The 121,896-nt window shown below is 50.2% G+C and overlaps 2 protein-coding genes across 7 annotated transcripts; one reads left to right on the top strand and one right to left on the bottom strand.

Moving 5' to 3' along the window:
- The first annotated feature begins 632 nt into the window (after positions 1-632).
- COA6 (cytochrome c oxidase assembly factor 6) lies at positions 633-5,778 on the top strand. 2 transcript variants are annotated; one of them, XM_024561864.3, is made up of 3 exons: positions 633-852; positions 1,268-1,445; positions 5,471-5,778. In XM_024561864.3, the coding sequence occupies exons 2-3, from the start codon at positions 1,302-1,304 to the stop codon at positions 5,564-5,566; spliced, it is 240 nt and encodes a 79-aa protein (XP_024417632.1). In that variant the 5' UTR covers positions 633-852; positions 1,268-1,301; the 3' UTR covers positions 5,567-5,778. The 2 variants fall into 2 exon arrangements, with proteins under 2 accessions (XP_024417632.1, XP_024417631.1); XM_024561863.4 differs by having other exon boundaries at positions 634-852; positions 1,287-1,445.
- A 1,320-nt stretch (positions 5,779-7,098) lies between these two features.
- Positions 7,099-64,093, bottom strand: TARBP1 (tRNA guanosine 2 -O-methyltransferase TARBP1). 5 transcript variants are annotated; one of them, XM_053912416.1, is made up of 30 exons: positions 63,128-64,091; positions 59,353-59,450; positions 57,859-57,928; positions 55,561-55,766; positions 54,596-54,648; positions 52,838-52,935; positions 50,672-50,807; positions 50,038-50,134; positions 49,488-49,577; positions 45,779-45,920; positions 40,640-40,739; positions 39,545-39,717; positions 35,119-35,216; positions 34,147-34,272; positions 31,816-32,003; positions 31,139-31,400; positions 30,851-31,039; positions 29,423-29,613; positions 29,170-29,241; positions 26,951-27,071; positions 25,592-25,702; positions 24,040-24,189; positions 23,126-23,212; positions 17,071-17,267; positions 16,055-16,136; positions 14,106-14,277; positions 10,594-10,785; positions 10,292-10,416; positions 9,718-9,854; positions 7,099-9,392 (listed from the first exon to the last, which is right to left on the bottom strand). In XM_053912416.1, the coding sequence occupies exons 1-30, from the start codon at positions 64,011-64,013 to the stop codon at positions 9,209-9,211; spliced, it is 4,833 nt and encodes a 1,610-aa protein (XP_053768391.1). In that variant the 5' UTR covers positions 64,014-64,091; the 3' UTR covers positions 7,099-9,208. The 5 variants fall into 5 exon arrangements, 4 of the variants coding, with proteins under 4 accessions (XP_053768391.1, XP_053768390.1, XP_045052294.2 ...); XM_053912415.1 differs by having other exon boundaries at positions 34,147-34,308; positions 40,640-40,736; XM_045196359.3 differs by having other exon boundaries at positions 34,147-34,308; positions 63,128-64,090.
- Positions 64,094-121,896: the final 57,803 nt, after the last annotated feature.

The following is a 121,896-nucleotide window of genomic DNA, read 5'->3' as shown; positions in this document are numbered from 1 at the left end:
CACTTTACTTTAATGTAGTTGAATTTATTTTCCTGTATGGCTAAAAAAAAAAAAAATCTTCTCGCCCCATACTCATAAAAAAAATTCCTCCGTACAGGTCCACGTAATTGATCTGAAATCCAAGCAGCCTCCTCTCACTAGGTCACATTTTTCACCAACTGGGTTCCAAAGAGGGCCCTAGCCGGCGGCTCCGTCGCTCGGCGCCGCGTCCCGTAACCGAAACGCTGCAGGTTGGACTCCTGCCGTGGGCGCCTGTGACAGGCAACCGGTCCTCTCCCCCATCAAAGTTCCTCTCTCTCCCCCTCCTCGCTCCCTTCCTCCCTCTTTACAGCGCAGGGAAAGAGGGGTCCTTAGGTGAGGATGAAAAAAATTCCCAACGAGCTCGGTCCAGCTCCGCTGCCTCCGGCGCAGCTTCCACCCCCCCGGAAGCCTCCTCCGCGGGGCTGCCTCCGGGCGCTGCGGGGCGAGACCCAGACACTTGGGTTAGGAAAGGGGCGGAGCTCGTGCCCGGAGTGAAAAACTGCGGGAGTGACCCCACCTCCTCAGCCCCCAGGGACCGCCCCCTCGCCGGGCGGGGCGGGAGTCTCTCCACTGGTGCGAGAGCGGGGCCGGAAGTCCCGCCCTCCCAGACCGTCTACGGCAGCGCGTGAGGGTCCTTGTGAGGCCGGCTAGTGCGCCGTTGGAGTGGCTGGCTTCCAGTGCGGAGTCCAGCACCGCCTGAGCCGCAACTTGCGGGCGAGGCGACCTTCCGGCGGCGCCAGGACTGGGGCCGCGTTCTCCCCACGGTGCTGGGCGGCGCGGCCCCTTCTTCCGATCGGTGCCGAAGAGGACCGGTTCTGGGCGGGCAGAGAGGTAAGTTCGCTGTTGGCCGGCGGACGGGCGTGCGTGGGGTGGACCTGGTAGGTGGCTGACCGTCCGGAGCCGCGGTTACTCGCCTGCGCGACCGGTAGACGCCTTGCCCTGCTCGATCATTTTGCTCCTTGCACTAATATGGAGAGCAGATCGGTTCAAACAGCACCCGGTTAAAAGGGCACAGCTGCCCTCGTTTTACCGATGCGGAAGTGGCTCGAGAGAACTCAATGACAGCGAGAGCCCGGGTTCCGACTCAGCCCCGAGCCGGCTGCCGCTATGGGCGGGGTCAGACCTGGCGGGATGTCTCCTACGCCAGCTGGTCCTGTGCAGCGGAGGTCGGCCCCGTAGTTTGAGCTGCACCGCGGCAGTCCGAGGCGTAGCTCTGAGAACCTGGCGGCCGCCTTGTTCATGGCAGATACTGCTTTGGCCGGCAGCTCCAGCCCGCCGGGATGACAGCCCCGTCCATGAAGGAGAGGCAGGCCTGCTGGGGAGCCCGGGATGAGTACTGGAAGTGCTTGGACGAGAACGAGGACGACGCTTCGCAGTGCAAGAAGCTAAGACGCTCCTTTGAGTCAAGTTGCCCCCAGCAGTGGGTAAGTCACGCTTGGACGTGTTTCTCTTTGCTGTTGAAATACACAGAGGGTACCGTGAGAGTGGCAGACTGTGAAATGAAGGCTGTCTTAGGCATGTCAAGTCAGCAAGTCAACAAGTCAACAGAGGCTGCGAGAGGCAGAGAAAACCTCGTCTGGTCGTCCTGGCTCGTTTTATGTCCTTCCATCAGGCCGACCTCTGGGAAAGGTCACCTGGCGCTTTAAGGATCATTGAAAAACAAAACACATGAACATAAGCCCCCAAAACCCAATCCACTAAACTGGTAGGCTTCTCCAGGATCTTCCCAACAGGTAATATTTAATCTTGGGCAAGAGCAGGCTTTGCCTGCAGAGTTGTGGAAGGAGCGCTCTCTGGAGGGAAGCTCAATGACACTTAAGACAACCCTGCAGTGGGGACACGCCCAGGGTGTCTGAGGAACAGCAAGGAGAGATGGCAGAAGCTAGGGTCAGGGGTGCTGGGAGGCCACGGACGGTGGCTCTTAGTCTGGGTGGCATGGGAAGCCCTTGGAGAGCTTTGAGTCGGGAGACAAGCGAGGGGCGGCAGTTGGTGGAAAGTCCATGAAATCAGTGAGGTGTTGGCATCGGGGGCCTAGCGGGAAAGTGGGGAGGGGGCAGTTGGGGTGGATGCCCGGCATTGGGACCGCAGAAAGGCTGCATCTGTTGGTGAGGTCAACTCCAGGCTTTGGTCCTGGGAGGCAGGAAGCTTGGAGGACAAGGCGATTGAAGAGGTCAAGGGGCCGTAAGGCCAGGGTATTGGTAGGGTCAGCCACGTGCATCCTGACCTCAGCCAAGTGCTGATGTGCTGTGGGACAGGACAGCGACCCACAGAGTGGCAGAGAGGCCCAATGAGGACAGCACAGGGGAGCACGGCTGTGCTCACACAGGCTTCTGCAGCACTGGCAGTGACAGCCACTTCCCACCACCAGCTGTCTCCTTTTGCAGCACTACCCGCGCGAGCCCGCAGCTGGTTCTCCCGCTCTGCTGGCTCCTCACCCGTTGCTCCCCTTCCCCTGTGCTGTCTTCCCATTAGGACCCCATTGAGGTCCCACCCAATAGCCTGCAGTAAAAACTGAGACGTTTCCAGAGCTGTGTGTGAGGAGCTGGGGCAGTGGCGGGAGGGGAGAACTGCAAGTATGTTTGGAGGGCTTCTGAGTGAGACGGCGATTCCGTGAGCTTTCGTCTCCATCCGGCCTGGTGCTTTGCACAGGAGGGACTAAGGCTCAGAAAGGCGGGGTCATCGGTCTCTGCCCCCAAAGCTTGTGTTCTTTTACTCAGCTCTGTGGTGGTAGCACCACCCACCAGAGCCCTCCACAAATAGAGCAGCCAGACATCTGGTCCCGCCGTCCATTTCAGATGGCTTTTCCTGCACAGCTTTAAGAAGTCTCAGATTCCAAGTCATGGCGTGTACACTACGACTCCGTGTCTTGTTGAGTGGTCCGGAGGCCACTCGCATTGTATGCACATGGTCGTAGCCTTTAGAGAAAGTGCCATGTGCTGGGGGCCGTGGACTGTAACCGAATGAGGAGGTGAGGAGGACGGTGTGGGCGAAGGCGTGGAAGCCAGGAAATGAGCACCTTCGGGGAGTGGGGCGGCACTGTGTGTGTGGGGGGGGGGGGGGGGGGCCGGTGGTGAATTCCCAGGATGGACGGGTGGGCGGAGACTAAGGTATGAGTGACCTTGTTTTACTGAGGAGTTTGGATGTGAGCTCAAAGGCCCTGGGATACCCAGAAAGATCTTTGAACAAGCAAGTGACAAGGTCAGATCTGGGTTTCAGAAAGGTGGCCCTTGGCAGCAGTGTGACAGATGGAGCAAGGAGGCAGGGCAAGCGGGGAAGAGCTGCTAGAACAATGCCAGTGGTGGGGGGAGGTGGCCTGTACCGTGGGGACCACAAGGGGGAGGAGGTCTTCGCGTCTGGGCGGAAAGTGCTGCAGCCACTGAGGCTGGTCCTCGAGGGGAAATGCGTGGGGAGGAGCTCAGTTCTGGACTAGCTGGGACTGACATGTCGACAGAACCTCTAAATAGACGCGTACACTAGGCGTTGGAGACCGGACGGGAAGTGCAGAGATCTGTCGTTCGCCACCAGCGCGTTGAAGACATTGTGCACTCCTGCTGTGGTCCCCTTACCTCTAACAGCCGCCCCTGCCTGGGCCGCCTGAGACCGCCAGAAACCTGCAGCCTGACAGTCAGATTTGTTGGCCAGGGAGACCACACACCCCAGAACTGGGGGCGTCTCACCCAGCAAAGGGAAGGTTGCCAGAGGGTGGGGGGAGGGTGGGGCTTAGGTGACACTGAAACAAAGGGGTTTTGATAGGCTCAGAGCAAAGCGGACTGCGTGGACCAGGTCCTGGTCAGCCTAGACAGAGAAGGGGACCAGGTCCTGCTTCCCACCGGGATAAAAGCTGTACACGTCAGGAGCCCTGGGCCAGAAATCGGGCTGCAGCTCCGTGTCAGCTCCTTTGAGCCTCCAGGGACAAGTGGGTCTTCCCTGCTTACTGCTGCCTCTTCGAGGAGCATATTTCCCTCAGTCTGTGATGTTAGGAAACAGGTTTCCTGGTGAAGAAGAAGGGGCATCATTCAGACGGTCTCTTAGGAAAGCCCACCATGGTCTGCAGCTGCTCCATCAGCATCGCATCCCAGCCTTCTCCGCATCCTCGCCGGCGCTTGTTTATGGATTTATCGATGGCCATTCTGACAGGTGTGAGGTGGTGTCTCACTGTGGTTTTCACTTGCATTTTTCAGATGATTAGTGATGTTGAGCACCTTTTCATGTACCTGCTGGCCAGCTCTGTCCTCTTTGGAAAAATAACCTTTTTTTTTTTAATCTAGAGAATTTAGTTACCTTTCATTAATTTTATTAATCTTTACCTTTATACTTTCTTTACTTTAAGATTATATAAACATTTATATTTACTTTACCTAAAAAAATTCTTTGTATTATTGAATCCTGTTTGCTAATATTTTGTTGAGAATCTTTGCATCAAGGATATTGGCCCATAGTTTTCTCTCTTTTATAATGTCTTTGTCTGGTTTTGGTATCAGAGTGATAGCAAAGAGTGAATTTAGGGCTTCACAGAGTGAATTTGGAAGTGTTCTTTCTTCTTTGATTTTTTGAAATAGTTTAAGAAGCATAGGTATTAATTCTTCCTTAAATGTTTGGTAGAATTCACTTTTGAAGTCGTCTGGTCCTGGATTTTTGTTTGTTGGTAGTTTTTGATTTCTGCCCCAATTTCATTACTAGTAATGTCTATTCAGACTTTGTTTTTTCCTGGTTCAGTCTTAACAAGGTTATAAGCTTCTAGAAATTTATTCTAAACTGAATTTGTTGGCATGGTGTTCTTTAATGATTTTTTTAAATATTTATGTGGTGTTGGTTGGAACTTCTTTCGTTTATGACTATTTATTTGGGCTCTTTTCCTGATGAGTTTGGCTAAAGCTGTGTCAATTTTGTTTATCATTTCAAAGAACTAGCTCTTAGTTTCATTAATATTTAATTTTTATTTCTATGCTGTTTATTTCTGCTCTGGTCTTAATTATTTCCTTTCTCCTATTTACTTTGGGTTTTGTTCCTCTTCTAGTTCCTTAGTTGTAGACTTAGATGGTTTATTTGGGATTTTCCTGAGATGGGCCCGTATAGCTACAAACTTGCCTCTTGGAACTGCTGGTGCTGCACCCACAGATTTTTGAAAAGTCATGTTTTCATTTTCCCTTGTCTCAAGGTGGTTGTCATTTCCTGTTTGATTTTGACTACATTTCTTAAGAAGGCTCATGGCTTAGTCAAGTGTTCGACAGGATCTGTAATCCGAAAGGCTGAGGACTTACTGGTCCGTGCCCACTTCCAGGACTTCCCACGTCAGAGACACTCACGGGAAATGGCTCTGGAATGCAAATGACTTCATGACTTGACTCCTTAGCCGGTTCATATTGAGTAACGTGTTACATTTAACTCTGTGCTTCTGCTTATCTAAGCTGCGTAACTTGCCCTATTTCATACCCTTTTTTCTCAACAGATAAAATATTTTGATAGAAGAAGAGACTACTTAAAATTTAAAGAAAAGTTTGAAGCAGGACAATTCCAGCCTTCAGAATCAACTGCAAAGTCATAGGCTGTTCCTGGCCTTTTCAGAAAGGGAGAAGCTCTTCCTTCTGGACATTCGAAATCGGCCCACTGATTGTGGGGCGGTAGGGGTTTGGATCATGGTAAAATGCCAGCTACTTCTGTACACACAACCTAATGATTAAAACGATCGAGCAACGGTAGAGTCTGTCATCACTCAGACTCTGAAGACTTGAAATAAAATGGTGTGAAGTATGCTTAGTTTTAATTTAGTAAGAAATCAGTGTTTTAAGAAAAAAAAGCCTATTATAAAGTACCTATTTTTTGGTTGGAGGATGGGAATAGGCAAATATAAGATACTGAAAAAAGTAGGTTATTATGTGTCCTGGGAGTTACCACTTTAATACAGGCAAAGCATGTAAAGTACACAGGTAAAGTAGTACAGACCATCCACAGAAAACTTAGCTAACATCACACTCGGGGTGACATGTATTTTTCCTTCCAAAAATCAGTAACGAGGTGAGCGTGTTCCCTCTCACTCCTCCCGTTACCACTTCATTGGTTTCCTAGTGACCGCACGAAGACAAAAGAGAAATAAAAAGCATGCAAACTGGGAAGGAAAACCGAGTCTACTCATAGGTGATAGTATTATCTCTAAAGAAAACCCCCCCCAAAACCAACAGAAAAACTAATAAATGAATCTTAGAAAAGCGGCAGGAAACAAGGTTGGAACACAAGAGAAAGTCATATTCTTGTGTACTAGCAATGAGCAGTTGGAGCGTGAAAGAAAAAACACATTTACAATAACACTAAATTTTTTGTAAAAAGGAGTACTTCAGTATATAGCTTACAGTATGCTCGACACCTACAAAAACAAACCCTTGAAATCAGAGAAGACCTAACTAGTTGGCAGTACTTACCGTGTTCGTGGATTCGATGACTCAGTACTGTGAAGATATCGTTAAATTCTCCGCTGTTTGTTCTATGGGTTCAGCACAGTCCCAATCAAACCTAACAGCAGTTTTTTACAGGTAAGGACTAGTAACCACTGATTCTAGAATTAGCATGAAAGGGCACAGGGCCCAAGAGAGCCAAACGGTTCTGAAGAGAACGAGGCTGGAGGATCCATCACGTGATCACGACAGTAATCCGGGCGGCACGGCAGTAGCAAAAGGACAGGCACCGAGTTCTGCAGACCGGAGCAGACTCCAGGTACACACCCACACAGTCCGCTGAGTTTGCATGGAGGTAAAGGCAAAAGAATGGAGAAAGGACCATCTTTCCAACAATCAGTGCTAGAAAAAGTGGATGTCCATACGCAGCAAAATGAACCTTGACATTGCCTCACACCTTATTTTTTAAAAAACGGATCATAGATTTAAAGATAAAACCATAAAACTTCTAGAAGAAAATGTGGAAGAACTCTGCAAGATTTCAGGTTTGAAAATAAATTTTGAGATAACATCAAAAGCAAAAGATAACATGAAAGGGGGGGGAAAGCTGCATTAGATTTTATGAAAATTAAAAATAGTTGCTCTATGAAAGATACTGTTAGAATAAAAAGAAAATTTCAGACTGGAAGAAAATATTTGCAAATCACGTAACAAAAAGAAGTATCCAGAATAAAGAGCTCTTAAAACCCTTTAAAAAACCAAATCGCCCGAGTCTAAGAAACGGGCGTAACGTGGTAACAAGCAGTTTCAGGTATTCTGTAAAGGTGCTTCTCGTTGTTGGCAGAGCACCCCAATTCAGACCGTGCCGACCTGTCACCACACACCTATTAGGATGAATTACAGGTGGACAACGTCGAGCGCTGACGAAGACGCACATTCAGCCCTGGTGGGAATGCACACGGTGACGCCCCTTTGGAAACCAGTTTGGAGTTTATGAAGTCAGACGTACGCTTGCCTCGTGACCAGCATCCCACTCCGGGTATCTCACCAAGTGAACTGTACGTGAGTGTTTCTAGCAGCATCACTCCTGATTGGCCCCAACTAGAAACAACCCAGATGCCTGCGGCAGAGGAATGGATACATGGTAGTACGTTTATACGCTACCACGCAGCGATAAGAGATGAACAGCTGAGTCACCCAGCACCACAGGTGGACCCTAAATGGATTTTGCTCTGTGAAAGAAGCCAGACCCAAAACGCTATGTATTACATGCTTCTGTTTATGATTCTGGAAAAGGCGAAACGGGTAGAGAGGACTGGTCCGTGGTTGCTAGTGGCTGGGAATGGGGAAGGGGCTGGCAGGGGCGAGCTGTTGGCGGTAGTGCTGGTGGTGGGTCCGTAGGGGAGCTCTTGTCAAAGGCCACAGCGGCCTCTGCCCGTGGGAACACACCAGACAAACTTAGTTGATGGGTCGCTGACAGGACGCTGGACCCATACTCCTCACAAGTGTCAAGGTCAGGAAACACAGTGAAGGACTGGACGCCTGCCCGGCTGGCAGAGACTGAGAGCACAGGAAAAGCAGATGCAGTGCGGGGCCCCGGGCTGGCTCCCGGGACGGGGACAGGGTGTCGGTGGGAAAGCAGGAGTCTGGCAGGGATGGAATCGGAGTCTAGTGACCCGCACCGTGATGTGCGCACGTCTTAGTGCTGGTGACTACCCGAGTCCACGGTTCCGTGAGGCCCTGGTAGAGCCATCCGGGAACAATGCACTCTCTTTGCAACCCTTCTGCAAAACAAAAATTGTATCACTAAAGCTACAGAAGAAAAAAAACCCACAGATGGTGAGCTCTGAAATGTAAATATTGAAAATGACCCAGACATACCGAATTTTTCGGACTGTAAGCTGCACTTCCTCCCCCAAATTTGGGGGGGAGGTGGGGGGTGCGTCTTACAGTCCGAATGTAACTTAACATTTACATTGGTGAAATATGTTACTTACGTTATTAAATATTTTACCACATTTTTTGCTTCAAGTTTTTTTTTCCTATTTTCCTCTAAAACCTAGGTGCGTCCTATGGTCCAAAAAATATGGTGATTGAAGTTCATTGCTGGGTGGTGCTAAATAGGATTTAAAAATGCAGTGATCCCAACATCGAGGGTCCGTGATGTGCAAGAGGAAGTCGCCTCCTTTGGGTCCATGTTGGCAGCTGTCAGAACAGAGCGTTTCTAACCACCACTGAACTCTGAGCAAGGGTGGCATATGAACATTTCAGTACAAACTTCATAGGAATGATTGCGACCTGGTTCCTGGCTTTAAAAGTAAATGAAAACCTATCACCTGAGCGTTCTGAACTTCATAGGGAAGCTGGCTCAGCACCTTGCCAGCCGTGCTCCCCGAGGATGGGCAGACAGAGCTGCACGGAGCCCACGGACCCTCCTTCCCACAGAACCCTTGCTTCCTTGCGCCGTAGGGGAAAGCGGGCACGGGCAGAGCCGCCGTGAACTGCCGCGCTCCGCAGCTCACGTTTCCACCACCACCGGTTCCTAGGAAAGATGAAGTCTTTCAAAAATATATGTTTTATTTCCACAATTGCTTAAAACATTTTACTAAAGAAGCAATACAATTTGGCTAAAAATGTTTAAAGGGGACAACACAGTACGTGTTTAAGGCACATGGAAAAGTTTGGCATTAAATTGTAAGAAAAAATGCAGAAATTATCCCAGTAAATTCAGAATCTATTTCCTCAGTCCAAACAGTTTCCTTTTTAAAACAGTGTGTCAGCAGCACCAGCAGCTGATCTCAAAAGGCAGGGGCCACAGGACGGGGCGCCCCTGTGCCGCGGAGCTGCTGCCTGGTGTACTCCCAGACCAGCAGCGCCCCACTCACGTGCACGTTGAGCGAGCGGACGATGCCCTGTTGGGGGATCTCCACACAGACGTCCAGCTGCTGGATCAGACTGACGGGGATTCCCTCACGTTCGTTCCTGATGGAAAATGGGAAAAGCGAGGTTACTTTGCTTGCAGTGAGCAGTGTTTTTCTCAGGTATTCTGAATGTTACTAGAAGAGACAAACAAAATAAAGTAATTCTAAATTACCAGGAAAATGAGAGGATGAAAAAGGTTTATGGGTCAGTTCTGCTCACCTGACCATCCCAAACAGGTAAAATAAAATGAAAAGTAGGGGGCTCTCCGTGAACATTACAAGTCAAAGGTCAAGTGCAGGTGTAACATTAGGGGTCGTATTGGGAGTCCAGGTAAACTAAGATTCCTGGGACTGAGAAGAGTCACTGTTGGCAGAGACCTGCATACCCCAGCAGGAGCAGGGACTTCTCCGGAAAGCAGTACTGGGTCAGGTCAGCGCTCCGGGCCGTCTGCTCCACGCCGATGACCGTGTAGCCTTGGGCTTTCTGCTGCTGCAGGTAATCCGGCAGCTGCGCTGGCTTTACCTTCATCGTTTTAAAAAAAGCAGGAGGTTAAATCATTCAGCTCTAGCCGTGCTTGGAATAAAATCCGAGTTTTAAAAAAAGCCTTTATTAAACTAAGTTGTTTGAAAGTCTTTTTAAAAAGGACAGAAATACACATTATCAACAAGAATTCCCCAATGTCATAGAAATGTATAGAAATTATTCTTAAGACAGTGAGTTGCAGAACACATTTTACTTACTGAAAAGAATTCAACATTACTTCTTTCTAAAAATACAACCACGTGAAAAACAATAAAGGAATAGGAGAACAGAACTGGGCTGTATTTTACTTTTATTTTTGAACTTTTAAAGGCCGGACTGCTGTAAATCGCTGCAAGTGAACTGCTGTAGGAAGATGGAATAATACTACAGAGTTTGGCAAAATAAAAAATTTTAATAACACATCACTTTCCACTCACCTCCACTAAAGGAAGCCACTGCTCCGCTGAGACACTGAGGTGCTGGAACTGTTTGTCGTGGACGCACTGAAGGTTGCCGACGACCAGCACCGAGGCCCCGAAGACCTCGCAGGTGCGGCACAGTCCTGGAAGAACAAGCTGGAGTCGCTGTCCCCGGCACAAGCTGAGCGCGTGACGGCCCGCACGGCCCTCTGGAGCGCCCAAGGAGGGTCGCACGTGGAGAGACGGCCGGGCGTGGCAGTGCCCTGCCTGACACTTGCACAATCAAAGACTTCAGGCAAGCCCCGGAATGCTCGGTTTACCTCCCAGATTGGTTGGCTTATCGATGAGCGAGGCCACTACGATCAGCCTCCCGGTGGACTTCCCCAGCCTGGACGCACGGTCCTGAAACACTAGCTCCAGGTCCGAGTCGGGAAGGTTGCTTTTCCACGGGATTATCTTCTTCTGCACGTCAGCCCACTCGGGTTGCCTGTCTGGCTCGCCTGAGTTGGAACCTGGGGGGGAGCAGTAACCCTAAATACAAACCCGTCTCTCTCTCACATACTGTGCATGTTATGTGTATTTTACATATATATAGTTTAGGAGTTTAAAATGATACGATCAGGTTCATTAACCAAAAACTTAACTTGGATACAGACACAATTGCCATTTTCAAAAGTGATTTTTTAAGTTTTCAAATTCGACTCTACTAACCGATATATTACAACATCTCATTAAAACCATCAGAAACTTAGACACACTTTTTTTTTTTTACATTTTATTATCTCCAAAATTGGGAAACATCTTAAAATTCATTGGGTGTCATAGTTTGCGAGTATTTCTTCTTAGAGGAGATAAAATAATGTGTATCTTACAAACAGTAGTGCATTAAATTAGAGTTTTGTGCAGAAATATATTCCTGAAAACAATGTAAATACTCTTAAATTACTTTTCAAGTGCTTGGGGGAACATTTGTAAAGTAAAGGGTACTGACTGTCCTACCTCATCTACTCCAGCGAGTACCCGGAACGTTACTAGCCTGTCCAACCACTCTGCTGTCTCCAGCACAGAACCCAGCCTCTCCCCACCCCAGACTGTGACAGCAACCCAGGAGCACCTGGCCACTGGGGGTGGAAACACACACTGAGAACTGTACCAGAGCACCACAGAGAGGGCATGCACACCCAGAAAGGGGTCGCTAACGTCTGGGGGAGGGAGGGGCACAGGGAAAGGCCCGGAAAGCTCACGGGAGGGGGAGGGGTGAGTGCGAAGCTGAGTGGGGCAGCAGCTGCACGGTGGTGCTGCTCAAGAGCAGGTGCTGGGCGGGGGGATGGCTCTGCCTGGGGAGGACTCTGTGCATAATGATGAAGAGTTAATTCTACAGTGGGAGCCAGTGAAGGATTCGGGAAGGGTGATGACAGAAGTGGTTTTGAGTTTCAGAGAAATCCCTCTTAAAGCCACGCAGAGGTAAGTGGGGGCTGGAAAACCATGAAGAGGCCCTTGCACTAGTCCAGGCAAAGACGGTGACAGTCCAAATTAAGTCACTGCAGGCGGGGCCGGAGCAGGAGCAGCCAGGTCACCAAGTACTAGATGGGTGTGCAAGAGGGAACACAGGAAGGAACGGCCTCTACGTGACCGGGCACTGCTGGTGGGGGGTGGGAGAGGGGCAAGTTTGACAGACAGGTGAGTGCAGTTCGGACGGGCTGAGCAAGACCTGAAAGTTGGGGTGGCACCGGCGGTGGTTTCAAGCTGTGGAGATTAAACAAGGAAGCCTGGCGATGGAACGTTCAGGAGACCCCGACAGCAAGGGTGAGCAAACCGCACCATGGTGCCCTGCTCTTCACCACACACACAAATTGAAAAGACCCCTTCGCCTCTTCGCATCCACTGGCAGAACTCGGCCCACCTATCCGCACGTGCTGTATGCCACCCCAGCCCCCCCCCCCCCCCCCCCCCCCGCCGTCAGGCTGGCCCCACCACACTGAGGCAACGACTCTTGCCACTGTCTTTTGCCCCAACCTTCACAGGAGCTGCTCTGTTTGGGGGAGCTCCTCCCCCAAGTCCCTGCTTGACTTGCTCTCACCACACTTCGGTCTCAGCTCCGAGTCAGCTCCTTACAAAGGTCGTCTTCAGCCTGGCACTAGCTCTCTGACCTGCTTGCTTGCTTTCGCAGCTCGTGTTACCCACCTGACACTGTTACGTACTGGTTGGGGGTTGCCGGCCCTGTGGGAATGTAAGCTCCGTGAGGGCAGGGCCTCGGTCTGTGTGCAGCACACAGGAGGCCATCCGTCAGCCTTTGCTGAGTGAGTAAATTGAAGGTATACGAGGTCTGTCCAGAAAAAGTCCAGCCATTGTTAATATAATGAGAATGGTTTGTGCAACATCGATGTAGCCTGGCAGCCAAGGAGAGTGGACTGGAATGCACATGTGTGAACGATGACGACTTCTCTCTGCTAGTCAGTGGGGGCGGTAGACGCTGTTGAGTGAGCACATGTACTGTGTGGCCGTCACATTCAAAATGCCTGAGCGAGTGGAGCAATGAAGATGCATCAAATTTTTCGTTAAGCTTCCACATTCCTTCACAGAATGTATCCGGATGACTCAGGAGGCTACAGCTATGGGCAACTGGTGATTGGCAGCTTCATCACAAAGATGCACGCGCTCATGCATCACATCTCATGTAGAGTTTTTTGGTGAAACATCAAATCACACAGGTGACTCAGCCCCCCTACAGCCCAGATTCGGAGCCCTGTGACTTCTGGCTTTTCCCCAAACCAAAATTACTTTTGAAAGGGAAGAGATTTCAGACTGTCGATGAGATTCAGGAAAATACGACAGGACAGCTGATGGTGTTTGGGAGAACTGTGTGAGGTCCCCAAGGTGCCTACTTTGAAGGGGACTGAGGGATCATTGTCCTACATACAATGTTTCTTTTATCTCGTATCTTCAACAAATGTCTCTCTTTTTCATATTACGTGGCTGCATACCTTCTGGACAGAGCTTGTGTGTCTTTAAATGCATTAGTGAACCATCTGGAGTATTTGATAAAACATGACCTTTCCCAGCTCTCCTCCACACCCTGAATTTAAAAATCTAAGGTGGGACCCAAGGGCCTGCCCCTTTAACAAACTGTCTAAGGGATCTTGATTACAATTTTAGAGAAATTCCAGAGCACAAGTGGGGGGATGAGAAGTGAGGTTGAGGAGGAAAGTCAGGAGAGTGTCAAACCAGCCAGTAAGTGTCACACAGAGGTCACGTATGATACGCGAACAGCGTTCTGATTTTCTGGAAGAAGTTTCCGTGACAGTTATGGGGTAGGGACTCTGAACAAGAACAAATTGTGACAGTGACGAGGACCTGCACTATGGCTGCAAAATTATTAAGATCAGTTGTGATTTTAACAATGGGTGGGACTTAACCCTTGGGTTTTTTAGGCCCCTGGCTGGGAAGGGAGGAGGAGAGCTGCAGGGAAGGGAGGGTCCTAGGGAAGCTGGAGGAAGGGAGGGTAACAGGGGAAGTGACGTCTAACCAGACCAGGAGGGACTCAGTCACCATCTCTGCTTCATTACTAAATGGGACCAGAAATGTCATAATTGGCCACTAGCTTTACATAATGAAGCAGATCAGGCTCCCTTTGGCTTTTTATGGCAAAGCCAGCGGTCACCTAAAAGTACTAGAAAAAGTCATACCGCATTTTTCCACCGTCTCTTCCCTAAGTGGAGGAGCAGAGTTCACCACGCCAATGAAAAGTGGCATTACCAGCCGCCTAGTCTAAGGGACTTAGGTCAGTAAACCTAAGCAAGTCAACAGTGTGGAAAATAAAACTTCCTTTCACCTGTGTCCTGCTGAGCCCAGTCACCTGGCCCCAGCTCACGGAGCCGAGTTGGACAGAAGTAGCCCTGAGGCCTGGCAGCTGGAGGAAGGTCAGTGAACCTGGTGAATTTGTCTATGGCGATCCACTCGTCCTCGACGAGGCCTGAGAGGCGCGGAAGGATGTAAAATATGGTCTGGAAAGAAAATCATAAAATCTCAATTTTTTCCCTTAAGAATAACAAGTGCATATTTAAAGGGCAACTTATTATGACTACTGTAGTTTCCCAAACGGTATCTGGTCAAATTGCGTACTTCCTGTCTTGCAGCAACTGTCTATAAATGTGCCGTCCTGTCTAAGAAACCAGGGGCTTAATCAGGAGACCCTCGAGCACACGCAGCGCTTGCCCTCTGCTGACCCCAGGCGCATGCACTAAACCACCGCTCTCGCCAGGGCAAAACGGGCTGGGAGACGCTGGCGTTTGGCATCATTTGGGAAGACGCTACTTTCTGGTTACTGCTTCTCCATCAGCACTCAAGTTCAAGCTCTTTTGATGCCATATCTTTACTTGAAGTTGAAGCCGTTTAGCCTTTCTTGGATTCAACTTCCTCACTTGTAAAGTGTGGATAAAATCAGGTTAAAACAGCACATGAAAAGGCGTGTTTGGTAAAGTGCACAATAAACAACAACTATTTAGTCATCACAAAAACAACCCTTTCTTACCTATGAGAACTGAGACCAAAAACATCTCCAAAGGCGAGCAGGCACGTAAGCAGCAGAAGCACAAGTAACAAGAGATTTTAAAATGAAACAAATGTAGAACAACATGTAAATCTTTGTGTAAGTCTTTAAATGCATACGAATGAATACGGTTTTCTTCATGCAGTATTTGTGTGAATTCAAACTAGCGTGATTGCAGCTAGGTCTTTCATAGGTACTAATACAGCTACACACGCATAGACAGAACTCTTAGGCAGCGTTGCTTTTTTTACACGTGGTTGTGATTCCTACCACGAATGAAGAACAAAGTAGGTACGACGTGAGAGTGAGGCCAAGGCAGGGGAAGGGAAAGCGAGGGACTCGCTCCTGTGGAGGACTGATCAGAAAGGCTGGCTGAGCTCTAGGGGGCTACTACGGACCCTTCAGAGGAATGCCGAACCGTGCGTTCTGGGCGCTAAGGGACACAGAACAGAGCAGGGTAAAGTACCCGAGAAATCCTAAACCATTTTTGAGATGAAGCAACAGGAAGTACGTAGTAGTAATGTTCTGTGACGAGTATCGCACAATATACAGATGTGTGCTTTTAAAGGCCAGCTTATCAGTAATCCACCAACATAATGCACTTGTGCTCGGCAGCTAAAGATACTGGTACTTCCAGCTTCTTCAGAAACAAAGAACGAGGTCAAGTATTTCGACTCCAAGGGAGAAAGTAATACAATTTCTACAAATTTTAGTGATTTAGATGCGAAGTTAATTGACTTATATGCTAGTTGTAATCATCATTTTTAGTTATTAAAATTACATAAGCACATTCGGTACGTGGTGCATCATTTGCTATACAGTTTCAGTCACTCAAACACCTGGAAAGGCAATTCACAAAAAAGTAGATCTTTTTGGTTTTTTGTTAACAATGGGCTTCATTACAACAAAATCTCACCTGCACAAACGTTCTCACTCATTTCCTTTTAATGTCAGAACAGATTTCTGTACAGAGTTAAACATTCCCCCTTCCAGTGTTTACAAGCCCGACCCTGCCTGAGAAACAGAGAGTGAAAATGACTAGCCAGTTGTCACTGAACAGGAGTGAAATGCAAGCAAGTCGTCTGCACGAAGTGACATTAAACTTGACAGTGTTAAGGTGAAGTCTGCAAGCAAGGGGAACGTTAGGCTAATCGTAACCCTTCGACAACTACGGCAAGAGGGGTGTCAGATCAACAGAGCGGGAGAGTTTACACGCGATCACCTCTGCTCACCTCCAGGCAGTAATCCTCCAGCGGGTGGAATGTGGCAAAAAAGAAATGGTCTTGGATGCGCTGCCAGTTCCTCTTGGCGTTCCTAAGGGTTGAAGGTACGGTACGAGGTACCGACACGGGGGAAAGGTCAGATATCTTACAGAGGCGCTGCAGCACTTAGAACAAATGGGAAATACTGTGAGTTTTACCCTCAGGTTTGTACACCTGTATCTCCAAGGTCCACCTGCTTTAAAAACTGACACTACATTGGATCTCTTAAAATGGAACACAGAAACAGACACCTCAGAGCCATACACCAGATAACGATGCAACAAGTGTGTGACCCTCCCTTCCCTTCTTTCTAAAGATGAATAAAATCTTAAAAAAAAAAAAAACAGTAGGTGGGTAGAGGGCTACGGAGCGTGGCCACGGAGGTACCTCGGTCATGACTCACTAGGCGACCTGTCTGTGCCATGTGCTAACTTGCCGGTCAAGGTAAAGGCCATGACGGCGTGCTGCTGATTTTCCAAACACCGTTTGCTATGCCCGACTTGCTGCTTCCAACCTCTGCCCATTGGTTTCTGGAAGTCGGTGCTTTTGCGCACGCGAAGAACAACCTGGTAGTGCATTCTTACCGCCTGGGGCTCTGCAGTGAGAAAACCTGGCCCTCCTGGATGGTGGTGATCAGTGCTACTGGTGAAGTAAAGCAGCACCACCTTGGGGACGAGGCAGTCAGTCCAGAGACCAGGACACCCGGGCCTGTGCTGTGGTGACCTCCCCCAGGAAGGGGCTTTACCAGTCACTGGGTCACGCGCCCCTCCCGCTCCACCCACAGCAGCAGCCGCGTTTCAGGAGGTTGAGATGGAGCCGCCAACCCCCCCGAACTGTAGTTAGCTGCACATCACACAGGGGCCACGTCAGCTCTGCCTCCTCCCGGCTCTGCACTCCATGTGACATTACAACGAGCTGAGACGAGGTGCCTGTGACGAGCGGTCCTCTGCACCCCCTGGACGATGCTGCTGGCCGCGGGCCCTCACCCTGCTCCGTGCGTGTTTTCCACTTGACTGAGGCTGGATTCAATCACAGGCGTCACGGCGTCCAAGTCTTCCACCTGCCACGTCTTACACATGCCCCAGATTTTCTTCAGCGCCACCAGCGCATACAGCCGGACGCTGAAGTTGTGACTGAGGCCCCACCGCAGCACGGTGGCCAGGGCCCGCTTCAGGAGGAGCTTCTGGAAAGAGAAGGACAGCTCTTTACATGGGCCATTCGACCCCCGACTGAAGACAGAGGACCAGGTCAGCACTGACGTCACCACACTCGCGGGACTCCCCATCTTCCCCCCCAGCCAGATAGGGCGCGCTGGCATCACGGTCCAGAAGACAGAAACCCCCGGCGCTTTGCGGTCACGCGCAGTGCTGTGGCAGGTCCCCATCTCCAGGACCTGGGCAACATGGACAGGGTGTTTTCCGGCTGACCACTCTGTGACCGCGACATCTGAAAACCATGGCCCCATCCCCAGCTTGTCTTGTGCTGAAAACGTTGGAATCGCTCCTCAGGAGCCCTGCTTTCTGGGAAGTTGGAGGCCCTCCCACAGCCAGGGGTCCCTCCCTGTCGGGACTCCGAACTGCCCCACCGTCCCCTGTGGTGACCTTGCACCCACAGAGCACCGCGGGGCGGCAGGGAAATTAAGAAGTGGGGAGGAAAGCGGTGAAGAGTTTAAGCTTCCCCGGTCCTTCCCTGTGAGCACGCAGCCTGGGGAGGTCGTGCAGTGCCAGTCCCGGATTTTAAAATGACACAGTCCAGCTGAGAGCGAAGGGAAGTGACATGTTAATGTGGACTCGGATGGGCTCAAACGTCCAGCACACTGTCGGGTGCCCCTCGATGTTCCCGAGTAGCAGCCTACGGGGAGCCTCTACTGACGGACTGAAGACCACCAGGCTTTCTCTGGGGACGAACTGCAGATGTGCGTAACCCTCTTCATTACACCCCTCCCCTGGACACGTCCTCGACACTGCCCACAGTCACCTGACTGCCGCATGCTGAGGACACTGCTGGGACACACACACACACACACACACACACACACACACACACCCATCCCGCCGTGATGAACGAGAAACCAACGCCGCCCACCGAGCAGGTTAGGCGGAGTCGAGTGGCCAGTGGGGCCCAGGTAGGAGGGGCAGCCATGCAGAGGAGGAAATGCACTCCCTGGGCTGGCAGGGGGAGCGGGGGAGTGGGGGGGGGGGACGCCCGGAGCAGCAGCGAATGGCAGCTTCTGAGTGACACACACCAGGTCTGCACCCGGGTCTACAGGCGGGGAGCAGGGCAGGCTGACACGCTCACATCCCTCTCCGCCACTGGGACGCAGGCAGAGGCCAGGGGCCTAGAGTATCAGACACAGAAAGCGCAGGACAGACACTAGCGTGAGGGAAGGGGGGAGGAAGGCGACACCAATGGGACCCAATCACAGCGCCCCCAAACAGGGCCTTGCCCCAGCCACACTCACCCCACTGCCCACCAGCCCACCTGGTCTCCGCTCACTTCCAGACCCGAGCCTGCGGGTCCTCCCTGCTCCCTCAGGCTCTCCCCAACGGGACCCTGCTCCCTCCCTCAACTGGCCTCACAGCTCTCCTCCCTCCTAATGCCCCCTCTCCACCCAAGTGCCCACTGGGACCTGGGACCTCCTAACCGGCATTCCCACCTTCTCAAGGCACAGAGCAGCTGCACCCCTGCCCCTGTCCTCAGTGTGACTTCCGGACGGTTCCTCCTGCACCGGCACTTAAAGCCCAGGATCCCCCGTTCTGTGCCCAAAGCCGCACCCCAGACCTTGTCATAAAACCTCCCACTGCTCTTTTCTCTAACGTTAAAACCAGGCGTTCCAACCCCTGACCCCGAGTGCCTCTCCCCACTCTCCCTGCTGCGGAGCGCTCACGCATCACTGCAGCGGATTCACCCTGTGGTGACCTCCTGCTGCCCAGCAGGGGCCCTTGGCCCCTGGCCTGGCTCTTCTAAGACTGTGCTCCCAGCCCTCTGCTGCTGCTCCTTCATCTCCTCCCCCTTAAGTGCTGCTGCCCCTGGTTCTGTGCTGGGCGTCCTCGTTTTCCCAAAGGGCACACTCCCTGCAGGTGGCCACGTTCGTGTCCCTGGCTCCGACCCACCCACAGTCCCCAGACCATGGGCCACAGCTACTTGTTTTAGTTGAACTTGTTCTTGAGATGACTGTAGGCGACAACACAGAGATCCCAAGCCTTGTACACAGTGCTGCGGCTTCCCTGATGGTACCGTCAGGTAGGACAGGTAGTAAACAGGTAAGGAGGAGGGGCGTGTCCCACTGACGCAGCAGCCTGAGGCCTGGTCCATGAGAGTGTGGGCGCCCAGACGTCACGGGCAGGGACAGCGGGCTGCGACAGCGCAGGAGGAGGGGAGTCCTCGAGACTCTGTGCTGGGAAGGGAGCCTCTGTAGCAACTTCACTCACTTAGACAAAGAGCCTTTACTGCCAGAGAGAGAAAGACTTCGCAGCTGTTCATTATTCCCAAGGTTTGGAAGGGGGAGAAGGAGGGGCACCTAGAGGCTGACTGGCATATATAACCCCTGAACCCCAACAGCTGGCGCACTCAGATTCGCCGGGTGCCCACTGGTAGCCTCAGCTCAAGTGTGTAAACACACTAACACACTAACAACTTCCCTCCACACGTGGGGCAGTCGGACTCGCCGGGTGCCTGCCTGCGGCTTCGTGCTCACCTGTGCTTCACAGATACACCTGCTGCCTCATTCCCACCACATGTCGCCTCTCGCTTGAGTTTGTCTGTGGACAGTGACGCAAGAACTGAGGAACAAGCTCGGGGCAGGGGTGTGGGGGTGCCCCTGGCTTGGGCCTCTCCCCAGTAACGGAAACACTGGCTGAGCTTGTGTACGTTCCCTACAGCGTCACCACGTGTGAGTCTGTGTAGCCACCGTCACAGTCAGGGCACCGTGCAGTCCCCACGCCCAGGGGGTCCCTCCTGTGCCCTTTCTGGCCTCACCGCCTCCTTCCCACGCCCCTCCCCCACAGCTGCTTTGGTATGACTGGCAGTGCTTTGAAAAATAGCTTTTAGTCTGTCGAGTTTAGCTGCAGAAACAGACCTTTCTCACTGAGTCTCAGGAAGCACAGAAGGAGCAGACTCTGGGCTCTCAGCTGAGCCACCAGGAGCTACGCCATGAACCAGCTGCCCCCCACCGTCTCCCGTCTCCAGATCAAGAGCCACCACCACTGCCCATGCTAGGCCGGGCCCCCCGGCTGCAGGAGTGCTGACAGACAGGGGCGCTGGCTCCCCTGCCCCGCGTGTCCAGCCGCCGTGTGACTCACGGTCAGCAGTGGGCACCCGTGACCCTCACGCAACGGGAACTGAAGGCACACTGTCCAAGTGCTGGGTACGTGCCCCCGCCCAACCACCCCCGGATTTCTCACCAGTCTTCACAACCTAACCCTCAGTCTGGGCTATCCTGCTCTCCTCCGTTCCCCTTGCATCCTCCTCCTGTCCCAGGACCCCGGCCAGGCCACGTGACTCTCAGCTGCTGGGCTCCCCACCCTCGCCCTGTCCTTGGCTGTGATAGAGTCCGGAACTCTTCCCGCTGTGACTCGCCAGGTCTGGGGCTTAGAGGTCAGGGGTTGTGCAGACTGGCCCCGACTGGGTTGGGACAATGATTCCACGGTGGCCATGGTGATGTGGGAGCGGGACCGCAGACATCATCTTCCTCACGTCCCATCGGGGGACCCACCACCAGCGGGACTGACTACTGCGGCAGGCTGCCCACACCATGCGGTCACCGCCGCCACCACCACCGCCCACCCTCCACTCTCGGGAAGCAGGTGCCCAGTGCGGCCCTCATCGGCGGTGGGATCCGCTCCCCATCCTGGAGGGCGGGGCGCCTGCGTGAATTACTCGGAATTCTGCACAGGAGGTTCGTCATCTCTGGTTTCTCTCCTCACTGACCCCACCGTTTATTTCTCTCACTATGGACTCACAGATACTTCCTGTACACTCTGGGTTGGAATCCAGTATCACTTTACTCACTGTGTTGCTCACGCTGTTTCAGTCTTAGCCATTGGGAACCCCTCCCGCGTATGTATGTGTGTGCACATGCCTGTGTGTGCGTGTGTACGTGTCTGCATGTGTGTCTGCATGTGTGCATGTCTCTGTGTGTGTGTGTGTGTGTGTGTGTGTGAAGCGTTTCCTGACTTCCTGGCGCTATAAGACGCTCCAAGTTTATCTTCTGTATTTCTGCCCCAGTTCTAAATCCGCCATTTCTCCCAGGAGCTCCGGTTCCTTCCAAGAGAGAATGGTGTCAGAAACCAAGGCCTGGGCGCTGGGGGTACATGACCTGGTACGTGAAGGAAACCCACAGCCGTCCTCCACAGGGGGGACAGTCCTGTAACCACGGCACCGACCCAGGGCACCGCCCGTGCTGCCAGACCGTGAGGGTCCAGCTCAGCCACAACGGCACCTCTTGTGCTTATCGACAGGCTCACCCACTGAGCGGCCGCCTGGCCACCCACAAGCAGGGCGTCGTGGGCGCCCTTCTCTCTCAAATTCCCAAGTGCACGCAGGACCCCGACCTCTGCCCTGTCAGACAGCAGGTTTGAAGCTCATCTGACTGCTCAGCGGGGACCGCGCACACAGGCTAAGTGACAAAGGACACACTGTGAAGAAAATGGGAAGCCTTCCGTGACTGTTCCCTAGGTCTCTGAGCAAAAACACAGTCATCAGGTAGCATCAGGTCTTCACAAATTGGAAATGGGGACTCACAAGGTAAAAGAGCTTGGTCTTCGCTTCGGTGCCTCAGTTTGGATTGTTTTTTCCCAGAAGATGTTGGAATTGAGATGTTCTATTCCATTAATCAGCATCCCTTCTTTGGATGTTTTGAGATTTTAAAATAACCCTAAAGTATCTAATACATGGCAAGTACAAAGAGGGCCTAACTGAGGACCAGCACGCTGTTTATACCAGGTCTAACGGGACACCTCCTAAGACGGGCTCATTGTCAGAACTCGTCTAAACTCATCCCGAGCTCTGAGCATCCCCCCCGGCACCCCCCCACCCCCAACACTGCCAGCAGTAATGCAGCGCGCCTAACCCCCCCTCAGTAGACAGCAAGCAGAGTTCTTTCTGCCCATATTTAAAACGGGAAGTAATGTTTAGTGTTACCGGGTGCTGGAGCTTTCTGGAAACTGACACACCGCCCTCGGGCTGACAGACACTGTAGGACGCCACCAAGTTTAGATCATCGCGATTTCAGAGGCTAACAGGTGGTGGGGAGAAGGGTCCCCTTAGGGCTGGTGAAGGAGGCTAACGACTACATTTGATCGTTATGACTGTTTAAAGACAAGAACACTTTGAGAAATTCTGGGAAACCATTTCCCCCTTATTTTTACTTCACTTTGAACACTAAACAATACTTATGTCACACACCAAGTTTCTCCTAAAGCTGACAGCAGGTCTACCTTCCCCATAGGTGCGACGCTCCAGAATCTACCTGCAAACCTAACTGGCAGGTTTTCCTAAATTCTTCACAGTTGCCACAGTGATGAACCAGAGCACGCTGGGGCCTCTGCTCACCTAGGAGCCCCCTGAAGAGACTGCCCAGAAGCTGGGAAGGGCGTGGCCTTCACCCTGCACGTGGCGCCGGTCATTTACATTGACCATCAGTCACCCAGGAGCTCTCAGTACTTTGACCGCAAGCTCCTCTGTACAAGGGCTTGTTAAGTAACTTCCCCAGTCAAGGAGCAGTGACATGCAATCGGAGAAGTCCTCTTTACATAATCATAGTTAAATACTTGTATAAAATGAATCATAACACCACCAAAAGTGGCCCGTGAAGGTGTCTGGCGAGGCAGTACGTCGCCCAGTGCCTACGTGAGCAAACTGTACCGTCTGACTGTGCGTTCCCGTCTAAGTGTGTGTGCGCTGGGGGTGGGGGGTAGTGGAAGGGAAGAGGAGAAACTAGAAATAACATGAGGAATGCTCCACATTTACGAAAATTAGTACGAATACACAAAATTCTATTTTGACAGTCAAGTGTAAACTCTTCTTACAATTTAAACTCACCTTTTCTGGAATATTTTGAGTAATGATGTCAAAATGCGACAAAACCGCTAAGAACGTACAAATGCTAGTTTTCAGGTGTTCTTCCCCCTGAAAACAACCAGACAGACGGAACAGTCATTCGAGGCTCACTGCGGTCCGACCCCACGGGGCCCAGGAGGGAGGTGGTCTCCCCCACCCACGGCCGCAGCCTGGTGGGGATATGGGATTAAAAGCAAAGTAACTTCCCAGAGCCAAATACCTACACACGAGACAACCTACAACCCGACAACCGGCAGACACTAGGAGGCACTAACTAACCTCCTGTGAGCGGAGGGGTGGGGTCAGGGTGCATCCCTTCAGGAGAGGCGAGGCAGCAGGGTGAGAGGGAATGGCCAGAGAGGAGCAGGGAGGAGACAGAACAGGTGGCAAGTGAGCAAGACAGAGACACAGAGGTGAGTGGAAGGCAAAGGCAGCGACCTGGGGAACGCCAGGGTCAGGGCTCCGACATCAAGGAAGCCTAGTGGATGACTGTGAAAAGCCCTGAGGGAAAGCTATGTGAGGGCCTTCAAGTGCAATTCAGGAACCTTCCCAAACAGTCATTTGGGATGAAGCCGTGGCGGATGCCAGACAGACTGGAGAAAGACTCAGACAGGGCAGCTCTGTAGAACACACCTATTTCTCTCACCTCCTAATAACAAAAGCCTTTTCCATCTTTATTTTGTTAGAGGGGAAGAGCTCTCAAAAGCACAATGGTACTTGAGCTATACCAGGGATTTCTGTCTCCTACGTGTTCAAATCTTGCAAAACACAATTTAGGAGTCAATACGTTGGAGAAAGGACAACTGATAGTCAAAAGCAATTAATTAGAGCAAAACCTCCCAGCACAGCCCACATCTTTCTTAATTTAAAAAAAAATATGAAAAATCTTTACTTACGTAAGAAAAGCAATCCCAGAACTTTGGAAGAAATTGAGGGAACTTATGAAGGATCAATATGATGATCCATTCTATATAATACTTTATGGATGCCTGATTACTGATGAAGCCAGCCTGGAAAATCTTGTTGATGATTCTATTCAAGAAATTCTGAGAAAAATGAAATTCAGACATTAAATTGTGTTATGGTTATTGTTTTAAATTTCTTTTTACTAAGACATAATTAACATATAACATTGTCTGAATTTAAGGGATAAAAATGTTGACTCGATACATTTACACGTCACGATGTGAGGACCACCACGGCATTAGCTAACGCCTCCATCACGTCACATAATTATCGTTTCTTTTTTGAGGTGGGAACAATTAAGATCTAATCTCTTAGCAACTTTGAAAATGGTTATTAATTTTAGTGAAAAAAAATAGTCACCGTTAAAAAAACAGCTTGAAGTTTTATTATAAGTAACTATTGAATCTACCACTCTGCAAACAACGACCCTAACAACCTTTGGCTGGAATATGGTGACGAGGCACTTCTACTGAGTAGTTCATGGTTCACTTGGACGTCGATTCTGGGAGAAAGGTTCTCATCCTCCGTAATTTTACAGGGAAAGGAAAAGACTCAGAAAAGTTGAACAACTGTCTCAAAGCCGCGTATCTAGTACGCAGAGCAGCCAGAGGCAGGTCAGGATGTGCCAGGACGGATGCCCTGACGGACAACTGGGGCCCGGACCCCAGAGTCAGCTGGGGGCAGACGAGCCTGGGAGGGGCAGGGCTGGGCCTCCCGCATTTCCTGGACTGACTCCTCCCACCCCTCCTCCCCGGGCCCACACAGCCTCCCCAGCTCTGGCCAAGCCCCTGACTCCAAAATCACCCTCCCACCTCGCACAGCGCTCTTAGAAATCACACTTCTACCTGGGTGACTGACCATCTCTAAGTAGCAGGTAGAAAGCGTTATCTCCTCTCACGAGCACATAAAAACACTGATTGTGTAAACTTCTTCATTTTAAAGAAGAAAAATTCATCTGGCTAATCAGTAGCAGAGGAGCAGAAAAGCCCACTTCGAGCCCCCACGAGAGCAGCATAACACAGAGCGTGACTTTAGGCTCGACTTGGGTTGGGATTCCACCTTCACCAGCTGTGCCACCTGCGTCCTGGGCGACGCACCTTGCGGCTTCTGGACCGCAGACAGGGAGAGACACTGACACCCCTGAACAGCTGAGCTGTTGCAAAGCAGCAGGTAAGTATTTGGAGTTTCTAACCCAGTGCCATACGGAAGGTTAGACACTGACAGGACTACACCACAACACTGAAAGAAGAGCGCTCACTGGGGCCGGGTAAACCAGCGTCTGACTTACTTCTGCAACACCTGCTAATCGCCTTCGTATTCGTTCTGTTAAAAAAAGTTCTGAGTAACTTCGATTTTTGGAACTAAAGTATAAATTTGAAGCAGGTTACTTTCTCCATTTTAAAATAGGACAAGACAGTGTCTGCGAAATAGTGTATTCATACGGGGACACGCCTAGAGGCACAAACACCGTGAATGTCATACCTGATCGAATCGGGGGAAAAGTACGAGCAGAATCTGCCACACTCGGTTCTTCACTCTGTGTTGCTGAGAATTCACGTAGTATCGCGTCCTGGACGTGGACGCCAGTTCATCCTGGGGCCAGGGGAGGGAATTCATATGACATCTCTTACTGAGTTTGTGACTCATGAAAACCAAAACCATGGTAACTTCAAACTCAGGAAGTTAAACTGGTACAGGAGCCTCTTGTCCTCCAAAAGGCAGAAAGGAGCATAAGAGAGCCAATTCTTTAGTTTTCAAAAAAATGCAGTTAGTTGCTTAACTTATCTGCTTTTAAAATTAGAAAAGGAACTATGTGATTGTCTGCAGTACAAAAGTCTTTGGAAGGACACTGTATTCCATTGTGGCCAGTTAAAGGGGACGTGGGGCCATGCAGTGGGAAGAGATGGAGGCATCGGACATGTCTCTCAAGGTGCCAATAGGCACTTCTCCTTTTATGCCCCTCGTCTTGTGTAAGACGCATCTGCCATGGGATGAAAACAGCAGGAAGAGAGAGCGCTGCGTGCGGGAAACGGACAGGCCCTGCCGTGGCCAGGCGGAGAGCGGCGGCCTGGACCCGCCCGCTCTAGCAGACCTCACGTCCATCACAGCGCGCATCTGCGTTCTGCCTGGTGGGGTCCCCGCAACTGTCAATTCCAGGCGTCCTTCAGGAAACCAGTGAAACGGGCTTCCTCTGAGACAGCGCTGACACCCACGGCGCAAAGGAGGACATTCTGGCATAACCATACCTCCTGGGTTTCATATAACACAGCTGACAAAGGTATGGTGAACACTGCATTTCAGCCCAGGTGACTGCAGTGGGTTGCAGGTCAGAAGTCACACCCGGCGCCAGGCACTGCGTCTGCCTCGGCCCTGCATGCAGAGGTGAGCGCTGTACCTGACTTTACCGCGCTCTCCCCTCTCCGAGCTTTACTAAACCTGCCCCTCAGACACTATCACGCTCATTTCCGAGTGCCTTTGCAGACTCAAAAAAGCTGTTCGTGTTATGCTAGCTCCTAAATCATTACCTTTTCACTCTGTTGTTTACATAAAACAATGAAGGATAAATCACGCTAAATCCAGCTGGTTTTGACTGGTTCTGGAAGGTACCCAGAGGACAGTTCAGATAGTACAGGGAAAACATTCTTGTTCTCCAAACCAAACCTGAGTTGGACAATTACTAACCACCCTTTAACTAAAAATACGGAACATAAATCTCATATTTTTCTTGATAAAAATATTTAGAAATATGTATTTTGTCACCATAAAGAGCAAATGTTGGATTTTGACTTGTCAACTACACAACAAAGACACTTTAATGTGGAAAAAAAAAAGCATACTGACTTTATCTAATAGCTTGACTGCAAGATCCTCCACGAACAGCTTATGAGACATGTCGGAGCCGTCCAGTAAACACAGGAACTTCACAGCACAAATTCTGACGTAATGGTCCTCTCTTTGGGTACTAAAAGTGTAAAATGATAGACTAGGTTAATGCATTTTCAAAACAGAAAAGTACCTCAACTATTAGTTTCAAAATGTCGTAACAAATGTCAAAACCTTCCAAAGTTTTCTAAAAGTAAGTAGGTCCATAATTAGTGCGATGCTTGTTAATTCAGCATAGACATTAGAAGATAACGAATATATCAAAAGGACGGCCTGTACAGAAAGTCTGAATGGGCGCGAATTCACCCAGATTTCGGAAAAACCACACGTGCACAGCTGACTCTGGGCTAATGGTATCTTATCAGTGGACCAAACAGATCAGCACTCCCAAGGCTGTTCCTGAGTGGGGACCATGGACAGCTCCGACCCCTGGGGCAAGACTCCGCCTCAAATGCCTCAATGGCCTAACTCAAAAGCACGCCCTCCATCCTCCAAGTGAGGGCATATTCAGGAAGCACCAAGTGCTCTCAGCATCCCAGCATTTTCAGTATGCAAATGTGGAAAGATAACGTGAATAAGTCTCCAAAGTTCACTGTAACTGTTATAATGCAAACAGGTATCATCTTAATTTAACAACAAAACACTTCCCTGGTAGAAATCAAAGTTATTTTGGAACCATAAACTAAAAACTTTTCCTTTTGTTCCTACACTAAACTGGTAAAGAAAAAAATATCAATTAAAAAAATTAACACTGAAAATATATTTTTTTATTTTTTAAGAGACCTTTTATTTTTATTTATTTTTAGAGAGAGGGGAAGGGAGGAGGAAAGAGAGGGAGAGAAACATCAATGTGCAAGAGAAACATTGATCAGTTGCCTCTCACACACCCCCAAATGGGGACCTGGCCTGCAACCCAGGCGTGTGCCCTGACCAGGAATCGAACCAGTGACCTTTTGGTTCACGGGCGAGCATTCAATCCCCTGAGCCACACCAGCCAGGAGGAAAAAAATGTATATTTTTAATGAAGGATGGAAGATAAAACATAGCTATGGCACTTGGAATAACAAACACGGTGATAACTCTACACAACTAGCATTTGCTGTCCTAAACTCTAAAATCAGAGTGAATAATACAACACCATCTTCCTTATAAAAACCTAGACACACAGAGTTTTTAATTAATTGATTGACTATTTATTTATTTATTTTTAAGGAGAGGGGAAGGGAGGGAGAAAGCGGGGGAGAGAAACATCCATGTGAGAGAAACGTCCATCAGTTGCTTCTTGTACGAGTCCCAGCCAGGGACCAAACCCACAACTGAGGCACGTGCCCTGACTGGGAATCAAACCGGTGACCTTGCGCTTTGCAGGACAACGCCCAACAACACACTGAGCCACACGGGCCAGGGCTAGACACCCAGATTTTATGAAAATTATGTTAAAAAAATAAAACTTGCCCTGCCAGGTGGCTCAGTTGGTTGGGGCATTGTCTGTACACCAAAAGGTTATGGGTTTGATCCCCAGTCAGGGCACACACCTAGGTTGTAGGTTCAATCCGCGATCAGGGCACGTACGGGAGGCAGCTGATCAATGTTTCTCTCTGTCTCTCTCTCTCTCACTCCCTTCCTCATTCTTTAAAATCAATGCGCACATCCTTGGGTGAGGATTAAAAAAATAATAATAACAAAAGTTTTTAAAAAGCTATTTTGATGAGCTCCAAAAGCATTAATTTGGGGATTAGATGAACAACAGTCTTATCCCACAAACCAAAATTTTAGGGCTTGTTCCGAGAGTGATTTTATTTTTGTGTAACCACATTGACCTGTTATATGGTGACTTTTAGCCAAAAAAAAAAAAGAATAAAATACGTGTGCTGATAATTGCCCTCCAAGCCAAACAAAGAGGAACAAGGGTTTTTACGTCCCCCATAGTCCTTTCCCTGTTTACGTTGGGCTTTGCACTCTGAATTTTTTTAAGTGTATCGAATCTTAGTAAATAGTGACAGGTCTGAAGAAAATATATGAGTGGAATATAATTTCTAACACACTTTTGAAGGCTCATTCGGTGTCTCACGATAGAAAACATTTACTAAGTTGGACAAACACAGAAAGGTTTTCATACGACGATAAATTCCGAACGCCCCACTTCTGACAAGATGTGGGGCCACCGTGGTTCTTACTTTTCAATGACAGCGTTTGCTGCACAGTCGTGTCCAAGACTTTCTATGAAGGTCTGTACATCCTGGATGAGTCTGTCCATAAAAAACATTTGACAGAAACAACAGGTTTCAGACAGAAAATATAATTAAGAGCCCAAATTTAAAGTTAACTAGTACTTTGTATTCTGCTCACTGAAAGCCCCCAAAGAAAAACGATCTACCCGCGTAGGCACTTAATATAAGCTAGGACAGGCGGAAACAGCAGCGCCGTTACCTCTGATCACGCCTGAACACAGTTCCAAACACACACGCCTCAAGGAGCAGGTCACTGTAATGTTGAGCAGTTGACAGAGACCCGGGGGACACACTGGCGGCGGGAGCTACCCAAGACTGGCAGCAGTGAGTTACCAGTGCGTTGAAGACCCCGGTTTTTACCGCGGACATCTCAATCATCTCGTACATAATCTGGAAGGAAAAACAATAGTCATCGTGGCTTTTCACCGAGTTAGTTTTTTCCAAAAGAATTACTGTTGCAAAAACCTGCCATGTGAATGACTTCAAGTGATAGTTCTAACATGAGCATGACTACAGTCTGCAGAATTAAAAATTCTGATCATTCGAATTTTGCACGATGTTCAGCGACCCCAGAGTGTGAATCTCCATTTCTCAACAGTAACAACACTTGACTGACGGTGATGTTCACCCAGAGCTCTCCAGGAGAAGCCACGGCCCACACGGAAAGCAGGGAGAAAGCAGTTTCGGTTTCTTTGCGTTTTGTCGGTGGCCTCCCCTCCCGAGGCAGCAAAGACCTTGGCCTCTGAGTGTGATCTGGGCCTCAGGAAAGGACGGTGTGAGGCGGTGGGGACAGCAGGGTCATGAAGGGCGAGCGCCCACTTGCCCCTCAGGTGGAGGCACAGGTGGTTTCCTAGGCCTGACATCATTCCATCGGGATGTGTTCCCCACTACGGCGATCAGTGGTTATCAGCGCAAGTGCCTCGGGAGCCAGAAGGGCCCCGTGATCAGGTTACATTCCCAGAAGCACGTCTCACACGAGGAAAGCAACGGCACAGATGCAATGACAAAAGGCGCCTGGCGTCGCCCTCGGCGTTCAGAGGGCGTGAGCGATGGCGTGCACTGGAGGGAGGTACGGGCCAGTGCACGGGCTGCCCCTACTCAACGCCAGGGGACTGCTGTCACGTAGGAACGACAGGCTGCCTGATCATCCCATTTCCCAAGGTTTTCATGTACATTTTCCCAATTCTGAAAAGCTGGCAACTCATTCCAGATTTTAAACATGATATGAACCAAATAACATACGTTCGTGGGGCAGATGTGGCTCACGGGCCACCGTCTCACCTGCTCTTTGCCAGCTAAGATTTCCTCCTCCTTACTCATGACATTGAAGAAGGTTCAAATGTTAACTGACTGAATACATAACAACAAATCTAATACGCAGTTACACATGTAACTCTTCTTCCTCATGTGCTATGAGGTCCCACGAATCAAAAAGGAGAATGGTTACCGGGGGAGGGGAAGAGGGCAGAGGTTCATGGATACAGTGTTTCAGCTCTGCAAGACGAAAAAGTTCTGGGGATCTGTCACAGCAATGCGAACATACTTAACCTTCCTTAGCAGCCTCGAGTACAGTTAAGATGGTAAATTTTACATTATGCATTTTTTACCCCAATTAAAAGAAAGTTACCTCTTTTATTTTGAAGTATGCTTTGCCCTTGATTTTTGCAGCAATGGTAAGAACTTTGGTATCAAAAACAAACTGAACAAAAGCTTTTAAACTGGACCAGAATATCAGCTGAGTGTTGCTTAAAGAACGCATAACCTTCCATGCCATGTCGAAAGCCTCTATGCAGACTGACTCGGAGGAGGCCAGGAGCTGGGAGAAACGAGAGAGAGATACGTAACTATCATTCAAGTTCAGAAGCTGACTTCCCTCCGACAGTTATTCCTTAATTCACAGCTCACTGTGGCTTACCTGGGGAACCAAAAGCTTCATGCAGTGGAACACAGGTAAGACCTGGTCGGAAGGAAGAACGGTGAGGGCGTCCAGTGCGGACTGCAGCGTCCTCGCGGGCATCTGGACAGCAGGCAGGACGGGCTCTGGGGGGCCGCCCTCTGCGGGCGGCAGAAGGCTGTGGTATTTTTTCAACAGAAAGGAGAGGCACGCCCACTGGTCATGAATATACTGTGCAGCTATTTTCCCCCATCCTTGGGAAGACGACGACTCTTCAAAAACACTGCAAGGAAAAGGAAGCCACTGCCTGTGTTTGCTCGGTCTGTCTCCAGTGCATCTGCCTCTGCGCGCTACCCTTTCACGGGGACAGGGGAGCAGTCCCTATTAAGTACCCCGTCGACCACCAGAACACGAGGAAACCACATGGACGCGATTTTTCCTAACTACCCTGAAAGCAGGTACTTCCACTCACTTTGTGTGATTCGCTAAGAACTGAACGGGAAAGGTCATGGGTTTCCAGTAGGGAGACGAGTAACGTGGCAACACGTGATCATCCCGAATGGAGCCTCGCCTGCGAACTGCCACAGCCCTGTCCTCAGAGTTGAGGGCCACCTCAGCGACCGGAGCAAGAATGGGTCCCCAGCGTGTGCTGTAGAGATGCCTCCCGTAGACATGCTGCACTCTGAGGGGGCACACACCTGCTTTGCTCCTCTGGGCACGGCTTCTGCAGAGTCTGATTGAGCTGAAGGGAGGCCAGGAACCTCTCCATGGGCCCAGCATCCAGTGGGTCAGGCTGCAGCTCCGGCTTCTGGTCCATGGCCTTGCACACTGTGGCCAAGGCCGCCATGCTGACCACCCTCTGAACCTGCCTCCCCAGCGTCGGCTCCTGAGGAGGGAACACAGCATCATATTTACCAGGAGCCGGCCTCAGTGGGCCATGCCCTCCCTTCTCTCCTCCTGCTCCTGAGCAGCAAAGGGAAGAGGGAAATCCAGGGCAGGCCATGCAGTCTGATGCTCCTCTACAGACTGGTGGTGAAGGAATTCACAGCAGCAGCAAACACCCAGGGGGCAGAGGAGACAGATCTCCTCACCTGGCAGGTGGGTGCCCGGAACAGCACACAACAGACCCCCACCTGTCTGAGAGCCAGGACACTCAGCCTCTTCCCACCCAACTACCCCTCTGGACCCAGCAGCCCCATGGTGAGGCTTATCGTAACTGTTTGGTTGAAGCATGTCTTAAAAAAGGCCCCAGGCACACGTGTAAGTAACTCCTTCGGTGAGCTGCATGCTGCTTCGGAAGTGGCACGGCACAGCGTCCAGGGCGGGACTCAGGAACCACAGGGCCGAGGACTGGCTCCTGCTGAGCACTCAGGACCAGGGTGACTGTGGACCCCCTCACTGTAGTGTTCTCCCCGGGAAGTGCGGCAGCACAGAACCTACCGCCAGGGCTGCTGAAGATTAAGTAATGGGGTGTTTCACGCAGAGCACCCGGGGTTCTGCACGGAGGAGCACGACGGGGGAAACCAGGACAGCCTGGCTCCCTGCCTGGAAAAAGTCCACCATCTGCACCCAGGAAGCAGGCGTGTAGGCAGGCAGGCGGGCCGGCACACAAAGCCGCTGCACCCAGACCGCAGCGGCCCTGCCGAATACGGCCAGCAGTGGCATGTGCCAGAAGGAACTTCCGAGCACTGATCCCACGGGTTCCCTCACCCCCCGAAACACGTCACGTGTCTCTACGAGGTTTACACAGCAACGATGCCAACATACGGAATACAATTTACTGCTACTTCTGAGCCTCCGTGGTCCGTTAACCATCATGTAATTCAGCAAATGACTACAGAATGCAAGCCCACCTTCAGAGTTACCGTGTGTGGCTCACGATTTTGGCCTTTCGTGTCTCTGATGTACTGACTTGCACTAGCCAGGATGTGGCCATTTTCAGGGCAGTTCTTCAAAACTTTTAATTAGGTGATTAAAGCAATCACATCCACATCGTTTCATTAGTTTAATTAGCAGCCTGGAGTAAACTCTGATGCAGGCAAATTTCAGTCAGCGCCTGCCCTGGGCCCACACTCACCGAGGACTCTTTACGTCCCAGGCACTGTGCCAACACATGTCAGCTGGCTCTGATTCTCACCTCAGCCCTGTACCCCCATTCTGCAATCGTGGCGTAGGAGACACGGGGAAGTAAAGTAATTTCCCCGAGGTCACCCAGCTAGCCAGGATAGAGTCGGGACTCACCCCCAGGAAGTCTAAACCCCAAAGCCTGTGCTCGTGACCACTAGGCCTTATTATGACATGTTGAAGAAAGGTCTCCATGTCCTGAAATCTAGTGGAGAAGACGGACACATAAACCATGTTCTGAAATCTAGTGGAGAAGACGGACACATAAACCACTCCACAAACAAGTGGATGGACGTAAACACCATAAAGGGGGCATACGGAGGGAGCAACAGGAAAATGAAGGAAAGCATGAGAACTGACCCAAGAAGGCCTCTGGGACAATGTGGTCTGAGTTGGGCCCCCTGGCCCCTGGCAGGTATATACCGACCGGAGGGAGGAGGCTCTCAGGGGAAGGACGGGGCAGAATGCCATGTGCCTGTGGCCTGTGAAACTGCCTGGTGGCCTAGAGGGACGCAGCCCAGAGGAAGGCAGAGGATGACGCAGTCAGACCAGGAGGCGGACAGCCAGGTCTGGGGGCTCGGGACACCAGACCGATGATGAGTGTGGACATGGGAAGGCTCCTCACTGGTACCTGAGCAGGGGCCCTAATTCGGATCCCCTCCAGGGATCTAAACAGCTTCAAGACTGAAGTCAGCGCACGTCCGTTGGATACCTGATACGATGACGGGAGTCCCGATCCTCACCAAAGACGATGGCAAAGGACAGTGTTTTGGCAGATGCTTTTTATATCAGAATACTGTGCGGTAATCAAATGTGATATCAGAATACTGTAGGGTAATCAAATGTGCATCCCATGTAAGCCTCATCCCACAGAACTGCAAACCCTGAATCACACAGAGCAATACCTGTCCGCTGTCCGCGTCTTTGAGATGCTGAATGCATGCGGTTTTCAAAGGGGAAATCACTCTCCAGACGGGGTTGCCTCTCTTCCACCCCAGCTCCCGATGGAGACCTGTGAGCTCCGTGAAGACCTGCAGGTACAAGCGGCCACGGTCCAGGTCCGAAACCTAAAAGACGGTAAGACACTGAACAAGCCAGGTCCATGGGGTTCACCAACCACCAGAGCGCAGACAGGACATCACTCATTTACAGGCACCAAAACCGCACACTAATGAGGGAAAAATGCATTTCCCTCCGAGAGGCCCTCCATCCGCTCCCCACAGAGGCACGTCCTCCCTCTCTGTGCGCCCACAGGGACCTGCCTTCTGCACAGTCACCTCACACTGCGAGTGACTCTCTGGCTCCCACCTGGGCTATGAGACAGGGGAAGGCAGGAACTACATTCCCCCAATTCCTGCCCCCAAGGCTAACACGTCGTAAGGTGATGAGCATTCCTCTGTCCCAGGCAGGTCACCACACTCCCCTCTCACGGGGAAGGCGACCACCCCACTCTGCTAGGATGACAACCAAGGTCGGGGAGGCCAAGCAGCTTAGCCAGCATCTCAGAACCCCCTGCCTGGCTTTGCAAATGCAGATGCGGTGATGCTGGGTCCGCCCACCCCTGCCAGTTAGAGTCTGGACCTGGGCTGTGCTGAGGGCTACCCGCAGGCCTGGCGCCTGAGACTCTGCGGACCCCAGCGGAGAGTGTGACCCCCACCATGCGGGTGAGGAAGCTGAGGCTCACAGAGCGACCTCACTTTCCCAACGCCACAGCCACCACCTGCAGGGACCGGCACTAGAGGCCGCACCGCTTCTACCTCCTGCTTCCTCAGACAGCTCTCGGGGAACCCCGAGCTGCAGTCATTTCTCTTCTGCTGAACGCAGTGCCTTACTGCGACAGTGACAGAAGGGACCAGAAGCCGCTTATGAATACTCACACTGCTCAGCTCACGCATGGCGAGTCTCCTGAGGATGAACTGGGAGACGCTCTCGGCCGTGGCTGCCACAAGGTCCTGGAGGAGCAGAGACACCTCGTCTGTGCAGAAAGAAGCACAATAGAGCGAGTCAAGGGAGTGCTTGGGTGCGAAGCACACCTGTCTGTCTCGGGGCACAACCACGTGAAGCACACGGGCAGGTCACACACTGAAAACAGGTTTCGATGATACAATAGTCGTGAGCACCGTGGGAGGCTGCACTTCACCTGAGAACCCCACGGGAGCCGGCAGGGTGAGCTGCAGACCAGCCTGCACAAGTTTGAAGTGCCGATTAAAGACTGGGCAGGTCAAACGCAGCAGGTGGTGAGACAGCAGTGGCGCTAGGCGCTGGGAGTTTCCCTGGCCCTCCACAGGTGGGGCCCAGGGGTCCCGAAGGCAGGGGCAGGATGGCCAGGGCAGGACAGGCGCACCCTCAGGACGCAGACGACGAGTCTTCTGGAGGCCCGCAGGAGACTGGCCCCATCACCACGGGCTGCCCGGGCTCCGAAAACAAGCCGCAGGGAACCAATACCCACGGAGGCTGGGAAGGAACCCAGGCCTCACCCCAGCCAGGCTGCCACCATGCCCCAGGGGATTTAAGCAAGACCCGGAGTCTCAGCACAGAGTACTCAAGATCCCTAGACACACCCGCCAGACAGGCACGTGCAGCATCAGGGAATGCCCAGGAAAGACCATCCACAAACTGCCACTCGGAGGCGCCGTTCACACCAGAATAATAGGACAAAGACTTTAAAGCGGCTATGTATTAAAATGCTTCAACAGTCAGCCAAGAGCATCCTTGAAAGAAATGGAAAAATAGAAAGTTTCAGCAAAGAAACAGAAGTTCAACATGAAGAGCTAACAGAAATTTTGTAATTAAAAAGTATAATAACTGAAATTAAGAAAAAAAAACCAACTCGCTTGATGGGATCTGTCACAGGAAGGAGATGCTAGAGAAAAGTCAGTGACCTTGAAAACAGATCATGGAAATGCGACCTGGACAACAGAGGAAAACAGTGATTAAGAAATAAGCAGGGCCTCGGAGACCTGTGGGGTCGTAACAAAGGTCTGAGACTCAAGCCCTAAGAGTCCCGGAGGAGGACAGGCTGGTGCTGGAGAAAGTAGCCGAGTAAAAAACTGGCTGAACGCTCTCCAAATTCAAGAAGTTCAGGGAACCTAAAAGTCAATAAGCACAAAGAAAGTCATGTCCACACAGTTTAACCAAAGTGCTAAAAACGAAATACAAAGAAACGCTCTTGAAGGCAGAGGGAACCAGCACATCCCTTCAGGGATGAGACACTGCGGGGCCAGAAGCCAACTGGACATGTCTCAACCACAGAAGAAAAGGATCTAAAAAAATGGCAATTTTACATCCGGTGGAAATATTCTTCAGAAGTGAATACAGACATTCTCAGATGGAGGAAAACGAAGAGAACTCATTGCCAAAAACAAACCTGTTGTAAGGGAAATGCTACAAGGTGTGTGTGTGTGTGTGTGTGTGTTTTTAAACAAAATAGATATGACACCAGACAAATACAGGAGCAGGGAAATGAACAAAGAGCAAACGACCTGTCAATAAACAGGTCCGTGGAACAGGCTCTTCTCTTAAGTTCTTTAAAATCTGTTCAATGGTTGAAAGCAACACATCTGACACTGTCGGGTAGCCTTGTCCACAAATGTAGACACAAGCAACTGTAACAGTGGGCGGGGATAAAGGACCTGCATTCACTTCAAGTGGCACAATGTGAATTCTGCCTGGACGTGAAACGCTAGATATGCACACCGTAGAGAAAATAGGCAGAACACAAAACATAAACGGCAGGCCTAGATCCAAACAGACAGTAATAGATTAAATGCAAACAGTCTACACCCAGGAAAGACAAAGACGGTCAGAATGGATGCAAAATCATGCCCCAACTACATGCTGTCTAAGAGATGCACTGGAAATATGTTTAATGACCTAAGTACAATAAAAATAAGAGGCCAGAACAAGTACACTGTGCAACTTCTGACCAAAGTAGGAGCGGTCGCATTACTCTCAGGCAAAGTGTCGTTCAGAGTAGAGAAAGTAACCGGGGGCAAAAAGGGACGCCACGCGGTGACAACACGCAGCCCAGCACAGAGACGCCCCTGACGAGGGGGCTCCAAACGATGGGAAGCAAAACTGGAGAAACTGAAGGCAGGAAGAGACAAATCCCAAATTACAGCTGGAGACGTCAACATCCCCCTTTAGGTACAGAAAGAGAAAACAGGACTCGCTAGGACATAAACCGGAAAACCCCGTGAAACTGGGCATACGCGACGTTTACAGACCCTCCACCCAGCAGCAGCGGCAAACACCTGTTTTCAAGTTACGGAACATTCACCAAGAGACCCTGCCCTAGGTCATCACACAAACCTCCGTGACTTTTTAAAAACTGAAATTGTGCGACGTCTGCTCTCTAACTACAGTGGAATTAGGTTAAGAACCAATAATTGAAAGATAAATGCCAACTCAACGCCTTGTCTTAGGATAACAGCTAAAAGGTATCTCACTTAAACTATCCAAAAACAGAACTTCTCATCTTTTCTCCAAAACCTTCTCTAACTCGAGTCTTCTATTGTGGGTCCCCCTTCCTGCCCTAGAAATGAGAGCTCACCCTGGGGAGACACACACACCACCCCGGAAGACACACATACAGGGTCCACGCAGCACTGCACGCAACAGCAACCCACTGAACACCACCCGATGTCCTGCAACGGGACAGGGCAGGACGGCGCTGTTGCCACGCAACGGGAGCAACGACGTTGAAGGCAGGACACAGATGAATCTCAGAAACACGTGAGGTGAGGAAAGTTACGGAAGACTTCTTCCACGAAGTAACACCTCCATAAAGGTCACAAGCAGGAGAACAAGACAATGCATTGTTGAAAACTATCTATGTATGTGGTGAAACCATTTTTTAAAGTGCACGGAAGTGAAAAAGATAAAAGCCAAAACAAGAAGGCAAAAGCAGCAGGCGGAGGAATAACAGGTAACTTCACTCTGAGGTTGGGCGGCGAGTCCTCAGGTGTTTATTTTGCATCGTAACATATATAACCTGCTGTGACTCAAACATCACAACAACTTTCCAGAAGGCATCACAACCCAGTCCTCCCCCTGGAAGTGCGGAGCCTAGTAAAACAGTCAGGACAGGGTGGATGATAGCTGACAAACACTATCACAGAGCTGTGTCCCTCAGTAATTCAGAAGGATAGAAGTAAGAGGGTTTTTGAAGGACAGCTACTGCTGAGCCACTGATGTGAGGCACCTGCAGGAGTCCAGGCCACTAACACAGGAAGTGCAATGGTGGGGGCCCTGCACTGGGGGGGAGGAGCTAGTGGGGAGTAGTTCCTGGTTAGTGGCAGTTTCCGTTTTGCAAGGGGACTGGGGATCCGGGGACGGAAGATGGTGAGGGTAGCGGAGCAGTGCGAACGAGCTCAAGGCCACTTGACATGAGTAAGATGGTTAGTTTTGTTATTTATTTCACCACAAAAAATAATAAAAGATAGCTGTTGGGCCACACACACACAATACACATCAAAGGAATCCAGATTCATGCCATCACGGAACTGAAAATCTTGTAAGGAGTCACTGCTCTGTGCACAGCATTTGGTTCTGCAACCGTTATCAAATGTATCAGAACTTGGAAACTAGCTTTACTACTTCATAAGCACATATGAAAATCTAACCTCATCAATGTATCCTCAGGTGTAAACTAATACCAATGTTTCTCTAGAATTTCTTTAAATTTTAAATGTCTTCAATTCCAAATGAAATGGGTCGGGAGGGACTGGAATGAAGGTCTCCCCACCAACACGCTCCTCAGTGATGTCTGCTGCGTTTTCAGCTGCTGGCTGACACGCACCTTAGTGCAAGGAGGAAGGGAAGGGCTTGACGCTTCTACCGACTACAGGAAGCGACACTTTCTACAGGAAGCATCTTCTGCTCACAAGGTGCCCAGAGATCAGCGTACTTAAAAATAAAATTACTGCCATCCCCGGGCTTTACCTTGCTTTCTGCAACAGCCTACTGGCAATTAGAAATGCATCTTGCTTAAACATACGTGACATAGTGATCATTTCCAATGGACTAAAAACCAATGAGCAAGCATAAATTAAAAAAAATAACAGCAAATGAAATCACATTCTAAAATCAATAGTAACCAACAGACGTACACCCTAGACTGTCTGCTCCTTGTGGGCAGAACTGTGCTCCTCCCCAGCTGCGTCCCAGGGCCAGCAGGGGAGACCAGTACACACCTGCTGAAAGCATGAGGTAGCCTCTCTGTTTGAAAAGGTCGGGAACTTCCTTTCGTTCTACATGCCAACGGTATACCAAGCAAGGGCCCGGAGAAACCGCTTCTCTTACCGTCTTGGGCACTGGGGCCTTTCGACGAGCAGGCGTGCAGGAGCGCCACCAGCAGCTGCAGGCACCTGTCGGTTTTCAGCACGGGCATGTAGGCGTTCGTGCCCAGCTTCCCGAGGGCGTCCAGGAGAGGGTCTAAGAACATCCTCAACACGTTCTGCATTCTCCGCTTTTCACTAGGCATTGAAAACACGCCTCAATCAAGCATTTCAAAAGCAGGAAGAAGTTACTTCCCAACTTTAATTTGTGGGGTCGGTTAACTAATGGGCTCGATGAGACAGAAGCACTCTGACGGACGATCTGAACACCCAGCACCTCGTAGGAGTGACCGTCCCTCCCAGCCTGCGCTCTCCCAGGGAGAGAGCGTGTCACCAGGCGAAGGCACAGGGAAAAGCGTGCGTGCACAGCTCTGCACGCACATACAAAGCAAATCCTCTGCCCACTTCACTTGCAAATTAAAATGCTGGGACCCCACTTCCACAATTCAAAAAAAAAAACAAAAACAGAAACAAACACTAGTCAAGGAGATGAGACATGTTAACGAACAAATATATAAAGGATTAAGGATTTGTAGAAAACTGTTACAACCGACTTTAGTACTAAAACTGCCCAGAAGAGCGACTTGATGTTAACCAAATTAACTGCATATCCTGCGAACACCAGACTTAAGGAAGCTATTTTTCGCAACGATTACAATCTGAGAGAACTGATCCACTCACATTCTCAAAATATAAGTGATATTGTTTTATCTTTATTCCTTTTAATTACACCTTTTACAAAGGAATTAAATCCAGTGAATTTCTTCACCTAATCTTTTGCTAGGATCCTACAACCTTTTTTTCTAATATTTTTATATAAAGCCAATAATTACTGTATAGTTTTTTAAACCATTTCTAATAATTTAACTTACCAACCTAACGGCCTTTATTACTATTAGTTTATAATTAATTTGTTGCCAATGTTCCAGCTCCCTCCTTTCATACGATACATTGTGGTCCATTCCATGCCAGGAGTGGAAGAGTCTGAATACCCACTATAAATCTGAGCAGCCTTTTTTTTTTTTTTTGGAAGCTTTGTTTCCAGGTTTGGAAGTCTCACCTGTACTGTGTCTTCATTCCTTCCACATCCACAGCCAGCAAGACCATCAGGGCGACAAGCCTGGCTTCAGCCCAGTCGGGCATCCAGCAGGTCTCTCCTGCTGTGGGAAGACAGTCAAGGTTGCGAAGCGTGAGCAAAACCCTTCATGGAGGAAGGGTTTTCAGACACAGATGGACGGCTGAAGGACTGTGCCTCCCCAATGTTGAATTTTTACAGAAATGCAGCTGCGGTGGAACGGCTCAGGGCCACACACTTAAAATGACCGCTGGGCTGGGTGTGGCCGCTGAGAAAGAGTGAGACAGGTGGGGGAGACGAGCCATCCCCGACAGAGGAGGGACAGGTGTGTCAGTGGCCCCTGGCAGGAGAATGGGCCCCACTCCAGGAAACGGAAGGTGCCCGTGAGGCGGGGGCCAGGGGGTGGGAATGACCAAGGTGAGGTCACAGAGACAGGTGGAATGACGAGGGGGCTCTGTGGGCCTTGGAAAGGATTTCTGCCTTCACCCTACAGGCAAGGGGAAGCCTCCAGGGGCACCAGGAGCGGGCAGGCACACTGTGCTCTCCTGCAGGCCACTAATGGTGCGGCTTTTACAAACTGAAGGCCTGCGTCAGGCGAGCCTGCCAGCGCCATTTTCCAGCAGCATCTGCTCACTCGGTGTCTCTGGGCCACGTCTGGTCGCTCTTGCAATGTTTCCACCTCTTTCGTCCTGATCTGTGATCAGGGATTCTGTCGTCACTACTGTAACTGGGGGCGCCACAACCACACCCATAGAAGGCTGTGTGTTCTGACCGCCCCACCAACACCCCCCTTCCCAGGGGCCTCCATTCCCTGGGACACGGCCATTCTGAAACTGGGCCAACTAAGCACCCTGCACTGGCTCTAGGTGCTCGAGTGTAGGAAGGGCACAAGTCTCCCACATTAAATCAAAGCTGGAATCGGCCAAGCTTAGTGAGGAAGGCATGTCGAAGCTGAGACAGGCCAAAAGCTAGGCCTCTTGGGCCAAATAATTAGCCAAGTTGTATATGGAAAGGGAAAGTTCTTGAAGGAAATTGAAGGTGCCACCCCAGCGGACACACAAATGGTAAAGCAGAACAGTCTCATGGTTGACAGGGAAGAGTGCTGGTGGTCTGCACAGACGACCGGGCCAGGCTCAGCATTCCCGTGAGCCAGCGCCTGACCCAGAGCAGGGCCTCAACGCCTCGCGCCGTGGAGGCTGCAGACCAAGGAAGCTGCAGAAGGGGAGTCTGGAGCTGGCCGGGGCGGCGGGCCCACGGGTTCTGACAAAACGAGTGGTCTCCATAACATCAACGCACAAGGTGCGGCAGCGAGTGCGGGCGGGGAAACTGCAGCGAGCTCTCCAGCAGATCCAGTATGATAACTAGTGACAGGGGCCACACCAAACAACAGATTTTCAATGCAGATGAAGTGCCTTACAGTGGAGGAAACCCCACCCAGGACCTTCACAGCTGGAGAGGGGAAGTCAGCGCCTGGCCTCACAGCTTCAAAGGACAGGCTGACGCTCTCATGAGGGGCTCATGCAGCTGGTGACTTGAAGTTGAAGCCAGTGCTCACTCGCCACTCGGAAAATCCTAGGGCCCTGAGGAACTAAGCTAACGCTGCTCTGCCCGTGCTCCATTCAAGGAGCAGCAAAGCCTGGAAGACAGCACATCAGTTTATAGCACGGTTTGCTGCGTATTTTAAGCCCGTGGTTGAGATCAACTGCTCAGAGAAAAAGATCCCTTTCAAAATGTTACTGCTCGTGGGCAATGCCCCGATCACCCAAGAGCTCCAAGGGGGCAGGTTTACCATGAGGTCAGTGTTGTTTGCATGCCTGGAAACAGCATCCGCGCTGCAGCGCATGGGTCAAGGAGCAGTTCCAACTTTCAAGTCTTATCACTTAACAAGTACACTGCACGAGGCTGTGTATGGACCTGGGCGAAGCACACTGGAAACCTTCTGGGAAAGATGCACTATTCCAGATGCCACTACGAATATCTGTGACTCACGGGAAGAGGTCAAAACATCCACATCGGCAGGAGTCGGGGAGAAGCCGATTCCACCCTCATGGATGTCCTCGAGGGGTCAAGGCTTCAGTGGAGGAAGTGACTGCAGACGTGGTGCGAACGGCTAGAGAGCTGGAATTGGAAGTGGAGCCTGAGGAGAGGACTGATTCGCTACAATCTCATGACAAAACTTTAGTGGATGAGGAGTTGCTTCTTGTGGACGAGCAAAGAAAGAAGTTTCTTGAGTTGGAACCTACTCCTGGTGAAGACGCTGTGAAAACTGTTGAAATGGCAACAAAGAATCTAGAATATGACATAAGCTTCATCGATAAAGCCACAGCAGGGTTTGAGAGGACCGACCCCACTTTTGAAAAAAGGTCTTTGGTGGGTAAAATACTATCAAAGAGCACCTCATGCTATAGAGAAAGTGCTCATGAAAAAAGGAGTCAAGCAATGCCTCCAAGGTCACGGTTGTCCTAACAGTGCCACGGCCGCCCGACCTTCAGAAACCACCGCCCTGATCAGTCAGCAGCTGCAACCTCAGGGCCAGCCCCTCGCCAGCACAAAGAGCACAACTCACTCCAGGCTCGGGGACGGCCGGCGTGTTTGGGCGATGGCTCAGGGATGGCCAGCGTGTTTGGGCGGTAAGGTAATTTTGAGACACCATGCTACTGCACATTAAGTGAAATGTGACTTCACGTGACCCCCGTTACTGCGGAGGCCTGGAACTGAACCCCCAATGTCTCTGAGTTCTGCCTCTACACACAGAAGGGAGGAAGACATTTGTGCGATCGCAATCTGTACGTATTTCTCTCTGGGTGCAATGTGGAAAACTACTGCAGGGGAAGTGAGAGCAGGTGCTAGGTGACCGGGACGCAGCGAGTCTGGTTTTCAGCCGAGAGGCGAGAATCCCTGCAGTGCCCCTAGAAGGGGTGCCCCCAGAAGGGGTGCAGACAGACACACAGGCTCTGGCACCCCAGGCCTGCGCTCGAGGCCGAGTCCTGTGCTCGTTCGCTGTGGGGCCTCGTGACAGTGTATTCCCCTCTCGGAGAGTCTGCAGCATCTTCTGTGAAATCAAACAAGTAAAACCGGTGGCTTTCCTCGGGTTTGTTATAAAAGTCAAGTAACATATGCGAAGTTCCTAAAACACGCTTTGGAAGAGGGAACTTGGTTGACTGATACCAACCAAGTATCAGTTGGTTGGTACTGATACAACCAACTGATACCAACCAAATCTCAAATAGACAATTGATATTTTACTATCTCAGAAAGCCAGTTAAATAAAAAGAGTCATGGGTAGGTTTCTTTTTCATTTTTGGTATATTACTGTAGTAAAACTATACTCTTCACATCAACTCCCAAGAAAAATTTAGGTAAGAAACCTAGTTTTCTAGCCCAGTGATTCAAATACTTAAAACATTTTTATAATATTCTAATATATCTTAGAAGCAATTTAATATATTTTGATGCAAATTTATTGGACTAGTACAGGAGATGAACAATACTAAAAATATTTATTTGTATGTAGATTAACTCAGTTTAAAAATAAAACAAAAGAATAAACTTTATTACATATTATTTTTAAAATGGTATAAAGGCCATTTACTTACCATCAATAAGAAATCTGCTTGTATTTTTTTTAATCTATATATTGGTGCTCGTCCAAAACATTTACTTGGTTAAATTTATAATGTTACAAAGATGAATCTTTTACTCACTTTTTTATTCATATTAATGCTTTATATCCCACACTTACATTAAAAATTCATTCATAAATGAAGACTAAAAGGAAATCAAATGCCATTTCACTATTAAGTTCCCCATACTTTCTAGCAATTGTATAATCAAGGTACCTTTAGAGCTCACAGGAGCGGAGGTGGGGGGGCCCTTTGGGGATCTGTTGGGGAATGAAACGTTTCCACTCCTCACGCGCTTGAGCCTCTTCTCCTCCCACCTGCCGTGTGGGCTGGGAGCCACGACCCTGCATCTGGCACGGGCAGCACATGGGCTGGGGCCTTCCAAGTGGCTAACCGCAGAGCTCTTGCCTGCCTCCAGCAAAGCACCAAGAGCAGGCTTCTAGAAACGCGATCCTTTCTGGAAGCCCAGCAGTTTTCAGAAGCTCAGTGGATTCTTACTGATTGTTATCTCAAAATCTGGTTTTATCCGATTTTGAGTATTTAATCAGGTCTGATGCTGTTACATACTCTGAGTTATAAGACAAGCTCTAGTTTAGGGGTTTAATCTATGTTTAGGGTAGTAGGGACTAAAATTCCTTTACTTTTACAGGCCTAGTAAAAGACTCTCCCAAGCAATAGCACAAAAATTTACTAGACAACAGAGAGGACAAAACATAAAAGAGAAATGTTTGAAGAAGGAAGAACAGACAGTCTCAAGTACTTTGGGAGAATAATTATCTGATCGTTTAAGAGCCAGTCCATGATCAGATCAAAGAAATCAGCAAATGAAAATGGCTCAGTCTGAGACAAACCGAGGAAACTGAAGACACGCTAAGGTCAGAGACAGCAGTTTACCCAGACGATCACCGGCCAGGCAGATGAAGAGGAAGCACTAGAAACGTAAACAGAATCCTAACAACGCCGGGACCTGCGGCTAGTGCCTCCCCGCGCAGTCTCACGGTGAGACCGACCTTCGCTAACTACCTGGCAAAAACGAAAACGAATAAAACCCTCCCTCCAGACGATTCTTCCCTACGATTGCTTTTCACCATCAGGTCACACTAAACATGAACTGTGGAAGCGAATGAAAGATGAGCTGATAGAGCTGCGAGCATCCTGCTTCAGGGGCCCTCCAAAACACATCTGCAGCCTCCAGCCCACAAGAAACTTGGCAACTGTAGAACAAATTAGTAGGTTCGTTTGTGTCCAATTCCTACTCTGGCCACTTACTAGTTTATTAAAGCATATAAAATAGTTCAAATCTCAAATCCTAGAAAAGACAAACTACAAGTCAGGGAGCGGTATTTTTATGTCCTGCTACTCACAGTGTCGGGGTGCAAAACGTGTCTACGTCAGAAAACTGACACGTTTGGTAAAGCCCGTACCTTCGTCTGAAAACTAGTTCACAGCCCTCGGGAAACATTTTGGTTGGGCCGGCCCAGAAAAGTGATTTCAGACTTACCTTCCCAAGCAGGAGGCTTAATACACTCTTCAACGAGATTCTTCACATGAGCATTGAGAGAGCACGTCTCTTGAGGTCCAACAGAGCTGCAAGTTGAGGATTGCCCGAAACAGCTTTCGTTAACACGCAACCAATCACAGAGCTAGAAAAGACAACGGCTGTTACTTTATTTTTAAAACCTAAGCCAACAAGTTCCAAATTTCCCAAAGCCGAGTTTTTCGTCCACAATAAACTGAATTTAAATGACTGAACACAACAAAGTAATAAAGCATTTACTGCCATGGGTGAGTTGAGTAGATAGTTGGAGGCAGAAAAAAGTGTGTATGTGTATTTTCTAATCCCCATTCAAGATTTTATAAACTTCATTAACAGGCAAGAACTTTTAAAGTACCCAACATAAAATGCACATTGTGATAAGAACATCTCTGTGCAAAGTAACACATTATGTAAAGCAAATTATAACCTTAAATTAAAATTCATTCTAGCTTCACATACTAAAACAAGAATGTCTACTTTTGAGAGAATGCAGAATTTGAGATATGTTATAACTAAAGTTCCCACCTCGTCACAAGTTTATTTTCTATCACATATGTATTTTAAAATATATTAATTTAAAAGAGAAATTCTGCCCTAGCTCTTCTCCATAACATCTTTTAGGAGACTTGCAAAACTAAGTTGCAAAGAATTAATCTTCGATTACATGTAATTGTGAATTTTGTTTTGAAATCTATGTTCTTAACGTTCTTTTTACAATATATCTTAATGTGCAAATTTATACATGAATTTAAATATGAAGTAAATAATTATGTCTTTCTAAAAGGTAAGAATTTTTTTTAATATTTTTGCCTCCATTAAAATAACTCAAAATTACATGTAAGGAGACAAAATAATGATGAAAAATACTACACCACTTGATGAATGAATAAACCAGTCAGGACTGAAACCGACACCCACATGGACCAATGACAAGCAGCTCAGCACTGAAGGACGGTGCTGTGTGCAGGCCTTTACCACGCAGATGGCCTAAAATGCAACCTGTCCGCACTGGGACCAGCTAGTGTCTCTTTCCACAGGACGTACTTTTTCTTTATATTCCACTCAAACTGACCAGTCTAAGTTCCTTAATTATTGCTCTAAAATTTGTGGTTTTCCAAATTTTGCATTTCCACAAGCACAATCCTATTATAACAAAATTACTGAAGTAAACTCAAATTCATATTTGATTCTTTCCCTCTATCAAAGCTGTCACAAAATTCAGAGTATTTCCCTTCAAAGAGTCATGTCGGACTTATGGTTTAAATGGCATCTACCTGGCAGTCCCAGGTACACAGGTTCCCTTGATTTCCCACTAAAATACAGGTCACGAGAGTCTATCTGGACACTGTCAAGAGAAGGAGAAGACACGCCAAAGACCAAGAGAAAATGTTTGCATGAGACACATCTGACAAAGGACTGGTAGCCAACATTAATTCTTAAAACTTAGTAAGAAAACAAATAATCCAATTGAAACACGGGCAAGAGATCTAAAGACACTTCACAGAGAACGTAGAGCATACAGATGGCGACAGCACACGGCAAGATGCTCAGTGTCGTATGTCGTTACACAACTGCTAAGGAAAACAACAGTGAGCTACCGCTACACACCTAATGGAACAGCAAAAATCCAAAACACCGACAGCACCACGTGTTGGTGAGGATGTTTTGCATTCGTTGACGGTGGGAATGCAAAAAGAACGGCCACTTTGGAAGCGAGTTTGGCGGTCTCTCACAAAACTAAACATTCTCTTACCACACAGTCCAGCAACTGTGCTCCTTGGTATTTATTCAAATGAGTTGCAAAGTTATGTCCACACAAAAACCTTCATATGAATGTTTATAGCAGCTTTATTCATAATTGCCAGAACTGAGGAGCAGCCAAGGTATGCTTCCATAGGTGAATGGGTAAATAAACTGTGGTACATCAGAAAATGGAGTATTATTCAGTGATAAAAAGAAACAAACTATCCAGCCGTGAAAAGACAAGGAAGAACTTTAAGGTGCATTAAAGAAAGCCGATCTGAAAAGGCTTCACAATGCAGGACGGCAACTATACGACAGTGTGGAAAATACAAAACTATAGAGGCAGGTGGGGGTGGGGGAGAAGGGAGGGAAGAGCAGGCTGAGCACAGAGGGATTTTAGTGACACTATTTGGTGTGGTACTGTAGCAGCGGATACATGTAGTGACACGTTTGCCAGAGCCCGCAGAATGCACAACACAGAGTGAACCCTAACGTAAACTGTGGACATCAGTTAATAACAACATTTCTACTGGAACAAATGTATCTTGCTAATGCAAGGTGGGAGTAATTGGGGCAAATGTGGGGGCCGAGGGGAGGCGTAAGAGGGTTATGAGAAGTCTCTATACTTTCTGTTCAATTTTTGTGCAAACCTAAAACTGTACTAAAAAACAAAGTACATCAATTTTTAAAAATAATTAGCAGTACATAGTGGAATATCTATAGATGAAATAAATTTTGAAATAAAAGTCGAGCAGAAGGAACTGATTAAATAAATTCCAAAACATTTAGTCAACTGAACTTTTAAATATCACATATGGGAGAATTAATTAGCAACATGTTAAAATGCTCACATATATGTAAGGATGAAAAGCAAAATTCAAAAGAGTAATTTTAATTTTGTTAAAAAATATCATGACAAGAAATATCATATATACTAATATGTCATTTTAAATATATATATATAGTGAGAGAGCAAGAGTGAAAATATATATGTATTCAAAAATTAAGAATTAAAGCAAAAAATATGTGGGTACTACAGGTGACTGTTTTCTTTAATTGTTCTGTGTTTTTCAGATTCCACATAATTATATGCATCGTGACCAAGAACATAAGACAAAATTCTAATTCTTTAAGGCCCCAATTTGCCTCTCTTCATTCCTTCTGCAATTACCCTATTCTATGCTCTCTTTATTTTATGCCTGAATTATTTTAACACAGGCCGAGCTGATTTCTCTGGCTTCTCTCTAGGCAGACAGAGCCAGACCTACCTTCTAAAAGAGGTCATCACATCCCTGGCCTTGAGCACTGGAGAAGTACAAAGCTGAAAAAATAAACGGGTCCTGTACTAACAAAACACACGACCGGTAGGGAACGCAGACTGGAAGGCAACCGGGCACAGGACGGGTACGAGCTGAGACCAGTAGTAGGAACTGAGTCCCCTGACTACAAACAAAGAGGAGGAGGGAGGGGGCGCTGCAGAGCAGCCGGGGAGACCCTGACCGACACTCAGGGTCTCCAGGTGAATTAGAAGCATAAAGTCAGAAGACCTACGAAGTACCGAGACGTCAGGCTCGGGCAGGAACTGGGCAGATGGAAGTGCTACTGAGAAGAGAGAGAGGGGCTCGTGTTACTCACTGCTCTTGCATCATCCCTGCTCTGTTCATCCGGGCCCCAGCTCTGCCCTCCAGCACCACCTCCCCTCCAGCAGGTCTGCCTCCCTCCCAGCCTTCCTGTCCCCTGCCTCTCTGTGAGCTCCTAGCTGCATTATCAGTTAGTTCCGCTCAAAGCAGATGTACCATATTTTTAAAGCTCTGTTGATAGATAACAAAGCAATCGTTGTATTTTGCGTAAATGGCTAGTGATGAATTCAATTAGAAAAAATTTGATAAAGATTTCAAAGACCTTCTCATCCAATTGTTTTCAATCTCACCTCTGTCCACAGCGATGTCCCTCGCCTTAAGGACTCCTCTCGTCTCAGCGACAGGAGAAAAGCTGAGATGTCGGAGAGTGACACTTTTTCCTGGGGTGGGGTGAGGGAGGGTTTTTTTTTTAATTACTCATTTTAAAATTTTCTAGTATACTATTTAAAGTGTAATTTAGTGCAATCTAAAGAAAGCTACTTTTTAAAAAGAAAACATTATTTAACTTTTAAAATGAAGATATTGATTACAAACAACACATTATATAAAAGATTATTTTATAAATCTATTTTCCTTCAAATCAAGGTAACTACTTAGAGACAAGATGGTCACAATCTAAAAGCAAAAACAAAACATTCTGTAAGAAATTACTCATTACATAAGTCAAAAGTGATTCTTACTTTTCAAAGCTACCAAAGTGCCTTAAGAGAGCCAGCCAGGTCTTCTACTCCCTGGAGGTTGGCAGTCTCGAATTAGCATCGCAGGGCTGCTACTGTGTTAATTTTGTGCGCAGGCCCGCTGCACAGAGCGGAGAAGCTCCAGGAAAGAAGATGCACTCACCACGTGAAGCAAGCTCATGGCTGCCTGGAGGAGATAGCCCTGCGCCGCACCCCTCAGCAGCACCTGGTGCGTGGCCACGGTGCACTGCAGAACGTCCCTGCGGGCAGACGGCACAGTTCCCACAGACGGTCCTGGCAGCGGGAACGACTGACCGGCTGTGGCCAGTATCCACCATGACTAACGCAGAGAGTCACTGCCGGGAGAATTTCACGGCTTTCCTTTCCACTAAGGTCTCTCATAAAGCTCAATTTTAACACGAGACGAATCTTTTTTAAAACTACTGAGACGATAAATGAAGATAATTTTACATTTAAAAAAATATTTAGGAATCAATATTTCGGTTTGATATTTCATCTCTCGTTTCCTACATATCGACGTATTTAAAAAACTTACTGCCTTATTTTAAAGTGGTCAAGGGTCAACGGCATGTACGGTGGCACGTATTTAAATTAGGGATTCATAAAACAAAGTAAGTTCAACTGTATGGATAGATTTTTTAATTTACTTTTTTCTTGCAAGCTCAAAAACCCCAATGCCAATATTAACTATAACCATTCACTATAGAAAATCATAGGGGAAAACAAAACCGGTGGATGGAAATTTATGCCAAAAAATCACACACAGGTTAAATTACCTGAGAGCAAGAAGCCCGTCCAGACCCAGGGCTTTACATCTTGGGACACTGGCCAGAGCCTTAGACAGAAACAAAATGGGAACAGCACACCAGTGTCTACTGGTCATCTTCTGAATAAATTTCAACAAGAAACTACCTGAAAGAAAGAGTTCTCCAATGTCATTGCTGCCGCCCCACATGACAACATGCTCCCCACCATCAGTCATTAGGTAGGAAGTTCGAAGCAAAAACTGTGATGAGATGAACCCCACGCCCACTGAGACAGCGATCATTGGATGACAGGCAACGGCCAGGGCGACCGGGCGGTGGGGAACTGCCGCTGGGAGCCTAACACTCGGGCCGGTGCGCCCGACCGCCCGCTGGCTCCTCTGACGTGCCGCCCATCCCGCCCCGAGGCACGTACTCGAGAGAGTGGGAAGCACGTGTCCACTTAAGAACATGCATGTGAACGTCCATAGCAGCGTTATTCACAGTGGCTGAAAGAGGAAACAGTCCAAAGGTCTACCAGCTGATGCCTGGATCAATGAGAATGATCCGTGCAAGGGAACCCTGCTCAGCCACAAAAAGGAATGAAACAGACTGACGGGCGCCATAACAGAGGTCAATCTTGAAACATCAAGCTAAGTGAAAGAAGCCAGGCACAGAACAAAAGGCCACACGTTCCACGGGCCCGTCTACCCACAGCGTTCAGGCAAACCCACAGACAGGAAGTACAGGCGCGCCTGCCAGGGGCTGGAGGAGGGAGGACGGGAAGCGGTTGCTGGGTCTGGGGTTTCTCTGCGGCTGATTGAAATATCCTGGATTTGTGAACAAACTAAAAATCAATAAACACTGTAAAAGGGTGAATTGCAGGGTATGTGAACTGCATCTCAATAAAGCTATTGAAAAAAATCAATGTTATTTTAATTTTATTCCTACTTAGCAAGACAAGTACATATTCTGATCTGTTGTAGAGATTCTAATAACCACGAAGCTATATATATATTTTTAAGGAGGTGAAAGATTAATATTTTTATTGTTAGAAGCCATTCTTCTGTAGGGGCTGTTAAAGAAAAACAAGGTAAGAAATACTGATGGTAGCTGGCTGCTGGTACCTGCAAATAATGGTAATAAATTTTTCCCATAAGCTACTTCCTACCTACCCTGGACCTAATCACTGTAATTTACTTTTCCATTTTGAAACACAGAGGGATGATGCTCCATTCCTCCTTCTCTGCTAACATGTGACTTTTAAGGACCCTCAAGTCATGCAGTTAGTGAAGGGGCTGTTTCCTCCGATTGCCACTGTGGAATGACCTCCAAGGAATCCTCGGAAGCTCCTGAAAGGGTATCACGTGTATTCATATCTTCCAAAGTACCTGGCACAAAACCAGATGTACTTACGACAGTGACCGGAAATCACTGACTGAAAAAACGACTAAGTAAAAACTGAGCGAACATTTGATTGTACCTGCCTCTCTTCTGCGGGACGAATGAAGTTCCCACTTTTTGCCAAACACCTCGCTTGTGACACAGGAAGATGGCAATGGCCAGGCTTCCATTTCAAATTCACTCAACATATTTACAAGTGCCTACTATGTGCCTGGCACTGGCCACAAACACACACCAGGCACGCAATCCTAGGGGGCCCTGACCGCCACCATCTCAGCCACATGTTGCTACTGCCGGGCAGACGTTTGGGTTGTGGGTAACGCCACCGTGTGAATATTCACATGCCTATTCTTGCATGAACAAAGCTTTCAGTTCTGGAGTGCACGCCTGGGACACCGGCCTTACGAAAGCAAGTGTGGTTCTCTTTCTATCCTCCTGCTGCACCACTACGGCTATTCTGTTCCCAACTTCCTCCTGAGCCCAGGTGCCTCCTTCCTCCCCCCGGCTTTCCTGACGTCCGAAGGTCAATATGAACAACCAGGAAAGACGGTGCACTGCAGCGCACGCTCTGAAATTCCTTCCACGCGCTCACGCCAACACGGGTGATGAGCCGCCTACGAAGGTGTGCGCAGTGACAGTGCATGCGTGCATGAGCCTGACGGTTTGCACATCCCGGGAAGGAGACTGCACTGACAACACTGAGTGTAAGGGCCAAGGGGTGGTGCTTATCACCAATATACTGAAATACAGTTTTAAAGCCGATCAATTTTTTTTAGAAGTCTTCACCGCACATACTCTTTAGTTCTTCTGGAAGAAGAGAAACGTAGGTGACTAGAAACCTCTGTAATTTCAATCCCAGTGGAGAACCGCTTCCCATCAGCTGTCCTGGGGACCTGGAGACAAGGAGGGAAAAGACAAGTATTCAAAATCCCTTTACAAATCGGCACACTGGAACTAAACGGACTACGGCCCCACATGCTTGCAACATTAGAACGGTCAGACCATCTGCTATTTCTGAACCTACTTTTTATTTCTCAAATATTAGTGAAATACTGAGGATCCTTCCGACTCCAAACACACCAGGATCTTCTAGGAAAACGGAAATGAGTCAGTAACATGCTAAGTAGCATGGATTTCCTTTCTGTAACACTTCCCCCGACACAGGTCCATGAATCTTGCCAAGGAGAATCATTCCTTAACAAGCTTAAAAACGGTCATTTAAAATTACATTTACTTATTTCCTATGTATAATCCAATGCTTTTAAACCTCTAGTTGGTAAATAAAAGAAAAACATTCATAGAAAGACATATTAGTAATTAGTTACTTTTGCAAGACATTTAATTAACATCTACTGAAGTCACTTTTTCCTGCTATATGGTTCTTCCAGAACGTTATCTATTAGTTGAACACATTCGAGTGCTAGGAAGCAGAAGGCGTTTCATAACAGATGTCTGACAGCTCCCTCAGCGAGAGCCGAGTTGGATTTACTGCTCTCCAGCTGTCTAAGACGCTTCAGAAAGCTGTTCAATAGCAATGCGCTACTTCCAAGCTAAAAATAATTGGCAGGTCAAGCACTGCTATACTCCTTCAATAGTTATCAAATGAGACTAAATACTAATACAACTTAGCACAGACTAACGTAAGCCTTGCAGAGAAACTGACGGTGGGAGGTGTTTTCCTGTTTCGAGGTATGCCAAACAGAGGTCTTGCAAGTGTAAACTTGGTCAAAGTTAGAAAGACAACATGATTTCAAAAGCAAAGGAAATTTTTTAAGTGATAATTCCAGAGGAGAGAGAGGGCTCAATAAACAAGGAGAAGGCACCACACTGACAGACTCCTCACGGCGTCAACCTTTTCAGAGGACAAAGGTGGCAGACAGTGGCCACCGCTGCCTCCGTCGGGGAGCAGGGGGCGGGGAGTGGGAGCGGATGCTGTGGTGCTGGACGGACCTGGGTGCATGGGTGTGAACCCACGGTGCCCGGTTCAGGTGGATGGAGACACAGACGGACACTGGGACAGGCCCAGATCGAGCCTGCTCAGCAGACCGGGTGGGAGGCAGGTGCGCACACAGGAAGAGGCGAGGACTGAGCGGATGTGGTGAAACGCCAATGTGTGCGAATGTGGGTGAAAGGCAAGGGGGGAGTCTTTGTGCTGTTCTCCCAGCTCTCCCGTAAGTCACAATAAAAAGTGAAAAGAAAACGGGAAAAACATTTAAAGTGTTGTTTAGCCCAAGTCACTACAATTTCCAAGAGGGCAGAGAGAAGGGGGAGAAAGGAAGCTATCTATGTAAGACGTACACTCCAAAGCCCAGGAATGGAGGGCTCAGGTGGAAAAGGAAATGACAAAAAAAGAAGACACACTCAGTACAAGAAAGGCAAGAAGAAGAATAAACACAGAAGAGAAGATGCGATGGAAAAAGTTGAATGTCTATCACACAACACATATTATGACCAAATGCATTAAATAGTCTGGTCACTTTTTATAAACATGTTAAATGTATATATCAAATAAATATTACTGCATTGCTACTAAGTAACATCACGTTTGTTTACCTGCTATATAGAGCGCTCTCTGAAAGTGCATCCATTAACGGTCCGATGATAAACTAAAAAAAAAAAAAAAAGTATTTGAAGTTGAGTCGTCATTGTAATTTTGAAGCCTGGGTGCCTTAACTGCACCTCCTACCACAGGGTTGTGGGTCAGCTGTGACAAGCACAGCTGACCTCTTAGGGTTAATTAATGACAGACGGTCTGGGAGGGTCCCTCAAGTCCACCAGAATGATAAATAGGTACAGAATTTTCTCACCCGATAAAAATGTATAAAACAGAGAGTTCGTGTTGGATCGAGAAGGAAGAAAGGACCCAAAGAAGAAACACATGGTAGAAATAAAGGTAGGAACAAAGAAAAGTCAGAAAGATACCCAAGAGAAAATGTAAGCTCCTATGCCTGGAAAACAGAGGCACAGCTTCAAAAACACTCCTAGACTTTGGTCAAAGCAGCAAGCTCACCAGGAGGGCAGGGAAGCTCGCGGAACGGGGGAACCAGGCCGGAGCAACACTGCAGCACGCTGGGGAGAACTGGGCCGGGAGGGGGACGGGGCACTGTCCCTGGCGAACGTGTATTACCGTACACCAGACGAGTGCTTGAGGTTTCAGAGGAAGTGACAGCAGATAATAAACTGTTCTCCTTATACTATAAATAGAGCCACCATAGCCTGTCCTCAGACAGCTGGGGAAGCTCACTTAGCTCACCTCCAAACGGGAGGGAAATCACTGGTGGTCACGTGACGCATACGGCCCCTAACACAAGACTTAAAATCACAGCTGTGGTTCTCAGTCTCTGCTTTGTGTGGTTTCTCACAAACGGCAGTATAGACGCTAGGTGTTCGCATATCTATAAGATGTTCCTTGCTGCTCTGAGGCCTAGTGTATTGTTCGAAGATCACATAAACGCAACAAAAGGCCTTCGCCCCCTTCTCTGGACACGGGGAACAAGGGAAGGACACACTGCCGTTACCTCAGAAAATTCTGCTGAAAACGGAAGCCCCTTCGTGTCATAGAGCTCCAAAAAATGGGTCACGCCTTCCTTGGTCAGGATTTTGTTTTCACTTTCAAACATCCTTTTGTAAATGCACAAGTGCCAGGACGGGTGCAGGAGCCACCGACCCGTGGGGAACATCTCGGGCTGACACTGGTCCCCCACATTCTGCTGCTCCGGGTGGACTGTATGGTCATAAACACACACACACACACAGCACATTAATGTCGCCGCAACACTACACGGGGAGTCTGTGTTTCATCCCATCCAAGGGCGCTTCGTAACTGGGTGAGCACAGCGCCGTATCCGCCAGTGTTCCATCTTCAGGTGGCTTCAGTTAGCGGGACGGCAGGCAAACGTCACCGCTGCTGCGCGCACGGAAACTAAATACGACCCCTGTATGCGGGTCGGAACTTTAGATTTGGGGTGATGCCAGCCAATGCTTCTCTCCCCTGCCTAACTCAATCCAATTTTCATTTAGAAATCTGAAACCGTCACTCCTCTGCTTGCAACCCGTGAATGGCTTCTCACAGGTCTCAGAATAAAATCTGAATGAGGATGAGCTGAGCAGCACAACCACGCCACCCTCCGCCCCACGTCCACCACCACCCTGTGCACAGGGCCTGCCGTCTCCCCTCACTGAGCTGTCCCGCCTCCAGGCTTCTGCACCCGGCGCTGAGCCCTGCACCCCGCGCCTCGGCCTTCCCCGCCTGCCTGCCTCTCCAAGGTGAGTCCCCACTCACTGCACGTTCCACCGTGGCCCCTGGTTTGCTGCACGCATAGAACTTATCATCAGAATTATTTTTTCATGGAAAACACAAAACTCAAGTGAAAATAGGGCATCTGACTCACCACTTTATCCTAGTGCTTAGCATAAACTGGATACTAAGTATCTATTAAGTAAATATCTAATTGAGTGGGGGTAGGAATGGGATAAATATGCAACTCAGAGATATTTTTAACTCTTCAAATATATATTTTATTAGAAAACAATTCAGCATTTTTAATTCATGGCATTCTATAAATAAATTGCCCCATTATTTGCAATTTACACCAAGATACTTGCTTGGGCGTTTTGACGGTGGTAATTTTTCAAAACCTGTCACTGCTACTTGACTTTGTTTGCCAAGCGCTATGGGCTAAATGTAGTAATAACAGAACCACGTTAATAGTAGACGCCTAGTGAAGGTGCAACAGGGTTCAATTAAAATCGAGCCCCAGGTGGGATAATAGATTCTTATGGTCTGTGAAAAATCCCAGTGTCTCAGAAAACCACCACAGCAATCCGCTGAATAAAGCTAATAAAATTAACCCTAAGGGGTCAATTTAACCCTAAGGGGTTAAACCACTACAATTGTAATTTTCTAGAGGAGGCGCTAAAACCCTTCATATGGGTTAATTCCTGTGTAAACACAATAAGGCAGGGTTTTATCATTCGTATGAATGTAAAACACTGTTAGCTGGCATTTCGCTGTTTCATTAATCTACACCTAATTCCATAAAATAATTGTAGGAGGCTCCAGCTTTGTTTTATTTCTCCTAGAAAGCTCTCACGGTACAGTACTGATTAAAGGCTTAAAACCCTATTTAAAACTGTATGTTGTAATTTCCTCTTCCGAAGAAGTCCAAGATACAGAACTGAAACCCCCAAAAAGTAACTCTAACAATGAAACAGGTATATTAAGAAAATAAGAATGGAAAGCAGTTAAAATATACAATACTGAAGAGCTAATTTTAAAAACGTAGACTATCCCATCATTAAAACATTACCAAAGAGTCCTTATCTCTCAAGAACGTACGCTGACAAACCACAGAATCAGCGACGTGCTGTCTAGGGGTGTGCTTCCAGACGCGTGGAGGGAGGGGCCGGGAGAGGCCGCGTGGGACGAGAGACACGGGCTGGCCCCGCTGGTCCCCGCTGAGACTCAGTGACCGGGTTCACCTTCCCCTTCTGTCAATGTTTGGAATTTTCCGTAATCAGAAGTTTGGAAAACTGCCTAAACCTCTCAATCACAGAGAACCCCGCAGCCCTTCAACGTCGTGTTCTCGAGACCACCTAAGGGCCGTGTGTAAATGCACTTGGGTATCCTGCTACGTGCGAAAGAAGCGTTACAATCAGTGCAGAAGGTGTGTCCTGGAATGTTAATAGCGGATCCTATTCTTCACACTTCTATGGTTTCTCCCAAGTCTCTATCATGAGTAAGAGTTAGTCATAAAATCAGAGGGAAAAAAACTACAAATGTTATTAAAAAGAATCAAACTAAAAGTAACCATTACCGTTTTCCTCTGACACTGAATATTCAAACAGATTGTTTAGCTTTGGTAAAACGGGCTTTATAACATGTATCTGAAAACAAAAGCAAAATGACATGTGAAATGAAGGATCATCTTTAAAAACTCAGGGGAATTTTCATCTATTTATACAACAGCAGGCCTTCTGTTTCCCACCCCCATGTAAAACATCAGCAGAAGGTGCCTGAGTCCTCCCGCTTGTACGTAACACAAATCCCAGCACATGAGAGTGTGAGGAAGCTGATGATTATAACCTGGAAAACAGTGGCACTGTTACATTTCCATAGTGACCGTCACACAGCATCAGGAAACCCTCGACCGTCCTGGGAAACGGGGCTGGTCACACTAGACTGTTACGAAGAGGAGGAAATACTGAAGCACATTCTCTTGTCACTACAGCTGCTCCGAGGCACACATTTAGAGGTAGAGCCCCTTCAGAGTTCAATGTTCTTTATACTAGACTATGTTGCAGGTACCAGTCTAATTTATATATCCTTCCAAATACAGGGGAATCAGAGTTCCTACATGAACAGCGGGGGTCTTACAGATCTAGGAATTTAGAAATGCTTTTTTCTTAACTCCTCATCTCTACAATTTTATTTATATGTGTGTGTTTGTGTGTACACATACACGTATACACACACATATTTTAACATACGTAATTCTTTATTTTAGTCCATACACAATGCACATCTGAACGGACACCGCTGTGACTCCCCAGCTGGCTGGCTCCCTAGTGGTCGGCAGCTTACAGGCTGGGAACCCCTAGACCAGGGTTCCCCAGCATGGACCCCGGGGCAGCAGCACAGGCATCTCCTGGGACCGTGTAAAATACTCCAGTTCAGAGGCGCCACCTCAGACCCGCTGAATCAGGCGCTCTGGGGACGGGACCCAGGAACTTGTACCTTAACGAGCCACCTGGGTGATTTAAATGAATGTTCAAGTTCGAGAATCACTGCAGTAGATTAAGTCCCGTAGGAGATTCCTCTCAACTCGAAAATGCCACGACTCTACAAAGACTCGTTCAAAGTCAACTGAAAATGATTGTTCAAGTTTCCATTCTCAGGCCTAGGTTTGCACGGATGTAACAATGTGAAAAGAGAAAAGAAAGCCTACAAAATTAAAGGGGAAGTATTTACTTAATAACAATTTGCCTCAGCAATGCTTTAAGTGAAATTTTCCTGTGTGTATTTCTTTGGAGGTTATTCATAATGTGGAGAAACTAACCCTTCAGAAGTAAATGTCAAGAGAGAATCAAATAAGACTAAATTCTCTGAATAACTTCAGTCAATTAAAAGTAATCTTTTAACTTCCTGGGTTTACATTCAATCTCAAATTTGCATTTTTGCCAGAAAACAAAGTACACTTGTGTTCTTTTCTGCTTTCTCCAAGTTGGTCTTTTTGTACTGCTTTTACAGGATGTTTCAAAAAATAAAAGCTGGACCCACGTGGGACTTGTTAAAATATGAAAACACGTACCTGGTTTCCTTCTAGAGTTTCCAGAATTAAAATATAGTTTTCCCAAAACTTCAGAAGTTCGTCTTTTTTCTTCTCAGACCACCAGAACAGACTTGGGCCTGTTATAATTTTAAAAAGAAAATTAGTTGGCAAACTTCATGAGTTTCTTACCAATAGTAGTTCTTCAAGTGAGGCCACTATTCCCAAATGCTGTCTCCTCTAAGTAGGAGGGGGCCACAGATTCAGGCCTAGATAGCAGGCTTCAGAGAACAAGAATCTCAAAAGGAGATTTTTATTTTTTTATATATATTAAGAGAACTGTTTTAGAAATATTTACTTAATATTTCTGGGTAAGAATGACACTAACGCAAACTCTACTTTGTCTCCCTGAGAACCTCACTGTATCAGCAAAAGATTCTTCAACGGCAAAAGCCCAGTAGAAGAGAGAAAACCAAGCAGACTCATGAAAATTAAGTATTAAGTTGGCAGAAGGAAAGCCAAGAAAATTTCGATTTATAAAATCACCTGAGACCTAAGGAGGTGACACACAGTTACTTCTGTAAGTGGAGTTGAAAGCAAAGCTAAACTGAAGAGGATTTCCTCACTGTGTCTAAGGAAAAGGTCCCAGGTCCCTTTCCTGCGCTTTTTTGCCTGAACAGGAGACTGGAATCTAGTCTCTGGAGAAAGTAAAATAGTGGCCTCTGAATTGGGATGTGCTGGACACAGCTGAGGTCAGAGTGAGTGCCCTGGGAAAACCGGGATCAGGTGAACAGGTAGGCACCCTGGGTGCCAAGAGCCCCTCCCACCTGCCCCAGCCCCATCACAGCCCCACACGTCCCAGACTGCTGACCAGGTGGGCACTGCCCAGCGGGAGGCTGGGAGGCCCCCGGGGAGTCTGGCCAGCCCCGGAGAGAAGACCTGAAAATACAAACATCAGCGAGCACCTGACAGAGATGTCACAGTCCACAAGCACCACTCATGAGCTTCGAGCTTTGAGCCAGACTGTCGATTCCTGATTCATACATATAAATGGGCATCTAAGGGTCGATCACCAGGCCACCTGGGGAAACCCCGACGTTAAAGATGGAGACCGAAACAAATACACAAAAGGAGACTTGGAGGAAACAAAATCGTGCAGGAAAAAGAAAACCTAAAAAAAAACACCTTTCACTAACATCTCGAAGGGCGGTAAGAGAGGAGAGTGCAGAAATGTTGGAAGAACAGGACACTATTGAAAAGGACATTCCAAGAACAAAAAATCTCATGACAATAAAACTTTGATAACAAAACCAAAAAACTCAGAGAAAGAACTGGAAATGAAGTTGAGGAAGTCACCCAGGAAGTAGAACAACAACAACAAAAAATATATATATAAACATATATAAATATAAAACATATATAAAATAAGAAAAAAGACCTGCTTTTGATGACCAGTCCAGCAGATTCAAAATCCTAACAGCACAGGAAGTCAAAAGGGAGGAAAATCAAGATAATTCAAGAAAAATTCCCCAAAGTGAAGGACACGATTTCCCAGGAGGGCAGGTGCAGCAAGTGCCCCGCCCGGGAATGAACACAGCCCGGGAGCCTGCAGCACACCGGGGACAGACCTCCACACTGCCAAGGGGGAGAAACGGATCACACATCAATAAACGCAATTCAGAGTGGTCTCAGACTCTGCAACAGCAACCATGAATGTTCTGTCTTCTGGGACAGCAGGTCAATGCCTTTAACATTTTGGGTGAAAATGTTTTCCAAGCCAGAATCCTACCCCCAATCGAACCAGCAATCAAATGGGAGGTCAAAATAGAGGCCCCTAGGCTGCTTGGTCCCGGCTTCCACCAAGGATGCAGACAACCCCCAGAGAACATTACCGCCGTTCTGACAAAGAGAAAGAGCTGGAGAGTCTAGAGTATCCCAAACTCCTGAGAGCTCCAGTCACAAGGCAGGGCAGAAGGGCAGAAAGCTTCCCCAAGAACAGACGGGACACACAAACTGTCCCACCTGTAGCTGAACCCAAGAGGAAAAGGTGGCAACCAAAACAGCAGTTTTTTTTAAGAATGACATTTTGACAAGTCTTTAAAGGCCAGGTGTGGGCTAGCATGAGTTAGAAACCTGCGAATCCCCGGGGAGTCCAGACCATTCACCCACTCTTCCCCTCGGGCCTCCCCAGGGGCTCCTGGGAAAGACTGTGGGCAGGCGCAGGCACCCAGGGAAAATGCACGGCACTGCAGCAAGCGAGTAAACCAAAGAAAGCAGCAGCTAGGAGCTCCAGGACACGGCGCCAACCCCAGGCTCAGGTAAAGGGAATAAGCCCCAGGATGATGGTGAGGGCAGATCTAAGCACGCCAGCTGTGCACTGGGCTGAGCAGGTAAGAGGACTCCAGGAGAGCGTTCAGGGAACTTGACCATATGCCTGATGATCTGATTTTGTACAGCAAAGATGTAGCCAACTAGCAAAGAATCTGGGGCTGAATAGGTAGGTGGTAAGAGATAAGGAGAGAACCAACGAATTTTAAAAGGCCGTAATTCTAGGAAAACCTTTCAGGCAGGAGAGCAGCATAGTGCATATACTACACAGATCGATCCCCTGTGAACAGTACTTTCATAATCACAGTGCTGTGAATGCTGACCTCCCATTCAAGGAAAATCAGTAACTGTGACAATGGATTTGATGATATAACTAGATTATTTCAAGACATAGGGGTGAATGCCAAAACAATCAGCTGAAGGGGGGAAGGTGGTTGTGCCCTGAAGTGGACAGCAATACGGAAAGGCGACAGCTTCTCTTTAACACTGCAGAACACTGGGTCTGCAAATTAGGTGACTCTTTAACTTCGGTGACTCTGACGATGTTCTCCAGTGACGGCTCTCACGGGATGGATGGTCCCCAACCCATGGGCTGCTAACAAAATTTACTATCCAATGTTTTAAACGTGTGTGAAAATTTAATGTGCTCACGACTTCAGCCAGGCAAAAATCTTTCACCAGCAGTAAACGAATAGGTAGCCACAGCTGAAAGAGGAGGAATTGGCTACTGAGACAATTTTTGAGTCAATCTATTTGGGACTTGGGCAGCTCAAAACTGGACTGAAGATAATGGAAGTATATTTTCACGCATTTCAGAGAGCACACCAGTCCAGGTTAACACACCAAGTTGGAGGGAGGCCTTGCTATTCCATCTACTCTTGTTCTGGGATGAAGTGTAGGGAACACAGCTCAGAATGCTTAAAACAATACTTAAAATCTGACTCATTCCACTGAATCAATGTCAAAAATGCCCCGAGTAGGTCGACTTAGGACCATACGTTTAACAACTGCTAGTAAATCCTGCTCCTAAATTACCAAGTGAAACTTCAAAACAACAAAAAAAGCGATCGTTTCTGCGACGGCATTCTAACACTCAAGACTCATCGCACGCGGTCAGTCCAGGGAATACTCTTCCCTCAAGCTGATGGCAGCTGGCCTTTCTTTTCTGTCACAAGGGAGCCACCACGACAGAGTGCACATTCGGTTTTGTGAAATCCTGCGTGGGTCCAGTTCCCAAGTCATTCCACCGACGCAGCATCACCCCCTGCTCTGGGTCGCGGTTGGGAAATGCTCTGTCTGGGCTGCAGTGGCTTGTGCCACTTCATAGAACGCCCGCTACATGAGGGTCCCCACCCACGTTTTCGGCCACGGGACAACCAAATTCGCCCTGGATGGAAGAGACGACCTCGAGGGGCTGGTATTCGGGCCCAGGCGGCCTCCCTCCCAGAAAGTCAAGCAGGGTTGAGCCGGGGGTCAGAGAGGCGGGTACCGTTTCCTTCCCGGGGTTCGCAGATGCACTCCGCGCCTTGCTCCGCCGACACCTCCACCGCCCGCTGCAGCAGGTAGCGCGCGCGCTTGCGCGTCAGCGCGTCCTCGGCGAGCGCCAGCCCCGCCTGAACTGTCAGCCAGAACCGCGGGCAGCGCCGCGCGTCCGGGCCCGCCTGGCGCTCGTCGGGCTCCGGCAGCAGCCATTCGGCCAGGGCGCTCAGCACCTGCAGACTCGGGCCCACGCGGCCCGGCTCCGACGGCGCCAGCAGCCCGCCCCACACGGTCCACAGCACCGCCCCGCCGCTCTGGCCCAGAGCGGGCAGCAGCCGCCCGGCCGCCAGCGCCGCCGCCTCCCCGTCCCCGGCCAGCGCCAGGGAGAGCGCGGCCTGCGCCACGCGCTCCAGCAGCTGCCCGTCCTCGCGGGGCCGCAGGCAGGGCCCCACGGCCGCCAGCACCTCCACGGCCGCCTCGACGCTCCCCTCCAGGCCGGGGGTCGGCCCCGCGGCCAGCAGGTCGCGCAGCGCCTCCTCCGCCAGCGCGGTCGCCAGCGGCGAGCCCCCCGCGAGGCGCGCGCACGAACGGAGGGCCGCGCCCGCCGCCGTCAGCAGGCGCCGGCGGTGCGGGGCCGGCGGGTCGCCGTCGGGGGCCCCCGCGGGGCGCGCGCGCAGGCCGCGCATCAGCGGCACCAGGTACCCGGCGGCGACCTCGCGCGCCGCCTCCGAGAGCGCGTCCCCGCCGCCGCGCGCCGCCTCGTCCTCCAGCCGCCGCAGGAGAAAGCGCAGGCTCTCCACACGCTCCGCGGACGCCTCCCCGCGGCACAGCGTCGCGAGCAGGACCCGCGGGTCCTGGCTCTGCGCGAGCAACGCTTCCGCAAGCACCCACTCCATTCGCCACGCGCGCCGCCGGCTCCTGGCGCCCGGAGGAGGCTCGCGCGTGCGCGGCTGACCCGGCGCGGGAGTGCGCGTGCGCGGCGGGCCCAGGGACGCGCCCGCGGGGACCCGGCCGCAGCCCAGCCCGGGTCCCGCTCTGCGCGGCGTGGGCGTGGTCCACCTGCCCTGCCCGGAGCCTGGGCCCTCTACCCCTTTTTGACTAGTTTCTAATAAAGCGTCAGTGCAGTGTCTACACCAGCTCCATGGATTCTTACTTGGAGATCGGCCTGCCCGAGGGCCCTAAATCAGCCAGGTGTGCCTGGGAGGCACAGGTACACCGGGGAGTTGTCTATCGCAGTCACTGGGAAGTTTACCTTCGAAAAGTCGCAGACTGCTGTCGCCCGCAAAGAAACTGGCACAGCGACGTCTGACATGGGCGGCTGACATCTGCATAAAAATAAATAAGGAAAGCACAAAAATGACTTAGCGGCTCTGAAAAGCACTAATGTGCCAGGGATAGGGCTGAACACGACGCCCACGCCAGCGCTCGAAGTCGAGTGCCCACGGTGATTCTGGCATGCGGACCCGCCCACACGGTCTCAAAAATAGCCCACGTGTCGGTATTTTCTGTACGGCTAACAGCATCTACTGCTAAACACGGAAACAGAGAAGTATATTAGCACGCACAGTCCTGGTCGGGCTCCCGGCTCAATCCCAGGCAAGCTGCCTCCTGGCTTGGGTTTTCTTGGCCTTGTCACAGCGAAGACTCCCCTTAGTCAAAGGAGAAGACACACTCCCGCCTTCAAAGCGCTTGCCATGTACTCCACACAAGGGATAAGGCACAGTTTAAAGTTTTTAAATTTGAAGTTATTTTATACCATTTAAAGTCTTTTAATTTTGGTTTTACATGTTATTTAAATTTAAACTTAACTGACATCACATAGGCAAGGTTTTTTTCCATATTTCAGTCAGTCACTTTTCCACTGACAATGCGTAAATGGTTCTATTGTTCTATTCCATTTAGAATGTGTCGGCAAACATCAGTTGCTCTCAACTTATAATGTGCCATAGATATCAGTTTCCCTCAACAGCAGGCTCTTCCTATATCTATCCACGAAAATGGGCAACAATCCTGAGCACTTAACAAGTGGAGATAAGCAAATGTAGCCTCTGAAAAGGTGTTCAGTACCATTAGTCCTTAGAGATGTGCAAATTGAATCTTCAAAGAGGCACCACTTCACACCTATTAGAATGGCTACAATTTAAAAGATTGAAAACACCCCCTGACAAGGACCAAGGATGTGGAGCGACCATTTACATATGCACCTTACTGGTGTGTGTGTGTAGATGGTCCAATCACTTTGGAAAACTGCTTCTAAAACAGTTCAAATATACCTATGATCCGGCATTTCCCCCCTTAGGTGGTTGCCTAAAATAAATGAAAATACATGCCAACAAAAATGCTTGTACAAGAATGTTTTGGGCAACATTACTCATTACAATCGACAGCTTGTAACAACCTAATGTCCATCAGTTAAGAATGGATAAACAAAGTGCGATGCAGTCACATGACCATGCTATTCAGCAGCAAGAGGGGATGAATCGCTAGCCCGCGCAGCAAGCACAAATATCAGAAACACTGTGCTGAACGAAAAAGCCAAGGATGCCAAATTCACTTACTGCATATTCCGTTCACATGAAAGTAAATAATTCAAGTTGTCTATTGGGTAGAAATGAGAGCGCAGTTGTCTATAAACAGTGCAGAGTGATTACGACACAGGGCACAGGGAACTTCCCAAGGTGATGGAAATCACTTTTTTTTAATCCCCACCAGAGGATACATTTATTGATTTTTAGAGAGGGAGGGAGAGAAGAGAAACATCGATGTGAGACAAACATTGATCGGTTGCCCGCCATGCGTGCTCTGATGGGGGATTGAACCACAGCCTACGTATGAGCCTGGACTGGAATCGAACCCACAACTTTTTGATGTGCGCTCCAACCAACTGAGCCACCTGGCCAGGGTGAGATATTTTATCTTCATTAGGGTGATGGTTTCATATTTGCCAAAACTCCTTCAACTGAACCGTTAAGATCTATGCATTATGCTGGTGTGAGCTTTACCTCCATTTAAAAAAATCGCATTAAGAAAATAATAGTAAGTTGTCCCATATAGGTGTTCCCCGTTACCTACAGACTGAAGCCATCCTGTGGAGTGTGTACTGATGGCTCTTGGGGACCTGGTGAATGCCAGCAGCCTCCTAACTTCGTAGTCCTTCTCTCTGCCTGGGTATTTCCCACACCTGCCTCTTTCCTGATCCACCAAGGTGAGCACTGGCCTCCTGGCGGGAACCGCCCTGCCTGGTTTCAGAAGCTGTAAACCCCCATGGCTAAGGCTGAGTGAGAGGCTGTGGGACCATAAGCCACTAAGGAGACAAAGCTTATCTTCCCAGCTGGGGCACTGCCTCTGCCCCCTTCACTTCACCCTGCTTGGTCCCTGGCAGATGACTGATTAGCCAATGACAGGTAAGTTTCCTCAAGGGAGGGACTACCTAAGGCACAGTCTCAAAGGGACCCTCAGGGAAGGACTTGGGGGACTATAGAAAAAGGGGGTGATGGACCCTCACCCCTCAGCTTTGACATAGCCTGAGTCCTCATTCTGTCTGCAAGAAGTCTCCTAATCTCTTGGCTGCTTTACTTCCCCTGCCTGACTTAAGCCTGAAACAATGACAGAGGGTGGTGCAGCCCTGTGCTGGAGAGGGTGGATTCCCCTGGGTGATCAGGCCTAAGAAAGAATGCATAAAATCCTGGGAAACCTGCTTTGCTAAGAATGTCCTCAGCTTTCTGATAAGGGTCCAAGCATGAAAAGAGTTTGTTTCCCAAAGTTTTCTAGCCCTTCAGCTATCTGACCCTGATGCAGAATAAGCCCTCCTAGTTCTTTGAATGTTATCTATTGTTTGATCCTTACTGCCTGACAATGATTGATGAGCTTTACCTATATTCCTATGCAAGTTGAACCCAATAAAAGCCCATGGAGGAACAGGCTCAAGGCCTTTCTCCTTTGAGAGATCAGCCACCTTTCCTCCCCAAGCAGATCATGTCTTGGTAGACTTATTCTCATCTATGATGGATGGGGGTGGGGGGAGGGGGGTTCTGCTGGACAAAGCTCCCCCACGGTCTCCTAATATCAAAGCTGCCCCTTTTCTTTGTCCCTCCCTTACTTGACTCTGTTGAGGATGTCTTCTTGAAACACTGTCTTCCTCTGGCTTTTTGTCAATGCCTTCCTCCTGTTTTTTTCTTTTTCCTACTCCCCCGTTTGTTCTCATCTCTCTGGATGAAGATGCCACTTCCTTTTCCTGACCTGTTGTTGTTGATGTTTCCAGAGTTGTAGCCTTGGGATTCTGTTCTTCTCTCTCTACCAATTTTCCCTAAGTGACTTCATTAAAACTGTATATTCTGCCACTATTTATATACTAATGATGAAAAAAATCTACATCGCCAGCCCAGACCTCTCTCCTGAGCTCCAGACCCATCTATCCGCTTGCCCACCAGAGGCCTCCATTTAAACATCACTTGGGGCAAATTGTACCTTATGATCCCCATTCCCCCAACATCATCACCCCCAGCCCATGGACTTCTTCCTGGGCGCCTCCTATTTAGGGGAATGGTCATCGTTCACTTCGTTGCCCAAGTCAAACAACCTGGGGGCCCATAGACTTCCGACTTTCTTCCTTATCTCATGGAGTTGCTCCTTAAATCTATCCGAGAAGCTTTCAAAATCTCTTAGAGTCCCCTCCCCCGTGTCCCGTGCCGAGACCTTACTTTTAGACTCTACTCATGTGTTCAGAAGCTAGTAGCAGGAACCGCCTGCCTCACTCACTCTGCGCACCAACATGCACTTCCTACGGCCGCCAGGGTGATCGTCCTACAGTCACACCATCTGCGACCCATGCCCCTCAGAAAATGTTTGAATTTCTTAGTAGGACGTCCGAGGTGCCTGGTGAGGCGGCCTCTGCCACTTCTCCCGGCCCGTCCTCCTCATGCCCCTGTACACCTGGAGTTTGAAGTCCCTAAAACTCCTGTGTTCTCACTTTGTCTTTCAAATGCCCTTCCACCTGCTGGGAAGGCCTGGAACCGGACTAGTTCTTTTTTTTTTAAGGTAACATTTAGATGTCATCTCTCCAGAAAGTCATTTCTTAATAGCTCACTGCTGCCACCAACCCCCACCCCACCTAAGTTATCCCAAACGTCCCATCACTAACACGTCGTTTGCCACACAGGGTCCAAACTGCAGTTTACATCTCTGTCCCCCCACCCCCACCCCCACCGAGCAATCTGAGGGCTGGGCAGGGCTCATGGCTAGGTCTTTCTTCACCTTAGTACCTGCACCTGTAGCCATGTCACGCTCAAGAAGTGCTCGCCGCGTGAATGGCCATCTCCTGCTTCTCAGCAACGACCTGGATTCCCAGCCTCTCTCAGATGCCTTCCCAGTGCTGCTAACCATGCCGGGTTCTGCTTCCGTGTGCCCTGACTTCAGCTGCAGAAATCGTGGCCGGAACTTATCAGGCTCAATAGCGTTTTATTCTCAAAACAACTCAGAAAGGAAGTGCTATTATTTTGCTCATTTTACAAGTGAGGAAACTGAGAATGGACAGCTTAAATAAAATGTCCCAATGTCACCAAAAAAACAAAAGGCAGCAGAGCTGTCTGACTAGGAGCTGTGCACTCTGCTGTTTTACCACCAAAATATCAAGAAAGAAAAGCACGCGATTACCCCCTCCGTGCACTGCCCACCTAACCTCTGCACCCCGGGGTGCAGCACCTGGAAGGCCCTTGGCGAATTACTGCTGTGCGGATGGATAAATCTGTACGTTCCCGCCCCCACTTATGAAGCTGCTTAAGAATCGGGATTTTGCTTTAACTCACTTCGTATCCTACACGCCAAACATTGCACCAGAAACATGGTAGCTACTCAATAAGTACTTAACACTGGAAGAGTAAGAATGCATTTTTATAGTGATAGTGTTACAAGGTGGAGAGTCAGCACATTTCCAGTGACATAATTCGTTGAAACATGAGCCTCTGAAAGCAGAAGTGCTTGTCGCCTGGTTCAGCACGTGGCACAGAGCTGCTCTGAGGAACAGGGGAGAACAGTGGGGGGCTTGCCAGCTACTTCCTGGTCCTCCGGGGGACGTGTGGCTGCATCGGAGGTGTCGTGGGAGCAGGGTTTGCAATAGTTTGCTTGCCCTGCTCCTCGTAAGCTTCCTGCTCCATCTTAAATGAATTCAGGTTGAATGTCAAGAACAGGTTCAGGGATGGGCAAGCCTTACTCCGCCTGCCTTCTGTCCAGCTCCTTCGCTCTAGCTCCTGCATTCAACTCTCCGGCATCCCTTACACCCAAAGGCAGCCTTGTTCTGTTTCCTCGGGAGACAAATACGTCCGGTTCTGAGAAGCAGCTCTGCCCCGGTGCCTTGTCCTGTGGCTGTGAGTGTCCAGTGGTGGCCTCTGAGGAACCGGTCCCCGGCAGTGCTCCCTCCTGGCCCTCTGGCTCTCGGAGCTGAGCGTTCATCTTGCTCTGGCATACGTGACACCCACATAATTCGAGTCTACGGATGTCACCTACCCCACCCTTGTTAAATCTTCCCAGGAAATCTCTGTAGATGGTTCTCCCGGTGCCCTTCTCATCTGGAGCAGCGCGCCTATAAACATGAGTGCACGACAGCGCCTCGAATTTTAATCGACTCCTTCATTTTCCCCACTTAAAATGGGGGCTGCTTCCCTCCTAGTCCGGGTAATGGAGAGAGTGTGACTTGAGGAAAGTGGCCCAGGTGGCGCCCTCTCAAACGCCTCCCTCCTATAGGCGTGTTTGCAAGAACTCAGTTCGCTGCTGTTGCGGCGCCTGCAGGGACTTCGTGCGCCCCGTCCCGAGGGTGCAGAGCGCCAAAGGACCAGGGGGTGGCCACAGGACATAGGGAATGATGGATGTGCTGACCTGAGATACTCTCAGGGCTCAACGCCACCGAAAAAGTGCTTGCGTGCGTGCACTTGGCCGCCTTCGGGCCCCGGAAGGAATGGGCTGCTGCTGCCGGACAAAAACTCCGATGCATTTGGAAGCCGCCGTTTCTCCGGACGGGAGATGGCGCCAACGCAGGGTGCTCGGTCACCCTTTCAGCCCAGTGTTCCCGGTGGCGAAGAGAAAGGCAGGTGGTGAGGAAGAAAACAGCAATTACGCAGCAAGACTCCTGCCGCCGCCGCCTCCCCGTGAGGGTCTGAGAACAGGCGCCTGCTAGGTCTCCAGCCGTGCTGCCTCCCCGGGATGCCCTCCGAGTCTCCGCGGAGGAAACAGCAGCAGCAGCAGCAGCAGCAGCAGCAATAGGCTCGGGTGAAGGGCGCCATCTAGGAAACAAGTTCCCTGTGGATGGATGCCTGTGGTGGACACCATTAGATTCTATAACCCAGTGTCCATCTTCCCTGCTCCCTGGCTCACAGCGCCCCGCTTTGGTTCCCGGTGGCAAATTTGTGGCCCCCCTTCCCCCCGGGCAACGGCTCATGCTTAGGCAGTGTGGGGGAGGAAAACTCTTTAATTTTTTTTTTAAGATTTTATTTATTTTAGAGAGGGGAAGTGAGGGAGAAAGAGAGGGAAAGAAACATCGATGTGTGGTTGCCCCTCATGCACCCCTGCACTGGGGACTGGGCCCGCAACCCAGGCCTGTGCCCTAGACAGGGAATCGAACTGGTGACCCCCTGATTTGCAGGCCAGCACCCAATCCACTGAGCCACACCAGCCAGGGCAGGAAAAAGAAATTTAATTTTTTTAAAAATTATTCTGGCTGTAATAATAATCAAATTAACATGAGGCACATTAACTGGAGAAAATAACCAAGTTTATCACATGTCCATAGGGGGGCTCCCTAAGAATAGGGGAGATGCTCTTCTGGACTAAGGAGAGGGGGCAGGGGTTGGGACTTCAAAGGAAAAGTAGGCAATTCGCAGGCAGATGAGAAAGAGCAAACATGTAGCAAACAAATGCTTTGGGGGAGGGGAGGGTTGGGCATTCATTACAGAAACCCTGGGCCCCCAGTGGAGTGCAACAAGCAGATTTTCCAGGTTCCTCATTGTCTGCCACACTTAGTCTGTGTTAATATTTTTATGTTAAGGTGATGCTCCCTCCCTTTCAGTGAGGTTTCCTCTCTTAATTCCTTTAGGCAGGTTTTGTTTCTTTAAAATAAAAAGCTTAACATAGTTGATACCCCAAAAAGCATCTCCCCTTCAGCAGCCACCATGGCCACCTGTTCCCTACTTTCCCAACCCCCTTCACATCGGGGAACGGGGGCTGGGTGTCCCCGTCCTGGACTGAGAGACTGAAGCAGAGGTCTGCAGGGGACACGTCCTTTGCTTTTGCTTCTGGATGAAAGGAGAGACCTTCACGCCACAGCCCTCCTGTGCCCCTCCAGCAGTGCGCTCTGTGGACCCTCGACAGCCACCTGGAACCCAGGGAGAACCGGCAGGAGGTGAGAAACCCCGCATGAGAGGCGGCAGGGAAAACCTGGAAAGAACCTGGGCTCCTTGGAGCTGCTCATGCAGCGCCCGTAAGTGTCCATCTCTGCACTTCGTGTTCCATGAGGAAAATCGGCCCCCGTCTGCAGCCCATGTTCCTGCCTGATGTGGAACTCTGCCCAGTGACGTCTTATTTAGTGTTATTAGTCAATAATGGGGCAGGGAGGAAGAGGAAGCCTGCTCAGCCAGTCTGTTTCCGAGGCAAAATCAGAATTCTCAGGCTTTCTGTCGCTGTCAGAATCTCCCGCTCTGCTGCCTCCGGCCTGGGAGCAAGTGGCAGTACATCCGGTCACACATGGACTCCGGTTCGGTGATGAATTGCCATTCCAGGGCAGACAGCCGTTGCTGCAGGGAGAAGGTGAAGCCTGAGGAGCTCTCACCAGTATGAGGATGCTGGAGGGGCCTTTAATGGCTGCCTTTGCAATAAAGAAGGAGGCAAAACCCATTACCACTGTCTTGAACTGCTCCCTCCAGCCAGACTTGGGCGTATCAGGCCAATGCAAGTCTCACCAATCATAGCAGCTACACAAGTAGCTTTTCCCGGAATCCTGGAAACTACCTTTTCCTGCTTGGGAAGTAGGTGTCCTCAGGCAGGGTGTGGCCCCTAAGTAGGGGTCCTGCTTAGGGAGGGTTACTTCTGAGGGGTAACACCCTCAGAGACAGAGGGCGTTAGCAGATATTGCTGGTTCCTCATTGCGGGTGTGACAGGCTCTTAAGGGGAGCCATTGAGACTGTTTTCAAGGTTTCGTGCAGAGTTATTGCACGGTTTATTTTTCCCACTTACTTAGAGAAGTGGTTCCCACCCCAGCAAACAGGTGCCAAGGTGCCCCTCTCCTCTGTGAGGCAGTGCCAGGCTTGGTGCTGATGTTGTGCCATGGGGCGCCAACTTATTTTCTCACTTACAGATTTCTTTTGTGAGCTCTCTTTCTTTGTAAATGTGTCCATGGAAGTGGTGGTTAATTATATGAGTCAACCTGGAGGCTGTTTCCGCTGAGATTCATATTATATCAGTGACCTCTGAGCACAGCAGATTGCCCTCCATAATGTGGGTGGGGCTCACCCCATCAGTCAACAGCCTGAACGAAACACACAGAAGCACCCAGTCTCCCTGAGCAAGAAAAAAGCCTGCAGCGGGTGGCCCTCAGCCTCCTCCTGGGTCGCCAGCCTGCTGGGCCACGCTGCAGGCTCGGACTCGCCAGCCCCCGTATTTGCATGGACCAGTCCCTGTGGTAACTCTCCTCTCTATTTCCATGCACATGTGCCCTTGGTTCTGTCTCTCTGGGGACCACTGACAGATATAAGAGTCCCCCAACTGTTAAGTTCTTCTAAAATCACTGTTCACTAAAGGAATGCCAATTAAAGTAAAAAGAACAGGTATGTTTGCTGAACAAATCAAGAAGTTCATTTTATTTTGTTTTATTTTTATTTTATTTATTTTATTTTATTGTTTAGTTTAGTTTAGTTTAGTTCAGTTTAATTTTTTACTAACCTAAGGACATACCCATTGATTTTTGAGAGAGGGGAAGACAGGCAGAGAAACATCGATGTGAGAGAAAAACATCAGTCGGCTGCCTCTCCTACTGAGCCCCAACCGGGAACCGAGCCTGCAACCTAGGCATGTGCCCTGATGGGGAACTGAACCCATGACCTTTTGGTTGACGGGACAACACTCCAACTAACTGAGCCACACCAGCCAGGGCATCAGAAAGTTCGTTTTCAAGTTCGTTGTGTTTTTAAGTTGGTAATATCCTATATTTCTAATGATAAGTAATTTTGTCTTGTCGGTGATGTTGCTCTCATGGGCTAATAATTGCTTCAGTGTCTCTGAGCCTGTAGGAAACAGGCGCTATTTAACTAGTTCACTTTTTCAATCAAGTAAGCAATCAATGGAGATGAATTTGTTCCCATCCCTCCTTCATACATTCCCTACACAGTTTCCAAGAGTCGGTGTGCCGGTGGGTTTACCTCCCTCCCCCTGCCCCTGAGCCAGTGCCTGCCCAGGTGAAGGGAACAGCAGGGGCTGGGGGTGGGGGAGTGATGGAAGGTGTGTGTAGAAGGAGACAGATGGCCACTTAGCCTAAGAACATACAGGAGGCATCTAGCAGGGGGTCGAATGTTCAGTATGAAAGGTGGTATTGCATGTAGATATTCCCCCCAGAGACCAGACTCTGGAAAAGACCTCTTCCCGCCCCCTTCAGAATGGAAGACCACCCCCTTTGCCCCCCACACAGAGCGTGCCACCCCTTATCCAGCGACAGATGGTGAGAACCACAACAGGCTGAACATTCTAACCTCACGTTAGATCCCAAACTTCCGCAGGTGAAAGCTTTCCTGAAAGAAGGTGTCTGCTGAGCCACATGCTCAGACAGGTGCCAGGTCCTGGGTACGGGATCTAAACCAGCAGCCGGGGGCTGGACGGAGGAGGCAGCGTGTCCACCGTCCTGGGGCTGATGCGCTTTTATACATTATGTTTGGGGGAGAAAGATGTAAGTTGTTTTGAAAGAATTTGCCTTGGCCACAGATGTGGGGGCAGGAAAAAGCTGTAAACATCAGTGCCTGTGGGCAGACGCTGGGGCAGAGCTTCTACTACTCACAGCTTTGCCCTTGTGTACACCATGGGCCTTACGAAAACCATTTGCCTTTGTGTCTTAGCACCGATACTGGACCACTTATGAGAGGCCCCCAGAGGAGTCAAACTCACGGAGATAGAAGCTAGGAGAGCGGTTGGAAGGGACTGGGGTGGGAAACAGGGACCCATTTAATGGGCAGCCTCTCCTTGAGGATGGACCGGCAGAAGGAGTCCAGATCGACGCAGGCATTCCGGGGTTCCGGAGACCGATGGCCCATGACCCACGGCGGGCTCTTGGCTCCACACAGGAAAGAATTCAGATGCAAGCAGAGAGTTCAAAGTGGAAGTGAGCTTGTTGGTGAAGTGGTGAGACGGAGAATGGGCTACTCCACAGGCAGAGCAGCACCCCCTTTAGCGGAATTTGCTTCGTTTCATTGGGGGGCAGGGTGTTTAATGAGGGGGAAGAATACCAGGATCTTCCTGGGAAAGTGGGGGAGACTTCTTGGAAGAGCCCCATTTTGCGTCCTTATATGGGCTTTCCGTTTCAGTCATGGGCGCATGGGGTGAGTTGTTAGGCGTGCTGATGTGTTACAATGTACGCACAGTGGGGCTGGAGTCACGTTAGGGGAAATTCGTTGCTATGTTGCATCGAGTTAGTGTCTGCCGGTTTTGACACAAACCCAGTGGGGGTTGGCCTTGCTCTCTTCTCGACAGTTCCTGTAGCTTTTATTGATTGCAGCTGTGCTACCACATACCCTCGATCAGGACCCGTCAGCACGCCTTGGAACCAGGCTGGCTCAGCCAGTAGACACCTGAGCGCCTGCACTGTGCCAGGCAGTCAGTGTCCCTGTCCTCAAGCAGCTCCAGTGCCAATAGTTTTACGAATCACTGGTGGCTGTTTGGATAACTACCATGCAGGAGAAGCTGCGGCAGGCTCAGGGCCTACAACCAGAGGGCCCGGCTGGTCTGGGTGGTGGGGCTGGCTTCCCACAGAGATGGTCTGTCAGATGATACATAAAGAATGAGGGGAATTAAGCAGCCCCCTCCCTCCACCCACTGTGGACACCAAAGGAAACCCTGAGACGGGAGGGCACAGGGGCCAGCTAACGTGGAGGGCAGAGCGGTGGCGGCTGTGAGAGCCGAGGGGGGCCTGTGGGCCACGTTGGGAACTTCAGGCTCATCTGTGTGGGAGGCCACCGTAGGGCTTTTCTGAAGGAGGTGGCATGTTAAATGATGTGCTTTGCGTGTGTTAGAAGTGTAACCCTTACGTAGAAAGAGCAGGACAGCAAGGGGGCAGCAGAAAGCCTTCACAAACGCCTTAGGCCAACAGTTAGCATTCAAAGGCTCTTTCCTTTTTTAAAAAACGTGGCAGAACACACGTAACATAAACTTACCATCTTAAACATGTTTAACTGGACAGTTCAGTGGCATTACGTACTCATATTGTTGTTTTCCATCTTGCAAACCCGAAAGAAACTCTGTCCCCAGTAAACACAAACTCCCCGTCTTTCCCTTCCTCCCAGCGCCAGGCAACCACCCCTCCACTTCCTGTCTCCACGAGTCCGACTCCTCTAGGGGCCTCACGTAAGGGGAGTCACGCAGGGTTTGTCCGACTGTGACTGGCCTGTCTCACTGAGCACAGCGCCTCCCAGGCTCATCGTGCTGTAGCCTGTGTCAGGGCTTCCTTCCTTCTTAAGGCTGGATGGTACCGTACTGTCCAGACAGACCAGGTTTTGTGTGTCTGTTCACCCACTGCTGGACCCTCGGGTGGCTTCACCCCTTGGCTGCGGTGAGAAATGCTGCTAAGAACACGGGGCGGGGGGCACAGATACCTCTTTGACCCTACTCTCAGGTTTTGTTCGAGTAGAGCCTCTCAAAGGCTAGTTTTGAACCACCTCTCCTTGAACGACACTGCCCCAAACACTGGGAAAAATGGATATGGCGCAGGTTCGGCTGTCCCGCGTAGATGGGAGGAGGCCTCCTCTCCCTCTGCAGCCTTCGGTGGAGTGGGCGAGGGGGGTGCCGTTGCCCTGGAAAGATGGGGCTGGTTAAAAGACTGGGTTAGTTCACTAAAAGCTGGAGAACCCCTGGAAGAGATATAACTGTATATATAAAAATATAAATATATATACAAATATATAATATACCAAATATAATATATATTATGTTACATGTTGATATAGTATATTAACATAATACATTATGTTATATGTTAATATATTAATATAATATGTTGTGTGTTAATATATATTATGTTAATATAATATATATCTATATTTACTTGCTTGATTTGTTCAAGGTCAAGATAAATGCGAAGTGGATGGACAGCGTGAATGAACTGGGCTCCCGGAAAACGGTCTGGGAGGCCGTAAGCAGGATGAATCGGAGTGGGCAAAACTGGGGACAAAGGCCCGGATGAAGGCTGTGGCAATGCCCCAGATCAAAAGAAGTCGGGGTTTTAGGCAGCACGACACCGTGGGGATGGAGAGAAAGGTGGTCCTCTCCTCGGTGTCAGTCACGGCCAGCACCCATGTGCTCCTGGATGGTCCAGGGTGCTCTGGTCTCTGAGCCCACATCGTGCCCCTTCTCAGCCTCTGTCAGAGGTCGGAAGTCTCTCCTTGTGGGTCACCTTCAGTTAAGGGACATTTCCGTCCATGGCAGCCCCTGCGTCCTGGTGCCCAGATGCCAGCCCCGCACACACCCCAGGAGCTCCTGGTGGCACAGCCCCTCCAGCTGCTGGGAGTGTGCCTTTTAGATCTGGAAACAGCAGCACTTTGCACAAACTCATTTTTCCTGCTTCCTTCAGGCAGCACATTTCAATCCCAAACCTTCGCGCTGAATGACACGGTGTTGAGAGTTTAGCTCACTTTCTCCCCTCACTGTTACCTCCCATCCTCCATTCCTGTAACAACACTGAAGCGCCAGGCACTACGGTCCTGACAATTAATAGCGTCCCTGACCGTACATTTCCTATTTTTCAATTACCACCTGCAGTCAGTAACGCTTCGCCTTAGCTCCAGGTGGACAGCATGGTGGCGAGACGACCACACACTGGACAAGTGGCCTGCTTGCTCTTTCCTGTGTCCAGCTGGCGCTGCGCACAGTGACTAAGTCCCGAACCATGTTAAGAGAGTGATGTGAAGCGGGGGGCAGGAAGGTGTCCAATAACTGGACAGTAACTGAGAAGCACAGAACTCAATGCTGCCCCCAAAGCAGTACGCTAACCCTGAACATGAACGTCCTCCGAGTGGCCCTTAGATCCTGCGTTCATCTTGAATTCATCAGAGGGGTCCAAACGTTCAGCGTCTCTGCACCACACTGGAAGAAGAGTTGTCTTGGGCCACACATTAAATACACTGCAACACATAATCACCAAAGAATCTCAGAATGTGGCCCTGGCTGGTGTGGCTCAGTGGACTGAATGTGGGCCTTAGAGCCAAAGGGTCACTGGTTCCGTTCCCAGTCAGGGCACATGCCTGGGTTGCGGACCAGGTCCCCAGAAGGTGGTACTCAAGAGGTAACCACACATCCATGCTTCTTTTCTTCTCTCTCTCCCTCCTTTCCCCTCTCTCTAAAAGTAAATAAAATCTTTGGAAAAAAATCTCAATGTTTTAAGTAAATTTATGATTTTATGTTCAGCCACATTCACAGCCATCTGGGCTGCATGCGGCCCACGGGCCACAGGTTGGACACCCTTGAAGGATTGCTGTTAAAGCCTCCTTTGGGAACATGAGAAATAAGTTTAAAAAATTCCACCTTAACATTTTATTCACTTGGTACCATGAAGAACTCTGAGAAAGCCTGAGCCCATGGCAACAAACCTCGATGTGTCAGTGACTTGTTCTCATTCGTGGCGCTCAGTGCAGAGAGGGGGCCCACAAATGTCTGTGGCTGGCTGCGCTCTGCAGTACTGGAGAGACTCCCGCATGCATGGAACACGGGCCGGCCACGTGCCAAGCTGGCAAGATGACGTAAGCTCACCCCTCCAGTGCTTTAGTTCAAAAACTACAGAACAGTTGAGCGAGTTGCACCCATGCAAGAACATCATGTGGCTTTCGCCTAGATTCCCCGATTGCTAATGTTTTACCATTTACTCTTCCCTTCCTCCCTCCCTTCCCCTATCTACACTATACACGTGTGTGCACGTGTGCTCACCGAGCCATTTGAAAGCAAACCGCAGGCACCGTGCTGCTCCACCCTACGTGCTTCAATGTGCATCTTCTAAGAACAGAAATGTTGCCCTTTGTAGTCCCAACGCTACTAGCATACCCCAGAATAATACCATTGGTACGTTAAAGGAAAACTTTTCAAAAAGGAGTAAAGTTAGGGCTCTTACCCAATTATAAAACAAACATGTGAGAAAGATTTCATGTAACTCATGATTAATGAGGGACCTATAAGGTGTCAGCACCAGTTCAAAAGACAATCCAAGAACAGACACTTTCGTACATGAGGACTGTCGGAAGGAATGAGCAAGGGGAGGCAGAACAGGCCTCTTGGAGTCTCGGGGCAGAGGTTGTTTTGCAGCGTTATCTTTCACATCGCTATGGTACCCACAACTTAACGAGTTATAAAATAGATCAAAGGTGGAGGGAGGCCCAGAGCTCTCCAGAACCTCAGAACTAGACAACCCTGAGGGGTGTGCTGCAGACTGGGGGTGAGCAAATGTTTTCCATAAAGGCCTAAATAGGAAATACTTCAGTTTTTGCAAGCCATATGGTATTTGTTACAACGACTCAACTCTGCTGTTGAACATGAAAGTAACCATAGTCAAGCCCTGAAGGAATGACTGTAACTTTGTGCCAATAAAACTTTATTTACAAACACAGATGGCAGGCCCTATCTGGCCCGCTGGCTGTAGTTTGCTGACCATGCTCTAAAGAATGCAGTTTTCCACGGCAGCACACACGTTCTCCAACAGACACAAAATATAAGATGCTATTAGGAGTTGAACTGGGTCCCCCTCAAAATTCATAGTGGACGATAGTTGAAGTGCTAAACCCCCCGAACCTCAGAATGTGCCTGTATTTGCAGAGGGAGCCTTTAAAGGGGCAGTTGGGGTAAACATGAGGTCACTAGGGTGGGCCTTCATCCTCTGTGACTGGGGAGGGGATTAGGATGCAGACACAGGGAGAAGATGGTCATCTACACACTGAGCAGTGAGGCCTCAGAAGACACCGTGAGAGCAGAAATTCCTGTGGTTCGGGCCACCCAGTGAGCGGTGCTTCGTTAGCTGCTGAAGCCGACTAACACAGGCATCTTTCACTTTTGCAAAGCTGGCTGTCTCACTGCAGGCAAGTGAGTAGGATAAACCGATTTCTCCCTCAGGTCGCTTTGTCAAATGCAGTATCTTCGAGCAGCATTTAAGGGTGGAGGTGGAGGAGAGGTTTCCATGTCAAACCCTAGTTCCTTCTTGAGAATCCACTGCAATCCCAGTGTGTCCCTCAACAGCATCCCATCTAACTGGGTGTAAGCAGAGTCTCCCAAGCTTGCAATGCCTTTCGTTTTTAGAGATACAAGTCTGGGTGATAAAACCAGTGGTCTTAAAGCATGCTTTGGAAACACCAGTGTGAGCAAAGAGCAAGACCGAGATTGAGAAGGTAAGGATGCCTGTGGCCGACCTTGGGAAGTGGAGGACTCAGAGGCTGGAGAAGAGAGGGCAGGCGAGCTCCAGGAGAAGGGACAAGGGGCCCCGACCTGCACTACCAGTGCTGCGCCGGAGGAAGGCAGGTCCTAAAGGAGCATCCTTACCTGCTTCCAGAAGAGTCTGAGGCCTCCAGCATGCTGTCATAGCATAAGGAATGGAAGTCAGACACCTGGTCCTCAGTGTGTTCCTCTGGGGCCTGTGATGACCTCCCACCAGGACCTGAAAGCCCACACTGCGTTCTTTCTATAAATTAAATTATGTTAATAGAAGAAAAACCAGGATGATGCATGTGATGTCAGCCCCGAGCCACCAGATGGTGCACAGGATCCACCGTGCAGACGACGCGGCCTTTGGCTGGAACCAGTGCTGCCCCAGGCCCGCAGGAGCTGAGTTTGTGTGTCCTGTTAACCCAGCTCCTCCTGTCCTCTCCCTCCTGGGGACACGCCCGCAGCACTTCCCCTGGTCTGAGGTTTCTGAGGCCGGCCACTCCCTGCACAGTCGTTTTCAGGGCAACTGGAGGTGGGGAGGACTTTGCTTCCATTCTGGAACCCACCATCCTGGTGAAACAGGATCGCCAGGAAAAAAGTCTCTCCAGGATTGTTTATTGGGGCGACCACATGTCTGGCAGGAAAGCGAGCCCCGTGCACGCTGTTCCTCTGGTATTCTGGCTGCTCACGCGGTGGGTGCAAGGCTTTTACGTAATTGCAAACCTCAGCCCGAGAGTCCGCGGTGTTACTCACCCCACTGGGCATGAAAGGAAGACTTGCGTTGGGGGGTGGTTACCGCTTGCCCAGAGCGCTGGAATGAGCCATAAGGCTGGAGGCCAAGGGACACGGGCCACCCATGCAGTGAAATAATCCCCCAGAAATGCAGCGCCCAGAGTGGAAAGGAAAGCAGAGCACACAGTCATTCCGGGGCACTGGCTAAGTGGTGCAACAGTCACCCGGTCTACAGTCTGTGGCCTTGGACTTGGGCTGTGGTACCTAAGCCCAGGAAACAGTGGGGATAAGCAAGTGGAACGCTGTCATTGCCCAGCCCTGAGCCCTGTTCTTGTTTTCATAACCATGAATAATTAATAACTTAGTTTTTGAAAGTGAAGTGCATTTCCGTGGCCGGGTGACGCTTACAGAAGGGCTCTGAGGATTGTTATCTTCTTCTTTGTTTCTCTTTCTGAAGTAGGGCCCTGGAGGGGAAGAAGCCACATTCACAGACATTATGGCCTACGTTTTTGACCCATCGGAGACTTGCGTGACTAAGGGAAAGCAGAATCTACTCTTTATGTTGGCACTTATTAACATGGCGGACACACCATTCCATGTTTTATCAGTACTTTCTCTTTTTAAAAAGATTTTATTTACTTATTTTTAGAAGGAGGGGAAGGGAAGGAGAAAGAGAGGGAGGGAAACATCGATGTGAGAGAGAGACATCCACCAGTTGCCTCTCATACACGCCCCATCGGGGATCAAACCTGCAACCCAGACATGTGCCCTGACCGAGAATCGAACTGGCTGGCAACCTTTTTGCTTTGAGGGCCTGGGCTCAACCAACTGAGCCGCACTAGTCAGGGCAGTACTTTCTTGTTTAATCTTCGTGGCAACCATTTGGCGGTTGGCATTGGCCCAGTTTTTGGGACGTGGAACCTTGACTCAGAGAGGTTACCAGTAAGTAGCTCGCCCAAAGCCCCCCAACCAGCAAATGCGGAAGCTTCCAAGCGTGCCTGCCTGGTTTTGGTCCCTGCCACCTAGGCATTCCATGGACTCACAGAACCTCCAAACTGGGGACCCAGAGATGGACCCAGAGATGGACCCCTCTAAATAATGCAGCAACCCTCTCCCATAACTCCAAAGCCAAACAAGCACAGGTGAGACTGAAATCAAAAGCCGATTAAAAAAATAGGAGCAAGATTTCATAATGAGACAGAGGGCCTAAAATAAATATAAATGCAATAGATTTGTTTCATTTTTTAAAAATGATATCCATACATGTAAGTTATGGGTGGGATGGCTGTAATATTCTGAAGTCGTGTGTATGGTAATTAAAAGTGACTCAGAAGAGCGCTATTATGTCATCCCCCCAACGCTCCAGGTCCTAGAAGGGGTGAGTGCTGGTAGAAGCTCCCTCAGTCCTGGACAAAGCTCGCTAGGTGCAGTGAGGGTGGGGGACCGGCCTCGGGCCACTCAAGTTGGTGGTCGAGCTAGAAAAGAGCCCAGCGCTGCATGTCTCTCGCGCCGCCGCACTGGCTCGTCCTTGTCCTTCCCACCTCACACGGCTCGTCGTGACTCGCTCACTCTGTGTGAATTTGGTGAGGAAACTCAAAACCAGGTTTCAGTTTTCATTACATACCGGAAACTTGGCCTGAAATCGCTAAAGAGTTCACTGCGGTCTGTGAACCCTTCAGGCGGATGGAGCCAGGTTTCTGCCCCGCATCTGCCCCCGCCCCCCCGAAGCCAGGAGGGATTCATGGGCCTGGGCGGGGACCAGGTACAGGGCCACGTCCCCGGTGCACCCGCTGGCCGGACCACACTGGGCAATGGGGCCTCCACTGTGCACACTGTGGCAGCTGCAGCAGCGAGTCCCTCTCAGCTCCAGCCAGCGTGACTGGGGGGCCAGAGGAAAGGGGCGGGTGATTTAGGACCCATGCACATTCATTTGCAAATGAAGGTGTGGAGGTTGCTGGTGAGATTTATATTGGTAATTAAGTGATTGTGGCTGATACAGAGCTTGAGTTGGAATTCCTGTAACATACTGAAGGGACCCGGGCCCTTTTGAGAAATGTCTCCTGGTTTAGCATTCTCAGAAACCGTTCAGGTTTCTGTAGGACTTCCTGTTCACTACCTGGTAACTTCTCAAAGCCCTCATGGAAGGTGGGCCACGGAGCCAGCTCCTCTGTGCCCCCAAAGATCGCCAGTCTCCATGCCAAGCCCAGGCTGTGCCAGCCCCCTCTGGCCCCCCAGCTTTCGGAGAAAGGACAGGAAGGTGTCCTTCAAGTGGCGTGGCCAGGGAGAAAGTGTTTTCTTTGAAATCACTAAGATCCTCTGTACAAACAGCTTGAAATGATCCCGTTTAATGAAAAGAACTAGGAGAATTATGAAGAAACCAGGTACAAAGACCATCCAAAGATCTTGCAAGAATCCCAGTTCAAACTACCATGTAGAAAAGTCACGGCCCTTTCCCCTTGCTGGCTGGCAGGGGTGGACGAATACCCACAGGGCCGGCGAAGAGAAATACGGAGAAAAGCAGGAGCCCGGTCAAGTCCAAACAGGGGGTTGGTCCTTGGGTAATTAGCAGCTGCCTCCTCCCTAAATACACTGTTTCATACTTAGAGACACGCGCTCATCTGCCGACATGCGCTGTGACGAGGTCCGTGTCTCAGAGAGCGCTGGGCTGTGGTTTTCTCGTTCCCCTCAATGGCACAAGTCTCCCTGAATAGCCAGCCCTGGGACTAAGAGTGGAGGAAACACACCTTATGCAAGAATTAACTATTTTGAACATTCAAGCTGCAGCTTGCCTACGGGAAGTGCTGAAAAGCTGGGCTTTTTTCGCTTTTGTTTTTTCGTGTTTGTCCCCTTTCAGGGCTTTAAAATACTCCTCCAGTGCTTCGGTTCTCGGAGAGAGGGCCTGAGCCTGTGTGTGTGAGTTTAAGCCGAGAGCCAGGCACAACCAGGGCTGCTTTGCAATGATTGTCCATGTGGAGGGGGGCGGAGCGGGGGGTAAGAGCTGACGGTTCCCTCCGCATCTTTGTGATTGGGTCTCTGTAACACCTGTAAGCACACCTAGGGCAGGGGACGCTACAAGGCACGAAAGCACCAAGGGGCTGTACCTGTCTCATTCGGAGAGGACAGAAAATGCCAAACGAGAGGCACAAGGAGTTCAGAGGGGGCCCTTGAGTGCTGTGGCCAGGTGAGGAAAGTTCAAAGACAAGGGGAGCTGGCCTGCGGGGTCGTGAGACAAGCTTGTGGCTGAGGCAAAGGGGAAGCCAGGAGTCAGCACTCAGAGGGGCGCATGGATACCCTGTCCCTACTGGGGGAGGTCCCTGGGCCAAGTGAGCGGGTGGGGGGGGGGGGGGTCCCATGCGTGCTTGTTTACTCAGGAGGGTGCTTCTTGTCCTCAAAATGTGAAAACGATCGTAATAAATGAATGTCTAATGAAGTGGTCAGAAGTGTACCACCCTCACGTACCAACCATGAATGAACTCAGCTCTTATTGTGTGTAGTTATTGGTGAACGTGGAAGATGTCTTCTGTTGGTCTCCAGCCCAGCTTCTAAGCAACCTGAGGTGGGGGGGCGCTGGCTGCAAGGCTCTTAGGTTCCCGGGGTGTTCAGCACAGTTCCGGGCCCTCGGATGTGCGGGCAGTGACTAGCTGGGTCAGGTGTTCAAAGGCAACAGTGCCACCTGCAGGCAGCACCCCTCCTCACCTGCAGCTCCAGAGAGGCTCCATGGGAACAGGGCAAACGCCCTCAGACCTGCAAACCGGAAGACGGAAACTGACCGGTGACCCTCCCAGGTCTGAGAGCTGTCAACCCATGAACGCCTGGTGAAATACCCCATTCACCCGTCTGCACCCTATTCCCACCCCAGCCTGCGGGGTTTCTATCTCCCTGAGGTAAAAGCTCACCCCAGCATTATGGAGTGGAGTGCAATCATTTTCACGGACTATTAAGCTAAAACCCGCATTTTCAAAGACATTTTGTGCTCTGTCCTGAGAGATGTATTGACATCTTCTGAACTCAGGAATTCCTGGGTGGCGGTCCGAAGTAAGACCACTGGGTCAGACCCCGTTGTGGGAAGCAGACAGCTGCCTGCAGAAGGAGGCTGCCTGGTGGGGGTGGGGGGCTTGGGGCGCAACCAGGAAGTCACAGCCCAGAGCTCTCGCCAGAAGGATGGGCTGGGCTCTGTGTGGCCTCCTCCCAGGCTCTCGGCTGGGGCCACAGACCCTAAGACTGAGAGGTCCCTCTAGGGAGAGCCAGAGGACAGATGGAGAGAGGACAGAGACGAAGGCCCTGGAGGGGCCAGGCAGGGTCCCCAGACGGAGAGCTCTCAGCTCACAATCGAACCGAGCAGTTGTGCCCAAGCAGCCCAGGCATGCTCCCGAACCACAGAGAGCAAGTGCTGACAGGAACTAGAAATATTCCGTGTCGCCTCCTCCTCACCCAGCCGGGGAAGGTGCATTCAACGCATTCAGATGGCTCGCAGGAGGTCAAACCCATAGCCAGTGCCAGAGTCATCTTTTTAACATTCGTGATATCATCAAGGCTATTAAAAATGTTGCAACGTACATCAGCACGACAGTCGAATCCAAAAACATTCTGCTGAAGGAAAGCAGACATGGAAGTATAATTGCAAACAGGAACAACGTCACTTAAAAGCAAAAACAAGAAACCACAGCAAGGAAAGAGATGGGCACCAGTCAGGCGCGCGTTTTGACCCCAAGAGCAAACCTTATGGTCCCCGCATAGGTTTGCGGAGCTCAAGGCATTGAGCAGCAGTGGGAGCTCTACAGGACTCAGGGCTCCCGGCTGGTAATCCCCCAAAATGTTTGCCCCATTTTATGTAAAACAAACAAACAAAATCCTCATACCACTTGAATTTGCCCTGCCTCACTCACCAGCCTAGAAATAGGAAAGGTCACTTCTTAATGAAGATGCGCATCGGAGCTAGGAAATGCCAAGGGTAGTGTGCAGAGCTGCCCTTCAGGACAGGTGGTGGGCAAGTGGGCCAGGGCTCCGGGGGCCACCGCGGCCCTCTCGGGGTCGGACAGGGCAGGGGGATGGGCAGAGCGCCCCGGCCGTGCTCCCACAAGGGTCAGCTCCTCAGTGGCTCTAAGGCTGCCCCCTCCTCCCCAGATCCTCAAATGGCAAACGCTGGGTGCTCTGCATGACTGGGCAATAAGAAAATGAACTCTCCAACTCTGAGCCTGCCTGCTCCTTATCCCTGGGACGTCTCCCCATCAGTCTTCTGAGAGTCGTAGGGGGAAGCGAGTCTGGAGAGCAGCACAAAGGGCGTCCGACAGGGCTTCTTGCGTTCCTCCTGCAGCCGAAACGGGGCCAAAGCCCCCAGGAGCAGCAAGGGTGGGAGAAAACTGAGCCTAACGTCCCGGGAACCTGGAGCCAACTCTTGAGTCACAGTCCCCCCAGAAGCCCCGCAGCGGGGAAGGTCTGTGTACCTGCCCAACCCCAGATGTTTATGATGAATACTGGGTTCTAGGCATACTGAACCCAGTATTAGTTGTTCTAATAACAACTGAATGCACTTAAACTGAATCACCAACCACGGAAATTATGAGTGAGAACACTGCAGTCTTACATATACATATATTTAAAATGCTATATAAATTATAAACGTTTCATTATGAACCTTACGATATTATATAGGATACGTTTAAAATAAACAAATATTAGCTATCGTGTGTTACACCAATACACGGTCACTATCAGTTCATGTCCTCTTACTATAATCTGGGCTGATTGTTATTTTAATTGTCGATACAGGTTATCTTACTACTTCCAGTACTTCAGTGGTGTTCTTCCTCCTCTGCCTCACTTTCTCTCCATAAAGATACACACACATACACCCACCCATAAGTATCTTTTTTTCTAAGTGACTTCAATTAGATCAACAACTGTGAGGCAGAGGAAAAAGGTAACAGAAGTTTTTTTCAGCTTTATTGAGGTGTAATTGGCAAGTAAAATTACGATATATCTAAAGCGGATGACGTGATCATTTGATGTATGTGTACGATGTGAAGGGCTCTCAAATCAAGTTAGCTCGTCCATCACTCCATTCATTTCTCTATCAGCGAGAAGCCTTAAATCACGCTCTTAGCAAATTATAGCGTCATCAGCTATAGTCTGCACGGTATACATTAGATCCTCAGGCCTCATTCATCTTACGGTTGAAAGTTTGTAGCCTTTCGCACCCTCTCCCCATTTCCCCCACCCCCACCCCACTAACCCCTTTCTACTCTCTGCTTCTGGGAGTTTGACTTTTTTTTTTTTTTTTTTTTTTTTTTTAAGATTCCACATGTAAGTGCTCCCATGCAGTACTGGTCTCTCTCTGCTCTCCAGGGTCACCCATGTGGTTGCAAATGGCAAGATTTCCTTCTTCTTCTTTTTTTTTTTAAAGCTGAATAACATATCGATAGAGATAGAGACGGAGACAGAGAGAGACAGAGATGTTCTATTTTCTTCATTTATCCACCTGTCAAAGGACACGTAGGCTGTTTCCATGCCTGGCTGCTGTGAACGATGCTTCCGTGGCCGTGGAGGTACCGATGTGGCTTTGAGATGATGGCCCTGTTTCTGTCGACTATGTGTACCCAAAGTGGGACGGCTGGATCCCAGAGTGGTTCTGTTTTTAACTCCCTGAAGAGCCTGCATACTGTTTCCCGTGGGGGCTGTGCCAGTTCTCATCCCCACCAGCAGTGCTCGAGGGCTCCCCTACTCTGCAGGTTCACCAGCACTGGGTAGCCCTTGTCTCTTTGGTAATGGACATCTTAACGGATGGGAGGTGATATCTCACAGTGGGTTTCATTTTCCTGATGATGAGTGATGCTGAACATCTTTTCATGTATCTATTGGCCATCTGTACGTCCTCTTTGGAAAAATGTCTACTCAGATCCTATGCCCATATTTTAAAACGGGGTTATTGGTTCTTCTGCTAATGAGTTATATGAATTACTTGTACATTTTGGACAGTAACCCTTTATCAGACATGTAATTTGAAAGTATTTTCTCCCATTCCATAGGTGCCTTTCCATTCGGCTGTCACTTTCTTTTGCTGTGCAGAAGCTTGTTAGTTTTACACAGTCCCACGTGTTTATTTCTGCTTCTGTTGCCTTTGCTTCTCATGTCAAAGCCAAAAAATCATTGCCGTGACCAATGTGAAGGAGATTTTCCCCTGTGCTTTCTTCTATGACTTCAGGTCTTATGTTTAAGTCTTTGATTCATTTTGAGTTAGTTTTCGTGGAGGGTGTAAGCAGTTTCATTCTTCTGCATGTGGGGAACTAGTTTTCCCAATACCATTTATTGAAGAGACTACCCTTTCCCCGTTGTATATTCTTCGTTGATAATTAACTGACCATAGGTGCATGGCCTGATCTCGGGACTACTCTGTTCCATTGACTTAAATGTCTGCTTTAATCCCAGTATCATAGTGTTCTGATTTCAATAGCTTTGTAATATAGTTTGAAATCAGAAAGTGTGATGCCTCTACCTTTGTTCTTCTTTCTCAAAATTGCTGTGGCTCTTTGGGGTCTTTCGTGGTTCCATACAAATATTAGGATTGTTTTCCTTATTTCTGTGAAAAGTGCCATTGCAATTTTGATAAGGATTATATTAAATCTAGATTGCTTTGGGTAATATGAACATTTTAACAATATTAATTTTTCTAATCTAGAGCATGGAATGTCTTCTTATTTATTTGTGTCTTCTCCAATTTCTTTCATCGATGTCTTATAATTTTCAATATATAGATTTTTTACTTTTTTAAAAATACTCCTTACCTGGATATAGTTATTGATTTTAAAGAGAGAGGAAGAGAGGAGAAAGAGAAAGAGAAACACTGATGTGAGAGAGAAACAGCTTGGCTATCTCCCTTATATGCCACACCCCAACCCAACTGGGGATCGAACCTATGACCTAGGTGTATGCCCTGACTGGGAATTGGACCTGCACCCTTTTCTGTGTATGAAATAATGCTCCAATCAACTGGGCCACCCAGCTAGTGCAATCTTTCGCTTTTTTGGTTAAATTTAATTCTAAGTAAAATGTTTTCTTTTTCTCATGCTTATTGTAAATGGCATTGTTTTCTTAATTTTTCTTTCTGACACATGATTGTTAGTGCATAGAACTACAACTGATTTTCATACATTGATTTTGTATTCTGCAAGTTTACTAACTTTATTTGTTCTAACAGGTTTTTGGTGGAGTCTTCAGGGTTTTCTCTGTAGGATACCACGTCATGTGCAAACAGGGAAAATTTCCCTTCGTCCTTTCTGACAGAAGTGTTCTTTCAGGGCGCAGACTGAATCCGAGGCAAGGACGCGGGGAGAAGCGCGAACCTGTGCCCACATTATAGACCAAGCACGCGCTGCCCTTCGGCACAGCCAGGGGCTGGTGCGCTGCATTTCAGGAGCGCGTGAATCAGAAGATTTCATCAGTCACTCAAAGACATAGATTTTAAATGCAATTACTGTATGTGATTAGCTGTTTCATCTTCAGCGTGGTGAATTTGGAATTTAATCTCTGATTGCACAGAACGGAATACTAAGCAGCCTCCTCCATAAAGGGGCGGGTGTAGCTGTTTTCTGGTGGCTGGGTAACGTGGCCACCGTGGACAACTGTTAGGGAGAAAAGGATGGGGGCAAGGCAGTGACACTTACAAAACACCTCGTATCTTTAAACTCACATGGCAGACACGGTCCAAGTGAACTCTCTTTGAAGACCCCCCATCCCCTTGTCCATCCGGGTGGGGCCCCTCATCCCCACCTCAAGTACTGAACCTGCCACTAGATTTCGCCCACCCTGCTCCACCTACAGGACAGTGAGGGCGGGGCCGTGTTATTAAACTTGGTTTTGATCACAGAGCACAATGCCTGGGCCACCACACACCCCACAGATGAATGAATGAGTAATAAGCAAGGGCCAGATTTACAAACATAAGCAGTTCATTAAAATCATTGTTTTCTATGTCCCTAAAGAAAAATGAACCATTTAAATTATATTTATTTATCAGTCTTTTCCCAAGGTAAACCTTCAATAAAACCCAGTTTGTTCATAGGTTAGGTGGTGCCTTTCTAGCATTCCTGCCAAATGGCCGTAAGCACCACTGGAGAATTCACGGAGACCTAGATTTTGCCTGACAGAGCCTCCGCGGGCAGGACGCCCGGTGACAGTGTGCACAGCAAAGACCAGTGAAGTCAGGAGCCGAGCTTAGAGTTTCTGGAAAGAAAGGCAGCCCCAGTCCTCAAACTCAGATTGCAGTTTGTGGAAATCTGGCCCTTCCATGGAATAGCGAGGAGTGCCTTCCAAGGACCCATGCACGGGAGACGGTGGTATGGCAAGATGATTCTTTTGTGTGGAAGGCTGCTCGTGTCCCCTCTCTGCCCATCCCACCATGGAAAAAGTCCAACCGTGCTTTCAGCAAGGCCAGAACATAACCAATGTCCAGAGTTTCTGCTTCACCTAAAAGCTCAGGCCTTGGAGCCCATACAGCTTGCCACACGCCCAGGTGAGAGAGAATGTACCACAAACCCATAGAGCGAGGGTGTCACTGGGTGGGCGAGAGGGCGGGGGTGGGGGGGTGGGCAGAGAGAGCGTGCGCACTTCTTTGTTCCCCTGGGGTTATGTGAGCTTGGGTTTGGCATGGGGCAGGTGCTTTTTCAAAAGAACCAATCAACTTGCCAAGCTTCCTCAGCTTTTTGATTGGTCCACCTCCTGGCCAATCCATTGTTCCCAGGCTACACTGACAGCCCTCTTTGGTCAAGCACCTCCCCCCGTGCAATTGTGACTTCCATTGTGCATGTGCCTGCCTCCTCCTGCCCCATCCACCGCCCAGCAATCTGGTACCGGAGGTGGAACAGGAGAGGCGATAATCCCCTTGGAGCACAATGCTGTGTGAAAAGCTGCAGCTTCCTGGTGAAGCGAACAGCTCAATGTCTAATTCCCTTTGCTCTCTTCCCTTTATTAATAATTAGCTATTGCCTATAGTAGCAAGATCACCAATAACTGACTTCATAACAATATTTAAAAATAGATGAATAAAAAGATAGCCCATCAAGTGCAATGGAAGCTTCATGCATTGACCTTAGTTCTAGTTTTGGTTTATAACGTATCTATAAAGTTATTCTTAGTGGTTACTAAAAATATAAACATATAAGCTTCCTGAGGACAAGAAGTGTGTCTGTGCTGTTCTCTGGACCACAGAAGGTGCTCAAAAAGGACTTTCTGAGAAACCGAATCTGCAGTTTGCTATTGAAACATTGTGAGCTACTTTCCGGGAAAAATGTGTCAACGAACCAACCATGGCAAAATGTTTCAATGAACCAGCGATAGAAAGAGCATAGATATCATAGGCATGAACAGATTAATGGTGTTTTGGTAATGATTTTTTTTAAATTCCCTAAGGAATAAAAAAACTGCTAACATTTGCAGAAAACACAAAGCAAGAAATGTCCCCTTCATAACCTGAGGCTTCTCCTTGGCACCAGGGGCACCGCGAGGAGTGTGGCAGAGGACCCCAGCTCTCTCTGGAGTGCGGGCCCAGTCTGTGCTGGCCCCCGAGGCAAAGCTGCAGCTGACGGGGAAGCGGTCGGGCCGTGGAGAGAAAAGTGCAGGGCGCTCCAGGTGGAGCTGGGCGTGCACGTCTGTCTCTGTGGGCAGGCGCCACTGTGCGCGGTGTGCCCGGCTCCATGTCACCCCAGCTGCCAGTGTTAGAGACGGCAAAGCCCCACCAAACAAACAACACCCCACCACAGGTTCTAAAGACCAGGGTCTCCATGGGCGACAGTCAAGGTCTGTGATTTCTACAAGAAAAGATTTGCCAAATGGCTCATTCCTGAGCCAGAGAGAGAAAATGGATTCCCAAATCAGCCTGCTCTCAGGTGTCAAGATGAAAGAAAGGGGATGTTCCAGTTTTTCTGGGTCCAGTCTCTGGGCCGCAGTTCCTGTGAGCCATGTGAGCCCTGGTTACTGGGCCAGTTTATCTGATCCTCAGAGCGGACAGCCCAGACCTCCTGCGCACTACAGACTCCCGGGACCTGGGCAAGCAGAGCACAGGCCTGGGCGCCACTCACCCTGGGTACGCTGTGTGTGTACACATGTGTGTGCATGCACACGTGTGTGCAGAGGTGTCCATGGGCGCACACGTGTGACTGTGTGGCGAGGGAGGAATGCTTTGAGCAAGGAGAGGCGAGTTGAGGCCTAACACTCGACAGCTGTTCGCTCTTCTGGGACACATCCTGTAACCTGCTGAAGAATTTGGTTTTGAGAGTAACAAATGCTGTGCTGTGTCCTTGGCAGAGGTCGGGGGAGTCTCCCTACCTGCCGCGGCTGCGAGTGCAGAAACCCTCTCTGCTACCTGCACCTCCTGAGCGCACAGCCGTGGCCCCAGGTAGACGCACGGCAGAGCCAGGTGCCCGCAGCTAAGGCCGTCTGCCCTTGAAGGAAGAACTTGCAGGGCTCCAACCCTTTCTGTCAAGGTCATGGTGGTTGGCGTTGTTCCACCCGCTGTCCCCCCACACCCTGGGTCACCGAGCCCACACACTGATGGCCAGCACATTCTCCTGGACACGGGAAGGACGTGTGTTTATCAGCCGCCTTGAGAATTCTCCCTGGAAGCCCTGGAAGTGATGATCGCAGCAGCGACTGAGGTGCCCCAGTCACTTCTGGGCCAGGCACTCCCAAGGGCGGGGCGGGGGGGCGGGGGCGGGCAAGTCCAGCTCAGGGCTGTCCCAGCACCATGCCGGTTCTCTGCCTCTGGCCCCATAGCAACTGTTGGGCTGCTCCTGGCTGCCTCTCCGGTCCTGCCTGGGGACAGTGCAGCCTGGGGACGGCACACCCCGGGGGGTGTAAGTGGAGCGCAGGGAGGAAAGCTCTCCTGGGTGCACCCAGCTAAGCGAGAAAAAAATAGTGTCCAGGTGACACCCCCTGGAGCCGAGCCGCATTATTCCTGCTCAAGTCCACACTGCGAGTGGCCTTAATGGTCCTGAAATCTCTCACGCTGCACTGGACAGGAGCGAAGAGGACCGCGGTCTGCCCAGGCCGGCCCTGTGCCCTCACCAGAGCAGACTGCTGTGCGGAGAAGGGCAGAGCTGGTGTGGAGAGGTCTGGCCACCCGATCCTAGGTCTGGCACCATGCTGGCCACACCAGCAAAAAGTCATGTAAGTTCTCTGGACTTTGGATTCTCACTCTTAAAATAAACAAGGAGTTTGGATTTCACGAAATCTCTAAAAATTCCTTTCCATTGTAAAACCCAGTGATTCTAAATCTCTCCCCTTCTGGGCAGCTCAGTTTCCACTCTCCGCCGGTGAGCCGCTGGAACCTTCTTCCGTGGGTGGTCCCAGGAGGCCGGGCGCTGAGGGCGCAAGAATTGCAGAACAGAGACTGAGTGGTTACATCAGTCGGCAGGTGGTGTGCTCAGGAGCCCCACCTGGAGGCAGGTGCCATGGCCACAGAACTCCCAGGGCTCTTCGTGTTTCTGAAGGCTGGGACCTGCGCCCCCAGAGGCTGATGGCGAGAGGCGCCCCTCCCACAATGGCAACTGATGCTCACATGGGGGCGTGGCTTTTCCCCAAGGGCCCCATCGCGGTCACTCACCATTAAGTGAATTTAGTAGCACCTGTAACCCACTCCCCCCCTCCCAAATCACCAAATGACTTCTTTCCAAATGTAAGCTGCTCAAACTATGGACAGTGGTGAGTTGCTATAGCAACTGCACACCAACGTGAGGTTGGTCTGCAGGGGAGGAAGCCCAACTTCCCTGAGCTGTGTTCGCCTGCGGAGAGAAGGAAGGGGTGTGAGTGTGAGGCTCTTTCACCTACTTGGATATGGTAGATTTCAGTGAAAAATACACCGAGATGAAAGTGGAGATCGAGTTACCAGGGCAGCAAATGGAGACACGGGGAAAATGAGGAGATAGTTTTCATGTGGGCCGTGGTCAACAATGGCTCTCAGCAAGCCGGGGACGCTCAAGGTCACGGCCCACATGGTCTTCTGTCTCGCCGACTTTCTGAGAGCAAGGTCAGAGAGCGCAGCGTACGTGGAGGCAGATTCCAGCCAGTCTCCACCAGCCGTTTGTTCTATGAAATGTCACACTGTAACAGGATAATTGGAGGGTTTGGATAAGCTGGTGAGGGAATACGGGTTTTTCCTAAGGAAGATAAAAGCAGAGAGGCAGCTCTCGGCACTAAGCTGGCTGCCCCGTTTCTTCCAAAATAGGGCCTCTCACATGCAGAAGCAGAAATCTAACCCTCCTCAAATCCCCTCGAATGTTTTTGAATAGAACAAACACGTATTTCATGAAAGAGACACATCCTGAAAGATCACAGCAATAGGGCGCAGCTGCTGCTTGGTCACCTAAGTGCTTTTGGAAAAGGAAAAGAGCTATTCAGCATTAAAGATTCAGGAATGTCTGTTGACATATTAAGGGAACAACCTCAGGGGACAGCTGACAAGGCTCCAGAAAGCATTACCAAGGGAACAGTGACGCAAAGGCATCCGCGCTTAGAGGCTGGCAGGCTGCCAGGCTTCCTGGCCTGACGGCTGACGTCATGCTAATTTCCATCTGGGTTAGCGTTGCTGGGGTGTCCACTCCGGTGGCTCCGCCAGCTGCAGTCGATACAGGCTCCTTCTGCAGAAGATAGTAGAGGGGGAATACATACACACACACACACACATACATACATACATACATATGTACATGGAGGGAGAGACAGAGAGAAAACCCCAGGCCCTGGTGTGTGGAAATCCTACACACCATGCCAAAGACGGGAAAGGTATAGGAAGGAGGTTTCTCTAGAAGAAGCACCTTAACCCACTCAGGTGCCTCCCTGCCAAGGAAGATGTCCAGTTGTCTACAAACGATGTTGCTTTCTCATCATACTCATTTTTTAAAGCATAACTCCAGGATACGCCTAGTTCCTGGCTGAGCTAAATGATGATGGAGGAAAACAGAAGACATTAGGTGGGAATGTGAATATAATGATTTTTTTCATTATTGAATAAATGAGCTGATTCCCTTTAAACCTATGCATGAAAGATCGTTTTAAAATTTTCTTTTTTCAAGACCACTGCTTTTCAATTATTTTAGAATAAATACGAATAATAATTATGCAAATTTTCATCAGTCGCGGATTGAATGCTTATGCCGAGTGTCCTCTGTGATGTGTAGACGGCCCTTCATCAGGGAGTGATGAAGAAGAACCCATTTTATTTTGTTTTTTTTTTTTTAATCCTCACCCGAGGATATGTTCTCATTGGTTTTTAGAGAGAGAGCAGAAAGGAGACAGAGAGAGAGTGAGAAGGAGGAACGTCCATATGAGAGAAACTTTGATTGGCTGCCTGCTGTATGGGCCCCAACAGTGGGTCAAATCCACACGTAACCCAGGTATGTGCCCTGACCGGGAATTGAACCCACAAGCTTTCGGTGTACAGGATGATGCCCCAACCAACTGAGCCACCCGTCCAGGGCAAGAAGAACCAATTTTAAAAACTCACTCCCATCATGCGCATTCTTACTTATTTACTAGATTATACTTAGAAGGAGGGAATCTACGTTGTCTGGCACAGAAGACCATCAGCAAAAGCTTCCTGGGTCCCAGGCTTTCAGAGTGTAAGTAAACAAATCCACACTGTTCTCAGAAAGGCCAGGGCGTGGGGAGAGAGGGAGGATGAGCACCAGTGGAGAGAGAGAGGCACACTTGTTTTTCGTGGGGACAGTGGACTGAAGATAATGACGTGGTTGAGGCACATTAGCCACATGAATGGAGCCCACAAGGAGGGCATCGACATGATAAAAATGATACATTGTTACTCTTTAAATATTTTAAGCACTTGTAAGAGAGGGTTTTTGGGGGGGGGTTGTTTGTTTGTTTTCCATTTTCTCAACCAGAAGGAAGTTTAAGCTTCAGGGAGTCTCTAAACCATCTGAATTGATATGAAAAGTTGACGGGTATGTTTATATTTTTGTGGGCAGTGAGCGTCTAGCTTTCATTCAGTTCTCAGAGGGATCCCAGAATCCCCCAAAGGTTAAAACTGATGAACTCTAAGGAGTTAAAGGTCCTTCAGAAAATTGATCTCCAGTATCCTCCAACTCCCAGTGAGATAATTTATTTACAGGTAGAGACCATGGGGAATGGAGAGGCTCAGTGTGCCAGCCCAAGGTCAGCGAAGCAGCCGGTCCGGTCCACTATGACCTGTGACTCCAGATCAGAGCACCTCCTTGCAGGAGTTTCTGGCACGCCCTTTTGTCGGGGTTGTCCCCTGAGAGCCCTGCTCACCGGGAAGGCTGGCAGGAGCTCGGCTCCATTTCAGCTTAGCTGACACACCCCGATCTGCATCCTCACCCACGCCCGCCCCCTGCTGCCCAAGTCTCACTGAAATCAGGGTAAGGCTAGGCAGAAGGCTCAACCCCAGTAATTTAACATCTTAACAGTATCGCCTAAGAGTGTCATTTTAGTATCCCCTTTCTCTGATAAGTCAGAGTGTGCTTCAGAATCTTGCAACACTTTATATCTGCTAGAAAGGATACATACAGAACAGGAAAATAGGGAACACAGATAGGAAGGAACTTCCCAACATTGTCGAAAATAAGATGCAAATTCAGTCCCCAGACTCACAGCCTGGGCTGTTCCAGCTCCGGCGTGGCTCCCTGAGCCCAGTTCCCCGGGGCGGAGGCTCCTAGGGACAGGCGGTGCAGGGGAGAACGTGCCTGCTTCAGCAGGAGCTGAGAAAAGACAGCGGACTTGAAGGTGTGAGGATGGGCATTTTGCTTCTTCCCTGAACACTCATATTTAACATCATTTTTATAGCTATGACATAATAGTTGTTCCTTGCAGGACATTCAGAAAAAAACAAAAGTAAAAAGAAGAGGAAAGAAAAAAAAATCTCTATGATCCATCTCTCCTAGGTACTCTCCTAAAGGAACCGATGTCCTGTGGCCAGGACTTGCCCCCTATGTTTCTAACGGTGAACCTGAAGTCACAAGCTTGGTTGCTTTGCAAGGAAATACGAACAAAAAAACCGCTCTTGTCTGCCTCCCCGGGCTGTTACCTAACTCGAGTAAGATTACGGATTTGAAAGTGAGAAGACTCATTCGTGTACCAAACAGCTACGTGACAGATGCAGGGGGCTCGGCCATTATCCTTAGAGATTGCCCCACTAGCTGTATCACACTCACCGCCGCTAAAGCAACCCGCTCACCCGCGCGGCTTCCCAAGCTAACTCCTGCTTTGGAACTTCCCATGGATCCCTCTGGCCTATTCTTGAAATCTAAGTGTCCCTGGTCGACTTCCCTCAATTCAGAACTCAGTCTTGCCTTAAATGCCACAAACTGTGATATTTCACACCAGTTCTTTTCCATCCAAGTAAATCTTCATGTCATTGACACCCATATTGCTTGGTTTATGTTCTGGAACTTTCTATATGTCCCCCCCATAGGACATGTCAGCCCACCTTAAAATGCAGATCATCACTTCAAATGCTTCACTTCAGACCATTTCCAGCAAAAGGCCACATGCTGTGGGAATTGGGGTACCCTATTCAGTGCCCGTGTTATACGCGATAATCATGTGGCATGCCACTTAGGTGTATAGCCATCTTGTGACTTTTCTTTTGGAAATTTTTGTTATCATTCTCTACATCCTCTCCTAAAATGCTTAAAAAAAATAGATTTTGCACAATACAGGACCTGAATGTTCTCTGTTGTGTATGAATTTGCAAAGAAATGGGGTGTACCGCAGCTGATATTTTTCCCGCACTTCCTTCTCGATCTGTCACACACTGGGCGTGTTTTATAAATACGCGGTGTATTTGGAGATACATTGTTTGCCTATCTCGCACGTTTTCTATGGCAGGCACGCCGAAAACACAGCACCGGTTCGTTGCCATGACTTTCAAACACAAGATCCCCTCATTTAAAGAGCCCAGGGAAGTCCGTAGGCCAGACCAGGCGGAGACACAAGACGTTTCCTTTCTATTTCTCCCTTTGCCGTGGTCATATGCATCGCTGTCGGGTCCAAGTTGTGCTTCCAGCGTTTCGTCCCCAAAGACGTCTCGGGCGTGTGACTTGGAGTACGGTGGTTCGCTCAGAGTGCTTCGTGTTCGAGCACGCCTATTTAACTCGACACGGGAAGACCGGAGAAGTAACCAGCAGGTTCGCTCATCACAGGAATGCGCTTTCTGACAAGTCAGCAACTTCATGTTGAGATAACGCTGTTGAAACGCTTCTAGAAACTGCGAGCTCTGAGGTGTGCAAGTCAGCAACTGAGCCGGCTTCTGGGCCATTCGAAGTGCCTGTTGCTTTCCCTCTAGACGGCCACAGCGCCGGGCTGAGGTTCAGAACCCAGGAGAGAATTTAGAACCGGCACCGCCTTGTACGGGGCAGCCCGGGGCACAGAGTTTAAATATCAGTTCTTTAAAAAACCAAAATTGGTTATTCTTTCTCAGTCAACAAAAATAAGGCAATGGTTAAACAAGGAAAATGAGTCAATGTTCTTTTCTTTTTATATTGTCTGCAGTTTTACAAAATGCATCTGCCCGTTTCTTTTAAGTAAGGGCAAAATTAGCCTAGGAAACCCATACTCCAGATCTCGTATTTTCAACAGATGTAACCATTGCAATGACAACCAGTACTATTACACTGGTATTATTTACTCCATGTTTATTTCCTGCACTAATCTGATCTTAACACGTTACCAGCAGACTCTTCCCTGCAGGAGGGCGGCCTGCTCGGTGGCGTCTCCGCAGGCGTCTCCCGGCCTGGGCTGTGCTGCTCTGTTCAGAGCAGCTGCGAGATTCTGGCTGAGTGCGAATTCTCACGTGACCGAGGAGGTTGCATACGCGATCTCGCTTCCTCTGTGGGCCGTGCACAGATTCACAGGGGACTCTGGAAGTCAGCTCTGGAGGCTCAGAAAGAGATTGTTGACCTAGAGCTCAACTTCGGGGTAAAACTTTGAAGGAACTTTGCAAGGGGCTCTCTCTTTCACACACACACACACACACACACATGTGCATGGAAAACGCACCCCCCATTTATGGGAGAGATTTGGGCTATAGCTAAAGCTAGCCTCGCTGGTTGTCATTGAGAAAAAATAAACAAACTATTGGCTATGTGATCACATGTCCACCTTTTGAGATAGCAGCATATTACTGATGACTGGCTCCTTGGCGATCTGGGTCGGGATAATGAGACCTTCGTGCCCACGGTTTGTCCTTTCAAAGCCCTCGGCCCACCATCGCATTTTCCCCCGTCAGCGGCCCCTCGAGGGCTGGGCAGCAGGCACGACCTCCCCCGCCCTCCACAGCGGGTGAGCTGACACAGCTCTCAGGGACCGGTTGGAGCTGAAACCTCGATTTCCCAGCTCACTCTTCTCTCTCTTAGCCCTTGGGCTCTTTCGGCTGTTACCTATCCACGCTTCCCTCCGCCCCAACCTACTGAGGGAAAAAAATGACTTTTTCCAGAGTGTGCTCTGGAAGAGACTTGGTGTCTTAAAAACATGAATTAATTTGCAATCATTAGCTTTTCAACGCCCATCAATTATTTTTCTATTGTGTGCCTATTGTTCTTCTAAACATAATGACAGATCAAAAAAAATCTCTAAGACTGCCTTCCAGTCCACAAGCAGCTTTTTGGGGTGGGCGGATTTCCGGGCGACCCCAGCACCCCACGTTCACTTCCAACCCACAGAACGCATCAAAGGTGATAGGATATCATTCCTGTGATCTCATCCTGTAACGTGGCAGAGGTGAAGGGATTTTGCAGGAGTGATTAAGATTTCTAATCAGTTGTCATTAACTTAATCAAAAGACAGATTAGCCCGGCTGGGTCTGACCTGATCAGATGAGCCCTTTAGAAGAAGGTCAAGAGGGCAGAGACTCCAAGCAGCAGATCTCTCTCCCTTAAGATGCGAAGTGCCAGGAGAAATGCAGCTTCGAAGAAATGAGTTCTTCTTCAGGAGCCGGGGAGGGGACCTGATGCTCGCTGAGACCCCAGCTCCGCTGACACCCTGTGGTCCCCTGAGGCCCCGTGCAGAGGGCCCAGCTGACTTGCCGAAGCTCTGAGATAATAAGTGGGTGTGTTTTTAAGGTGCTAAGTCTGTGGATATTTGTTACACGGCAATAAAAATATACTTGCCCTGACTGGTGTGGCTCACTGGGTTGGGTGTCGTCTCGCAAAGCGAAAGGTCACTGATTAGACTCCTGGTCAGGGCACATGCCTGGGTTGTGGGCCAGGTTCCCTGTTGGGGCCTGTGCAAGAGGCAACCACACACTGATGTTTCTCTCCCTCTCTAAAAATGAATAAATAAAATCTTATACAAAATTTGAAAAACACATATACTTATGATCTAGGAAGGAGCTACCACTCAGTCTGTCGTGTCTAAGATTTGTTAAAAAATACTTTTGCTTCTTGGAGTCTTACATCAGTAAGATGTAAAGGTGACACACAGCGCTAATAAGTATACTGTGGTAGTAAAACCAGTCTCATTATTTAGAAACAACAGTGACAGCCACAGTTTGCTCTCTCTTTGCTTCCTTCCAGTAGGAAGGCCCGGTGGCTAACATCAGCAGTCACTTTTCGGAGCATCAGATAACGATTCCAAGGAGGCATTTTTAATTTTTCTCCAGCTGCAGCCATCACCTTGGAGAGGAGGAGCTGGGTTCTGTGCAGAAGGACAGGAAAGTCTTCCTCTAGGACTTCGGGCGGGGCCCGCGCCCACTCCGCACCTGTGAACTCCCCAGGGCGGCGCCTGCAGCAGAGCCTGTGTTAGCAGGGACACAGGGAGCGCGTGGCAGGGACTCAGCACACGTCACACGTTCAAAAGGGGCATCAGCCCTCGGAAATAATCATCAATTTAAAAATGTCAGGTGAAGTGGTTTGTCTGTAAACACTTACTGGTGGCTGTGACCTGAAAGCTTAAATTTTAGTGACCCTTTCCTAGGTTAACTTATTACTTAAAAGGGTGGCATTTCCTTGTGGTCGTTGTGATGGCTAGTGAGTAGGAAGGCGGGGGTGACCCGAAAGCCCCGGCTGGGTGGAGGGTGTCTCAGGCCCACTCCCAGAAGTCCCGATCCACTGTGGGGACCAAGCCGGCGACATGATACAGCACAAAGCGGAGCTCACAGGCAAGCGCAGAGGAGGCTGTGTGTTTCTGCGTGTGCCCCCGCGGGGGCCCCTTTGGGCAACAAGTGCCAAAATGACGTTCATGAAACGGGATGGGGTGAGAAGTCAACAGGCCAGAGCCTCGGGGCGCTGGCCCTGGGGAAGCCGACGGGACCCCAGAAATAGGACGCAGCACCTGCTACTGACTATCCCCCCAAGCCTCTCTTCCCTCCAGTGAAAACAAGGGACATGTATCACACCTGCCTCCTGGGGAGACGGGGACAGGGCCACCATGAGAAGGAAGGAAGAGGATTCATACCGGCGTGCCAGAGGTGGCCGGTGCTCAGCAAACATTTACGGTTGTGATTCACAGAGGTAACCCTAGAAGGTAAATGACAGGAGTGACTGGTCAGATGTCACAATGTCTGGGGACCGCTTCACTCTCTGACTGGTATTCCAGAAAATCCCACATTCCTCCTCGGGACTGCACGGCCAGCAGTGCTGGTGGTTCGAGCAGGGGGTGCCCAGGCTGGGGCTGCGCATGCAAAGCCACCGCTGCCGCGCTGTCTGCCCTGGTCGCTGTCCGTGCCTGGGCTGGCAGTGGCGTTGGCCAGGCCCTCTTTCCCGTCACTCCTGTCTTCCCCTTGTCACCCTGCCCCCCCCAGGCTCCAATGTCCCTGTGCAGTGGCCCGACAGTGACCTTCTGCGTGCCTTGTTCTTTGCGCTTCCGTTGTGGCTGGACTCCCCAAACTCACAAGGCCCTGCATGTCCTCCAGCCCTGGAGCGCAGACACCACAGAAGTCTGGGCCGGGCGCGCGGGCTGCTAGGTCTCCGTGCTGATGGGCAGCCGAGAGGAAAAGCCCTCCACTCGTCGGAATGTAGAATCCCTGAAGGACGGTCATCGTGAAGAAAACAACACCAGGAACGTGGGACTGTCGGCGCCGAGCACACGTGGGGTCGCAGACAGACCCCGGCCTCCCCGGGAAGGGGCGGGATCCTTGCTGGCTGACAGCCCTGATCTGTGTTTCCTACAATTCTGCAACAAAGCTCCAGGAACAGGAGAAAAGGAAACTGAGAAAATGTGTCCTGTGATCCAAATTCAAGCCAAGAACAGGATAGACAATGTGAGCCAAATAGAAATGAGGCCAAGAGTGCTTTCTTGGGGCCCAAGCTTTTTTTTTTTTTTTTAACTGCCCAAACCTGTTTAACTGCTTAGTGTGAACCATAGTTCTGGGATACAGTTCACAACGGGAAGGGAATTTAATTAGCTCCGGCACCTTCTCCTTCAATCTTAGGTCATTGTAGACAAGTGACACATTATCAGTGATTGCTACCGAGGAGCTCTGAAAGAAAGGGAAGAAAGAGGAAGGGAGGGAGGGAGAGAGAGAGAGGAAGGCAGAGAGGGAGAAGCAGGTGACATGCTCTCATTCAAGGTTATACTGAGAGAGGTCCCTCTCTGTCAGCTGCAGAAAGCAGCCCCAATAAAAGCCCAAATTGCTTTATGTGTCCCACCCTCTCCACACCACATGCGCAGTAACTGAGGATTAGATTTCTAAATGAGGACTTGAGAGGTGCGAATAACCACCCACATTTTATGCTGCTTTACAGTCTGCAAAGCAGGGGCGTGACTATTGTTGCATTGGACTCTTCAGACCTGGCCATGAGGAGGTGGCTACCGCAGCATTTCATCAGGGAGGAGGTTGCTGAGACGGGAGAGGCAGCCACCTGGAGGAGGTCAAGAGGTTTCTAGCGTCCAGGCCAGAGCCTGATGCCCAATCTCAGGACTGTCCCCAAACCCTGGGAAAATGGCAACTAGCAAACACAGAGAGAGAAACTGAGGCACAGACTAATGTAGCGACTTGGCTGAATCACACAGCCGAGACCCCTAGCTCTTAGTCAGAACACTTTAGCGTTTCAAATTACTAGAACTGGCACAATTATACAAGATAAGAAAGACCTCTGGGAAGTGAAGGGTGGGGAGCCACCCTCCCGCCCTGGTGGAAAAGGCCAAGGACCAGGGAGACAGCACACCCGGCAGAAACCGGAGGGGCCAGCAGCACCTTCTAGCTCATCATGTGGCCGCACAGACACCTGTGCTCTGTGAACAGTGGCATCCCGGCGCTTCGGGGGAGAGAGTGTTGCTCAGGCCCTGGAGGGCAGCCCTGAGTAACCCAGTGCCTCTGAAGGGCAGAAGGAGGCAAGTCCCCACTGGGCACCAGAAACGAAAGGGCACAAACCTAAGTCCCAGACCGGAGCGCAGCCTGGGCAGAGCTGGGATCTGCCTCCCAGGCCTGGCCGGTCTATCCCTGGCTTTCCCTGACCCGCTGGGTGGGGCGCGCCCTTCTGCGCCCACCTTCTGCTCCTGAAAATGCCAGAGTGGCTGGCAGGCCTGCAGGGCCTGAGACCTCGTGAGGGGCCCCTCCCAACGGGCGGCAGGCTCGGGCTCCGGAGAAGCATGTTCTACCCACAGGTTTGCTTCCCCCGTTACCCGCCGCCCCCACTGAAATCCTGCAGCAAGGCCCAAACCCCAACTACTAGGCATGCCAAGTGGAGGGTGTGTTTTTCCTCTTCCAAGTTCTTTGGCTGCATTTTCCTGTTTTTCCTCTCCAGACATTAGGCCGTCCCCATGATGTGAGATGCCCCTCTTTTCTAGAATTTCCAGGAAGCACAGTTGCCTCCCACGTGTTAGATTTAATGTAATTCAAACCAAAGTTTGAGGCTATTTCTCCCAATTCAGGAAAAATTGTGAACTTGGCAACCCTAATGGAAAGAGACAAAAAAAAAAATGGTAGTGGATTTTTAGGGTGTTTTTCTCATTTTGGTTGTGTGTGTATGTTTCAAAAAGTATATAGAGAATTCAGCTCAAAAAGCAACTGCTTGGAGAGATAGAAACTCGTGTAATTCATGTTGTGCATAATGGATTTGGCAGGCCCGAGCACAGAAATTTCCAGAAGTGTTTGCGTGGCAGCAGTCCTTAGCCAATTCACATTTTTTAGCTGTCCTGGCCAGCTGCCCAGCCTACAGAAAAGTCTCGTATCTCCACAAGTTTGGCTGGCCTCTCTGACGAGTTTCCAAACTGCATGGCGACACTGGATGAGCTTATTTTTAAGTGCCAAAAAAACTCCTGCTACTTATATTGTTACTAAATACCAGATGTGCTTAATAAAGAGTGAGCAGAGCCAAACCGAGAGTAATCAAATAACCTATCATTAACATTTTCTAAAAACAAAAAATGCAATTGGAACACCAGATTACTGTTTTTCTTTGTTTGCTTCACGCCCTATTACTGGAACCCCTAGGGTGATGGGAACAGGGCTGGAGCGGAGAGGCCAGCTCTGGCAGCGAGGGGGACGCTGTTTACAGTCACACCCTACACATCTGAGCCATGTGTGAGAAAGTCAGGGCCGGCCGATTACCCTCCTGCCCTGTGGCTCACAGCCTCCTCCTCGGGGGGAGGGGCTCTGCAGGCCGGGGCTTTCACCACACTGGAAAGCCCTGAAAAGTTGAGGTGCACTTGGATTTGACCTTGAAGGAAAGATGTGTAGAGGGGCCGGGAGGGTGAGGTGGGCTTGGCAAATTCGAGGATACGCGAGAGTTGGAGGCTGCACCTCTGCAGCTGGAAGGGGCAGAGGCGTTCTGGAAGGCTCCGAGAGACTCCAGGGTGCTGTGCGGCTCTGTCAGAGCCCTGGCTGGGCTTCCCTCCGTGGGCCTTAGAGGATTTCTTAGTGCAAAACCTCCAATTCCATTTCCTCCACCCTCATCGCTATAATTCATTCTTCCTTTCCTTCCTCCCTCTCTTCCTTCCTTCCTTCTTTCCCTCTTTCTTTCCTTCCTTTTCTTTCTTTCTTGTAGTTTTCTGGGAATCCAGGGGGAAGAAAACTGTGGCTGGCAGCTTCTGTCCTCTTGCTCCGTTCCAGGTTGCATGCCCTCCCCACCCCCACACCCTGGTGACTAGTCTCCAAGCCTCCAGGCCTCCCACTTTTCCTAGTCCCTTCCCTAGACTCAGAGTTGAAAAGACCATTCCTCTCACCGCGAGGTCAGAGCCCCCCGGTGGGTGGCCAGCCAGGGGTGCGGGGCGATTAGAGGCAGAGATGAATCCTGCAGCGTGAAATTTTGCAGATGGAGGTGGAACCTCGCCATGAGAAATGTGAGAATTAATAACTGTTCTGAAAATATTTGTTACCTGCCTTAAGACAACTGTATAAATATAGGAATACATGAGTCAACCCTGGAGAGTTGTTTTGAGAAAACTGTTACTAAAAATGCATGACAATCCAACCGTGCCTTCAACACCACGCGCCGAGCCAAACTCAGAAGATGGCAGCGTCACTCTGCCGCATGGAGCTGTTAGGTAGACAGCCCGTGAGCTGGGTCTAATTAGCAGGGAGACGCTCTGAAAATGTTTAAGTGGCTGTCAGGAGCAAAATGACGCGGAGCCGATGTCTCCATATTTTGAAGTTTCCTTCTAACTACGGCCATGTGCATCTCACACCTCAGACGTGTTCCTGAAGAGTCAGTGAGGATCTGCACGCTCCCCCGAATTACTCTGTGAACGTTCTCTGGACACCCCTGACTTGGAGGACACACTGTCCGTGAAGAAGCCGTGGAGAGAGTCTGTCCCCAGCTGGACTCAGCTCTGCCCCGTTCGGATGGCCCTCTGCCCCGGCCCGGCTGGGCCTCTGGGGACGCGGTCGGCGGTGGCAGCACTCCACTTGCATTGTCGGGTCACGGGAGGAAAGGGCCGGTCCCCGAGAAGGGTCAAGAGCGGGCTGTTTTGTTCTCCAGCAGCAAAACAGGGAGGCCACAGGAAACCACCCAAGCAACAAGCTCTTCTGAGGGCAAGTGAAGGCTGGGCCTGAACACAAGAGTGGAGAGTCGTCTCCTTGGAGCTGTTTATGTTGCATAACTCAGATAAACACAGCCGTGCACGGACCGTCCCTGGCGGGACGGGGCGGCCGGGCTGCAGGGCAGGCCAAGGGTGTCTGCTCCAGCCTCTGGTGGGAGGTGGCTTCTTTCAAACAACAGCAGTAAGAGTGCACAGGCACCCGATTCAGCAGGCTATCCTGAGCACAGGCCATAGGAAGGAGCCCTTCTAGGATGGGTGAGGCGCCTCTCTTGTCTCTAGTGAAGGAAATAAGTCCTCATGAGTGACGAGAGGAAGCAAAGCTGACACCAGAACAGTTACTTCCATTTGCAGAGGAGGGGACCCCCGCGGCAGGAGAGCCAGCAGGAGCACCAGGTTGCCCCGGGGGGCACGGACGGGGGCAGCAGCTGGCTTTCTGGTCTCCAGCCCCTCCTCAGCCGGGCCAGGCAGGGCCCAGCCTCTGGGAGCCGCGGACAGTTGACATGGAGTCTGTGTGAAGAACGAAAGTGTAAAAGCTACCAACTCAGTAAATGAGCCCAGGCCCAGAGGCCCCATGTCTGAGCAAAATCACAGTCCTGAAATTGAGAGCAGGCGAGAACCTTCTGAAACATCCTTGCTCATCAGCAGCCTGCATCTCCTGGGACAGCAAGCCTTGTGGTCTGCCAGGGGACGAGAATAGAAGTAAAAATTGAGCACACAGCCTCGCACGGGCTGATGGCCTCGGTTGCCAATAGTTGCCCATTGGTAGGCTATGAGGACATGCAAGGGGACATTCTCTCTACGAGGCTTGTGTTTAAAAATACATCTTGCTTCAGAGCTCGCCGGGGAGGGGCCGGAGAGGTGCTCATCACCCTGTAACTCACTGTGATCACTTGCCCTCCGAGCCTGCCCCTGGGGACAGGGAGACCTCCACCCAGCTCTGAGCACATTCAAGTTTTAGAAAACGGCTCTCCAAGTTCTTCCTCCCCAGTGCGCTTGCTGGATACATGCAGGGCCAGGGGGACCGGGGACGGTGGCTCAGGAACAGTGGCTCGGGGACACACTGCATTGACCCCCGTGCTCCGTGGCTGTGTCCCCAGAGACTGTTGCCTCTCCCTTCCCCTATTCTCGAAGGAGGACTAGGGCTCCCACCCCCCTCCCGAGCACGTGGAGGAGGAACAGCTAATGGAAGTGACTTAAAGTTCTTGGCAAACGTAAAGGCCAAGAGCAGGTGCTGATCGATGCCTCCCTCGCCTACCCTACCCGGCGTGTTCCCTGGGTGCCCCTCCGAAACCCTCTGCTGACAGAAGACCGCCCTGGGGCCGTGCAGCTGGCTGTGGCTGCAGGAACCCCTGAGGTGCAGACAAGTCCGAACGTGTGTTGGAGCGGAATACACCAGGTGACGAGCTGGAGAGGCTGAGAGGCTGCCAGGGTCCACCCGTGGGCCCCTGGGGCTAGGCACCCCTTTCCCGAAGGAGGCGGATGGGAACAGATCAACATGGTAGGGTCAAGTTCGAGTCTGCCTGAGTGAAACCCTGGGGACTCCTTCTCGAAAAACAACTGGGACAGTGTGACAGCTGTGTAAGGATGCCACCGAAAAGGGTCCCTGAGGGAGCTCCCCAGGGAGTGCTCTGCGTGCGGGAGGCTGTTGTAAGCCACACGGAGGACAGACAGCGGGGGTTCACCTGGGGCAGCCAGGCCCAGGTGAACTGCAATTAGTCAGTGATCAGGAGCAGCCCGCAGGTATAAAACGATGACGGTGACCATGGTGACAATGACTGTCGCTGTGGGTGGTGGGGCCTATGCAGCCTTGAGGAACCCTCATCTGAACTGTCTGCCACATGGGAATCCACAGGGCTCCCTCACCTGTTTCGTTTGGGGTGTTTTAAACAAAACGCAAATCAGGGTTTATGGTTGCCAGGTATCTGCGACTGCTTTAAAATCTGGTTTATTCGTGAGCAAATGGGTGGCGGGATATAAAGACCAGAAAGATGGGGAAAATCTCCCCCTGGAGGCGTGACACCATGGAGGTGAAAGGTGCAAGCGGCCACAGGACACCCCCAGGTGTGTGGGAGCCGCCACCTCTGAAGCAGCCGGGTGAATGCCTTCTGCGGAAGCCCCTGGACTTGACTCCTGGCTAGGCCACTGCCTAGGCGTGTGAGCTGGGGCACATCAGTTGACCTTTGTGAGATTCAGCGGCCTTGCCTGTAAACTGGAGCTAATGACCTACCTGTCAGGATGCTCAGGGGTGGTCAAAGGAAGAGGTAACCCCAGGTAGCACAATCAATGTGAGCTGAAACAACAAAATCTGAATCTGTATTATACGGCGTGACCTCTTAGCTCCAAGGGTGTTGAACCTCCCAGTCCCCTGGCAGGTGGGGTTCTGGAGGCCTCCTGCCTCATCCCCTGGAACAGGGGCAGAGCCCAGAAGTCGGCTGCCTACCCCCGCCACCCTGCCTTCCCCGCGAGCTGCAACAGAGCCCAGCAGCCTCGGAGCGCTGGCTGCAGAGGTGTGGGCTGTCAGTAGCTCGCAGTTGACAGATTTGCCTCCATTTCTCTTGGGCCTGTGTGGCTCCCCACTGCAGAGTGGCATGCCCTCTCCCGGGCCCCAACCACCTGGGAACCGAGGGCCCAGAAAGAGCACAAACAGGAGGACTGTGGGCACCAGGGAGAAGGAGGCTCGTTATTTTCTTTCTAGATGAATCTCTAGGCTGCTGCCTCCACGGCGAGTCCCAGAACTGCAGCCAACCTGTCTGCGCTGGGGCTGTCTCGACCTGCTCTGTGGAAAGTCAAGGCTTTCACTATCACCTCTGTGCGCCCTGCCCTTTCTTTGGGACTCACAGATGTGGCTCTTCACGGCCTTTGAGTTCCAAGTCTCTTTGGTGCTGAAATCTGGGGTCACGTGACATCTGGGTTGGAACAAGCCCGCTGCACCATCCATGCGGAGGGCAGAGCAGGGGCGGCGCTGGCCCCGAGCTGGCCCCGTGGAGGTTTCTCGGTGGCACCACACTTGGCAGATTTTTTATCCGTACTCTTTATCGCCAGCCCGCCAGGCAAATGACAGCGGAATCGCAAGCTTGAACGGGCTTGTCTGACAGGCCAGCGCTCATCCTGGGCGCTGCTGCCTGCCTTTTAGAAAGGGACTCTGAGCAGAAGATGGTGATTTCACACTGATTCCTTGCTGTAATTTGCTTGGGGTTTTAAAACGCCGCGTTTCAATCACCCTCGCTGCGTGCAGTGAGGGAGAAGATGGGCCATGCGTGTGGTTAATGCATTTGTAATAGACACACCCCAAGGCCGCTTGGCTCTGAAGCAGCAGCCCTGAAAACTGACCAGCAGGCTGAGGCACTCCACAAGGTACAAACAAGCACATTCAAAGAAGCCATAGCACCTCCCCAGCTCTGGCAGAAACAGCGGGCTGCTGTCGGCAGCCTTGTGTGGGGCAGCTCCATCATTCAAACCCTTATTACAGTGTCTTCACCCCCCGCTCCCTGCTGCAGGAATCAGTTGGGGTGGTTTTAGGCAAACCCCAAAAGTAGAAGGGTCTGAATCCGGGATGGGCCTGTAAACACAGTGAGGACCAGACAGGTCCACTGGGTGTGAAATGCCTCTGGGTGAGCACGAGTGAGCACGTGGGGAGGCCGACAGGGAAAGAGCCTCCAGGCCGGTGCGGCGGCGAGGCAGTGCTGGGGAGGACAGAGGCCCGTGGACGGCCCGTGGACACTGCTGTCCCCAGCTCAGCGGCGGGAAGGGACGACTCTCCCTGACCTGTAAATCTGCCGGGGACACATCCCTGCATCACCTGTCTGCACTAACCTGGAGGCCGCACGGCCCGGCACCTGACCCTTCTTCCTGCCCATGGCCTGTACTGCTTTGTGCACAGCGACGCAACTGCAGGTTTCGGCTGCACGATGGTGCGAAACCGGACTTGCAATTTTGAATTTTGAACTTTCCCTGGGCTAGTGATATGCCTACAATACCCTCTCATGACTCCGGACAGCAGGGCGAGCCACAGCCCCCTGTTCGACACGGGTCGTGACGTCAGCAACAGATGCAGGGGCGTGCGACCTTTCAGCGACTCTGGGCCACTTGGGAAGAAGAAGAGTTGTCTTGGGCCACCCATGAAATACATGGTGACATGTAGTCACAAAAAAAATCTCATAATATTTTAAGTAAATTTATGATTTTGTGGCGGGCCTCATTCACAGCATTCCTGGGCTGCATGCAGCCTGTGGGCTGCAGGTTGGACACCCTGGGTGTATCTGCTGTATCAGCTAACCTTACCCAGCTACAGGCTGGTGTGAGTGTTCTAGCACGTGTAAGGCGGGCTCGGCCAGGCGACGATGTTCGGTAGGTGCAATTTAGTGCATTTTCCATTTGTGAAGGCTTCTTGGGACATAACCCCATTGTAAGTCAAGGAGCATCTGTACTATATCTTGTTCCTCACCAAGCTTATAACTTCCTTGGGGTCAGGAAGCCATCTCAAGCCCCTCTGTAGGCCCTGCAGCTCCTTTCTGGGGCTCAGCCCAAACCGGGACTCAGTGACCGCCTGGAGTAGATCAGAGACCCCCGCACAGCCCTCACGGGGCTTTGGAAGTGCTGACGAGCTTGTACAAGGCCAGGCAGGGCACTTCCAGGTGAACAAACCCCAGCTCGTTCTTGGTGGGACATCAGGTTGTGGGCAATCTATCCCACGTGCCTTTCGTCCTTCCTGCTGTGGTTCCATCCAGCTGAGCAGAACGGCATGCTCTTGGGCCTCTGTGCTCTGCTGGCGCTATTCCGTCTGCCAGGCTGCCTTTCCTTCCATCCATGGACTTGTCCTTTTAGTTCCCAGTCAGCTGTCCCCTCCCCACAGACCTGCCAGGGTCCCTTGGGCAGAGCTGGTGATGCCTCTCTGTGGGTCCAGTGTACTTTCTGGAGGACTTATGGGGAAGCTGGGCTGGCCGAATTGCTATCGGGGTGGCACCGCCTGCTTGGCAGGTGTGCCTCTTGTGTGTACCCGAGGGCAGGACCCACCTTCCGCCTCGACTCCCAGCTCTCAGCCCTCAGCACATGCCTGGCACTCAGGAAAGGCTTATTGAGTGGATGGGGTTTCCACCTTCGGCAGGCCATGGGAGGCAGTACCATGACCAGTTTGTAATGTGGGGACAGAGCAAAGGGGGCCACACTGTGGGGATGGATGTTCCAGAGAGAAGGCCGGGAGCTGCTCCTGAGAAGCTGGGCAACCGGGGTCGATCTTAGGCATGGTTTTTGGAAGGTGATGTTTGCTTCCCGGTCCCCCAGGCCCATTTTGAGAACTTGCTCCATTTGGGGGGTTTCTCTGTGTTTCATTTCCAAATCTGAATGCAACCTTCTTCTTACAGCCTCCAGTGCTCCACAAGGTCTGCAGAGGTGGATGGTGGAGTGGCGTGTGCGGCAGTGTGCTCGGTGGGGGGCTGGGAGAGGGCGGTGTCAGCCCTGGATGCAGGGAGGCAGAAGAGAGGGTGGAGAAGAGGGTGAACCCCAGTGGGCTCCAGTCCCAGCCCACCTGTGTGGTGTGGTGAGATCCGGCCTTCCAGGGGACCCAAGTGCGCAGTGTTCTCGCTGAGAGCCAGCGGTCACCCACGGAGGAAGGGTCCAGCCGAGCCTCAGACACGCCTGCGCCTGAGACAGCTCATTTACCTCCCCTTGGGGAGAGGACAGCAGTCGCTGCTCAGGAGAGAGTTAATTCACCCTGGGTGACTCCTAAAGTCACAGAGAGACGCAGTCACAGAACCTCAGCATCTCAGAGCCCGGGAGGGAGCTAACAGGTCACCTGGGCCCCTTATTTTAAGAATGAAAAATAACCCCAATTAAAACAAAGACTTCACTCACCCACTGTTTCTATGCTGGAACCCCAAATGAATGCAAATTTGAAGACGAAATCAAAGAAAAGCTTTTTAAACCTCCGACCAGTGTTCATTTTGTAGGATTGCTTACTGATTGAGTGATTGAAGACTGGGATGTCCATACATCCATCTGTCCATCGTTTATCTGTCCGTCCATCCCTGCCTTCACCGAGCGCTCACTAGTGAGAAACTGAGGCAGGCGCACAAAGATCACAGCTGCGGCTTGCTCCCAGTCTCCTCTGTCCCTGTTGTTTCTTCTCCCACCAGGGTGAGTGTTGCGGGGGGGCCGTGGTGCACGGGTGGCCATGGGACAAAGGCAGGGGACAGCCGGTGCCACAGGGGTGCTTCTGAAACTCTCCAAGCCACTCACACGCCTGTGGTGGCTGTCACCAGCCAGAACTGCCTGACAGAGCATCTGGTGGAAGGGAACTTTGTGAAGGTACCCAAAATAACAAAGGGCCGAAAACAAACCCTTCTCTTGTCCTTACACCTTCCTGTGTCCGAACAAGGGGCACGTGGATGCAGCTGAGGACAAAGAAATATAAGTAGGCCTCACCGGAAACTGCCAGGCCAGGAAGACTAGCCACCTGGCTTCTGCTGGAGGTCACTCAGTGAGTTCGATGTTATGGTTGATTGGGAGAGGGACTGGGTGCATCTGTGATCAATAATGATGTTCCTTTTACAGGAGCTAAGATAAGGGTAATTAAACCTTGTGCTCCAGGCCATATAAACTGATCTCCTCAGAAGGGCAAGAATTAATTTAATTCCATTGGCACAACCCCACCCAACCCTGCAACAGCGTGGGATAACGGACCGGGTGCATGATGGGAAGACGCAGGGAAAGCAGACAGATTTGTTCCAAGTGTCAGGTATTAACCGCCACGCCAATCAGCAGCTCGAACTCCGTGGGCCTCAAGGCAGATGCAGTGTGGCAAATCCAGAGCTTCACTCGGCTTTTCTCTGCACTTGGTTTATTACCCACAGTCTGCACAGGGGCTGTTTTCACGCCTAATGGCAGTCCTGAATCACCATCTACTTCCCATCTCCGCCTGCAAAACAGCAACCCCGAGCTAGCACTTGCCAGCAATCCCCGGCCCCATAAAGCCGCTGCCGTATAGATTTGCCTTTTGTGCGTGTGCCTCTGATTCACTAGTGCCTTGGCAGCCTTCCAGGCTCCGGGAGAGGAAAAAACCATCCTGAGCATCCCAACAGCCTCATTTTGATCTGTGGTACGCGGCAACTCATTTCCACTTCACAGGCTCTGCTGCGAAAGACAAATCCCAGACCTGGAGGAGGCGGGAGGAGTGGAGGGCCAGGGCCGGCTGGGAGGAAGGGCGGTGGAGGAGGGCAGCAGAGGGAAGATGAAAGCAGAAAAGAGCCGTGTTTATTAAGTTGTTTTTCTTTTGGTGAAAAGAAGCATTTATCAGTGATTTCATAGATCATGTGAGAGGTGGCTTCCTGCCAATTTCCAAGAATGCAAACAACCCGCTGACATCATATGCTAAAAATAGCCCAGGCTTTGCTTTAGGTGAATAAATAACCCCAGGAAAGGACTAGGCTCTCTTCAGTTAGATGTTTATTATGATCAGGCTGTCAGGCTTGTTTAATCAGTAAAATCATGCTCGGTTCCAAGGAGAAACGGGGCGCAGAGAACCCCTCAGACAATTTCGGGAGATGGCCGGAGGAGTCCCATTCCCGCTGCCTCCCTGGATGGCCAGCTGAGCCTCGCTCTGGTGTGGGGAGTGTGACTCGGTTGTCGTGCGTGTTCAAAGCCCTGGTGTATATGTGTGTCTGTTGCATGTTCTAACAAATAAGGAAAGGTCACTAAAAACCACCACAGGCTCAGGTGTGGTCACGAGCTTTTCCTGAGGCCAGGGCAGAGGTGAGAGGCGACTGGGGCGAGCGTGGGGTGAGGGCCGGGGTACAGACGGCCACGGCACTGCTGAACTCTGCCGGCTGCAGGCCAGCAGCTAAGGATGCTTCTCTAATGGCAACTGGACAGCCTCACCCTGCAGCTCCAGTCCTCTGTGGCTTTGATTCCACCCCCGGCCCCAGCTTTCGTGTTCAGTACGTTGTGTCGAAGCCACCTGAAGAATTAAGATTTGTAATGAGACCTGAGACTTCTGCCTCATGGCCCCACACTATCCTCCTCCCTGCTCAGCCCCAGGCTCACATGCAGGAGGGGGGCCATCCCTCGAGGGCTTGGAGGTACTTGGAGGAAGGGGCGGCTGGAGGGAGAAGAAAGGACAAGAAAATTAGTGCAGGGAGATAAGGAGCCTGAGAATCAAAATAGCTACTGGAAGGTGTTGGATCCCTACTCACATCTGCAAGATTTCTCTTCACAGTCAGGGATACAATAGAGGTGGTTACTATGGAAACGGGTGTAAAGGCAGCGCAGAGAAAGGAGAGGGCTGGATATAAAGAGGAAAGAGGAAAAAGCACATAACACTTTTAAACCATCAAAGAGGAATACGACTGGCACTTCTCTCCCGCAGGGAAAGAAAGTTATTGAGCCCAGAGAACCTTGAATGCCTCCATCCTGGGAGGGGGCAGGGACTCTCAGATGCTGGAATCCTTCCCCCACCAGCCTGGCCATAGAACCTACTTTCCTGCAGCCCACACCCTCGACAGAAAAAGCATTTCCAGGTTGCTCAGGGCACTGGAACATGCAGGAGACGGCATGCCCCACAGGGTTTGGCCATGGCTTTCGGGAACGACCTTGGAGAGCAGGTCAGTTTTTTGGTTGTTCATCACCTACTCTCCTCCCAGAGAGGAATGACGAAGCACTTTGCCCAAGAAAGAAGACATAGGTCTGTTTAAGGCGGAGACATCACCAAGTGCTAAGAGCTCCATGCCCGCTGGACGAGACGTGTGATCTCGGCCAGGGCCCCGAGCGCATCCCAGCCCCGCATTCGCACCTAGCCCGCTTCACTCTGCTCAGTGTGGGTACCAATGAGATGAAAGCCTTTTCTCGGCCTGAGGAGCGGTTTAACCAGTCATCCATCTTTCATCCCAGGGCCTGCGGACATCTGTGCGTGCCGACAGAACAGGGTGTGAGCCGCAGATGTCCCTTACAGTTGTCCAGTGGCCACGTTAGAGGAGAAGCAGATAAAATGAATTTTAGTGCAATTTACACCACCCCAATATATACGAAATAGGATCACTTTGATATTTTATATCCTTTTCCCCCTACTCCAGCATTGAAGGGTAGAGTGTGTTTTACATTTAGAATACATCTCAGCAGCTCACATTTCAAGGGCTCGTAGTCATGTGGGGCTAATGGCTACTGTATTGGGCAGCACGGCTCTAGAATTTTCCATCTGAGACGTGAGAAACACAAAGTAGGACCAGAAAACAGGTCTGTTTGGCTCAGACGCTGATTCTAACCACTTGCTCACGTCACTGTGGGAGCAATCACGTCCACCCACCCACACACACACAGAACAGATGGTTGGTCTCGGTGTTCCTCTTTGGCGGTGAACAGTGACCGTCCCGTGATGAACATGAAGAACTTCCATGAGCAGCCTCAGTCCAGGGTCCAGGGAAATGAGACACACCCAGTGCAAGCCCCACGGCTGTCCCCTTCTGAGACAGTTTCTGAACCTTCCCGTTTTCCTCCGTTGTGAAATGGGACTCGTGGTAGGTCACACGGTTGCTTTTAGGGTCAAAAAATAAACTGCCCAATGCCGTGTCTGGCGCATGACGGTGCCTTCACTCAAAGCAATCTGTAAGCATTTATTGAGCACTTACTGTGTGCAAAGCACTGCTCTATACACACAGATGCCGCGACAGGTCCCCTTCGTCCAGAAGCCCGGGTCTAGAGGAAGCGAAGGACAGTCTATACTGACAGGAGTGAGGGCAACAGCGGATCTGCGCAGAGCACGAGGACAGTCTGAGAAGAGCCCTAACTCAGCTGGGAGGCCAGGAGGACCGTGGAGATGGTGGTCCCTGAGCAGACCCTTAGACGGGTGGGAAAATGCAGGCAGACTAAGGCGAAGTGGCTGCAATCCAGCCCAAGGCCACGCTCTCAGCCTCGGAATCCCCAGACACGGTCCAGTAGCCTCTGGCTGACCGACAAGACGGGGTTCAGGCTGGGCCTCAGTCCCCCGAGTGAGCAGAGCCCCCCAACACCACCGTTGGACAAGTAGCTCTGGGGCCTGCCCGACGCCCTGCCTCACCTCCGAGGTGGGGAAATGGTAGATCTTAAAAAACAGCTCCACTCTAGACGAGCGTAAGCATGACGAGTCAGGAACTCTCGCCCCGTTCTTGTTCTGGTCGTCGCTGGTTCTTTTACAGTTGAAAGTTTGGCATGTGCCCTGACTCGCATCTGCAGAGGATCAGCGTGTCCTTGTGAGGACGGGCCTGTGTGTCTGCTGGGGACAGGCGGATGCTCCCGCTGGCCGACCCACTGCCCCCAGGACCCATACCTGTGCCCCAGCCCCCACCGGGCAGATGGGAAGAAAAACTGAGCAGAGAGTGTTTCCAGTGACCGGGAGCTGTTGACGGGACTTACAGCCTGGACCAGCGACAACCTGCCCAAGCCTGCAGTCAGGAAAAGGGCCAGACCCGCACTCCCACAGGCTGCAAGCCCTGGACATTGGGTAACTGAGCTCCTACACGGAGACAGACTGAGCTCCAGACCCCTCACTCACGCCGAGGGATGGAAACGTCATACGGTTCTCCTGGGGACTCTGGTTTCTCCCTGCCTCTCCTATTGTTTCCAGATGTCAGAGAAGGAGCACGCCTTTTGGGGCGGACCTCTCTGTCCTCCAGCTGGTTTGCCTCCCGACCTCTTGTGGGGAGCCTCACAGAGAACACTGACGGCAGGTGCCCCAGGTCACTAACCATCCAGCTGTTGGGGACTGTCTTTGGTTTTTGTACCAAATGGTCCCAGATTCTGGGAAAGCCTTCACTCCTGGGCTGACTGGGACAGTTGGTCACTGGCCCCTTGTCCAGCTTCCTTTCTGGCACTCAGAGCCAAGTGGAGAGACCGTAGCAATCACATCAGAGGAGGGCCTTCCTCTCGCAATGAAGAGCCTTCCATGGCCTAGTTAGCAAGGAATAGCCAAGCACCGACCGGGAAGGAGCTGGTCAGCAGGCACATGTCCGAGGGAGAGACAGCTTCACCTGCCCAGAGTTGTCTGGAGTCAGGGTGGGCGCTTGGTGCCCTGGCCTGCTGGCAGCCACAGTGTCTGTGCCCCTCCCACACCCCCAGCAGTGAGGGGCACAGGAGGAGGTGGTGGGAGGGAGGTGAGGCGTTGTGTGCTGCCCCACGTCCTGCCCTGTGTCCTGAGCCCCGCATGTGTGCGCAGTGGTGGCCTGGTAACGTCCAACAACTGCCTCTCTGGGGCAGGGTGGAGCCCCGATTGGCAGCGTTTGCCAATTTCTTTGGTGTAAATGCTTCACGACTGATTTCCAGCTATTTATCAATGTGATGTCACTGAGGGAAGTGGGGACCGATGCACACATTTGACCCTTGTGAGCGGTGCAAGCTGTGTCCTTGTCCTGTGTGTATGCATGTGGCTGCGCCACGGCCTGCGATGCTGCCAGCCCTGCACAGGACCCCTAAAACGAGGCTCGCACTGCACGCCAAGGTGACGGCGGGGATTGAGAGCCACTCAGCTCTTCCAGAAACCCAACTTACTCTCAGTACCTCAACCATGTGCAACGAGATTGATCCAGAAACACGAGTTGTAAGTGACGGGACCGACTCTGAGAATTTGAATGGATCTAGTTGTGAAAGGGGTGGGCTGCTTCTACCGCAAGCTAAGGCGGAATCAGAACTGCAGCCTCCTGTGCAGAGAGTGGGAAGTGGGGGAAGTTATGTGATGTGTGTTGGAAAAAAAAATGTGACAGGAAAGCAATTCTTTTTCTTCACTGTTAGAAAACATTACTTTTGTGGGTACAGCCTAGAATCAATTATTAAACTTTTTGGATAAAACATAGCTTGTAAACTATAAGGAGGGTTGTTGATGTCACTTAGTGCTACACAAAATGCTGTTGCGCCAGTTTGATGAAGACAGTAAGTCAAACTCAGACGCTTTGGCATTTGATGTGGCTGAAACTACAAATCTTTCTCCGACGGCTTTTCCACTTAAAATATGCAAAATGAAAACAAAATTTAGTAGTGAAAGTAAAATTAAATATTTAATGACATAATTAAGTCTTATTAATGGATGTTCTTTATTTTGCAGATTAAATATTCACAACAATTACCATCTCTTTCATCTTTATTACTGAGGCAATGTGTTTTTCATAATTATTTGTTAGGTATTTTCATTAACATTTGATGAATATTAATAGCTAAAATAAAAAAGGCTTTATGTTTCTTTACGGGGGTAACACTATATAACGGCTTATAATGTGCTCTGCTTGTCAATATTTGCATCACTGGTTTTGCTGCCACCGAGTGGAAACGTGGGTCTTTGTGAGTGATAAAGGACAATCGTCACATTCTTCCATGAGCCTTTCTTATTTAATTATTTATTTTTTTAAATCTACTGCTCTTAATATAGCTTCACTGTGGGAGAAATATGAATTGCAAGCGCACAACTGAAACTGGTAAGTAGTATTTTAGGTTTAATCTTATTCCGTGTTAATGATGGCTTGCCGATCTCTGCACATCATTATTGGTTTCCCATTTTTACCTCGTTCACCTCTCCCATTTGGTCTATCAGAGCTTCTATGGCTCCGGATGCTCTCTCCATGACATTTAAGGCTTAGACGAGGGCCTCACAGAGTTCTTCCTTCTGTGACAAAGGGTGCCGGTTTCCCATCCGGGACAGTGCGAAACAAATGCGTCTGGACTTCCTGATTTCCCGCTTGGCCAGCGAGTGCAGAGAGCAGGCAGGAACCGGTTGGATCTGCGGGGCACGTGGTGACCATCGGTCCTGCACCACGTGTGGCGGCCACACTGCCTGAAAGCGCATCAGTTCCGGGCCATCCGGGGGCTGCGTCTTCTCCACCCCCACCTCCGGCTCTCACGCTGCAGATGGCTGACCACACCACGGCGTTTCCTGAAGCCTTCAGTGCATTTTCCCCGTCGGGAAGAGTGACGCCGCTGTATGCTGGCCTCACGGCGGGCCAGCCATCACCTCTCAGGGCATTTCTGCCCAGACCCCCTTTTCAGCATTCCACGGCTGGAGTGCCAGCATTGGAGTGCAGACAGAGTCGCAGGGCTCGGAACAGGATGCCCTTTGCCTTTCCTCCAAAAGCCTTTTCTCTTCTGCAGAGGCATCCGCACCCTTAAAGCCACAGCCTGCTCCAAGGAGCTCAGAACCCCAGAAACATATGGCAGGCGAGTGGCTGGCAATGAATGACCTCCAGGTAGTGTATAGTTAAAGTTTAGAAGGACCCGGGTTCGTCTCAATAGCAACTACAATTTCCCAAGAGCCCATCGGCTTTTTCTGACTCTCATGAGAACCCTGCCAACTGGGAGGGATTACCCCGTTTGTTGGATAAGGGGAAGCCCAGTGACTGAGGTGGACACAGCTGGGGTTGAAAGCCAGGTCTTTCTGGCAAAAATCCTGTGCTCTTCTCACCAGAACTTGATGTCACCGCCCTCATCTGCTGTTCTTCTCTGTGGCTGTACCGGACACGCATTCCAGATGAATCTCATTGGTAAAAAAAGCTGAATGCCCACAGGCATGGGCGAAGGAGGCAGTCACACCCTGGTGGGCAGGGAGACGCCACTACATGTGTCCCTGGTCTGCAGCCCTGACGTGTACCCACACACTCGGCCCTGGGCCGGAAAACTCTGTGCTCCACTAAGGTTTCTGCGTGTGAGCACTCGTCTCGCCCGCCAGGTTGTCATCAAACACTGTGAGAAGGGCCAGGCTTAGGCCTCTGCGTGCTCCCCAGCCTTTTCCAAATGGCTGTCCTGGAATATCTAGAACTCAATATTTTTTTTAATTAATTTATTCTCAGAGAGAGGAGAAGGGAGGGAAAAAGAGAGGTAGAGAGACATCAATGGGAGGTTGCCTCTGGTGCGCCCCCTACAGGGGACCTGGCCCACAATCCAGGCATGTGACCTGCCTGGGAATTGAACCAGCGACCCTTTGGTTTGCAGGCTGGAGTTCAACCCACTGAGCCACACCAGCCAGGGCTAGAACTCAAATTTTAATAATGTATGTTTAACCATTTATACTAAAGACTTTCCAGTTCCGGCTATTTCCAGTAGCGACACCTGCTCTCATTGCCACTGAGAGCCTGGCTGTGTGTGTTGGACTCGGACGAAGGTGCCGAAAACCTGGAGACAGGGCTGAATGGGCGCCAAGCCCTCAGAAAGCCTGCTGGCCCAGGGGAAGTGCCAGGACACATCTTCACAGTGTCACAGGGGCCTCGGTTTCCCCCTCCTTCGGAAAGCACATACATCAAGCAAAGCACACGTGGGCTCCACAAGTACAAATGTGGGACCGCCGCAGCCAGGGCTGAGCTGCACAGCCGGCAGCGCCTGCCGACCGCACACGGTGATGTCAGGCCTGCCCCTCGTGCCCGCCTGTAATGTCTCTCCTTGTCCAGCCGCAATGTGACCATGCTTTATTACCTATTGAGCCAGCACCGTATTTGGCTCTGCACGTAAGATTGATAGAGTCTCCTGTCACCAGTCTCACTCCGGTGGCAGCTCTCCAGGCCTCCTCCTCACCCCTCCCTCCTTCCCCCACCTTCCATCAGCGAGGAGGCTCTGAAGAGGCCTCCCATCCACCTCCATGGACCCTTTTGAAGGAGCCGGTTCTGGGTGAGGAGGGAGCTGATGACAGATACCCAGTGGGCCTCCACGCTCAGCACTGGCAGGGCCCGGTGACTCATCTCTGACATGCAAGCCGCTGACAGCAGTGGACCTTTCTGGAATTGTCTCCCTCCTCACCTGCCCTTAGCTCTCAGCCTTCAGAGGACAGGTGTATGATTCACGACATTCGGTGGGTGGGGCAGAGTTGAGAGACCAGGGTCAATTATACTGCCCCGTGGGAAAAGGTCCAATGTGGAGGGCAGAGGGGGTGAAACAGCTGGAAACCGTGTTCTCTGTGTGTCCTACAGCAAGTCACTAAGCCTCCTGGTGACTCGATGTTTTGCGCGTCCTGCAGAACTGTTGTGGCACCAGACAAGGAAAGATACTTTGGAAAGTTGGAAGACGGAGAGGCAGAGGGACCATGTCCCAGTCTCAAGGTGGGATGTCTAGTCCTTGCTCTGTCACCGGGTATCAAGGTGACCTTGTGGTTGTGCCCTGAAACTGACACTCGTCACGTGAAGGCCATGTTCACGGTAACCAAGCCAGTGAGCATCTGATTTATTAACTCGCTGAACGTGCAGAAAGGTTTCAGGTACTAAACCTGGAGGCTGGGAGCCTGACGCTGCAGATGCAGAAACAGGCTGAGCTCCTGATGCTCATGAACCTCGCTCTGCGCTCCCCACCCCTCATGGAGGTTGAGGTTCAATGGGTGGTACTGTGGTTTTTCCGAAACAACCAACCGGTTCTCCAATTCTCTGACACCAAGTGGGTGTCCCAGAGTTCCATGCAGTTGTGACAGTAACTGTCTGGAGTCAGGGCAAGCCCCACCAGCTAACAGCTCAGGCCCACAGGACTGCCCCGGCTTCAGACGCCAGCTACAACGGGGTCCCCGGGCTGCCCACTCCCCTGCCCGGCTGACGGCCAGTTCAGGGGTTCCCACGACCTGCCCGCAGGTTCAGTAACTCACAACAAGGACTCACAGAATTCAGGAAAGCGTTTTCCTTACGATGTCAGTTGATTATAAGGGATAGAAATGAACAGCCAGATGAAGAGGGGAGGTCCAGAAGGGTCCCCAGCACCGGAGCCTCTGTGGAATTGGGGTGCACCACCCTCCTGGCGCACAAAGGTGTTCACCAACTCAGAAGCTCCTCCAACCTGCAGTTTAACGTTTCTTATGGAGGCGTGATTGATGAACTCATTGGGCATGGGGACTGAGCCCCTCTCCCTTCTCTGGAGGTAAGGATGAGATGAGGTGGGGCTGAAACCTTCTAACCAGGTGTTTGCTTCCCTTGGGGAACCCCTAGAAGTCCTCACATTAGCATAAACACAGGGACAGTCAAAAGACTTTGTTATGAATAACACTTCTATCACGCAAAAAAATCCCAAAGTCTTAAGAACTCTGTGCATCTCTATGACCTTGGACAGGTTACCCACACCTCTGAGTCTCCATCCCTAAATGGGGTTTTAACTGCAGCACTTCCAGGTTATGAGACACTTTAAGACTATGCCTTGCACGTATTAAATGCTCAAAAATGTAAGCTATAATATTGGGTGATGGTGATGGTGATCAAGGACATTTCAGAAGAGTGAGAAATTGTGTGTGGCCGAAGCACTTGATATATTGGGCCCAACCACCCCGTGATCCATGAGACATGGGCTCACTCAGGCGGCTATACGCAGACCACCAGACGACTGGCTCGCAGGCAATTGCTTAATGGTCTGTGGGGGACCTGTCCCCTTCCTGCTGCGGGAACCGCAAGGCTCCTCTCTCCCAGACAGCTTCCTCGAGGCCCAGACATTTTGCCTGGTTTGCTTGGCACGGAATCCAAATTTGACAATGCTCCTCATTAGAAAGAGCTAATTTTTGGAACAACA

This window comes from Desmodus rotundus, chromosome 10 (genome assembly GCF_022682495.2).
Source record: "Desmodus rotundus isolate HL8 chromosome 10, HLdesRot8A.1, whole genome shotgun sequence".
NCBI classification, from domain to species: domain Eukaryota; kingdom Metazoa; phylum Chordata; class Mammalia; order Chiroptera; family Phyllostomidae; genus Desmodus; species Desmodus rotundus.
Note: the sequence above shows the minus strand (reverse complement) of the source record. Positions and strands in the feature narration are given on the sequence as shown.

Excerpts from the sequence above, each read along its gene's own strand:
- TARBP1 (XM_045196359.3), bottom strand. The coding sequence starts at position 64,013 with ATGGAGTGGGTGCTTGCGGAAGCGTTGCTCGCGCAGAGCCAGGACCCG. Across the intron at positions 39,718-40,639 it reads GGAATGAAGACACAGTACAG|TGAAAAGCGGAGAATGCAGA; the intron begins GTGAGACTTCCA and ends TTCAATGCCTAG. Across the intron at positions 29,242-29,422 it reads GTGTTCAGGCGTGATCAGAG|ACTCATCCAGGATGTACAGA; the intron begins GTAACGGCGCTG and ends TTTTATGGACAG.
- COA6 (XM_024561864.3), top strand. The coding sequence starts at position 1,302 with ATGACAGCCCCGTCCATGAAGGAGAGGCAGGCCTGCTGGGGAGCCCGG. Across the intron at positions 1,446-5,470 it reads CAAGTTGCCCCCAGCAGTGG|ATAAAATATTTTGATAGAAG; the intron begins GTAAGTCACGCT and ends TTTTCTCAACAG.